A 135186-nucleotide genomic window follows, 5' to 3' on the forward strand; every position below is an offset into this window, starting at 1 on the left:
CACAGTAGAGTGCTAAATGTATTTGGTATTCATTATTAAAACCAGAAACCAAATGAGCTAACCTAACTTCACCCTCTTCCATCTTGTTTTCATTCGCCGCTCACTTCTCGCGGCTTTTACCACATCAACATGCAACGTTAGCTTACTTTCTCACTGAACTATGGGATAAGTAATTCCACACTGTATGTTACCTGGTGTTATTTTATGTTACCTGGCAAACTCCAATCAAATTGTTGTTTAAATCCGCCTTTCCACTTCAGAGGTCCTTTCTTCTTTTATTTAACTAGCAAGCTAGCTGCTGAGATAGCTAACGCTACCTTACGCTAGCTAGCTATCTCCTAGTTAGGGAGAGCAGCCCCGAACGATTCAGTTCGGTAGAACTGGTGCAGTGTTGGTTTTCCTCTCCCACGAAAAAATCAAGTAAGTCCCCTTTCCCGATTTAGATGGAAGCAAAGTCTAGTGCTCGTTGGTCAACTGCGATTGTAGAAAACTGGCATTTCAATCCAGGGTCTTCCGACAACCGGCCTCCGCCATGACGCCGTAGGGTTCACTTCACTAGGAAACCCCGGACAGTGACGTAACGACGGTGCGCCTCACTACACTGCATCAGCAGCGAACATCTGGCAGCGAATAGTTAGACAATAACTACTTCCACAGGACAAATGGAAGAATACACTCATGTGTTAACTTTAAACTCAACAATAGCGCTATGAAAATGGCTGCCTATCGGGAGGGCAGGTGGAAGGAGAATGGCGTTTTTGCGTCCCAGACCGTTGAATTTAGAAAAAGTTGAACGTCAGGCAAGTAAATCGGAAGAAGATCATATGTATGTACATAATGTGGTGTGGTGATGCCAATGCTCACAATACATTGTGGGAGGATGGACAGGTGTGTGTTTAAAATTAGAAGGCAGCAAATGTTAGATAGATTTCCTAACAGATGAGAAAATAAATGTGACTCTAGACTCTAGATGTACCTATTATCTCTAAATAAGTTGAAAAGAGCCCTAAATAAGTGTAACATTGTGTCTGGAAAAGATTAAGTATTCTATATAATGTTTCAATTTATTTTAGTGAGCAGTGGCAAGGTTATCGGAGCTGTATAAAAAAAAGCTGAAATTGTTCCTATCAAAAAAACTTGGGAAACCTGACCAGTCTAGATAATTATAGAGCTTTAGCTTTAGAATCACATACATACAAGACCATGGATTTATTCTTACCATGTCAGAGTGGGGTTTAAAAAGTACTCTAGGTCCATTGATGTCTGACAAGTCACTTTTTGCAGATGATAGGGCAATTAGGAAAAAAGGAAGGGATTTTGAATAAATTGTACAGAAAGTCCAGGAAGCTATCATTGACGTTTAAAACTGGTCTCTGATTGGAGGTTTTAAATCGTCTGTAGAAAAATCTCAAACTTTACTTTACTTTACTAGAGTCAGTGAAGATATTTGTTTGAAACGTTATGGTTAAAGATTAGGAAACATATAAATGTTCTAATTTTTAGGAATATGGTTTGAAATGTTGCTCACATTACAAATTCATATTGACAAAATAGAAGATACATGTAAAAAAAGTCTTGAATATCATGAGATGCTTGACAGACATTGGACTTTAATCAGGTCAGTTCTGGATGATGGTTCTATTGTATGTAGATCAGCTGCGTGGACGTCCATTAAAAGGTTGGACAGAATTCAAGCATTCCGGTTGAGTTGTGGGGCTGTCAAGGAAACGTCGCTGTCAGCGCTTTAGGTGGAAGTTGGGGAAATACCTCTTCATCTAAGAAGAAAGCAAGTAGTGGTAAATTATTGGGCAAATCTGTAGAGTCGTACAGATTTACACTACACAAAGCTTATAAACATGTTTTAAAAAAGCGACAAAATCAGAAATGCATTCAATTTGCAGTCTTATGTGAACACCATTCTCTATGAGCGGTACAGAGATTATGTACGTATATTTACTGATGGGTCGAAAAACCCTATAATAGTTTAAAAAGTAATGCATTTTATGTTCCAGTGTTTAAAGTTAATATGCCCAAATTGTAGTGCAGCACTGGCTAGTCTCAAACATATTTCTTCGAGGTGTAGACAGGTTGTTCTTAATTAAATATTGCAGTCTTTATATAGAATGATTAGGTTAGGAATTGATACACAGTTTTAAAGTGTACCAAATCATGTAGACAATTAGGGGGAATAAAACATTACATCAACATACCAATTGAAATAGAGTTGGCATTACCAATAAGAAAGGCATAAACCAAATATAAAAAATTAAGACACAGTAGACAGGCAAGGTATTTGTATCAGATACAGCCAGAAGTAGTCGGAAGGCAGGAAGGAAGAGTGTCTGATTAGATTGGGACATACTAAACTAAATTAATCTGTACACCTCATCGGAAAGCAGTGTCTGCAGTCAAATGGAGACTGTGGATCACGTCATCTTTGTCTGTTCTAAATATATAATGTTCACTAGTCCAGTGTGGTTATTTTGCAAAACCAAAGGCAGGATCTGATGATATGGCCTATAGCAGCACTTTTACACAACTCATTCAGCATAAACATACACATATGAGGTCCCCGAACCTCCCATCCTTTTTTAGTAGCAATACATATGTTATTTTTTATTTTACTCAGGACAATTTGAACTTTATTTGAATTCAAACTTTTATTACAATCAGAATTTGGTGCAGCCATGACTTTGGACGTTTTCATGTTTTTTATGTGGAAGTTGTGTTGTTTTTTTGTGCCTTGACCCCAAATAAACAAAGTTTCATCTCGGCTGTCATTTATGGTTGAATGGACATTTAAATAAAACTTAAAAACTTAAAACGTAACAATGAAGCAAAAAGGGAAAAAAGGGGGAAAGTGATTTTATTCAGCAGCACCACCATCTGCTGGTGATGTATGTTTAACGCATGATGAATTAGGCTAAATTAATTTAAAATCAGATTTTTAATCTTTATTCCATTTGATTTTTACGTTTTTGACCACAAAGGTAATGAAAATAGACAATATCTAGGCCTCATTGTATATGGGGATTTGTTTGGTCGGCTGAATGAGCTCGTTATTTACGGTTATGGACCAATAGGAAGTGAGCCAGGAATCCAGCATCTCCGGAACTGAAGCACATATCCTGTATCTCTAAACATTACTGCGGAGTGATGACAGGATGCTACTGCTGAGCCGGACACTCACCAGACTCATCCCTCACACATGTTGTTAAAGTTCTAGTCGACCTTACAGAAGACTAACAATGGGGTGGTAACTGAGAAGGTGAGTATATGACGGCCAATAGCGATTAATGTATCCACTGCATGCAGTTTCATCCTGAGTGCATCCGCCAGACATCATTTATTAAGCAGTAAATGTGAAGCAGCAGTAGTAAGGGCTGATGATGCCTCAGCAGAGAAATAAAACGACACAGGTAATGCGCTCCGTGTCCCTCATGTTCAGCATTATCCTCCTGCAGACATATGTCGCAGACCCAAGCGATATACGTAGGCTGTCTAAGCATGTGAAAGCATTTGGCATGATTTTAAAGGCGCAGGTCAATGAATATGAGTTTGAGTATACCTCATAATGCAAACACAAAGATGGAGTAGAAGCCAGGCTGGGTTGAAGCTGCGGGGGGGGGGGGGGGGCGGAGGGGCACAGAGCAGACTACACAAGGCAGCACATTTATTTTAGTGCACCCCTCTCCTTTCCTCCACTCTGTCTCTGACTTTAGGTGTGTGTCACTGCCCTTCGCGACGTACAGCGGAGGAGGAATGTGAATGCGCAAAAACAATTTTCTATACAACATATACAGTCGGGAGTCCATGCTCCACCAGTTTGGGGGTCCTTGGCCTGAAAAACGTTGAAGACCCCGGGTATATAGTGATCATTTTGCACATGCCGATGACATACATCAGTGTAGTAATTGTCCAGAACTGTCTGTAAAGTGAAAGTGTGAGCGCAATAAAACACAAACAGTGAAACTGATCTTATTTGTCATTTGTCCCTTTTGATTTTGTCATACTGATTATCTCTTTGTTTCAGTCTCCTTTCATGAAATGTTTTATAAGCCCTAACAGGCTTATGACATTACTGTCTGTTTGTCACCTCTACAGCTTGTATGTTCTGTGCTTTGACACGTTTTATGTTTTTAAGGAAATGAATGAATTACGTACACTGGCTTTAGGGGGAACAAACTAGTGCAGTTGTAGGGTTAAACTCTGCTCTCGAAAGTGAGAGGACTGAAAAGGGGAATTGCTAACCGACTTAAAGTAATTCCTTCAATTAGTAATACACAAATTAATGAAGTTTAACCAGTTAGATTAACACAGTTTGTTTTGAAATTGAGTTGACAAAACCTCATTCATTCGTGTGTTACCAGTTGAAGTAATTCTCTTTAAGTTTTCTCTTTTTTTTCAGAAGAAACATGTAATGCTGAACAATAATTTAAGTATTCAGCATGAAACTGTCTACCCAGAAAAAATAAGGAAAATGTCTTGAAGGAACGCCATTTTGATGACAATTTTTAATAATAGAAAACAGGAACTTGTCAGAAGCAAAAAGAGAACTGCAACCTGCAAATACAGACTTACTGTCTCTTTGCATTCCATCGGCATCTGTTCTACTCTGCCAAGCATGCACACATCTCTTTAATCTAATATAAATATTTCACTAAGGATTGGTTCATATATTTTTAGAGGAGGCCTTTTGACTTGTCATAGCAGGAAAAAGAAAAGGTGGAACTGATGCCATTAATGATGGCTGTGTATCCTTTCCGTAAAGGTAGACACACTCAGAGGCCACCGTGTACTCCAGAGTAATGCACTTATACCTCAGTATGTAGTTCTGTGTCGACATGAAGCTTCCTGCCACAGCAAATCCTCTCCTCAAATATTAAGAATAATATACAGGACGCCATCAAAAGAACCCAGTGATGCAGGTTATATGTGCGTTTACTGCCGTCTACGATGCACTGTGGTTATATTTGGGAAAAATAAATAAATAAATACCGTGACAATAAATATCTATGAAGGCAGATAGTAAGTGCAGTGATTACACTATTAAAATAGGGTTTCTTTTTGGTGCTTTGTAGAAAGCTGAAACATGTCACGCTTAATGCATATTTACACGTTACAGTGTACAACTGACAACTCTCCCAGAGGTAGTGTGTTGCTTTACACCTTTAATTAAATTGCCTTTAAAATGATTTCTATACAAGCCATGAGTATCCATCAAAACACTAACACCAGCAACGTTTTTCTCATAGGTTGATTGATTAAAGAAAGTTTTGAGTGGAAGTTGTGTTGTTCCACAAGGTGGAGCCATATGCAGTCAAGTTAGGGGTAACTAGCAGTCAAGATGGATGTGATGGGACTCCAGAGGTCATCAGAATCATCACATTTTAAGTACTTAGTTAGTTGTAGTTGATAGTTCTAAATAAGTAAGTGTGACACCTATTATGATTGTTTATAATTGAGACATATGTAGCCCCTCAAGGCCACATTTCACTTGAGGTAAGAAGACACTTCACTTCCTTCAGTAGGAAGAGACGTGAGCAGTAAGGCTGCACTATGAAGACCACAAGTATAAAGTAGACATCATATGGTGAGATTTTCCATTCCTCAGTGCATGAACTCCAAACAAACCTGAACCACCTCACCTTGAAGATGAACTACAATCTGTATGTCGCCTGCATGTAGCTTGAAATGTCAGCGTTGCACAATCTCTTCCATGCTGTGTGGTAGATAGTTTCAAGTTTATTTAATTTATGTAGCACTTTGACATACATATATGTACATATGGAAATACAAATAGATTTAGATAGATTTTTTAAAACATCAGATACAAACAAAGAGACAGGTTACACACACACAGAGAATGAACATGGGCTGAAGACTCAGCCGGTCTAATGGGCTCCTGCAGGACAAAAGATAGCGGTGCTGTTTTCCTTTTCACTTTTACTCTGACACTGTGATGCAGATCGCTGTAGAATGATCAAGAAAACGATATTCACCTAAATAAATGCAATTGTAGAGATTAATAAGGTACTAAAACATGGAGCTTTCCCCACATATTCATGTGTTTTACTGTCAGATAAGAAATTGGGTTCATGCTCATTCATGTTCATTTCTGTCATATAGATTGACTATGTTGTTTATTAAGTACACACGACATCTATCACGTCCCTTCTCAGTTGCTCTCCCTGAGGTTTCTTTCTCATTTAAAAAGCAGCAGACATCTACAGAAGATGATGAACCATTCAACGCATCAATTGTCTTGAATTGGTTGAATTAAAGCTAAAACTTGTGTTTTTCAAGAATAGCTCACTAAATATGCAAAATGCATCTTGAAAAAATAAAATTGCAGGACATGCACAATGTTACACAAGCGTGGATTTAAGAAGTAGAAGTTAGTAAGAAAAGGAAGGCAAGAATAAGAAATATGCAAGACAAGATCACACCAGTGAAGCAATAGACGGAATTGGAGTTTCGGGATTCCGGTGGAATCACAATGCATGCTGGTGTGGCGGGCGTAGATAAGTGAGCACCAACTCTACAAGGGCCGCCATATTGGATTTCTTCTCTACGTGTTTACATTGTATTTAGGTTATTCTGTAAACAAACCTACTACTCTACAATGAGTTCTGAGCTCCTTTCTTATGATGAGGTTCAGATGTGGAAAGTCGAAGCTTTGAAAGTATTTTTCCTTTAAACGAATACAAAGAAGGCAAAGCATTTAGACTGTTTGACTCTGGCTGGTTGAAACAAATATCTTTCAATCCTCTCGCAGATTCTGAGTATTGCTTTTTGAAAGCAAAATGTTCAATTCATTGAAAATTTCCCAAACGCCACATTCGGCATGGATCTGCGCAGTCAAGAAAACTGGCGATATCATAAGTGCTTATTGCAGTTGTGTTGCAGGGTAAGCTATTATAAATATATACCTAACTTGTGTTTGTTAATTATTATAAAACTCAATATATAGAAAGTACATTTGTCAATCTATAAATCAAGTAGATAGACTACATACCCCACGTCGAGTTCAGGATCAGGGAATTAATTTGTTGGTTTTCCTTGCATGAAATGCTCACTGCAAATCCGCGAAGATTTCTTGGGCTCCCAAGACTTCCCATTGTAATCCTGTATCTTTACAGCTTTGGTCCATGCTAGCCTTCGATCATTGTTCTTTAGTGCTGTTGGAAATGAAAATAGTTCAAACAGGGGCTTGCAGTCGCAATTTTTCATCAAACGAGTGCAATCGTGAAGCTCACAATGAGATTCTGCCCATTTATTTAGCTTTCTCCCACTGTTTGAACATCCTTTCACCACACAATTTTGGTGTCCAAATCCCATAACTAGAAGAGCGATGATTACACACTAAAAACTAGCCAAATACAATGTAAACACGCAGAGAAGAAATCCAATATGGCGGCCCTTGTAGAGTTGGTGCTCACTTTTCTAGGCTTGCCACACCAGCATGCATTGCGATTCCACCGGAAGCCCGAAACTCCGATTCCGTCTATACAAATGTTGCTGAGGCTTCACAAACACATCAACACTTGTAGAGTGTGAACACTGACACTTGTATTTGTGTGGATGCTCTTCCACACTATTCGTAACCTTAAGCATTACAACTACTAGGCTAACTCCAACCCTACATTTAACCTACACTGAGGCCTAGCGTAGGGTTTAATCCTCAAACAGCCCTTTGAAGTGACTGCAGGTAAAATGCCTTTACTTTCTAAACATGTCTCACTCTCAAGGTTTTAAACTCTTATTTGTCCTTATAAACCTGCCATCTCCCCTGCTGTAGTTATAGGGAACATTGTACATGCACATTAAGAAAACACCTTTTAAAATTGAATTGAACTGAAAGTAAATTTTAGGACATAATACCAATCAGCAAAAGACCGAGGGCGTAGTGTGCAATTTACTGACAGTATGCTGTGAGTGTGAAACACACCAAAGCCAGTTGGCACTTCCTGATTGTGAAACATGTTCTGCTCATACACACACACACTCACACACACGCACACACACACACACACACACACACACACACACACACACACACACACACACACACACACACGTTTGAGTATTTCCATTCTTGTGTTACTATATACATTTACTCCTCTTCATTTTAGAGGTAAATATTGTACCCGACAGCAACAGTATCGTTGGTATTTACTTTTGTTTTGTTCAAAAGGATATGAAAAGCTTCTATGATGTTTTGCATAATGTGTGCAGATTAAACTACCCATCAATATATAAAGTAGTTAAAATAAGCACCACAATGAGCAAAGCAATTCTGCTTATTAATCCATCAGTAAGAATAATAATCCGTAATATAAATCAAATAATAAAACTCTACGAATATGAACAAACTGATTGAGGCCATTCTGCATGAGAAGTACTTTTATTGTTTTATACTTTAATACATTTTGTTGTTAATAATTGTACTTAATGAAGTTGAATGCATGACTATCAACTGTAAATATGTATATTTGTAATGTGGAATTACAACTTTGTCTTAGCTAATGGATCTGAGCACTTGTTCTACGACTGAACAAAACACTGATTACACAAAGTAATAATCTTAGTGCAGCAAGAGCAGAAAGAAGAGCAACACAAACACATTGGCCTAAAATAAAATGAATTGCCACTCCCAATGACATATTATCATGCTATTTTTCAATAACATATTTTTCTAAATCTATTTAATAACGTAGTAAGTTGGATAACTAATGTAGCAATAACTGAAAATTGTAATTTTATAATTTATAGTTACACTGGTCAGAATTCCAAAGACTTCGTCCATGTGCACCATTTGTTTTATGTAACAACAATTACCAAAACGTTATACATCATACATATACGTAACATTCAGTAATATTGATATGAGATGTAACGTAGGGTCAGTGTCATTTCAAATACTTACAATTTGTCTGCTTAGTAAAACAGAATCATATTTATATATCACTGCATGATGTAGTTCAAAACAAACAATTACAAAATAGGAAACCTGATCATAGAAATAGCCAGTTAATACTCAAACTCAGATCATTGCAGTATTACACCATAAGTTACTTTAATAGACATAAATATAATGAAACAGAAAAAAACATGGAACGATGAAAAATAATGAATTATAATGAACTGTGGTTACTTATGAAGTTCTATTGAATAATCATATTGTATGTTATGTTACATGTCAGAGCTTCAAGACACAAAGAAACAAAAAAACAAAAGAAAATCAAACGTAATGTGTAATCATAATATATACTATATGATACAATTACGAGCTTCTTTTTTAAAAAGGTTTTAAACAGCATCTTCCTCAGCAGATGCTTTCTCCATTCTTCTTCTAAATATATGTGTTTGTCTACAGTAATGTTTCAAAGGTCAACGATGAAGTTTCTCTAGCAATAAAAATACATTTAAGAAAATATGATGAAACACATCAAAATGACTAAATATAGTCGCTGTCACTTTTGTCATTGCAGTTGTCACATCATTTCCTGCGTGCAGCAGTCGTGTTGGTCAGTGTTCAGATAAAAAAAAAGGAAGTAAGCGAAGTCGTTGAAATGAGGAAGCTTCGGTGCTCCTCCACCTCACGATGTATCACTACACAGACTGACTGTTGATCAGGTCCAGCTGGAAAACACAAACATCAGCTGTGAGTTGACTGTTTTCATGTATTGTTTGTGAGGAGCTGGCTGAATCTAAGATGATCTGTGTATCGCATGTTGTTCAGACTGCTGGCAGCTGATGTGCTGGAGGACTGAAAGAACCAAACTCGAGGAGGATCAACAGTCTGGAACTACTTCACCTCGCTGTATACAGTAAGTGCAGTGTCCATGTTTCCTTTTCCACCCGGTAACATAGACCTTCTGGACTTCACCACCACAGTGAATGTTCTTACTGGCTTACCAAGTCATTCTCTCACTTTGCTGATTTACCCCCAACACGGGGTTAGATCATTCCACTCTCAGGAAATTAATTATTATCTTAACTTAAAATGAAAAAAACATGGGCTATCAAAGGATATAACCATTGAATGTGTTTCCAAGACAAATTAGTTTCTCTAATATTGCCCTTTTATTACTTACCTGGCTGATAAAGTTTTATTTTTAAACAAAATTAATATTTTAGGACTCAGTAAAGGACTTCAACACTCAGACAACAAGGAAGCATTTTATTTTCATGAGTAAAACTTCAATTTGCCCAGATCTTTATCAGCGGTGGAGACTAGTGGAGTACTGCACTGAAGTCCAACTTCAGGAACTTTACTTTAATATTTCCAATTCTGCTACTTAACATCTCTACTACACATTTCAGAGGGAAACATTGAACTTCTTACTCCGCTACATTTTTTTAACAGCTGTCGTTACTTTGCAGATTATGATCTAACTTTAAAACACACGAGAAGCTTATCAAATAATCATGTTTAAAGAATGAACAAAAAAGGCATCTGCCCTTGTTCCATTTAAGATGTCTATGAGTTATAAGCAGTTCCCCTTTAAACATATGGTTTATTAAAGATAATGATATGCATTATTTTAATATTGCATATTGTATTGTATACCGCTTTGTCTTTGCTTCTTACCACCCGCAGTAATTATCTCACGACTCCTCAGATTTCTGTTGTGACCCTTCAGAGGAGAGCGCACAAAGGAAGTCTGCACGCTGTAGAACTCCGAGTAAATCCCTTATTGTATCTTTACGCAATGTTTCAATTCGTAAGATCTTATTCAGGCACAACGTGCAAACGTGTAAAATATTTTTTGCATCTAATATTTTTTCCTGGATGTTTGCTCACTTGCTCCTCTGCTCACGAAACAGTGAATGAAACTACACAACTGTTATATAAAGGAGTTCAAAGTAGCTCCACCACGACCAGCTACAATATAAATAGTATTTTAATGTGATATTTAACAATATATATTTACAGGGGCCGTTATTGTTACAAGTGTGTGTTGAGATGCAGAGAATGTGATCACAGGAGGCAGATAACAAGCTGCATAGACTCAAAATAAGTTTTATCAATTTTCTCCATGAAAGCAGCTGCTACAAAATCATTATGTCCCCACAAATACATATTCTGTATTTGTACTGTTTGTTACATCCGAGGCCAGCAGAGACACAGTGAGGTCTCAATAACAACAGCAATAATAATAATAAAGTACAACATAATATAGTAAAGTAAAGCAGATAACATATGATATCAAATGTAATATGGTAAAGTATAATATATTGTAATTTAATATAATATAGTAATAATAAATATTGACTATAGTGTTGTATAATATTTAAAAAGATATATCAAATATATAACAAAGCATATAAATCAGTCCAACAGAGAGACAATGAAGAGGGAGAGCGGTGACATTACTGCTGTTGTTTTACCTAAATTAAAATATTTTTGGGTACAATGTGTTGCAGCTGAGGGTTCATACAGGCGAAGTGTCCTTGAACAACACGCTCAATCTTTCCTTATGGTCTCCAAGGGTGAGGGGATCATTAGAGACAACAGTCAGACAGTACAATGCACTCACACTCATGGACAATTAACATCCAACCGCCAAGCAAAGAATAAAATAAAATAAAATTTGAATCTCCGAGCAATCCCAACCAATCTTCAGTACGACGGGAGCAGGCCTATGTGGATGATTTAGTGAGTTTACCTGGAACCCTGAAGTGATGAGCCAGTGGCATGAAGTTAAACTCAAAGAAAGAGGATCCGGACTTCCATCTGTGTACAGACATTATGTGTGCCTTGAAACAACTTTAAATCATGTTTTCAGTGGTTCACTGATGATGGTCTGCGATGTTATCATGTTCCTGTCTGAACCTCAGCTCTATTTCCATTGTACACTGGTATCCCTGTCAGCGGGGGAATGGAGTGAAGGGTTGGACGACTCATCCTGTTGGAACTCAATACTTTGTGTTTCATTCTTTAGGCTACGTTTTACTGATGAAACATCTGTTTTTTGTAACCATTATTTTTTCTGAGTAAATGAACCTTGATTGTTATTTGGCTTTACTTTTGTTTGTTTTTAGGGTTAATTGCATCCTGTGGCTGAACTTTGTCCTTAAGGGAGCCACCACCCAGAAGCCAACATGGCTGACACGGTGAATGCATTACCATTCTTCTATGGCAACATCACCAGGGAGGAGGCGGAGGAATACCTGCATTTAGGGATGAGCAACGGCTTGTACCTGCTACGGCAAAGCCGAAACTATCTTGGAGGCTTTGCACTGTCTGTGCTGCATTCAGGCCGCTCCTACCATTACACCATTGAAAGAGAACCCAATGAAACTTATGCTATTGCCGGTGGTAAGAGCCACAGGACCCCTGTGGATGTGATTGACTATCACTCCCAGGAGATGGACGGCCTTGTGTGTCTGCTGAAGAAGCCCTGCAACAGGCCCAAGAACATGCAGCCAAAGGTGGGGCCGTTTGAGGACCTGAAGGAAAAACTGATCCGGGAGTATGTGAAGCAGACATGGAATCTGCAGGTTAGTTTCAACTCTTTACTGTAAGTAGAAGGAAGGTTGATCCGAATATCTAGATGGATGTCTACAACGTACAATCTGGGAAGTAGTTTATTGGTTGTGTTTCTTAATACAATACAATTCAATACAATATTATGATTAAGATTCTGAAATAGCTGGTGATAAAACAATTTAGTTTGACTGAGTTTGTGGACTTTGTGATTTCTTTCTTTGTCAAACTGCTATTTCCAAGGTTAACAATTAACTTTCAAGCTCAAGATTTGCTAGATGTGTTATCACCTCTAAGGCTTGTGATAAACTAGTTTTTTACCAACACGTAAGAGTAGACAAGCGGCTGTAACGCAGTGTTTACACACCTGCCTGCATACTGTGTGTGAACCTGGAGGATTTAAAAGTGTATGCCCTAGGAGGCAGATCAAGACCCAATCATGTTCACTGAGCACAGATTTTGCACAAGAAAACATAAGTACAGATGGCAACAGCTGAGGAGGTTACTGTCATTTTATTGTTCAGAACACGTCGTGCAAAGTATGTTCTGTTTTCTCATGTGTGTGTGCAGGGAACAGCTCTGGAGCAGGCCATCATCAGCCAGAGGCCTCAGCTGGAGAAGCTCATCTCCACCACTGCACATGAAAAAATGCCCTGGTTCCACGGATCAATAACACGAGAAGACTCTGAGCCCAGGCTTCAAAATGGCTCCCGTATAAGTGGAAAATTCCTGTAAGTATTTTACAAGTGTCTTTGTATTGCTTTAATAGTTTAAATAGTGTGAAATGAACTGTTATGACCCAGGGAACACACAATCAAAAAACCCTGCTTCATTGTGAAATGTTAATTTCTAGGAAACTTTCTTTCTCTTTCTTCTTTCTCAGTCAGGTTTTCCTCCCGGGCTGTTTCATGCTGTTTAACACAATACTTTGTTTTACCAATTCAAATCTCAGCAAACCATTTCAAACCTTTAATCTTAACTAAACCATCTCAAACCACATGACATGGCAATTGACTGGATTGATTATTGTATTATTGTAATGCTGTAATTTTATTATTATTCTGTATTTCCTTTCTTTTCTTTTCTTTTTTTTAAAACATATTTGCTATTTGATAAAAGTGAATGTATTTTGCTGCTGAGGCTTTGGTTGAGAGGTCTCGTATGAAGAAACACACACACACACACACCCACACAAACACACACACACACAAACACACACACACACACAAACACACCCCACACACACACACACACACACACAAACACACCCCACACACACACACACACACACACACACACACACACACACACACACACACACACACACACACACACACACACACACACACACACACACTGTGGTTTCCGCTCTGGCAGTTTGCAAAGGACTTCCTGAAGTAGCCAAACAAGCAGGGCGAGATGAGACTTTGTCCCTTTTCTCACAAAGCATAAAAAGAAACGTGTTTCCACTGAAACACAGCCTCATGTTGTAATTGTAGCTTTGAATAGATTTTAAGAGACACTATATCCATGACTAGAATATTTGTTACTTACAAAGTATAGACTTTGACTTGAAGAGTGTCCAACAACAGCTAAAAAACCCCACTAGTTAGTTATTAATACTGAAACACAGGCCGTCTATTTAAGTTCCTGTTTTATCTGAAACTGGGCTTCTCTTTATTACTGTAATGTCAGCGCTGGTTCTTCTTCAGATCCTAAAGTTTGAACACAGTTACACTCATTTATCAACCAACACGGTGCAGCTGATATACTGTGTAGGTTAACTGGTGGCAAATATCAAAAAGTTAAATAAAAATGAATAATATTTTGTTTCAAAACAAGATTTCAAAGCATATGAAGATTATAATATGTCAAGACTAAAACAAAAGGGATCCAAATGAACGAAATTTAACTGTTCAAATTTCTTTTTCAAAGGTCTCAAAACCTAAACTTCCCTTTATAAAACTATTACTCAATTAAGAGTTGTTGCCTAGAGACAGGTCTTTAGAACGAAAGTATCAAAACCAGTGTCATTTAAGAAAGTTTTTGGAACCACCAAATTCCTACAAATACTGAGGACAAGATTATCAGTGTTGTCAGTGGGAGCTACAAGCTCTGACTGTGGATCACAGGCTCTGAAGCTAACTGTAATCAGTAGAATCTGTGAAATCAACTTTACTGAGCAGCGTGATATGATCTGCCATCTGTCCGTCATCCTGGCAACTCATCTTCCACAGGCTGAAGAAGAAAGGTTGTTCGATGAGGATTTACATGATCTAAATGTAACGCGTGAATGACAGAGTAGAACATATGTGGCTTTTGAATTCTCCCCAGTCAGAGGAGAGTCTCTGTCACAAATAGCATCAAAGAAGTGTTTCATTTACGGCAAACACTGTTTTCAGAGTAAAGAAGAACTGCGGACGACCAAAAAAAGTTTTAAATCTTGTTTTAAATGTAAGAAATACAGAAATGCACATTGTGTCTAGTTCTTATGCATGTGTTTGCTACCTAAAAATACTATTTAAAATAAAACCATTTTATTTCACATGTGAAAACCTTTCCAGTGCGTGACATCTGTGTGTGGTTCGTATGTGACACTGCATTTTAACTGTAATAAACCACATGTGCCTGTATGGATATTACATGTAATATGGATGTTTACAAGTCATGTCTTACATTTCACATGTGAAATATCTCAAAACGTTTGTGTTCTTATAATGTGAATATATCAAATGAGTATTATTATTGCTTTATATATTTCTGTGAATTATTGTACGTCTGCTTTATATGTTTCCTCTGCGTACAGTTTAGCAAAACTGTTGAACTTTGCATTCACACATTAAAAATAAAACTCAAATGTTAGTCAATCAGCAAAACAAAGATAGATATTTCATGAGAAAATACTGTATGGCTGAATGTTGTCATTGTTTTACACAACATCTTACACAGAAATGCATTTTTTCACATTTTAGTTTGGTGTGAAGATTTAAATATATTTATTTAAAGTTTAAAATCTGCTTTTGCATTATTAGTTTGTGGCCACTAATGTGTATATGGTATAAACAAATACATGTAATTCCTAACAATATGAGAAAGAGCTGTTATTAAAAGCAGTTAAAGGTTAAATTATCCAAAAAAAGTTTCATTAGGTTGTATTGTATCTATAAAAGGTGATGAAGTCAAAGGGACACTTATTACATGTCTACCAGACAGACTCTTCCATTCATGGTGACATCATTGTATTTCCTGTAAAGTTTATTCTTGATCTTTGTACTGATACAATTGTGATAAATTAATATGTAATATATTGGTCACTGTATATTTAGAGGCATGTGTAACACCAGCTGTTAACACACACGGTAGCTGTAACTCAATGGCTGAATATTGAAACCGTGGGCTGATACTGTTGCAATTATTCAGTAAACCATCTGAGTTGTTGTTGTTGAGCATCACTTTGTGTGCTAATGACACAACGTCCTGTGTTGCACATGGCATAGAGTTTATGGACGTGCTCAAGGTTGGATTAACCTGCTGAGGGCAACAAACGGTGCTGTTCAGTCCCCACTGAAGACAGGAAGTAAAACAGATCGCTCACAGTCCTCTGAACTGCGCTTGCATTTCACAAATCCTTGTTTAGCACTTCACAAAACATCACTCACATCTATAAAGGTAGAGTATAAATGATACGTGCATTATTCACACCTACTTTAATTCACTTTCTTCTTCTTGTGAGTGCAGAATTCGACAGAGAGATGTGACTGGATCCTACGCTCTGTGTTTACTGCATGAAGGACAAGTCATGCATTATCGCATCGACAGGGACAGGACTGGAAAGCTCTCCATCCCAGACGGCAAAAAGTTTGACACCCTGTGGCAGGTAAACAACCATTTTCATATTTCTGGATATTTTCAAGTGGATCTTTAACTACGACCCTAAAGATTAGGTTTCGTGTTCCCTGGCAGCTGTCGCAAGTGTTTCTCAGTGACTGATAAACATTTTATTATGCCTTTGTGTGGGCGACAGCCGTGAACGGAGGCATAATGTTTTCAGTTTTATACAGTCTATGGTCCGTACGTACATCTTTACGTCTATCCATCTAGCTCAATAACACCTCAAGGTCATTTCTTCAAATTTGGCACAAAGGTCCACTTGAACTCAAGGAGCCAACTGATTAGGTTTTGGTGTCAAAGATCAAAGGCCCCTGTGACCTCACAAAACACAATTTTGGCCACACCACAATAATTAATATGCTAATTATGACAATTTCAAACAAATATCTGATAGGATAAAATAATGAAGCGGTGACATTTTGGACAGACATGGATTTAAACTGCAAGCTGACCGCTTGGCGGAGTCTTTCATGGTTGTTATGGTTACATAGATATGCATTATGGACACTGTCTTGAAATAGCTGGCCACAGTCATGCTCTTAGGGCTGTGGCCAGTAATGGAGAAATACTGAGCTCACAGTCTAACTTCCTCCACCTCCAGCCAACAAAAACATTTGTAGCCTTTTCTGATTATTTTAGGTCTTTTTCACATTTGAGTTATTCTTGCTTTCTCCACATTGGCAGGGATGTACAGTATATCTGGAGGAGAAATAACAACTCCTTTTATTTAATTTAATTATCAATGATCATTTATTATAGAAATAGTCAAATGCTGACTCAAGACTTAGGTTGTTAAAATAATAGTTAATCATTTCTGTAATAACTGTAATGTTTTACATTTCTGGTTGTGTACATATTAAGCAAACAAGATACATACAGTAAATTAGTTTTGGAGGTGTTAGTAGGTGTATTTTTTAAACTTGGCTAGCTGTTTCCCCCTGCTACCAGTCTTTATGCTAAGCTAGGCTAATCAAGTCCTGACTCCAGATCTGTACTTAATACAAAGACTTGAGACTTGGGATTGATCCCCATCTTAACATCTCACTCTTCACACATTAAGTGAATTTACTGAAAGGAACTATTTCTTTAAAGCCCTAACATTCTTTGAAACAATACAGACGACATGAACTCTGTGTCCTCAATCGTAGCTACAGCTACAGTCGCATGCTTACCAGAGGATCACAGGACCGTTCCTCTATCTTCACCATGCTCAGGACCAGAGACTGCTCAGGAGAAGCCCCTCTACTAGGAAGTCTCTCTCAATATCTCAATGCTGTCAATACTTGTCTTCTGTATAAGGAGCATTTTGTAACTTTACAGACTTGTTTAGTTATGTATGCATGAATTCACCGTTGTGATGAGTGTCTGATATGTGAACTTCTCTCTTTACCACAGCTGGTGGAGCACTACTCCTACAAACCAGACGGCCTGCTGCGAGTGCTGACAGAGCCCTGTGCAAGACCTGACGGAGACATTGGTAAAAACGCTCACAACTAATCAAACTGTCATTCGAATAGAAGTGTACTGCATATATGAAATTATGTCTTACAACTAAAAGTCTAGGAATATATTCCAATCCAATCCCCATTTGTCATCTGCTGTGTTCATAGGGCTGACACGGCCACTACTCCCACGGGACCATCCTGGATTAACTTCTGCCCTTGTAAGTGTGTGTGTGTGTGTGTGTGTGTGTGTGTGTGTGTGTGTGTGTGTGTGTGTGTGTGTGTGCGCGCGTGTGTGTGTGTGTGTGCATTTGCATATTCTCATGTAGGTACAGTATGTCCCAAAAGCAGGAAGTAAGGTCCACTCACTTACTTGTCTTTCTTGTTATTCTGTTTTTTAACAATATGATATTAACAATATATTTAATTATATCAATTATGATTAAGAATTTCATAGTTAGATTTAGACATGTCTGTTCATCTTCTTGCACGTAGAGTTAATATTTAAAGAGTTGGTTCAACAAATCACAAACAAACTAAACTTTCCCACTTCCCTCTAGTCTACAGGTATTTATTCATGCAGAAAGATGTTTACATATTTTCAGATATTCGTCTCTGAGATAACCGTAACCCCAACAACACGGACTAATTTGTGTGCATACATTTACGTTTTTAATTGACCTCTAAAATTCAGAACAACGTTTTACAGCAGTTGACATTTTAACATAGGTATGTTTAAGATAACACAACGTTGTTCAACAGCCAAAGAGGCTAAATCCAAAGTACATTTATGAACCCATCCAAAAACAAACACAAAGTGCATTTAATCCAAGCAGCTCACTCAGATTAACCAGGGTCTGACAGCTATCACTGATATTTGGTAGTGGTGTTTATGCAGCCAAAGCTTACAAGTATTACTGTCCGATGTAGCATCACAACTGCACAGTGTTGAGAGGGCAAACAGAATGAATGTTATACATATCAATATGGGGGAATATTTGTTAGGTACCTCAATATACAGCTGCCACACTGTGTTGTTCCCTAACAAGAAACTACAACCTGTAACATCAGTGTTAGTAACACTTTAATTAGATCTAATCTACTGAGTTGCTTGGATTAAAGGTATTTTTGTTTTAAATTCTGGACTGAGATTCTGGATTTGCTTGTCAAAGAATGTTATTTTTGGATTAAACATATGTCTAATGCCATGTTCTGTTAATTCACACTCACACATTAATCAATTAATTATTATTTAAAAGCATTTATTAATAAACACAAGAATACAAATGAGTAATTCATGGACATAGTTTATTCATTTGACAGCAGGAATTATGAGTGAATGATGGAAAATAACTAATTTGTTATTATTAATCTGAATTACTTCATAATTCAGCTTAATAATAACAAATTAGTTATTTTCCTCTAAATGCACCTTGCTCCATAGAATACAATGGAGGTGAATGGAATTTTGTGTGGTGCTCAAAGCATTAAACAATGACTATAAAATATGAATGAATATGAAACGCTCAGTAGAGATTAGACAATACCTTATAATACCAATAATACCAATACCATAATAAGGGTGAACCAACCCTTTTATTGTTGTCATCCTCCTCACAGGAATACTGTAAAATGAACATGGAAATGTTGTATACTGTATAAACAGTGTCTCTCTACTTCTTGCAGTTGAATGAGTCAGCAAGATGAGCCATAATCTTGACACATCCTTGTTTGGAGCTAACCTTTCATCTGATTCTGTTTCTACTGTAATGATCACATGCATGAGCATAACATTACCAGGTCGCCCTCTGATAACCTCTCTGACATTTTGGTTTCTTTAGCAAAATGCAGCAGGTGGAATTCTCTACAAACTCAGAAATGTTCCCATACCTGGTCTAAAAAAGGTGCACTAACACTCCTCAAAAACCTATTGGCCTCGGTAGTATGCAGCCCCCCTTTACCCTTCCCCATGAGTGATTTTGCTTCTGTGTGGATTGCTACTTACTAACAAACTGCAGTTTTCCTTGCGCTCTTTGTTCATGTCGCTTCTCTTTCAGAGATCAGAGCAGAGCGTTTCAAGTAGTAGTCGGCCTACATGTGATTACAATCTAGCTCCATCCAGAGGATACTCACTGCAATTACACTCTGAACCGCAGTGTTGTGTGTGCATGTCAAGACCAAACATGTTATAACGGGTCAACATATATATATATATATATATATATATATATATATATACATATATATATATATAGGAGCCATATATATATATATATATATATATAGTTGTATAGTTTGTATTTTACGGATTTTGTAATTTCTTAAAAATATAGATAACATTCTGAGATAGTACACAGTATGCAGTAAACAAGAAGCCATTTTTTATTTGAGTTTTTAGCAATGCGATATGACGAGGGTTTAAGGACGGTAATGTCCTCGGTGCCCAGAAGATGAATCCTAGTGACTTTGGGGATCATCTGAATTCTTCTCTACTGCCATTCTTCTCAACATTTACACTTATCCAGTGAAATAACTTTTTCGTCTTCAAGATGTAATAGTTGTTTAGCTTTTAAATTCACACTAAAATCGCAGTAAAAAGATGTGCATTCATCAGATTGGATCATAAGCTAAAACAACTCATTTGCCACATAAGACTGTCGGTTCTGCTCCGTTTGTGGGCAAGTTTCATTCAAAAAATATCTGACTCGAGTAAAAAGAAGGATTTCACACTGCAGAACTTCAAGTCCTGCAAATGTTCAGTATCAGTAGTTGTACTAAGGGTCCCGAAACAATTAAATAAATTATTAATAAGCTGCCAACAATGTGTCATCAGAAGTAAAAATACTAAAACACATCTTTCTGAATCAAAGCGGTCCATGACTTATATAGTAGAAGAGGTTACATGTGGGTGTGACAGTGGAGGATTCTGGACAAGGATTTGTTTGTTGTCATTGTAGTTGATTTGGTGACATGTCAACTGAAAATGAATTCAGATGGTATTATGAATCTTAAGTCAGATAGTATCTGTAGTCACTCGTACTCCGGTCTGGACCACTTGGAATGAAATCTGCTGGACACTTTAAACTTTGTTACCTAGCTTTGTTAACTTGTAGCTTTTTGCACCTCACACCTCGCATTGTCTTTTGAGCTTATCATTTCAGACTTTTATAAATGCAATTGCTTTAATGTACAATAGAATGATCTTTTAATCATTTTTTACACTCTAGTCAAAAAATACTTTCTTGGACATGAACATGCTTTGGTATGTTTACATATTTTTTAAAGCAGGGGTGTGGGACAAAGTTCAAACAAATCAAACTCAAATCAAGCTGTTTTAATTTGATCAGAGGAACATTTGGACAGTAAATCAGTTGCTGAACTTGTTCCACACCTCTTCTTTGAACCAATATGAATGAAGATGTTTATCCCATGCATTTATTCTCTTCCTCTTTGCCCTTTGTATGGACAATCATACAATGCTCCATTTAATGGACACAACGTATTACAGTGATACTGTCTGGCTCAAAGACTGCTGATGAATGAAAACATATTCCAGAAACCCAAATGTTGCCAATGGGTAGCCTTTACATTTTGTTCACCTACTTTGATTCAAACCAAATGAAGTGATGAGATCTGAAAATGTTAAACCACTCTTTATTAAACCTACACATTCAGAGGGCAAGTCTATCACTATAATACCGGTTCCCTGCTTAGTTCACTCATTGCAGATTACATGTCAGCAGTGCACCATGTATATACTTTATGTGTTTTCACTCTGTTTTCTCTCATCAACTGATATCAGAGCCGGGGATCTCGACCAAACGACACAGATAATCTCAACCCTTATGAAACCAGGGTGCCCAATAATCAAGCAGGCAGCAAAGGTAAATGATTTAGATGTGTAAGCGCACCTTGTTTGTAATGTTATACGTTGAGTATGTTGTTCAGTTGAGATTACATTAGTACTCTTTTGAGTGTTTGCTATTACTTAGATTTCTTTACATGCTCTCTTCCCCAACAACCTTCCATTAAAGGGTCAGTCTGTGCAAATTGAAAAACACATTGTCTATCTTATTCCTTGTGGTATCAAGCTTCACAGTGAACTTTTTACTTAAAGTGCCACAGAGAGAGAAATTATTTATGCATCTCTTGGTGGTGACAGAAGCCTCAGAAGCAGTTCAGTACCCCAGCAAATAAAACAGAAACTGACTGTATGGCTGGAAACTACTCATTTGTTCAAACACATATTTACAAGCGACCTTGAGTGTCTGTGTAAGTAATGACTCGTTAGGTTCTGGCTTAATAAGCTCAGCTCCCCTCTCGGCCCTCCTCCCTCTCCTCATGGGCGGTCACTCTGCCCTTGGTAGGTTTTGGTCGGGCAGGTCTGGCTGGGTGAGAAGATGCTGACACGCGGTGATTGTCTCAAGGTCCTCTGCACTTAATCCAATCACCTTCTGGGATGTTGATGAGTTTATCTATGTCATATGCCATACGTGCTCCAGTAAAAAAAGAAGACAATTAAAACAAAAATGTAGGGAATACATGTGCCACCGTGGCCATGGCAATTTATCACAAAGCTTCTCCTTTAATCCATTTATAATGCACTTTCAATTGAGGTGATGGAGTACAACATTCCTTCTGTGCCAAAACACATTTTTGCAAGTTAACCTCTTTCTTCATCTCTCTGAACAATGTTCACTAAGTGTTCACATAGTAAGCAAAGTCAAGTGTTTAAATAAAATGGTGAATGGATGGAGATGTCAATGCAGGGGCCTGGGGAAGTGGGAGTGTGGCTGAAGGGATGGGAAGAGAATCAGAATGGGAGACAAACAGGACTTAGGCAGACCTTGTGACATCATGTGTGTTTTGGGAGGCACTGAAAAAGAATGCTGTCTTTCCTGAAGGGGCACGAGATCAGAAAGTGATCACATAGTTCATTTTAGAAGGCAATAACAAATGAAAACCTGTTGAAGGAAAACAAACCCTGTCTGATATCTATGTCTCATCTTTCCTTCACATACAAGTTTGCATACTGTGTCAATCCCTCCATCACTATTCCTCTCATGTGTCATTTCTCCATCAGAGGCCATGCCAATGGACACAGAAGTATATGAGAGTCCATACGCAGACCCAGATGAACTAAGGAGTACTACAGTCGATCGCAGCCAGCTCTTCTTGGAGGATGGAGAACTGGGCTCTGGGAACTTTGGTACAGTTATGAGGGGCATCTACAAGATGAGAAAGTATGCTAATTCACACAACATCCCATTACACCTACAAACAAACAACACCACACCTTCACTTTAATTGAGCAGTATGCTATGATACCATGATAGTAGATTGTCAGACCTCTAAACCTTTATTACCCCAAAATGTTAATTAATATTATTCTCATCATAAGTCATACTCATGACTCACAGTAGTATTTTGAGCTTGGGGATACACCTGCCAAAATACTAGCAAAGTTATTAACAGCATAAAAGGAGTTCAGAAATTAGGTGCAGAAAGGTGTCTGACAGGATCTCTCTTTGCTGGGATTTAAACAAGGAACTGAATTAAGATTCCCATTATCACCCTTTTCTACTCACTCTATTAATTGAACCCCTTGCAGCTTCCATCAGACAAAACCCAAATGTATCTGATATTAGTTTCCACTGGAGAACTGGCAGGATGCTTTAACTCTACTTTAAAGATATAGAACATAAGGTAGCTCCGCTCAAGCCACCTTATGCAGATGATATACTACTAGACATAACCAAACCATCAATATTACTCCAATCTATTTGACCAGTTTGATGAAGTAATCAGATACCAGGCTACACTGTCAACTAGCCAAGTCCAAGATTCTGCCCGAAAAGTCTGTGACACCCCAAGCCAATTATTGCTCCATCTGTCTGTTCGGACTTCTGCCCCCCAGAGCGGCTCCACCCTTTGGTCCTGTCTCCTGGTCAGAAAACCTTTGCCCCAGCTCCTGAGCCCTCAACCTGAATTGCCCTGCTCCGCCTCTGCCCCGCCCTCAGACAATCTGCCTGAGGAATCTTGTCCAGTTACTCCTTCTTGGTTCCCTGGCCACTTTGCTCCCTTGTCTACCTGTAATCCATTCTAAAACCTGTGTTGTGTTACTGGTTATATGTTGTTGATCCTTTTTTTTGTGTTTTCTAAAAAATGTGGCTTACTCTCCCTCCCTATGCGTTAGGACAGAGAAGCAAGTTGCAGTCAAAATCCTGAAGAATGAGGATAACAACCAATCAGTACATGAGGAAATGCTGCGAGAGGCCAATGTCATGCAGCAGCTGGACAATCCTTATATTGTCCGTATGATTGGCATCTGTGAGGCAGAGAACCTCATGCTGGTCATGGAGCTGGCCGATCTTGGACCTCTCAACAAGTTCCTGCAGAAAAACAAGTATGTAATTCAACTGGACTCTGATCATTCTCTGAAATGAAGCATTCTCCTGACATTGCTTAACTCACATTAATAATAGGGACATAGGGATATAACCTGTTTGGTTTGAAATCAGATTTTTATAGATACTGACCTATGGCAGTATATTTGAGTTCCTAGTGGCAAAGCACATGATTTCCCCTGTGGACGGGCTGGACATGTCCCTCTCACTTTAAAATTCCATTTTACTCTGAATTGAACATCAGTCAGGCAGGACAGTGCCTTTTGTAATAGTGTTGCAAATTCATCATCTATCTTTGAGTATCATGAGTCCATCAAGGAAACTGAACATTGCTTCATACAGGGTTAGTGAGTTAACAATTTAAAGATTTACATAGCATATCCATTTTTCTTGTTATACCACCATTATTGTGAAAAGCTGGACAGTCAATTTCATACATTTTTACATCATTGTGACCTCATAAAACTGTCTTACTCATATAGTTATGCGGTGAACTGAATTGAAACTTAGTTTGTTTTTAGTCTCCAAATGTTCTCCAATGTTTCTGATCTAGCAAAGCTGCTGGAAATATAGTGGTTTTGCCTTATAGCTACAGGCTCTCCGCTCTTCTCCCACAGCTCATGCAGGACAAGTGACTTGGTCATTATAAATGAGCTGTAGTTGTCTTTCTATGTGCATTAGACCTGTCCATGCCAAAACAAAAATGGAATGTTTTATCAAAGTTTGTAGTTCAGGTTAAGATGGCGGTGAAGGAAACATTTCGTCTGTAGTTGAAAGCTAGTCACACTTTGATATTTCTGCTGATAAACCAGGTTTTTTTTTCCAGTTTAAAAGTTGATTCTTGTGAATTTAAGGATGTTATATATATCATATGAGGTTTCAAATGATTATAACAGTTACCTTTATAATTAAACTGTCAATTCATCATCTATAGGCAAACAAGCATAAAGAACATCACAGAGCTGGTCCACCAGGTGTCTATGGGGATGAAATACCTGGAGGAGCATAACTTTGTCCACAGGGACCTCGCTGCCAGAAATGTGCTGCTGGTCACGCAGCACTACGCCAAGATCAGCGACTTTGGCCTTTCCAAAGCTGTTGCTGAGGAGCAAAACTACTACAAGGTAACTGCGGACAGGGACAATGGTGGTGGAGACAGCGAAATAGTAGAGTGGGGCAAAAAAACTATCCCAACACTTATAAGCCTTAATGAAATGGTTTTATTAAAGGTTTTTTTGACTGTTATGAACCAGCTTTTAGTGTTTTTGAGTTGCACAGACCAGAATAAACTTTATTGAATTCATTTCAACAATAAGTGGTGTGCCTCACATAGGGGATTTTTCATTTTGCAGGAAAAATAAAATGTATTCATCTTAAGTGATGTGTCATCATTTTATCTTAGACAATAGTTATTTCATATGATGAAATGAACCAGCTGCTGTGAAAGTGACCTTGTGTAACAGTGAGGATATCTCCAGTTTATTGGAGCCTTGGTGCATACAATTAAATAAATGCATAGAAATCATTGAAATGACTGCAATATTAATAAGAGTCTATCTGCTTAATTTTGTATCTCAAATTGCAGTGAGCATATTGTAAACATTACTGCTCAGCCCCGTCACCTGGCAGTCAGAATAGAAGAATTTTGCTTGTTCATCAAACAAAAGCAAATGAGACAATAACACAATATGGCAAACTGTAATCTGAGGCTGCAAAATGAGCAATATAACATGAAATCATTCCCTCTGTTGTTTTGTGTGTGTGTCTCCCCCTCCAGGCCAAGGTTCATGGCAAGTGGCCAGTGAAATGGTATGCTCCTGAGTGTATAAACTACCTCAAATTCTCATCTAAAAGCGACGTGTGGAGCTTTGGGGTGCTCATGTGGGAAGCCTTCTCCTATGGCCAGAAACCATACAAGGTATAAACTGCCTCAAACCAACCTGAGCCATGATGACACTCATTTCACACACATCACTAACACAATAACTTATTGGGGGAACAGCAGCAGACCAGCAGACGTAGAAGTAAAAGCTGCATAACACCTATACACCAAAACACTTCAAACATTTTTTAATTTGTGCTTAATTGATGATGTTGTGTGACATTTTGTGCTATTGTGTAAAATGTTCCCCTCTTATAGACTACTGTACATGTTGGCCTATTGTGTCACAATCCTGTTCTGGTGTAACTGCAGGGTTATACAATGAGCACTACAATGAATACTTTTCTCAAGGACTAATACTAAATATATATATATATATATATATATATATATATATATATAGTGCTCTTTATATATATATATAGTGCTCTTTATATATATATATATATATATATATATATATATATATATATATATATATATATATATATATATATATATAACAGTACTTAAACATTCCACTGATACTACTCAAGCATTTTGCATTCCCTTCAGAGGGACTGTCCCTTTAATCTGAATGCTTCACTGTTCTCAGGGAATGAAAGGAAATGATGTCATGCAGATGATTCAAAGTGGGACACGTATGGACGCGCCATTGGACTGTCCACTAGAGATGTACACGCTCATGAGGACCTGCTGGACATACAAGTAAGTGACCGTGCTCACACAGTAATCCACAACACACTCCTCCAGCAGAGAGGAATAATCATGCAGTGAATGCTAGGAGAGCTCATTTTTCATAACTACATGCTATTTTTCATGTCTTACAGGGCAGATGAAAGGCCTGGATTTTCCGTTGTTGAGCCAAGACTACGAGAGTATTATTACGACATTGCTCAGTGATTCTTCACGTGGATGTTAGGAGATTATGCAAAGCGTTGGTTGATGAGAAAAACTGCATTTAATCACGTATGAATGACTGGAGATAAATATGATTTATAAATGCAGTTGTTAGGTATTGACTTCAACTGGAGGAATTCATTCTAACTTTTAAACATAGACCATTATGGAATTATGGAATTATTTTCATTATGGAAATTACATTTATTTTATTACTTTTCTTGTTCCTCCCTGAATGTAAACTACATGGAAGTTGTAATAAACATTTGCAAGTCTAGCTGGTTATTATGAACAAACATTCATGTTACAGCTGACAGGCAACACAATATGTGTTTCATAATGTGTGAATAAAGCTGCACCAATGCAATGACTTCAAACTTAGAAGTAGTGTCTGTTTCTGTACTCCCTTATTAATACAGTCCATCAACGCTTGTCAGTATTATACAATATATGGACAAAGGTATTGTCTAGGTCCTAGACAATACCTTTGACTCTAGGAAATCCATTGATATTTAAAACATGTAAGAGTAGAGTTTCTCCAAAAAGGACAAATCTTTTGGTTTTACTTTAAAACCATCATTGGGATTAGGTAATGAATTGGATCAAATAAAAGTTCATGATAAAATTGTGTTCAGAACAACCTTAGGAATATCAAGATGGATCTTTGTCCCATCTACCATCAACCAGAAGAACTAGCAAACAAAATCCTAAAAAGAAGTTTATTCTTCAAAAATAATCTTCTTCAAAATGCAAAAAACTATAAAACACATACAGACATTAAAACACAAACGATTCTATAAGAGATTAGTGAAGTACCGCTTTAACAGCCAGCGTTAAACCCCGCTGTCCTGTAGAACTGCAGCGGCACATACAGATGTATTAAAACCAATGGAAATCCTACATGTAAACAGAATAAGATTAGTTGAGATGCTTCTTATTGCCAAATTATGATTATTAAAACAATTTTGCTGATAAAGACAAAATAATTCATACTTCATTTTTTTTAAGTTTTTATATATATATGTTATATAATACATAATATATAATATAATAATAATAATATATAGAATATATTATATATATCATATATATATATATCATATATATATATATATATATATATATATATATATACAGTATACATGTATATATATATAATCTGAGTCCTGAGTTTAATGTGAATAATTAATTTCACCGTAAATAAATTAAGATTAAAAATGAGTCAACACGGGGAGGTCATTCTATTGAACTTATTTTGAGCAGTTATTATTTAGTTTTTGATGAGTTGTGGAAACCTGCAGGTGGCAGCAGAGTGTAACAGCACTAACAGCAGGGCTGCCTCAAGCCAAAGCTTTAGTCTCTTTTATAATTTGTTATCATTTTATCAGCTTGATGAAATAAACCAAAAAAAAAGTTATTCTTTTATAATACAAACAGTCCCTTAAGTTGCATTTAGGACTACTTAGTGTCCTAGTGTCAAAATGTGATTTTGCCTGTTAAATTCCAAAGAACTAGTATCATTTTTGTAGGACCATCATATTTCATGTGGTCTGTATAACTTTTTGTAAAAGGCCCAACGGTGTTTTTAAAAAGCTGGTCACCCCTGTACTAACCACAGTTTGTTCTGAAATACACCCATTAAAAATACGCCCCATTTAAAAAAAAGCCCCCCCCCCCCCTCATGAATGCTTTATAGAGCAGATGTAAGATGTAACTGATAACACGTTTGGGGTTGCAAGCTTGTAAAACATCTCTCCGGCTCATGCTTTGTCTTTTTAGCTCTTTAGTTCATCAAATAGACCATTTGACCTCTGACCTTCTGGCAAAATGCAGCACATCTGGACCAAAAGATTTGCAATGCACACTTGCTTAATTATTGAAAACCCTTATAATATTACCATGTAGTATAATTGCAGATGACTTATTTACTTTTGCTGTTGACTTATTAGAAAGTGAGAAACTCGTCAGCTTTTATTAATGACTTCCCTTACATACCAGTGGTACCTTGTATGGTAGCTTCTACCACCAGTGTATGAACTAGTGTTGTAAAGCTCTTTTAGTGATCTCAAAGACTAGAAAACAAATCTGTTAATACATATAGTTTGTGTTTTATTTGTCCAGGTTTTGACCTACTGAGATCTTTGCCTACAATAGGCCTTTTTCACTAAATGCATTTTGACACGTCACAGTAGCAAAAGCACAGGTATAAGAAATCAAATAAATGAATACCAGCTGCTTTAGTTTCATGTACTACTAGATACATGTTTACTGTGGTGCTGAGAGCAATGAATGTAAGATGTATCCCTTTCACTGAGAGTAATGCACAGACATCACTACTCTCTACACAGGAAGCAGTTTGTACAAATGATACATACACTATATATGTTGTGATCAACTTCAGTGGCATTTACGGTTTGAACTCTTTCTACGTTGAGAAAGAGTTCAAACTGAAAAAGCCCCTGTGCATATACCCGACTGGGCTGACCTGTGGTAACAAAAACTGTTCCTAAAAAAAACCTAAAACTAAAACAGACAAACGAAATGCTGTCAAGGAGGCCGTTACAGTTACACCGTTTCCCATGTGAAGTGGCTGGGGTGCAACCTCCAGTATTGGGGAACGGGTCTTTCTTTACGCAACCTTGACTTGTGGTGGGATTCCCCTCGGCTTATTGCTGGGACATCTGCCGGAAGGAGGCCAGCCACAGTGGGGATGTGCAGCCTGATGTCAGGTTCTGTGCAGCAGCAGCATGAAGCCACAGGGCATGCTTGCACGCAACCGCCGGCCAGGGCCTCAACAGTCTGTTCACAGGCTCGCACACACACCTTCTACTTTTATCACATTATATATGATAACCCAGACCTACCATCAGTACTGCAACCCGACAGGAGCCTGCTTCTATATGTAGGAACATGTAGGCTCTGTGATGTCCCGCACAGGTCGACCATCTTTCATCCTACATGCATTGGACTAGTCGATTGATCTTTATTTCAGTCTTGAGATTAAAATAAATGAATAGTAAGTTAATAAAACAGAATCTAAGTCCTTACACAGACACAAAGTAATGAATCAATGTCAACAGCAGAAACTGTAAAGGTGCAGTATAGAAATGCAGGATTTTGAATCCTCTTTTAACGGTCACACACATGTACACATGTTTACAGCTCACACAGTTTAGACTCTGCATTTAACCCATCGTAGTATCAGGAGCCGTTATCAGCAGTGTGGGGGTCCGGTGCCTTGCTCAAGCCCACCTCGCAGTGTTGCCAAAAACATAACTTCATCTTACAAAACAAAAATGACGTAAATTATTAACAATAAAAAACGGTTAGCTATGCATAAGTAGTACATAAATACATACATAAATGCATACATATACAGTATGTACTCACAAACACAGAGTACATACTATAAGTATGAGTTTAATTTAATGACTGTAAGAAACTGGCGCATTATAGAAATGCAGGATTTTGACATTTTCCTGGATTCATCCATACTTTCTATTTCTTTTTTTCCAACACAACATAATTTCTGTCAAATGTTGTATTTGTACTATGTTGTTTATCCTGTACACACGACATCTATTACAAATCTGTCCGTCCTGGGAGAGGGATCCCTCCTCAGTTGCTCTCCCATTTTTCCCCCTTTAATTGCGGGGTTTCTTTTAGGAAGTTTTTCCTTGTGCGATGCGAGGGTCTAAGGACAGAGGGTGTTGTAACCTGTACAGTCTGTAAAGCACACTGAGACAAATGTATAATTTGTGATATTGGGCTATACAAATACATTTGATTTGATACACACTTACAGTATGTGTGTATGTGTACATGCTCACACACATTTACTTACATAGATTCACACATGCATATACATACATATATATATATATATATATATATATATATACACATTATTATTCACATTAACATTAACTTTCTAGCTTTTGGCCTTCGTACTGTATCTCACGGGCTTATCAGCAAAATGAATGAGATACAGCCAAAAGCTTTGAGTTGTGAATGTGAGGGATGATGTACAGCGAACTCTTCTCTCCTGAATCACCCTGAAGGCTTGCTGTTCATTATCCTGCTCATTACACGGCTACTTACTAAAGAAATCAATCATTTGACACAAAATATATTGATTCATAATTTTTTTATTAAATTAGAAATGATTGTATTACTTTCACTAAACAAAATAATCACTTTCTGTTTTCGGAGTTCAAACGGCGTCCATAAAATAATATCAGCGGTGTATATATGTGTATGTATATGTGCTATAAAGAATATGTATATGCTATAATACCATATTATGCTCATTCATTTATAAATGCAGCTGACTTCAACTGCTCAATTCAAATTAAATAGCATGTTTCTCCCTGAGCGTACGATAGCAGATGTAATGTAAGTCAGGTTCATGAAAGAAATAGTTTGCTTTGTTGGTAACTTTACATAAGACCCCTTATTTAGCATTTATAATCCAAACATTCAATAAATGGCTTATGACACACAAAATGTGGTTGTAGGCAGATATGAGGACATCTTTTTAGAACCTGAATGAAATATTTTCCTTAGAGCCTGGTAGCACAATGTGCTACAGCAGTGTGTGATCATGTCTGATGACGTCATGACTTTGGGCTGTAGATATCTACACAGAGAGAAGTGTGCAGAGACCACAGTGTGACGCTGAAGAGATACTACAAACATCTTCAATAACTTCCCTGGTATAAAGTGTAGTGCTGCCAAAATCACACATCGAAGGTCTACTGTTGGTAAGTTTGGAAAAATATGTTTTTGCATAATTTTGGTGAATGTTTTTGGGACGAATATTTATTAATAAAGTGTCCTTGGGCAAGATATTGAACCCCAAATTGCTCCAGAAGGTGTGCGAGTGTGTGATTGAGCGTTACATTAGATGATGAGCAGCTTGTTACCTCGTACAGCAGCCTGCCATTGTTGGACGAGTCTGGGATTTTCATTGCCAAAAACGCCGCTGTAGTTGTTGTGAATATGAAAATAAAGCCTTTGTATCTTTGAACCCTGTTGCACAGCATAGGAGGCAAGTTTCTCATGAAAGCTGTTTTCATCTCGAATGAATCCATCTGTTAAAGTATCAATCTTTAAAAAAGTTAATGTGAAAATGTCATGAGTTGTGATGCATCAAATGATATCCAAGTAGATTGTGGAGTGTGACTTTAGATCAGGGGTGTCAAACATGCTTGTTGACTTTAAAATGTGTAGAAATGTGTTGTTTTGATCATAAAGTAAAATACTGTTCCAGATACCTGTGACTAAATGTTTTTTGCCTTTGTAGATACACCGATCTGTAAGTTGTAATGCACATGTGTAAATGATAACCTAATAATATTGTTGAAATTGCACCTTCTTATCTTAGTAGTTCATTAAATTTGAAGATTTTCAGAATGCCTCTACATTACTGCATAATTATTTTTCCTACAATTCTCCAAAAGGTAATATATAATGTTACATCAGAGCAAACCTCAACTCTAAAGACACTACAGGACGACGACACCACATAGATCACTTCTCATTGTATACGGTACAAGAGAACAGATGGAGACAAATAAGAGTTCAACTGTAATCATTCATCCTAATTTTAAATTCCTACAATTCTTGGTAATCAAAATCAATACTCAAAACAATCTGATTATTACACCTCAATTCCATTTTATTGCAGGCAGTGCTCAGTTCCCACCAGCTTCTACCTGTACTTGAGTTTACTGCATGTGACGGATCCAATCCCCACTTACGAACAAGTCTCAACATAATGCATCTGAGAAAGACACCAGAGCACTGCAGGAGGAAGGATTGAGGCAACCTCATGTCATCAAGTAATTATGTGCACTCAAAACAATACAAATGAGAAACATTTCAGTGAGACAGAAGTTTTATTTGCAACCGTAACATATTTTGTCATGCCCTGTGGGCTGTCCCACTCTGATGGAGCCCCGGGCTCACTCAGGTAAATAACATAAAATCATCTTCACTGCGACTTATTCATCAACACTTTCATAACAGCAGTTTAAGTGTGTTTGTTGGCTTTGAAAAAAAGATGTAATATCAAATATGTTTGGGGGGGAAAAAAAATCAAGGTCCACTTACACACTTTTTCCAGGGCTTGTGTATCTGGATCAGCAGATGAAGTTCTCTCAGTATGAGCAAACTATCAATTCAGCACCAACTGAACACGCCCAATCCACTGATTAAAGGTATTAGATGTGTGACCCTGTCAGTGGAGTTTTTTTGTCTCCCTACTTTTTCCAAAGTTAAGAACAAAGCTTAATGCTTAAAATCACATGTTTTTGGATTATGTCGATATAATTTAAATGAGGTAGTTTTAAGGGTAACCCATATTTCTGAAATGTTTCACTGAGTGACAGCGATGTTTGTACTGTGTTGTTTAGTTAAGCATCGCATTAGTACTACACACTAGGCCAATGTGTCAGTGAACTGTGAAGCACTTAGAGGCACAGGAAAGTTACTTTGTGGTCCTCAAAGCTTTTGTCACAGAGTGTTTTTCTTCCATCATTGCATGTTAACATTATTCTGATTAGTGTTGATCTTTAGAAACATTTCTGCTGATACTAGATTTAGTCTATCCGTTGTTTTCAGCCTATGCATCATGGGTCACATGTCTTTTTTGTCACTACCACAGGGAGGCAAAGTCAGAAATCGTTAAATCCTACACATTGTGACAATAAATCTCAAATCCAAAATTCCACTCTCTGGAAATGATTGAAATGAGAGAAACCCCAGTGTGTTTTATGACTTCATGCAGACACCTCTGGTGTTACTCCGTGTTGTGAACACAGTGGTACGTTTCTATTTAAGTAAAAAAAAGAAGCAATAAACCAGAAATATCAATGGCTCTTTGATTGGTTCATTAGTCAAGAGGGTTAGTGACCACCTGTCAATCATACTTCAAATAAATAACTAATAATATTTTAAGTCATTCATGTTTTAAGTTAGCAAAGTAAGTTTCTAAATATAGTAAGCAGTGGCTAATGATTGGTTAGTTTGCTTGGTTGTAGTCGACACACACAGCAAGTGCTTTACACTTCATTCAATTCACTGGCAAAAACACGAGCCAGGAGCCACCCCCGTGTCCTGCGCTCGTCCTCTGGGGACTGTACAAGTTAATGTGCTGACATGTACAGTTTCACCCGTAAATATGTTGGAAGCAGTGGAGTAGTAGGAGAGCTGAAGGCATCACTCTGTGTGTAGTTTCTGGAAGGAGTGGAGCTTCACTCGCCCTTGAAGTGAGGTCGCCTCTTCTCCTTGAATGCAGACAAACCCTCCAATCGATCTTTAGTCGGGATCACCTTAAAGACAACAGCAATGTGTCAGGACGAAGAAAAAAGCCGCTCTGAAGCATGTCTCCAATGTTCTGAGGGAGACCCTGCACTTTTTGGTCTTTCTAATATGTTATATTGATGAGGATAGACTAAATATAAAAAGCCTCTCAGGAGAGTACAATTCAACACCAGCAAATATTACAGCACCTCTCTAAAAGGCACGGTCCTGCCAATGGTCTGACATTGCACTACGTCTACAGACCTCACAGAGTGAAAGAAGCACCTCGACCTGATATTCACCAGGAACTTCTCTGCTACTAACTTCTCTGCTAAGCCTCTTCATGTCTCCGACTGACCACGTCTTCATACCCTACCCTCGTCCCTTCTCTCGCCGACCCCTCCAACTCCACTGTTGTTTGACTCAGTGCGACTGCGTGCTGACAGAACCAAGGGGAGCTCTTCTCTCCTTTCTCAACCTTCAAGCTTTCTTTCTATACAAAATTCAATCTTCCTTGCTCAACTCTTTTCTATCTTATCTACCTTCCTTGATCCTCCAACTGTTGACACAATGTCCTGAATTTCCCTCGGGATAAATAAAGTATCTATCTTTCTATAATCCTGTCTCAAACCCACCTCTTCATTTCCTATTCTAGCTTCCTTCTCACCCCTGTCCCACCTGTGTGAACCTTGTAGCCTCACTACTGGGGTGCATCAGGTTTCTATTCTGGGTCCCCTCCTCTTTTTCACCAAGTCACTTACTCACATGTCGAGCTATGCAGATGACACTCAACTGATCTTGTCTTTTCTCCAGTCTGAAACCCAGGTGACATATCTCGGATGAACTCCACACCACCTGAAGCTCAACATTGACAAAACTGAGCTGCTCTTCTTCACAGGGATGGCATCTCCATCACCATCGAGAACTGTGTCGGTGCGACACTGGACTAGCAGCTGTTGAGCATATTTGTCGAAGTTGATGTACTTGCATGATTTTTGCAATTTCTGGCTTGTATCCACATGGTTGAATGCACTTAGTGTTTCTTTGGATAAAAGCGTCAATTAAATAAATGTATGTGTGTTGTTAGCGGCGGGGGTAATCATCTGGAAAGAGTATGTGAACACTGACAAGTCTGAATGACTTGAAGTTTCCCTGCTCTTCACATTCTGCCGACATTGCATAAATGCCGCACAAGTCTTAGCTAGGCGGCCATCCCAATGAATATTTCAGCAGCAGCAAATTATTGTTTGACTCACCTGGGCATAGCATGCTTCTTCAATCGCTAGACCTGTAGATAAATCCACCTGAAAGAGAATGTGGCATCTCTCAGTGAATGTTCAGTCCTGATGCTTTCTATTTAACAAGATAATATGCTGCTGCATGTTATTGCTTCTCGGTTAAACAACATGACGGATATCCAGCCTGAAAACAACTGTATTTAAATAAATGCTCCAATAACATATTTTTTTTAGCAATGCCATATTTGACCTAAGACAGCTCTCATCATCATCTACATACATGTCTCATCTTTGTATATTGATTTGTTTATTATGATATTAACATAATGCGATTGCTTATTTTTCTTGACCAGTCAGACTTCTTTTTGGTGATGTCCCTGTGTTCCCAGATGTCAGCTATTCCCTTACAGTACAATGTTATCAGAGTATGGGAAAAAAAAAAACTACAAAAAGGTGAAGGTGAGAGTAACATGTGGGAGGTTGAAACTCCTGCAGGATTTACAGCATTTTCCAAATGTTTTGGCTTCATTTTCTCAACAGAGATTCAATTTGCATGACTGTTCATGCAAAGAGCCAAACTGACTCACTAGGTTCTTACCTTTAAACACAAAAGATTATGCTTTAGTGCAAAGCCATTAATAACATGCTCAACTCACTAAATACAGCCATATTTTAGCACAGTGTTCAATGGTTATACAAGAACAGATCACAAAAATAATTCAATGTATTTGGTCTCATTATTTCAACACCTCTGCCCAGGTGGATCACATTTCAAGCAATGGTGTTCAGGCCTCAAGTATATACCTATTTTACTATAGTATATCTCAAAAGTGAGTACACCCTTTAGATTTTTGCAAATATTCTGTTATATCCTTTCAGGGGATAACATTATCCTACTGAAACTTTGATATAACTTAAAGTAGTCAGTGTGCTGCTTGAATAACAGTATAGATTTATTGTCCTTTGAAAATTACTCAGTACACAGCTGTTAATGTCTAAACAGCTGGCAACAAAAGTGAGTACACCCCATAGTGAACATGTCTAAATTGTGCCCAAAGTGTCAATATTTTGTGTGACCACCATTGTTATCTAGCACTGCTTTAACCCTCCTGGGCATGGAATTCACCAGAGCTGCACAGGTTGCTTCTGGAATCTTCTTCCACTCCTCCACGACGACATCACGGAGCGCACGGATGTTGGACACCTTGCACTCCTCCACCTTCCTCTTGAGGATGCCCCACATGTGCTCAATTGGGTTTAGGTCTGGAGACATACTTGGCCAGTCCATCACCTTAACCTTCAGCTTCTTCAGCAAGGCCGTTGTCATCTTGGAGGTGTGTTTAGGGTCATTATCATGTTGGAAAACTGCCCTACGGCCCAGTTTCCGAAGAGAGGGGATCATGCTCTGCTGCAGGATGTCACAGTATATATTGGAATTCATGTGTCCCTCAATGAAATGCAGCTCCCCAGTGCCGGCAGCACTCATGCAGCCCCAGACCATGATGCTGCCACCACCATGCTTGACTGTAGGCAAAACACATTTGTCTTGGTACTCCTCACCAGGGTGCCGCCACACACGCCGGACACCATCTGACCCAAACAGGTTTATTTTGGTCTCATCAGACCACAGGACATGGTTCCAGTAACTCATATTCTTGGATTCATTGTCTTCAGCAAACTGTTTGCGGGCTTTCTTATGCATCGGTTTCAGAAGGGGCTTCTGTCTGGGGCGACGGCCATACAAACCGATTTGATGCAGTGTGCGGCGTATGGTCTGGGCACTGACAGGCTGACATCCCACTTCTGCAACCTCTGCAGCAATGCTGGAAGCACTCGCACGTCTATTTTTGGAAACCAACCTCTGGATATGACGCTGAGCACGTGGACTCAACTTCTTTGGTCAACCCTGGCGAGGCCTGTTCCGAGTGGAACCTGTCCTGGAAAACCGCTGTATGATCTTAGCCACTGTGCTGCAACTCATTTTCATGGTGTTGGCAATCTTCTTATAGCCAAGGCCATCTTTGTGAAGCGCAATAATCCTTTTTTTCAGCCGCTCAGAGAGTTCCTTGCCATGAGGTGCCATGTTGTCCAGCATTCAGAGAGAATTGTGCCCAAAACACCAAATTTAACAGCCCTGCTTATCATTTACACCTGAATCCTTGTAACACTAACGAGTCACATGACACCAGGGCGGGAAAACAACATCATTGGGCACAATTAGGACATGTTCACTATGGGGTGTACTCACTTTTGTTGCCAGCTGTTTAGACATTAACAGCTGTGTACTGAGTAATTTTCAAAGGACAATAAATCTATACTGTTATTCAAGCAGCACACTGACTACTTTAAGTTATATCAAAGTTTCAGTAGGATAATGTTATCCCCTGAAAGGATATAACAGAATATTTGCAAAAATCTAAAGGGTGTACTCACTTTTGAGATATACTGTATATCTATTAGTGGATTGGTCTGTTGATGTGAAATTATGAATTCCATCTATTTTTCATTCACCCCTCTAACCCCCTCCGACAACAAATAACATTCATATTTTCAGTGTGGAGGTGGAAGATGGATGACAGACAACCCTCCATCAGGCCATGTGATGACATGTTGGTAACACAGCGGTCCTGCCCTGACCTCTAACACTTACCTCTATCCCCTGGTTGATGGCCAGTTTTGCCATCCTTATTGCAATTGGACCCTGTGGAACCAAAAAACAAAGTGACCGTCGGTTTTAAACATTTGCTGTGTGATATAAATTGCTCTTGTGAATTGTTTTGAAGTACAATATTAATTAATTAATTATTCAATAGATAAAATGAGTAAAATCTGGTTATTTAGTCATGACACTCATCACCAAATCAGCGTTTTGTTTCTCCCTCAGTGTATAACGTAGTAAAGAGATCTGCTAGTGAGTGACATGCTCTCGTTACCTGAGGGTTGAACTCGCGGGCGAGCTCCAGAGCCCGCAGGTAGGCAGCATCTCCACTCTCATTCTGCTCCACAGAATGACTGGAGAGACCCAGGCGACACGCTTCGGCTCCATCCACCACCCGGGCAGCAAAGATGAGCTCCTTAGCAAGAGAGACACCAATCACGCGGGGTAGACGCTGTGTACCACCTGAACAGAAGGGACAAGTGATGAGAAACCAGGACGGAACATGGCCTCCACCACAGACACTCAACACATGGCCCCAAGTTCAAGTTAATTGCTGTAAAAAATAGCTTATAATAACCCAGCTTTTTATGCCAAACCATCAAGTGTGACAAGGAACTGTCTGTACTGTCACTCTCAAATAAGAGCAAAAGTGCCTGAACAGGAGTTCCTGAAAGCTCTGTAAACCTGTCACCCTGAGCTGCCTGTCACACGGGCAGTATGGAAGTATGCTAATATCAATAACAGACCTATTAGCACTCTGGAAGGCAGCTCTCTAGATAACTTGTTCTGCACCAAGGTGTTGGACAGAACAGTGTATGCAGCCGACTGACTTTCTCTGTAAGCATATGCTTCCAGCAGCATGTGCCTGTAAAGCAGCCCTCCCTTTTGAAAAGGACCACCTCACAGGGCAGCTGCAGGTAGCACGTTTTGAAAACACACAATCATGCTCTTTTCAAAGAGTTTCTAAATCCCACGGTATTTTAAATGACCCTTCTAACCTGTTGCAGCCCCTTGAGGTGTAAATGTGTAGACAACAGAAAGACTTTCAATGGAAATGTTGAAATAAAGACAATCCATCCATACCTGCTCCAGGAATAATCCCAAGTTTGGCCTCAACAAGTCCCAATTTGGCAGTATTGGCTAGAGAGAGATCAAAGTGCAGAATTACTACTTACACATAAATACCACCACTACTACAGATGTAGAAGACACAAAGAACAAGTTAAATGTTAGATTCATTAGTAATTATCATAAGTGCAATAACAACAATGTAGGCTGCTGGACCTCAAAAGGCTTTGCTGCTCTGACAGCATGTTCAGCTGTGATGAAGACTCATGATGAAGACTCACAATATCAGTAATGTATTAGCTGAGTGGGTCCACAGACAGCCCACACATCTCATTATGTTTAAATAACCTCACCATTCTACTGCTTTGTCAGACACAGACCAGAGGCACTTATCTGGAACCTCTAAATAAAGTCTTACAGGTAATTCGGATGTCACAAGCAAGGGCCATTTCCAAGCCTCCTCCTAAGGCAGCTCCATCAATAGCAGCAATTGTTGGTACTGGCAGGTTACCTGTGAAAGAAAAGACAACAAGTTACCCATCAAGAGACATAAAATGCACACATTAAACCAATGTCCGGGTTTTTATTTAGAAAAGAATGACAGACACTTTGTAAGCCTAACTCTTGTTTCCCCAAGGATTAACTATGCAATATAAATATTTCATCAACATATTCCCCAAACCCATCTACAGGTGCACCTCACATTACACGTCAGACTCGTGTGTTCTGAATCTTAATCCATCAGTGATGTGCATGAAGACTGCTAAAGATAACAAGCAGAATTGATTAAACATGATCACTAAGTGCACTACAATCACTTAATTAGTCATTAATAATTACGTTACTCACCAGGAAATAAAGTCTAATTGGTTGGTCTGCCCTGACTCATGCCGACTTTTCATTAATTTAAGATGTATAGATTTAAGTTAAGCTTTTATTTTTCACTTTTTTCAAAGTAATGATAACAACACAATTCCATGAGATCTGAAAGTCACAAATGTTTAATTATTATTGAATAAGAAAGTGAGACATGAACACCGTCTACAGGGTAGAACACAAGTCAATGAAGCTCCGAGGAGTTCTGTACCCAGCTCTGTGATGAGGGCTCTTGCTTTGGACACAAACGGTCCCACTTCACTCTGATGCATCTTGGCCCTCTCCTTCAGGTCTGCACCTGCACAAAGAGAAAAGGCAGAGGCAGAAAGAGGCATGAAGTGCGGTCCATCACTCAGAGCTTTGGCATCTGCCATAACTTCAGTCACTAATTATTCATAAAGAATGCACTGGCAAAATGTCTACAACTGAAGAACGAGAAGTGAAGTGTAAAGATGTTCCACAACTTCCAATAGCCAAAGAGTGTACCTGCACAGAAGATCCCAGGAACCAAACTGCATATTATGACACTGCGCACTTTGTTATTCTTCTTGACATCCTCCACAACCTCAAACATCTGAAAGACATTGTATTTATTCAAAGACAAAATGTTTTTCTCAAATTGTCTTACGATTTAAATGTAAAATTCCCCTTGTATTAACGAACACAAAAAACAATAACAATAGTAGCTAAACTGAGGCTTCTCTGAGAAGGCTACACATGAATGTCTCTGCAAATGGACACAAAGAAGGTGTTAGGAGGCTCGCAGAGGAGCCCATGTGCACACCTTCCAAATCTCAACTGTGCGTCAAGCAAGTTCATTGGTGGATTCCACTTGTGTCGGGAGACAGGTCGGAAATGGAGAAGAAAACAAATGTACAACATTTTATACAACTATAAGAGAAACAGCCATGTGATCTGAGCGATCCCCTCCGTGCAGCACAGCTTTTATTGCGTTACCAATTATTGGCTTAGTCATCTTTGTTAAATAGATATGTTAAAATAAATACAAGGTAAATACGTACCATTTTGACCAGATTTTTGCTTATGGCATTTTTTGCTTTTGGTCGATTAATCCCAACGACAACAATACCTGAAAGACAGAGTGACATCAGGCTGATTAACAATGGCACAAAGACGTACATATAATATAATGAAGAGCAGCATGTTTGACATCACATAACACCATGATGTTACTCACAACTGGAAACACAAGATCACATTATGAAAACTCAAAGGTTTGTGTCTCCATCTCATACTACAGGTGGTGGTGGCCTAGTGGTCTGGTGTTCGGCATTATGCCCCGAGCGAGGCCCGAGGTGCTGCAGGGACTGTCCCTATAGTTAGTTCACTGTAAGTCGCTCTGGATAAGAGCGTCTGATAAATGACATCTCATTCATTTAATTTCATAATGTACATTTCTACATGCAGTAGACTACAGGCACACTATATAGTAATATATAGTTTTGGCAGTTAGTAGAAACAACATACTTAAACGCTTTAAATTAACAGGATATCATACAATACTCAAATAAATATAATAGCTTACTAATAAGACCCATCAGACATAAAATACAAACACATTTTAGAACATAACTGCCAATTACCTCACACAGAGATATGAATAAATGTAAGTCATTTTAGTTTTCTTAGGCTTCTTGGCTCATTTATCATGTCATCTCTGAACCTGTACACAAGAACAAAGCAACATGCTCCACTGTTATTACTTTTGAGAGTAACTTTACTTTGTGTTTGCCACTTAGTGGGAGGTAGGGGCTTGATATCACGTAAAAAGGTGACGTCAGCGCGTAGACACTACTTTGACAGGGCTTCCTTTTTTTGTGTCTCTGCACCATTACACAATTAGTTCCCGTTTGTTGGAACACTAACGGGACTTCCGTTGTGACAATACAAAGTTGCATTAGACCTGGCACTGACTGTGAGCGGACTTACCGGCGTCTTCTCCGTCCAGGTGTCTGACGCGCAGGTCCTCCTTGGAGTCCGAGCTGTAGTGTCGTGTCACTGCTCCGTGACCGTTCAGGAGAGAAGGCGAGCCTTTACCGGAGAAAACATATTGTCTGGAGCAGGAGGAGGCCGCTGCCAGCCGGCACACACCGTCTCGGCCTGATGCCTGCACGCGGAAGGCTTGCAGCAGGGTTCTGTATCCCACTTGCACCGCCATGCTGAAGAGCTGCAGTGTTATTTGACTTTCAACTTTGAACCCAGTCACATGATGGTATCACGTGACTGGGTGTCTGCAAGGAGCAGGGAGACAGACATAACAAGTGAACGACTATCGTCCTCACGTATTTTGTTACGGACGTGTTGTGAAATATAGGAATAGTTTGAAAAAGATCTATGATGCTACACACGTATTTAATAACGAAAAGTATCGCATACCCTTCGATTGAAATCCTTATTTCTGATGCACTAACTCTACAGTAACATGTCACAAAACAACGCTACAATGTTGTTCATACAAGAAAACTATGGCAATGTGTCTTCAGCTTATTTGAACAACAAAGAATATGTCTTAATATTACCATAACCTGCACTTTGGGTTCCATAATTTACATGGATCTAAAGAGAAGAAATGCTCTTGTTCTCTTCCTGGGATCCTGTTAGGTAAATGTCATTCACAAATGAACATTTAGCAAATATACCGAGCATCAATAATTAGTAATAAGTAATAAACATTTTTCACGTCAGTTAAGTTTTGACTTGTCACAGAAGGAAAAGCAAATACAGAACTAATAACATTATTGATCGCTCTGGTCCATTAAAGTGTCCCAGCAGTGGCAGCATACAGAATAGCAGACCTGCAGCCCCATCACCTGTGACCGGTGTGTTTTAAAACTAGGCCCGACATCGACCCCTGATTTTAACAGCTCAGTTCACCCATATCACTACAAACTGTTTTCTCACTTCCTCCTAGTGATATGAAGCCATGATGATAGTTTCATGCCTCACACAAATGTTTTAAGTGATTGGGAAATAACTGAGCTCAACTTCAGACTTAAATCTTGGACTTAGGTCAGACATCGACTGAAAACAATAACTTGAGTCCCACAGTTGTCTGATGTGAGATCTGACTTGACTGCCTTAATATCAGAACTATCAGCATCAGTCACACTATACATTCAGCCGTCAACCTCTTACCTCTATTTTTTGGGAAAGCAAAGTTTCCTGTAGTTATTCTTTACTTAAACTTATTTTTGAAATAATAATTAAATAAATACACAGAAAAAAACATGATTCAGTGATTAGACATTTATTGTGAACAAAACAATCTTGAGAAAAGTGTTCAGATACAGGTAGCTGGACTTCAGGCTGCTGGGCAGTTGGCGTCATCATCATCATCATCAACGAGATATTCCAAACTATGATAACCAATGAACAGCATTCATTTCAAATGAACGGGGGAATACACTTGAATAACACATGTAAATTGGCTACAGAGAAGGGAGGAGGTGTGATGTAATCACCCAAATAGATATAAGAAATGAATAAATGCAGTGAGCCATTTGCTCAACCCCCGATGCTTCTGAGCTCAGTAATTAAACAGTAATTAATACAATTACAAGAACTGTACGGGGAAAATACTGAATCTCTGGACACTTTTTGATAATACAAATGTAAATGTTCTATAAGTTGATAACATTTGAAGATACAATGTGTAAATTCAGTTACATTGTTCTCAGCTCCATCAGATGCTAATCACAGTTCTCCAGCCGGTTTCACACACAGTCAGTTTTTAAGAAAATCCTCTAAAAATAAAAAATAAAAGTGATGGCTATTTGGCAAACAGTGAACCAGTGCAGCAGAGCCGTTTAAAAGAGATTACGCTAAATTGAGGTTAAAGCCAAAATCTGTAACCTTCTGCATTTTACAACTACAGCAGAGACAATGGAGTGTGTGGTGGTCGAGTCAGTTGTTTCAGCTGCTGGAATGCAGTGATTGTCATTGAGTGCAACATACAGAATATAAGTATCGTTCACTGGAGTGATGAAGGTGAGCAGCATGAACACCCGGACAAAAGAGAACAGAGATTCTGGACTTTAAATGTATTCTTAGAAAGTTTCCTGAAAATAACTTTTATAATTTGATATTAATTATAGGGAAAATAGGGTGGTCATTTAAAGTTGAGTAAATATTTATTCATTTAATATTTCAAACTTTATGTTCAATTATATATTTGTTGACAAATTCAATAGTTTTGCATGTCCGGCCATCTGCTGTGCACTGCTTAAATAACCTCTAGATTACATTAGCAGTTAATTTGAATCAAAGTCCATAAACATCAGTTTTTCCCATTATTTGTATTTAATTACAACTTTCCAGGAAACATCTTGGAAATTAAGAAATTATAAACTCATAAAATGAAGCACTACAAAACATTTCCTTAAAGCAGAGGTATGCACTGCATCTCCACGTCACCACGGCAAAATACAGATGGATACAATATTATTACTACATTAGTTCAAACAGATTTCAGCTTTAAAGAGAAGAATGTCCAGACTGTTAACTGGGCCTTTTCCTGCTCCACTAAATCAAAGCACTACAGTTCAGTGACAGGTGTTTACTGATGGCCCAGTCACAGCAGTTATGAATCATAAAAAATAAAAGCTTTACAGATATTTATTAATATCCTATACATTAATGATGCATGTCACACATCACCGATTAACAATTCACTGTAAATTCTCAAATAGTGCCCAGAAATCCTAATTATAAAGTCTCCTTGTTTTCTGATCTGCCCACGTTTTAATGAGCTGTTAATGCATTTACCTGTTAAACATGGAGCCACATTATACTGAACATTAGCAATAACATGACTTGTGTTAGAGAAGAGTAGCTCTGATGAGCAGAGTGATGTGACTGTTGTACTGATTGAAGTCATTATATTAAATGTACCACGTGAATATAACAGTACAGGTAACAGCCTTAGTTTGTTCCCCAACAGCTATGATTTGAACACCGTTTATTTGAAAATGTACAGTAATCAAAACATTGTTTAACCGCAACATCAACCACACAGTGCAACAGCAAATACAGTGGAAATACAACAAAACTAAGGTCATGCAGAGGAACAGCCTTTTGTTAATGACTCGTGATGATCAGTGGTGCTTTTGGTTGATTCTATCACAGACCCTTGCTGTGCTGTGATAAGTGTTTTCCGAGCAGAGAGCTCGGCAGGGCCCTGTTTAAGATACAAGTCCTCACCATCTGAGAGTCCAGAGGAGCCTTCCTTTACATCCACAGTGGGTTTGTTTGAGACGGGGCTCGTGGTGAGCCTGCTACTCCAGCAGCCATTCTGCAGAGTCTCTGTGTTGCCCTTATGCCACTGCTCAGACTGCTGGGTCCAGTCTTGCATGTTGGTGACCTGTAACGACAAAGGGCACGGGGAGGACTGGCTGTACTCTGATGAGTCCGGAGTGGTCTGGTAGCATCCTCCCTCTGAAACTGTGACGGGAGAGGAGGACGGGTATTCAGGGTCGATGGCCTCCACTTTGATTTGGATGGTTCTGGCTTTGATCCGCAGTTTATGGGGCAAAGCTGAAGAACTGGCATCTGGCACTTTGTGTGTGGAGACAATGACACTTCTTGGGTCAGCTACAGACTGCACTAACCCTTTGGGGACCTGCTGCTCATCCTCACCATCTGATGATTTGCTTACAGCACCATCATCTGAGCTCCTGGGGGAGTTACTGGACGACCTGGTGAGCGGCAGGAATGCAGCAGGCTGGGAGTAGCCTCCAGACAAAGGGCTGGCCATGTAGTTTCTATACAGTTCGTAGGGACTCCTCCTCTCTTGTGCAGAACTGCCTCTCTCTGCTGGTTCTTGCTTGACCTCTGTAGTCCTGCAGATACCAAAGGAGCCCTGAGTCGCAGTGCAAGTCTCGGGCATGTGAGGTGAATGCTTGATGACTGATATGCAGCTACTGCGCGAGTGAAGAGGCTCCAAAACCCTGCTGGAAGAACTTTGGCTAGCATTGGGTGGAAATAACTCTTGGTAGACTTTGATTTTGGTGGAGTTGGATAAACTCTGGACTTCTTGGGCATATGTTGCCAGGCTCACCAGGCCAAATTTCAGCTTCAACGACAACAGCTCAGCCTTGAGGGAGGCATTTTCCTCTCCGAGGGCCATCAGCTTGTTCTCAAGCACCATGTCGTTTACACGCCGCTTCTCCCTGGAGCGTTTGGCCGCCTCGTTGTTTTTGCGACGCCTCTCCCAGTAAAGGTTGTCTTTCTTCTCCTCAGGGATAAACTCTCTTCTCCTGCGACAAGAGGTTTTAGCCTTGAACGGAATTGCAGAGGTTTTGTGGCCCATCACGTCTCTGTTAGCCTCTTGTAAAGCCCCAGACAGGACCCGGTCATCCTCTCCACTGAAGGACTCACTGGAGTCCACTTCTTGCTTGATTGATTGCATATTATCACTGTTGGCTACTGTCAATATGCTCATAGGTCTTTAACTATACACCATAGTGCTTGAATGCTGCACTTGTAACAGCCACATTGAGTTCATCCACTGGAGTTGAGGAACTCTGGAATAACAGATGTTATAGATGTTAGTGTCAAAGGAACAATATTCTTTAATAATGTATTTCCATTAAGTTAGGCATGTTTCCCACTAGGATGATACACTATGAATCTAGACACACAATCTGATTGATTATCGATACATTTGTAATGTTATGAGTCGATAGTGACATTTCAAATTGATTCAGCTGATTCAGTAGGATTAAATATTGCACTTGCTCTGTAATTAAGGTGTATTGCTCTTGAGCAACTATATTAAAAAAGAAACATCAACATTTCCATTTCCATTAAAAAATCTGAAATGCTGCAGAAAAATAAAAATTGCCACTCAAGTTTTGAATACTTGTAGGATGCATGTACACACTTCTCTGTGTCTCCTAGTACTAGTCCAACAAATATTTTTATGTAAGAAAAGAAACATTACAGAAGAAGTTCCACTTTTAGCAAACAGGGTTTCTTGAGATCCTTAGACATACAAATATATATTTTTTTATTTGTTCAATGTGTGTGAGGAACCTGTAGAAATGGGGGGCAGTGTTTCACCTCTAAACTGGCTCCATACAATCTCTAATGTTTGTATTTTAGTTGTAGTAGTTTGGTATATTTCTTGTATTCTGATGTATTCTTTATATTGTGTATTGCATTTCCTCCTGTGTAATGCCTGTCAGTCAGTCAGCAGGGCAACAATACCAACATGCTGAAACTGATCTCCGGCCAGAACTCTGTCTGATCATCTTCAGGTGCAGCTGATCCTCTGTGTTCACTGAGCTCTGATGTTAACGGGGCTGTAGTCCGTGTGACGTTACGTTAGTTTGTTTATTGGACTACATTTAAAGTGACAGAAACTAGAAAATGACGCATATTCGGAGAGGTCGGCAGCCGCCTCTGTCAGACGGAGCCCCAGTCAGGCCAGACAGGGCCCCATTATTGTCACATTTTACAGATGATGGATTAATAGTAGTAATATTTGCTGCCCTAATGTTTTTATAAACATCCATTAAGTGATACATGTCATGGATAGACGTGCACTACATGTATCAAACACATGCAGAGTTAACAGCATCTCCAAATACAAAACATCCGTTCTTTTGTAATGCAAACATTTTTTTCTTTTTAAAGTTACAGCTAAGCGTTGACCTCAGTAGATAAAGTATTACATATAAATAAAGTAATACTTGTTTTTTATAGCCCATTATCAACATAAAGATGACATTTGCATAAAGTTTTAAAGTAATCTCTACTCCTAGGTTTAAAATGATTGTTTCGAGAGGAATGCCACTCAAAGGCAACTTTGCCTGTTTTGGGCTTCCAAGCTCCCATACTTCCAGAGAAGGAACAAAGGACTACAGACAGCTGTAATCATAACAAGTGGCTGCCACAAACTCAAACACAGAAACACACAGCAGCCAGTAACCTGAGGCCTACATAGCACACAGTCATGCTAACACACTTAACTAATGTTAATTATGACTGCTGCAGTAATGTCAATAATAGAAATAAAGGTTAGGGTGACATTTCCCAAATATAATAACTTTGTGTCCTCATTTTCTAATGTCTAATTTTACCATTTCAAAAACCAGCCACTCTATTGACTTGTTTTGTACAGCACGACTGTGGTTATGCAGGAATGCAAGGATCTTTTCAAACGAGGCAACATATGACATCAATACTAAATTTGGATCCCACGTGATAAAATGGGTGGTAATATTACCGCAACGTGAGCTCGATTTAGGGGGTGGCGCGGGGTTCACCGTCGGTTCAGGGCCGCGTATATGTAACCTCCGGAGGGATCGGTCCGGGCCGTCAACACGTCCCATTGTCCCAGAATCCTTCATTGTGTGCGTATAACACACTCAGCGGCCCCGGACTCCAACTGCCAGCTATTTCTATGGCTGCAGACATTATGCAATGATTGCCTGTGTGGCAATAACAAATGGAACCAATGTTTGTTCTGCTCTGTATGTGCGTATAAGTTAAGATAGCTCTTGATGTATAATGAATCATATGTGTCAGATATTGAAGGCTGAGTGTAACAGGCTGTGTTGAGACAATGTGGCCATTCACTCTGTTGACATCATTGCCGTGTTACTCATGGCACTGGCGGCTGAAGCGTGTGCTCCATCTACGCCCTAAAAGTGAGCGGCTATAACGTGAGGAGCCGCTCCAGGACAGAACACTGCGCTGAGTTCACTGTACCTGGATCAATAAGTGACAGCAGCCACAAGGCTTTGAGAACGTTACTGCCGGCCACCTCTCACTCTGGATTACAACACTGTGTCGCAATCCGTAAACTCTTGCTACTGGTAACGTTAACGTTAGGCCTACGTGCCAGAATACACTTTAATACATGTCTCATTTACCGGACATTATCCCTCTTTTATCAGCTATGCACAAGCGAAATACAGTCTAACGTGAACTACGGCAATAACAGCCAGCCGGGATAATACACATGGCCTCAAACTTGAGTTTGGTTTCACCTGTAGTGTGAATATTAAGGTGGCTATTCTAAAATTAAAGTGGGTTTTACACAAGAAAACATGTAAATTAGCCACTGAACATAATTATAAACTAAGCTAGCTGCGCCGCTGAGATTGTGAGACGTTCTCCCGAACTCGTAAACGCAACACCATCCCGCAGAAAGCTCTAAATAAGGATAAGGTTGGCTTAATATTAACCTCAAAATAAAAACGGTACCTCTTCTACCACCTGGTTGGAGTGTCTGGTCTGGTTTCCCACCGCGTATCAAGCACAGCGAAGAAGTTCAGGTTTCCCATCAGCTAATAAATAACTGTCGATGAAATCCAACAAGTTGCGAAGTACCTGGCTCTCCTCTCTGTTTCCTCTCAAGGTGGCTACTGACTCATGGATCTGTGTTAGTAGGTCAGTGGTTAAGCGTATTGGCAGTATGAGATTAATTGACATCAACTGCAGCGAATGGGAGTGCAGCATTTCCCAACATCAGCCAATGACTCTTGGCTTCAGCAGAGAGTTTAAATCTCATATAAAATGTCTATCGTCATCCTCCAAGCGTGTGGGGCTTTTAGGTGCGTCAGTTCATCACACAGTAGGATAATCGGATTTTCACGATTACGAAATTGTACAGTCATATTTAATGTTTATACTACTTACGGCTAATTAGCACCTTTCTTAACAATTTTACAATGTGCTTTACATTGTGAAATGTTGAACTTCTTCACAGTGTATCTGTAGTTGGCTACAGTAAGTAGTTTATCTCCAGCAAACTGACTGACCGTTTGTCGTCAGAGTATTGTATATGAAGTCAGCCAAATCTAGTTATTGTTTTATTTATATCTAGCATAATAAACATTGATCACGGTTTTAACTTAATAGATGGCGCTTAACCAGCCAAAATGTAAAATTGGATGTGATATAATGAATAAACTTGTAATTATACAAAGTAACAATGCCACAGTGTAAAAATATTCATTACGAGTAAATGTTCTGCATTCAAAATTGTGGGGCATAATTATAATCGACAATATTCTATCTTGAAAATACTTGATGATTTAATGAGTTAGGAAAAAGTGATAAAGTGAAGCAACACTGACACATGCAAGTGGTTAAACAGAACATAATTTCTCAACAGAAAAAATAAATCTCAATGCACGACAATTAAGAAACACAATGCAGAAATGGTCTTAAAATAATTTCACTTAGATCCACTGCAATACACTCTGCAATATACTATGCATCGTCATTTTTAGTGCATTTGTGCAACCTAGATGGAATAATACAACAGGATGGGGGACCTGACCATCCAACTGCGTGTTGCGTTGCGTCACTTGCTCATACTGCACAACACCTGTAGGGGTCACTGTTGGATAGCTGCTGTAAATATGAATGCGGATTGTACCTGGAGATTCAGAGTTAAGATGGCTGCTGCATACCAGAGCCTCTGCTTACTGTACATGTGTGTTCCCCAGAAGTTCACATGCCTGTTTGAATGTGAGGACCTTTTGTCAAGCCATCTTGCCATATTGCACTGTTCCACATTACACTCTGACATGGATAAAGGCAATACAGCAGATAAAGTCATCATTACATGAGCCTACATAGAGAATTACAAGTGCACTTAACCCTTTTAACGATCATTTCCCCCTCAACCTTTTTTGAACATAGTAAAAATGTAGGGGAGGAGGCAATGTCTAACAAATTAAGAGAAAAACACATTAATGCTGTATGACTAATACATTCAACTGAAATTTATATGAAAAATTCAAACCAAACCATGTAGGCTATTTTATGGCTACACCCTGCAAAACGGAGATAAGCTCCTCTAGATTTCTTGTACATACTTTTGTACACATTTGACCAGAATTCTGCCTCATGTATGGCTAATTTAGCACCTCAACTATAAAACAAAATGTGTGTTTAAACAGCGCTGCATTACACGTCAGCCTACACGTGCTTGTGTTAATTGTCCAACTGGTAGGAAACCAAGCTCAAGTGCAGTTGGCCTCAGTAACCTTTCTCCAGCTTGGCTCACTGTTAAGGTGTTCATAAAATGTTATCGAATGTACTTCCTGATTAAAGGGGGTTATTGGCCTAACTTGGCTCCATTGTTTGTTTTTAGGTGGGCTCAGACAATGTTTTTAGAAAATTCAATGTGCAGGGTTTTGATTGAGTGCTTTGTCCAACTTGGACAGCATCCTTTTCTTCGTCACCCCTTCAGAACGTCCAGCTCAACCCCCCCTCAGAAGATGGTGCTGGCCACCACAGACTGATAAAACATCTGCATCTTGTTGCAGACGTTGAAGACTCTGAGGCTCCGCAGGAAGTAGAGCCCGCTCTGGCCCTTCATGTAGAGAGCCTCTGTGTTCCCAGCCCTCTCCAGCCTGTCGTCCAGGTGAACTCAGAGGTATTTATAGGAGGGAAACCCCTCGACATCCTCCCCCAGGGTGGATACACGGGTCAGAGGAGGCTTAGTCCTGCTGAAGTCCACCATCAGCTCCTTCGTCTTGCCAATGTTCAGCTTCAGGTGGTTCAATCTGCACCACCCAACAAAGTCCTCCCCCAGACCTGTGTAGTACTCCTCCTGTTGTCCACTGATACATCCCACAAAGACTGTCATTAGAGAACGTCTGCAGGGGACATTTGTATCTGAAGTGAAGTGAAGGAGAGTAAACAGGAAGGGGAGCGGAGGGTGGTTGCAAGGTGGGCCAAGAAGTGCTGAGTCTGGGGGGCTGGTGGGAGGAGGCCCATGTTGAAAAACAGGTCTCTAATGATTCAGGGTTTGTTATATGGGAAACAGATTACTGTCCTTGCAGAAACAACATTGTATACACAGAAAAGTATGTATCCTGTGAGCTCCTGGATGTCCTCACCATATGGCTCAGTCAACACTTCCCAATGTGTGGCCTTCAAACAGCTCCTCGGTGTCTCGTGTACCTCCAGCGACCATCTCCTGACTGTCCTGCTGGTTACATCTGAATAAGGAGCTTATATTGAGAGTGTATGGAATACATATGTAAACAGTGACAACAAAGACATGTGAAAACTTCAATGCTAAAATGATGTAACAGTAAGATATCTGGTCTGTGTGTTTAAAGAAGAGCTCGGCTGATACATCAGTGTTAGCTATATTATCGGACAAGTTCAGCTAATAATAGATAAGTGAAAAGAAATGTCAAAGGTATGTTTGAAGTAGTTAACAAATAGTGTCTGCATTACACCAACGAGCACTGACAAGTTTATTTTTACACTGAAAATGTCCCAATTGTTTATTACAAAATTTAAGGGATTGTTATTATTATTTTAATTTGTTTAAGGTTAAAAAACAAATATCAACTGATTGCATAGTATTGCACCTCTAGGGTTGATTCTCTTCCCTGAGGTTATGTAGATCTATACAACAAAGCTATAACATATTAAATACAATATATATTATACACCATAATACAGTATGACAAGCTGCAGTTGACAATATGTAGTGTTGTAGGCGTAGTTCAAAATGCTGTGCCTACATATATATATATATATATATATATATATATATATATATATATATATATATATATATATATATATATATATATATTTGGTATTCAGCCTGTAAACAATTTTCCATATCAGTGGCTTCTATGCTCAGTCTGTTGATTTTTTAAACAAACTTGACCCATATCATATGTCTGGCAGAGAACATGCATACTTCATGACCTTCATGCATACTTCATGACCTGCTGTTATTTATGTTTCTCCGTGTGTGTTCACACACCGTGTGTTCACCTCGGGAGATAAAAGCAGTATTCCCAAATAACTACATAGTTGATGTTTTGAGAAACTAAGACCTTCAATTAATATGTTGTTTACTGTAATATTAAGGGCTTTCTGTTTTGGATGGGTCATCACCCGTAAATATATTTTAGCACATATTTGGTTCTATCTAATTTCTTAGATAATAATCTTGGTATCCTGCATAGATCAGCACATCTTAAATATGTTGGGCCCTGGAGCCCCTTTTTACACACTTACAAATGTTTGAATAGACTGGTATGGTTGGGGGCGGGTTGCTCAGATTTAATGGCTTGTTTTTCACTTGTTGGTGAGTTCCTGCTTTCTTTTGCTTTTTGCCGCAGACCTGTGATCTTTTAGGCCAAGGAGGAGATCTCCTGTAACACCATCATAACTCCCTTTTCACTGTGCAGCCTGACATATATCTGCAAAAAGGTGTGTCCATCAATATGAGTTGCAATTTTGCAAACCTGATATGACAAATGCTGAGAGTTTGAAGTAAACATTATGAAACCATAGATTAGTTCTGCATCCCTTCATAGCACAGTCTTCTGGAGCATAACAGTTCATCCTTGACCTTGTTATTAGCCCCTCACATGGTCTTCTTCAGGTAATTGGAGTTTTACTTAGTATGGGACACCAGTTGAACCAGGAGAGACTGATTCAACTGATTGAAAATAGGCTCAAAAAGTAATTTAAAGAAATTATAAAGGAAGAAGAGAGAGAGAGAGGAAGAGAGAGAGAGAGAGGAAGAGAGATAGAGAGAGAGAGAGAGAGAGAGAGAGAGAGAGAGAGAGAGGAGAAAATAGAGAGAGAGAAGAAAGAGAGAGAGAAGAGAGAGAGAATAAATAAATAGTCGGCACAAAGACTTCACTACTTCAGCTGACATCTGGTACCAGTACATGGACGACACTTTCACAACTGTACTGCTTAAGTATCACATTTTTAGTCCGTTTTTACAGGGACTAACATCCATCATGTGCGTGTGTTTTGATGTTGAGTTAATGGAAATATAATCTCAACAAACCAATGTCTTTGTAAATGACAACGTGAACCCCAACGGAAAAGTACAGTATGTGATCGTTTAGATTCTTTTATTAGTATCAGCAATACATGTATTTCTTCACTACAAAGTATATTTTTGGGCCTAATGTAACTTGACTGCGCAGTGTACCATATATTAGACTCTCTGCACATGTAATGACACACAATGACAAAATATAATCAAGTGACATGGAAATACAACATTTATGTATGTGACTTTATTGGGTACTCCGTAGATGGATGTACACATTATATGGTAAGCAAATAACTACTTAAACAAAGCAAACGTGTGGTGGAAAGGACATTATACTAACACCAGGCGTAGTAGAAAAAATATAAACAAATAAAATGTTCAAACCAAAGTACATCAATTTAAAATCTGTACAATTTGGTTGGTTATCAAAGTTGATGTTAAAAGTATCAGCCTCATGGGAAATGAGTCATGTGTGAACTTTGTCAATGGCCTGAAACAAAAAGACTCTTGGTTCTCATTCTTTGTTTTGTTTGATAGAGGTTAGTTCCAAAATACATCCCAGTGAGTATAATTATTAACAAAGCTACCAATAGATCGTTTCTTTTAAAACTCCTACAACATTTCTATTCATTATACATTTTCACAAACCATATAATAATAGGGAGATGATAGGGTGATCATCTCACTTAGTGCTGAACTAGCAGTTCCTTGTGGTAGGTCGGGGTGCCTGTATAGAGGGGTGTGGTATCCGAGGTGGGAGAGTGGGTGTTTGGTGCAGAACTCCCGCCCTTATGGCCTCCCAGTGAATGGCCTTGCTGGCAAGTGAAAACACGCGGCACCATGTGCATCAGAGAAGGCAAAACTTTCATCAAGGCAAGGCGCCCTCTGAAGTAGTTGTGAATAAGAAAATGTTTTGTGTTGCACAGCAACATAAATTCCTCTGAATAGCAACATTTATAAAAAAACAAGGTCTATAAAGGATTGCATGATTAATTTTGCTTAATTGTTGACACAGGATATTGAGAGGTGCAAACCTAAGACACCTTTGACATTCAAATGCATCAGTACTATCTAAGAAACTCATAAAAAACATTCAGTCACCACAAAACTGCTCACTTCACTTTATGCTGCTTCTTGATTTTTTTTGGCAAGCACAGCTCACAGAATATTTCAGCCCTTCTGTTCTTACAGCAGCACCACACTTATGTGTCTGACAAGTGTATCACCAATTCGTCAGTCTGTGGATGGTCATTGTCGCCAAGCAATTCTGTTTCCGGCACTAACAAGTCCTTGTTTTGGTCTAGCTCTTCCTTGGGCACCCTTTCAGCCAAGTCCTCATCATTGGTCTTGGAGTCCTCATTAAGCAAAGCTGCTCTCTCTGTGACAGAAGTGTTGGAAGGGGCAGTGGTGACATAGCCTGTAGATGTAGATCCACTGCCACTATGGTGAGAACCAGCTTTGGTCACCATCTGTGGTGGGTGGTGCATCTGCTGGTGGGGAATGGGCATGGGTATTTGCATGGGGTAAAAGTTCTGCAGGTATGGGTAAGCTGGCATGGGGTGATATCCATTGACAGGGATGTAGAGCTGCTGGGGCACCATTGGCCGATGCATTTGACCCTTCATGGGCATGAACTGGGGCTGATGGAATGGCAAGCTCTTTTTAGGGCTGGTGTAGCGCGATGCATTCGCTGTGCTGATGCTGATGTTGCTAACAGGGCTGGTGCTGAGAGAGCTGGTCTGGGTTGTGTTGCTGGTGCCAGAAGTCTGAGCAGAGCTGTTATAGTTGGACAGGCTTTCCCAGGAGCGCAGACGTGTGTGGATGTCCTTGAAACGAGGCCTTCTTGCTTGGAATTCACTCCAACACTCCAGCATAAGGGTGTAAATCCAGGCTGGGCAGTCATCTGGACAAGGCAGTAACTGGTGGCTGCGCACCATCTCGATCACGTCCTGGTTGGAGTAGCCACAATATGGCTGCAGACCGTAACTGAAAGTCTCCCACAACAAGACACCATAAGACCAGATGTCGGAGTCGGTGGATAACTTGCCATACATAACAGCTTCTGGGGACATCCAACGAATAGGGAAAGGGCTTGTGCCCATTAGATTGTAGTAATCAGCAGCGTAGACGTCTCTGAACAGGCCCAGATCCAGGATCTTGATGCTGAGCTTGTCAAAGACCAGAATGTTTCGGGCAGCAAGGTCTTTATGGACTACTTGCTGGCTGGAAAGGTATTCCATTCCGGCAGCAATCTGGGTGGTAACATGAAGGAAATCAGCCTGCTCCAGTGTGGATTTAACTGTCTTGTCATCATCTGAGCTGCCGACATCTGAGTTGGGGGAGCGCATTACCAGATACTCATGCAGGTCACCAAGGCTGGAATAGGTGAATATCATGCTCATTGGCTGCTCTTTGGTGACCACACCCAGCAAACAAACGATATTCTGGTGTTGTAAGTGAAAGCGGAGCATGACTTCGTGGCGAAATTCCTCAGAGAGCGTGGCATCAACCTTGTCCTTTAATGTTTTGATGGCCACCACCTGGGTCTGCTCACCAGGTGCGGTGCCATACATGTGACCCTTGTAAACCTTGCCAAACCGATCTTCGCCAAGCTCCTCCGTAAACCGTACTGCTGACATGTTGATCTCCCGCAGCTTGGCCTGCAGCCACAAAGCAATACAAACTACATGTCATCAAAGTGTATGGCAAACGATAACATCTAATGTAATACTTGTAACACTGGAATGTTAGACCAAAACCAGAACTGCATTAAAAAAACAAAAGCATCTGAAGCCCCATCTTGTAGAGGGGCCCTGAGTCTAAATCTAGTTCAAGCGCCTCCTCAATGAATTTGTGCTTACGCATTTTTTTTCAGTAAAATGAATGAGGGGGCTCAGGTTTTGTACTGCAGTGCTAATGTCAGCCTGAGCACAGCCATACATCAAAAAGAATGTAAATCAATGAGCCTCTGTACTGTGTGTGTTACCTGGTGTTTTTGCTGATTGAGGAGAGACAGCTCCATGTCCTGGCTAGGCGAGCTGCTCAGTTGGCAGCGAAGTGGTGTGTCAGTTGAGGCCTTTTGCTTATTGCGACATAGGCAGACCAGAAAGAAGAGGCAAGCGATGACCAATGGGATGGCAATCGCAGGGATTAGAATGAACAGGATCTCCTTCCTGGGGCTCTCTGGAGAATCTGGAGATGGTAAAATAATAGAGATAGGAGCAAGTTAAGTTCTCTGATTTGTGATGCTAAGACAGTATTCATTTGTGTGATGCATAATCTGTGGTATCAACATACATGATGTGCCTTTAACTGAGGTTGTAGTGGGACATCAGTCAACTGATAATAGCATCGCCATGGTTAATCCACGTAAAAAAAACCACATCCACCCTCATGGTGCAAGAATATAATAGTTTTGTTGTTATTAGTTACAGCTGGTGTGGTCTTGAAACAAATGTGTTTTGTCCCCTGATAAGCAAATCAAAGAATTAGCGAAAAAAATACTGAGGACCCCTGAGACTTTAAGAGCTGAGAACAAAAAGTGAAACACAAAGACAAACTGTATTTCCACACATCATAAAACTGTGAAGGAAAGGTAGTTTGTCTTTATACTATAGCAGACACGAGCTCAACGCATCTGAGTAAACTGAGAAAAATACCCATGGCAACCAGTGGCACTGGGATGCGAGGAGCCAGTTTGTGGGCCAAGAGAGAGGGAAAAGGGTTGATTATCTGTTGAAAAGAAACCCAAGTGCTTCTTTAGATGTGAGGCTGACATGTAAAACTGACATTACATTTACATAAGAGCTTTATGTCTAAAAGGGGTTTTGCTATACTACCACAAAAATACACTCTTGTGTCGGCATATGACACTAAAATGAGAGTGGCCATCGGCATATGCCAGAGGATGGTGGTACCTGCCAGTGGAACACATGTGGTATCCAGTATTTGAACTGGATACCACATGTGTTTATTTTACAGCTCCAATCTACATTATTTTTTATGTTTTTGCAAAAAGAATTCACAACAAAAAAGTCCTAAATCAAAAACATTCCTTATGTTAAAGTAACCTGAAAATGTTAACAATCAAAGTAAATATTAGCACAATTATTGCATTAAGGTACTTACTGCAGGGATGGATGTCACAAAGGTCCACCCTGACCTGAGGGTCCAGGGTGAAGCACCAGGGCGCCTGCATCTGCCCCCCCGGGTTACGGCAGAAGTTGTGACTTCCCCAAAGCTCCGGGTATTCCTGGGACACGTGGTGACTGTGAGGATACTGAGCGCTCCATGGCTGGCAGTGCTGACCTGATTTAGTGATGCTGAGTGTGCCCCTGTAGTCATCCCCACTTCCATTGTAGCAGCTGTGGTCTGTGGGGGAATCTGTGGAGCAGACAGTGACTCAGTGTGGATGCTACGACACATAGCAAGAGATTTGGGGGATTTACAAAATTATTGCATAATCAGAACTTGTCTCGTGGTGTAAAACATTTAATTTTAATTGGGCTGTTGTTATTCATATTCAGTATCAACCTTGTTCACAAAGCTTCTTTAGATGGAATACTATTTTCTTTCTTTCTGAAAGGGAGATTTGAAGACTGATATCAATCTCATGTCTGTGTGTAGACAGAGCTGGAGACAGGATGTGGTTAGCCTAGCTTAGCATAAGGATTGGAAGCAGTGAAAGGCTGCTAGCCTGGCTCTATCCAGCGTTTCTTGCCCAGATTTTGGTTTTGGTTTCCGTACAGGCACGATGATACCAAACCTGGCAACCACACTGGGATGAAATCCTGACTCCAGCTCAGTACTTTGCACACAGACATGAGATGATCATATACAGTATATAACATCTCTTTTTTAATTTTAATGGATAAATGACGTTGGTTTCAGTAATTCTTTGTAAATTGACCAGCCACACTTACATTGGCTGCAAATTGTTATATATGTTCTCAATCATTTCATATTCAATATTCGTAATGTTTGCATGCCGCAGTATCAACCTACATGGACCAAGTTTTTCTGGTGGCACTCCTATCCTCATACAGGAAGCAGCATCAGGCGTGCCTGGCCGGGGCAGCAGGTGGCAGCTGGGCAGTTCCAGCTGCATGAGGATCATGGGATTGGATCGGGCAATGGTGTACTCGGTGTGGCACAGGTCGTTCTCCAGGGCCTCACACTCATCTCGACAGAGCTGTCGACGCCGAGGAGCCCGACTGCCCTCGTCACAAAGAGGGAACACATAGTAGCAGAAGGACGGGATGGCGAACATGGAGCACTGATCCGATAGGTGGGTGGAGGTGCCAATCATAGTGAAGGCAGCTGGGAGGGAAGAAACAGACGTTTGAACTGTTTCCCACATGTTTATGTAACCTTTAGTATAATTATACCCAGTTCTTTATTGATAATAGTGCATTATGTCAACTAAGAGAGTTGATTTCCTTACCTGTGATGCGGTTTTCACTCTCCCCCTGCATCTGTAGAGACTCAACATAAATGCTCTGGTTGCCAATGAAGCGGGCGCAGGCAATGCCTCGGTACGGCTGGCAGAAACCTTTTTCACGTGACCTGAAAAGAAAAACAAGTTATGCTTTAAGCACATTGAAGTTTTGTTTTTTTAAACAGCGAAAGAAAGCCACAAAAGGAAAAAAAGAAAGAAAACAAAACAAATTCACTTTACAGTAGCCACTTACAACTAATACTACTATAGCTATGTACTGAAGCCGGACTGATGTGACGAACAGAGCTATTATATAATTGGCAAATGTTAGCTTATGGCGGATACATTGGTATTGTTGTATGTCTGCTGATAAGTAACAACAAGTTGCATTTCAGAAATTTGAACAGTATGTTTGAAGACATTTAAAAACAGTGTCACCCTTAAGAGTCATAATAATAGAACAATATTTTCCTGACATTCATGTGTGCAGACTGCTCTTCAGCCCTTCTATTGTGGAGGAAGCATGTGATGTAATAGGGGAGCAGCTTTCACTGGAATGAATGAGACACCATATTTATATTTCTCATCCTTTGTTTGAAACATCCATGTCTGCAACATGTCTTCCTTTACACACACACACACACACACACACACGCACACGCGCACACACACACACACACACACACACACACACACACACACACACACACACACACACACACACACACACACACACACACACACACACACAGTCAGGCCAACAGTTCACAATTTGTTGACTGCATATGATTGTGTGGATCACCCATTCCTGTAAATACATTTAATCTATTATTCTATTCTTATTTTCTTTACTTCCCAGACTCAAGACAGCTGATGAAGCCACTTCTCATCTACATTATTTCTGGACTGACTGCCATGCAGTCGCCCTATGTTTCAGATAACATTCGACCAAGACTGCTGTCAGCATTGACGAAGAAGAGGTCAAAGGTCATTGGCCAGAATTCAGTGGATGGCCGAAAAGGAAATAAAGACCGACAATTCAGATCCAGAGACCATGTATGAACAGAGGCAGGGTTACCATTTCCTCCAGTGGTTTCACAATGACTAAAGAAATAAAACAAGGCTAAGCACTGCTAGTGGCCACTAATGGCTGCACTGTTAGTTACACCGTGTAGCCTAAATACAAATGACTTTGCTATTCCTAGAGCGTCACCAGTAGTAGGAGTTATAAGGAAAAGTTTCTTCTTTGGGTGCCGCAGGAGGAAAGGTCATGTGGTCGTGAGTCTGAGTTTGAAAATGGGTGTGGTCTGAGCAAGGGCACTGGAAGTAGGAGGGTCGGAAGTGAGGCCAATGGCCCCCGGCACTTCACACCCCTGGCCTGATTTGCCGTTGCGGCTGGTGTGATCCCATCACAAGATGATCTCTAGTTCTTGTATACAAGACAGGGCAAGTAAAAGTTAAAGTTAAAGTTAAAGCCTTTTATTGTCATTATACAACGAGATTCAGAGTACCACTCTGTCCCAGTGTGCAAAAAATACAAAGACATACATAACATTAAAAACATGGCAGTAGGACAGACAACATAAGCAATCATACGGGGGAATAAATAAAAATTTGTAAAAATAGAGTTAAAAATATTGATTAAAAATATTGATTAAAAATATTGATTAAAAATATTGATATAAAAGTGCATTCAGAGTGTGTATATGTGTGAAGATGTTTATGGTTATTGCATTAGGTGTGGTGGTTAAGCAGCCTGACGGCCCAGGGGTAGAATCAGTTTTTTAGTCTGTTTGTCCGTGATTTGAAGCTCCTGTATCTTCTCCCAGAAGGCAGGAGAGAGAACAGTCTGTGACCTGGGGGAGAGCTGTCCTTTATTATTATGTTTGCTCTGCTGAGGGAGCGGGAGGTGGAGATGTGTTCCAGAGAGGCCTGATTTGCCAATATTGTTATTCTCCTGCTTACAGAGCAAATACTATGATATGTTCTAAACTTTTACAAAATGATGTGATGAATACAAGAGAAATACAAGCACAGTATTCAGACTGGAAACCAGACCTGAACACGGTGCCTGAACAGTAGACAAAGTTTGTTGGTACTTGTCAGCTGAGGATCTGAATCAACTGATTGTCTCAAGAAGACTACAACAGTTGCTCCACAAATAAATCAATGTTGACCCTGCTGAGATACACAGAGGACGAATTGTAAGGTCTGATGGCGGCTGGTAGAAAATGACTTCCTGTACCACTCTGGCCAATTTGTAGAATCTGACTCCCATGATAAGCCCCTCCAGTGTCTCAGCACAAGAAGCATGTCTTGTGTCACAATACATTCTAAGTCACCCATTGAAAAACTTAAGAGCAATGTGTAAATTATATATAGGCTGTGGCACTCAAAGATAACTCTCATTCATCAAGAACTTAAATTATAGTGAAACTCTAAATACATATAACCAGATATAAACTGTTTAGATGAGGTAATCAGATTAGGACAAAAGTTTGATTTCCTGAGAAATTTGAGTTTCACACTTGTTATTATCCATTTAGACGACGTAATTGTGTTTTACAATATCTTGTGTATGTATGATTTCATCACAATAAGATTCCATTGAAAGACGATAAATTAGGCCAGCCCTAATTACACAACACTGGAGCTGCATGCCTGCATGTTGAGCTGCTGGCTCAGGGTTTGGTGTTGATCTGAACTTGTTTTTAAACTTGGCTCTTTGCTAAGGTCATTCTTATGCTTAGTGCTTAGTTTAGTCTCCAGGCCTGACTTGAGTCCTAATCCAGAAAACAATCATGCTGGTCCCAAAACTGGGGACATAACACAGTAGAGGCATGCATGTTTAATAAAACTAAAAGCTTGCTAATGATGTGCTGGCTGTTCTGTGAACACAGGACGCTGCAAGTCTTTTTGATTTTGATTACCTACAATCAGATTTACATGCACAGGTCATTTAATTGAGCTGATAAGTATGGGAAGATATCCTGACAATGACTCTTGTTGTCCACATAGTTCTATTCTTAATAGCAACACTTTAATTTGGACACCACGGATACAGAGCTTTTGATTTTGACCAAGTAGTGTTCTGTTACATCTTATTGCACACCACCACTTACTAGTAAATGAAGGTACACATGTTGTATTTATTTTAAGTATCACACTCTGATCCCTTTTTCTCTTGTCCAAACAGGCCTGGGAAGGAGGTGGATATGTGTTCCTGTGACATCGCTGCAATAAGTTTAGACCACACCCACTAATGTCATCATGGTAGTCAGATTACAGCCTTATATATAACACAAGGAGCTGCATTGGTGGGCTGTGTTGTTCCAGGTATTTGTCTCATAAGTTTGAAGTTACAGGGTTTTAATTAGGGGAAACTTTTCACCGCAGCAAATGTCATATTGCCAGGAATGTGCACTTGTATGTGTTTGATTGATCAAGGCAACATCTCGCAGGATGACGTCCGTTATGTTGCAGCCAAAGTTCTTCAACCCTGTCCTTTTTGATGGAGCCCCAATATCACAGGGACCCTAGTACATGTGGCTCTTTGGCAGCTGTTCAGCTCTGAAGTTAGAAGGTAAAACAGTCTAACCCTTTATATCTGCTACCAACTGCTGCCTCTTTTCATCTTAAGGCAGATGGTGTCGATCAAACTGAGGCAGGTTAAGTGATGTTGTCTTATTCCTTAATGCATTCTTTATAACAATATAATAAACCTGTGTTTACACACACTATAATTAGGCTGTACTGTTTGTACCAGTATTAACAGTATGTGCTAGTTCCAGGTTCCTTCACTATCCCCTTACATCTACAGCATGTATCAATGTGTGTACAGTATGTAGGACATGCAAGAAAATAAGATTGTGTGTCACAGCTTTTGCCAAAATAAAATGTCATCAACATAATAAATCTTTAACACATTTACAGCTAACGTAATAATGAACTGTCATGAATGTTATGAAGCTCCCAGTTAATGTAAAAGTGACCAACAGGCCTGCATATGAATCCCTTTACCTGATGTAGCATGTAGGATTTGGTAGAATTGTTATTACTGATTTTGTTTTGGACACTGAAAATGCAATCTTAACAATTATCAAAAGCAGTTCATCTGTGATGTCACATTCTTTGGACGTTATTAAACTAACACTTGGTACTGACCACGTAGATCTACTAAATGAACCCCCCCATGTTTCCTTTCTCTTTACCACAACATTCACAATACATATGGCTGGTAAACATCAAGTTAACGTTCCTCAGGGGGTTCATTTGCAAAGAGCCAGGCTGGCTGTTTCCAGTCTTTATGTTAAGCTAAGCAATCAGCGGCAAGCTAAATACATATTTACCATATGGACAGTACAGTGGTATCAAGCTGAGAGCTTATCAGAGGGCCAAGCACTTCCTGTCTGTGACACAGAAGGACTACAGTCACATGGTCGTCCAACCTCATAGCGTTACTCTGACGCAGTGGACCTAGCATGATGTGTTTGACACAGCAGACTCATCCTAACACTGTTATTGTGATAAATGAATAAGGCTGATAACCCAGGAGAGTGTGTAGACTCAGTGTGACGAGTGGCTTGCCTGTGACCTCACACTGTTAATGCCACACAGGAACAGAGGAAGAGTTACTGTGACACACACAGAGTAGCTCACCTCAGGAACGTTTTCTGACACTTTTACTGGGACACAGTAGGTCTACCTCATACTGACGTCTCCCTCCTATCACTACTGTAACACCGTTAGAGATGGAACGATTCATCTTGATCTTCAGAAACTGTTTTGATGATCAATAAATGCCAACTAAGTCAACTAAATATATTTGGAGTTTGGACACCTGAAGACTGGGCTGTGGGAAATTAAAACTATTCACTAAAACGACCTAATACTGTTACTACGACTCCTCTGAAGAACTATACAGGACAATGTAAATGTTTACTATTGCTTGAATAGACAGCAAGGCATTGCACCCTCCCCTGTGCCCCACAATAAATATGTCCCCCTCCCTCAGCTCTACATAAAAAGCATTGAACGAGTCACATTGTTGGCTGGTGAGATAAGCTCCCTGGAAGAGAACTTCAGAAACTGTTGGTCTGACGGAGGACATGAATCAGCATTCTTTCCAGTTCAGAGCAGGTCTGTCCAAACCACCGGCTAGTGTCTGACTGCTGCTCTAGGAATTTATTCTGAGCCCCATCCTGCTGAATCACACCAACAAGAGAGACAAACGGCTGCATGTCCTGCATGGTTCGGTTGCATCGATCAGAGCAACATAGCACAATATCTTCACCATTACTAACAGTCAGACACAGCAGTGCAGGTATGAGTGTTAGCTGACATGTCAGTGCATGCCCACTCTAGCTTTGGGCAGGCACCTCTAACACCACAGACACCAGCATTTACACTTCCAAACGTCACAAGGATATTTATTAACTACAGCCATTTCCTAAATACCAATCCTCAAATCTGTCCTCACAACTACAAACCTTTAGCTAGTCATATTAGGGAGCGGGCTATTAGCTGTGGTTTCTTAATCAGATCTGAATCCTTACCACAGGATCATTCTAAACCAAATATAACAGTCAATTGACTATACATGTAACATCATGTCCAGACTTAAAAGCATTGACAGGTAATTCCAGAACCCACCTAGTAGTATTGCCAGATGAAAAATATTTTATATATTATATCACAAGTTAAACAATAGGCCAACATATGAGCAAAATGCACAACAATCAACAGCTGAAGCATTTTGGTTTTGTACATTAGTCCAAATTAGCAGAAGTCTACATTAAAATATAATTCAATAAAACCTGTTTCATGAAACTGTTGCCTGTTTTAGGCAAAGCAGTTGCTACACTGAATGCAAAGCTCCCAGGTGCATCTCTGCTCTAAAGTGTAAACAGGCCAGTTAAATGTTGATTTTAGCCTGAAAGCATCCAATCACAGGCTGGAGCTAGCCTACAGTGATCAATTCTATATCGTTTCTCATGGATGTGTTCTTCTCATTCTTTTTGTGCAGCCTTTCCCTTCTGTGTCTGTGCTACAGTGAATTCCCCAATGACAGCTGAGTTCTTAAACACAGCAGTGAATCAGAATATTCTTGAAGATAGCATAAACAGCTTGAGCAATGCTCCTCTAGTGATGCTTGGACCATACTACTGTCTGCACCTCAGCTCCCCGGCAGCCCAAAGAACACTAGACAACAGTGGAGGTAAATGCATCAGTCTGCACAGATTCCAAACAAACAGCTTTAACTACTATTCTTGTAAATACGAGCATTACTGCTTTTGCTGGTGCTACTTAAGCAATAATTATATCCTGCCACTGCTGCATTACTGCCACTACAACCTTTGCTCCAGCTAATACTCTGACAGGACTCCAACGTTCCAGTGTTGTTCTGTCAGTATAATGTGTTCCTGATGGCTATTCGAAGCCCTTTGAGATCTGTAAAGTGATGAACATGACATCACTGTAAAGTGTTTCCTCAATGTGAGGGTGCCGAGGTGTTTTTTTCCTCCTGAATAATAACAGCAGGTTAAAGTAGTGACTATACTATATGGATTATACTGTATGTCCTACACCAGGCCATACCTGTCAACATTGGAATTTCAAAATAAGGGACATTTTCTGGCGGACTCCGTCCATACCTTATCAGCTCTCAGCCGCCCAGCCCCCACCCATATAATGTAAATGTAAACACATAAGGGACGGGTATATACATTCAGGAAATACCGTATGTATTACTTGTACAGACATGTTTATAAGATGTATTTTATTTATTAGTTAATATTAATTTATTTGATGATTGATGAGTTGTGTGGCTTTTGTTTTCCCCAACGAGTTCTTCCTTGCGATGGCAGAGTCTGGAAACATGTCTGCTACACTGCGACTGAAATCATCGCAGAAGCTGAAGGCTACATTATTTTTTGCGCAAAGCATCGACATCTTTCCCTCAGCTTTGGTCACTTGGTCTGCCTCCGACACAGTTCTTGTCACACATGAAGTCATTGACAGTGTATGTGTTTGTGCCTCGTGCTTGTGCTTGGATGATTTTTCTTGCTGGTGAAGAAAATCGCTTATTCTGGCGTGTGCGATGCTAAAATCTGAATGGCACACTTTACAAAAAGCACAAGTTTGCCCGACTCTGCTTTTTATTAAATAAGGGAAGGTCTCCTCCCATTTGGTACTTGCATAAAGTTTTAACTTGTTTGGCAGGTACAACTGCGTCTCCATCTATCTCCCGTTCACTGTGACTCTCATCCATATTTTTCGTCTTCATCTGTGTTATTGTTCCTGTTTTCTTCGCGAGGGTAGTGCGGGTAGATCATGCACCATTAAAAAAAAATATATATATATATTCCCCCAACGGAACCCTGCGCCCCCTGAAATTCAAGTTTTTTATTTTCACATTCACATTCCCTCCTCCGCTCTGTTTCGCTCCCCCACACACACCTACAGTCAGAGACAGAGCGGAGGAAAGGAGAGGAGTGAACTACGCACCAGCACACCCCCCCCGCAGCATTTTGTAATACAGGTAGATCACTGTGACCTGGTCATTTTAAAAGTAGCTCACAAGCCAAAAGACTGTGGGCACCCCTGATCTACACTGATACTTGTGGCTGAATGTTAACATAAGCACATCACATTTCCAACAGGCCACTGGGTTGTTTTAAAGACAAGCTCCACTGTGTTAGTGATCATTACTGATCAGGCAGAGACAATATATTTATATGTTCCTTTATCTTGTTATCCAACAGGTGCCTTTTTAAGATAAGTACATGCATGAGGTCAGGTTGAAGCAAAGGTGCTGTCACTGACCTCCAACATTGTGATGCACAAGCTACACTGACATCACATGGAACCAGACGATGCCATACGGCAAAGACAGAAGCAGATATACTAGGTCATCCCTGCTCTGTACTGAATTATAATCTTTGGGGAACTTTACTATTTAACTGATACATTATTAAGATAAAATACTCCCCATTTAAAAATAGTTATAAACTTCACAAACGTTTTTTTGAAAAACAGTTTTGAGGTCTAAAACAGATGTCACAGGTTCAAGGTTGCTGTTCTGCATTCAACTCTAAACACAGATATTCCCACAAGCATCTGAATGCACCACCAAGTGTTTTGGAATCCTTTCTGTCAGCTGTGCAGCTGACATCATTTAATTTCCAAAGTTTTAAGATTCATTGTGATGCATTTTATTTGGCAAGTGCATCTAGACATATCTGCAAGTTGAAAAAGAACAATCTTCTAAATCATATGGAAAAACTGCATGTGGATTGAAGTAATGTGCACAAAATAATGAGTTGAGACACAAAAATACCAATATCATTTAAAGTTATTTGATATCATTAAATTACTTTCATATGTATATGTTATGGCAATTTTGCAACCATGTGTTTTGTGCTCGCTGTAATTACACAATAAGTTTTACTGAACATCTCTTTGTTTTTTCAATATCCTGTATTTATATTATAAATAAACATAAATAAACTGAAAAGGATGGTACACATTAATAACCATCTTTGCTAGACTATGAACACTTCTGTGGTTGACAGTTGTTTCCTCGTCATATGAAAGCACCCTTGATGTTGCTGAAACATGCACACATAAGATTGAGACGTGAATAAACTACCATGTGTAATCTCTCCTCCACCTCAACCATTATGAGGCTTTCAATGATGTGGTTTCCACATATCAAAACGTCCATAGAACCTCCTCAAAGCACACCTGCAATGTACTCTGCCTCTCCACAGCATGAACAGTCATAGTATTATCAGGATGTAACTTCTTATAGCCACATCTAGGGTCAAGGGGTGTGAGTGGGTGATTCTCAAAACCAGTTTCAAACATTCTGTCTGAGATGAAAACGTTTGGAGGGCTTTTCTTTCTGTTGCCATAGAACATTTACTCACACACTCTGAGAAACACGCTAATGTATAGAAGGTTTACTTACGTATCATCTGGGCTATGTGTGGGCATCTGTCCTGTGAATCCAAAACAATAACAATGAAACATTAAAAACTGTGTTAACAAGCACGTCATTCATATTAAAGAGAGATCTGTTTAGCTTTATGACTCTACATGCAAAAGACCACCATGGCTTCTTGGCCCTTATTAACATGTCAGACCTTACTGTTTTTACAGCGCAAGAAACATTTAGGGACCATTGTTGACATTAGTTTCACTTCACTTTGAATAAAAAAGTATCTTGATAAATGTTAACCTTACCCAGTTTGACGTACAAGACTCCTGTGGCAGAGATGACCTTGAGTGAGTTGGAGGCGACACACTGATAGTAGCCGGTGTCTGTTGTGTCCAGGTCCTGGATGCGGAGCTTGGATCCTGCCTCTATCTTACGGATGGTGATGCGTCCCTGCTCCTGAACCACAGGGGCATCGTTTTTCAGCCAGCGGATGGACGGACGTGGGTTTCCTGTCACTTTGCAGTGCAGCGTGGCTGTCTGGCCCTGGAAGTGGGTGATGTTGTTGACTGGCTCCTGGAACTCCAGGAAATAACCTTGAAACATAAAGGGTTAGAGGTTAAAGAAAACATTAAAACAACTGAGAAACGTGACCTTTACAGAGCACAGCATTATTTGAGGCAGTGCATTGACATCAGCTGATTGTCCTTCACCACCACAACCTCCTCCCTAGTTCTCTGCAGACTCCTCGCTGCTCTGATGCTTTGAGCGCTCCTTTTCTACCAAATCTAAATCTATAGTTATCTACTATATAATTAAGTGTCTCACTTAAAATGTTTGTGCCATTAAAAAATGGAAGATACAAATATTTGAATGCTTTCAATTGCATTGCTGAGTTTAGTTATGTTTAAGTGAATTAAAATTAAACTATTTACGTCTTAAGGGGAAAACGGTGAATGCCACAAATAGGGTTTGTTGACAATTATTAAAAATATTATAATACCACCTTATTCTTTAAGTTATTTTAAATGACCATTACAAACCATAAGGGTCCAGGTCTTTATGTGGATACAAACGCATCCTTGTTTGAGAAACGTGTGACGCCTCAGTCAGAAGATGTATCCACTTAATATGGAAGGCTGTGCTCTCTGCCTGCAGCCTGCTACCTTTGGGAAGAGCATGAAGGCAGTGTCAATATAATATCTGCTGTTGTATCAGCCATTGTATGTCATATCATATTTGGATGTGTATTGTAGGCCAACTTGCAGGTACATCTTGGCAACGATCAACTAAATAGCAGATATACTCCAACATAAACAAAGATGTGGACAGCAGACGCACATGGGGCTCTGTTTATACAACACTGGGTGTCTGTGTATGCAGACCCATTAACACATGAGCATTCAGCATGTGTGGTCAGTGCATACAATCTGTGCAGTCATGAATGATGTAGCCCTGAGTAGACGTCCGTGTTAACCTTAATGGACCCGGCAGAGGACAGACCTTCACAGCTTTGTGAGGAGAACTTTTTGTAGCCAGCTGTTTGTAAAGTTTTTTCTCAGTGATTGCAAGGGATTAGGGGGGGGGGACATGTTGCTAAATGGAAATGTGTCCCCTCAATACTTGTAATTGACCAGAAATAACATCAGATCTTCGTCCAGCTGAAGAAAGCTAATGTGTTCTTTGTAATATTAAGTGTTAAAACAACTCCAAAAAGCACTGTGTAGCATGAACTGAACATCTCCCTTGTTATGTTGGTGTTCATGCAAACCAAAAGCAGTGCACTGTGCATGTGGCTCAGGAGCACGTGGCAACGTTTTTCACCATTCTGTGTCCTCCTCGCACCATGCACTGAACTATACACACTTAGATCACTCGCAGGTCTACACAAGTAAAACACAGTCTGTTTAAATGATATCATCAGTGGGACACACGGGCTGGAGGAGGCTTCACTCAGTCACTGGAGAAAGAGACCCAACAAACCTTCCTGAGCTCCAGGACAACAGTGTGCACACAGTGGAGTATGATGGGAAGTGTTAGCGTTCCTTAAACCTGAACATTCAATGAAGCTTGCTTCTGAAGACTTAAGACTCGACTTGGACCTTTAAAAACTGTGAAAAAAGACTTAAAGCCCCGCAATTAGCCAGTTTTTCAGAAAACCAAAAATAATGTAATGCTGCATCTGCAGTCAGTCTTAGTGTTTTGATAGGACCTCAGCACTGCAGTGCTGACGCAGGAATTTTTGACCAGCCTTATAAACGCAGAAATCTGTCCCTGCTTTTTATGTCAGTACTATATTCCTTTAAAATAAACGGTGCCCCACAACAAACCTCTTTTTCCACAGGAAACACTGCACAAACATTCATCAATTACATCCTCAGGAGGCTTTTACAGCGAGGTGCGGACAGTCCTCAATTATTTTAGCCAAACGTAGTTCAACCATGTGATGTATGCTACATCAGTACACTTTAAAAACAAGTATTACTGGGACCACTACAGAAATGTGCATATGAACATTTAATATCTTGAAATTGAAATGAAAGACTCTACCGCTGACTATCCGTATGGCCACAATTTAGCCCATTGACCATACACGGTGCAGCCATATAGTCGGTTTCCATCTAGTTACAGTACTCTTGACTCTCTGTTATGCAGATTACTGTATAAGGAAATAAAGAGGAATGGTTGGTTGTGCAGAGACATTGATAAACACAGACACAGTCAGTCCCCTGGCTCTTAATACCATTTGCATTTCAAGCAGCAGCCAGGCTCCGGAGTTTACGCAATGGAAAAAACGAGATTCGTGCCCAGCTTCTCATCCTGGCAACAACAGAGCTCTCCACAGAGCAGGCTACAGATGAGTGATGCCACCACGCAACTCTTTAATTATAACCTCTTCATCCTTCTTTCAAGGATGTGCTGCAACTCTCAAGATGAAACAGCTGGTGTGCAGATCCAAAACAGCTTCTTGAAGTAAGCATAACTCAAACAAACACTGAAGACCAACCGAGTCCTCTGACCCTTGGGAATCAGCTTCAGAGAATAGTTTGAGGCAAATTTGAGATATAAATGAAATTGACTTGACAGATAAGTATGACAGAGCAAGCGGCATGCAACGTCACATTCCGGAGCCCTATAGAACTTGGCCATACCTCTGTCAGGCGCAAATTTGTCTTCTGCATAAAAATGGACGTTAAAGTACTGATTAGGAAGAATTGTGTTTTATATAGTTATACTAAGAGTAGTGGACCAACAATAGACCCCTGTGGCGCCCCTTATGGTAAAATGGCATGATTTAACACCATCATTCTCTGAGTGCTTTCATGCCTTTCTCTTAACCTCCCGTTGTTCTCAAACCATCAAACCTTCCACCAGCCAACATCCCACCGTCCACCTACAGTCTGAACCTACCCCCGCTCCTCTCCCTGCTCGCTCACCTGGATTACCACCCTACCATCATTTATTTGGCCTATGATTGCCAAGTTACCAAACCCGAAGACCCGAAGGTGCTCACTGAGGCAGCGCCCCCAACCATCGTCTCATTCCTTTGGTTCCTCAACACCTCCAGGTCCATTAACGCGATTTGATTGACCTTTCATCCCTTCATACCTCACCCTCATTCATCCCCGTATGACAATGCTTGTCATTTCAATGAACTCATTCGTATATAAAAATGATGTGGTCTTTGTTAGTGAAGTGAGTACTGTGTCAGCTGTGTCGGCAAAATGACAGTCTGAAGCACACACTGCACTGCAAGGCGAGCAAAGAAATCTTCAACCAGGTGAAAGATGAAGCCCATCCCAGATTAAAATCTTACGCCTACATTTATCACTACAGCAATCCTCGTTTGTTGTCCAATTATGGCTGTATTCTTGTGAACCAACACTTTAAACTTACTTATCAATCAGCGTTATCTCATAGAATGTAATGCGATCCTGCAGAGGTAAAGGCAGCATGCCTTCATGCACGGTTTGCCCACTTTCAATAATCCACTGGGAGATTCAGACATCATCATTCCTGTTTTAACGAACAATTCCAGTTTGTGACTCGTAAAGTACTGTTATGGAGGCATGACTGTCTCAAATATCAAGGCTTAAGTGCTTGATTGATTAGTCCTATCCCCAAGAGATAGAGGCAATGAAAAGCTGCTTTCTCTCAAAGCCTGCTCTCTGGCAAGCTTCCAAAGTCTGGTCCACTTGGACAACCAGCCTGTTTGTCTAAGAAATAACTACTCAGGGCACCAAATGACACCAAAAGTGGTTGTGTTGGAGTTAACCTGACTTCATAAAGCTGCAGAATTATGGTAAACTCATGTGCTGATGAGAGGTTGTGCAATCTGAGATCTAAGAGTGTTTTGGGCGAACTCTGTTGTGGGAAAATGAAATGCACAGCAAACACAGACGAACTAGATCATGTGAACGCCAAGAGCATCAACAAGCTCATCAAGAAGGCTGGCTCTGTCCTGGGTGTTCAGCCGGAAATATTACATTTACACAGAAACATTAACATTGAGGATTTAAGATGGTAAGATAAAAAACACATGAAACCAGTGTAATGGAAGCATAGGATATAACACACCTGGTTTGTTCGTCAAACATTTCTTTTCATTTTGCTTAATGATGCTGCTTTGACAAAAGAAAGAAGTACATTCTCGTACACCCTGTTAGGCAAGAGCCTGGATGTTCAAATCAGGCAATAAAAAAACTTTAAATACCAAAAACCCACAATTGTACACAACATGTTTTGGCGTCGTCAAGGTAGCGTGCTATGTTGTTGTCCCATTTGTATTTATACCATTTATTTATACCAAGCTCTTGCAGCCTCTCACATTTAGGTATTAACAGGTGACATCAGTGAGGGTCCAGGGGGGGGGTTGAGATTGGGCCTACAACTCATCCACCTCATGTCGAGAGATGGACAGTAGAGACATGAATCTGAGGAGGCTCCAGCCTCCGTTTCAGCTCTGATCTGTGGTTGTTATCTATCTTCCTTTCTGTCTACGTTACATCACGTTTACAGGTTACAAGACGCGGTCCATCCCTGCACTTCCTTCTCTGATGTTGATGAGTATATCTCATTAACCACGCACTATACTTCAGATTTGATATTGCACATACTATATGTACTATATGCAACCCCACCAAGACGGATTCAAATGTTTGTATTTCGTGGTCCATACTGGTAACCTCTTTATATTTATATTTATTATTGTCATTATACAATACAGGCATGTACAATTAAATGTAGTACAAAATGTATAAAAACTGAAAATATTTTATTTAGAATAGAACATAAACAATAAATTAGAACAAACTACATACAATTGTGTGTAATATCAGTGTAATAACAATGTAAATTAAATATAAAGAATATGTAAATAGAAAACTTTAGTGGGAATGAAGGTAATGCAACATGTAGGTGTGTGTCATGGTCCATGAAACCTACCTGATTATATGTGAGGATGGTTAACCTGACATTAACCTGGCATTGTAGATTGTGTATATATGTAGGACCTCACACACGTCTGTCATTATAGTATGATATCTTTATGTATTTTAAATATTTATATATATATCCATCCATCCATCCCATCCATCGTCCACCGCTTATCCGGGATCGGGTCGCGGGGGCAGCAGCTCCAGTAAGGAACCCCAATCTTCCCTTCTCCGGGCCACATCCTCCAGCTCCGACTGGGGGATCCTGAGGCGTTCCCAGGCCAGTGAGGAGATATAATCTCTCCACCGAGTCCTGGGTCTTCCCCGGGGTCTCCTCCCAGCTGGACGTGCCTGGAACACCTCCCTAGGGAGGCGCCCAGGTGGCATCCTTACTAGATGCCCGAACCACCTCAACTGGCTCCTTTCAACGTAAAGGAGCAGCGGCTCTACTCCGATTCTCTCACGGATGGCTGAGCTTCTCACCCTATCTCTAAGGGAGACGCCAGCCACCCGTCTGAGAAAACCCATTTCGGCCGCTTGTACCCGTGATCTCGTTCTTTCGGTCATGACCCAGCCTTCATGACCATAGGTGAGGGTAGGAACGAAGATCGACCGGTAGATTGAGAGCTTTGCCTTCTGGCTCAGCTCTCTTTTCGTCACAACGGTGCGGTAAAGTGACTGTAATACCGCCCCCGCTGCGCCGATTCTCCGGCCAATCTCTCGCTCCATTGTCCCCTCATTCGCGAACAAGACCCCGAGGTACTTGAACTCCTTCACTTGGGGTAATGGCTCATTCCCTACCCGGAGTAGGCAATCCACCGGTTTCCTGCTGAGAGCCATGGCCTCAGATTTGGAGGTGCTGATCCTCATCCCAACCGCTGCACACTCGGCTGCGAACCGATCCAGTGAGTGTTGAAGGTCACAGACCGATGATGCCATAAGGACCACATCATCTGCAAAGAGCAGCGATGAGATCCTCAGGTCACCGAACTGCAACCCCTCTCCTCCACGACTACGCCTCGATATCCTATCCATGAAAATCACGAACAGGATTGGTGATAAAGCGCAGCCCTGGCGGAGGCCAACATTCACGGGAAACGAGTCCGACTTACTGCCGAGTATCCGGACACAACTCTCGCTTTGGGCGTACAGGGATTGGATGGCCCTCAAAAGTGACCCCCTCACCCCATACTCCCGCAGCACCTCCCACAGTATCACCCGGGGGACCCGGTCATACGCCTTCTCCAGATCCACAAAACACATGTAGACCGGATGGGCGTACTCCCAGGCCCCCTCCAGGATCCTTGCAAGAGTAAAGAGTTGGTCTGTTGTTCCACGACCAGGACGGAATCCGCATTGTTCCTCTTCAATCAGAGGTTCGACTACCGGCCGAACCCTCCTTTCCAGTACCTTGGAGTAGACTTTACCAGGGAGGCTGAGAAGTGTGATACCCCTGTAGTTGGCACACACTCTCTGGTCCCCCTTTTTAAATAGGGGAACCACCACCCCGGTCTGCCAACCCCTAGGCACTGTCCCAGACTTCCACGCAATGTTGACGAGGCGTGTCAACCAAGACAGCCCCTCAACACCCAAAGCCTTCAGCATTTCTGGACGGATCTCATCAACCCCTGCGGCTTTGCCACTGTGGAGTTGTTTGACTACCTCAGTGACTTCCATCAGGGAAATTGACGATGATCCCCCATCAGCTTCCAGCTCTGCCTCAACCATAGAGGGCGTGTTAGTCGGATTCAGGAGTTCCTCAAAGTGCTCCTTCCAGCGGCCGATAACCTTCTCAGTTGAAGTCAGCAGGGTCCCACCCTTGCTGTACACAGCTTGGATGGTTCCTCGCTTCCCCCTCCTGAGGTGCCGGATGGTTTTCCAGAAGCACCTTGGTGCCGACCGAAAGTCCTTCTCCATAGCTTCTCCGAACTTCTCCCACACCCGCTGCTTTGCCTCTGACACGGCAGAAGCTGCCGCCCTTCTAGTCCTTCGATACCCTGCAACTGTTTCCGGAGTCCTCCCGGATAACATAACCCGGAAGGACTCCTTCTTCAGTCGGACGGCTTCCCTGACCACCGGGGTCCACCACGGTGTTCGAGGGTTACCGCCCCTTGAGGCACCTAAGACCTTGAGACCACAGCTCATCACCGCAGCTTCAGCAATAGAGGTTTTGAACATCGCCCACTCAGGTTCAATGCCCCCAACCTCCACAGGGATGGCTGAAAAGCTCCGCCGGAGGTGTGAGTTAAAGATCCCCAGGACAGGGGCTTCCTCCAGACGTTCCCAGTTCACCCGCACTACCCGTTTGGGTTTACCAGGTCTGTCCAGAGTCTTCCCCCACCCCTTGATCCAACTCACCACCAGATGGTGATCAGTCGACAGCTCCGCCCCTCTCTTCACCCGAGTGTCCAAAACATGCGGCCTCAGATCAGATGATACGATTACGAAATCGATCATTGACCTTTGGCCTAGGGTGCTCTGGTACCACGTGCACTTATGAGCATCCTTATGTTCGAACATGGTGTTTGTTATGGCCATTCCATGACTAGCACAGAAGTCCAACAACAAACGACCGTTCGGGTTTAGATCAGGGAGGCCCTTCCTCCCAATCACGCCTCTCCAGGTGTCTCCATCGTTTCCCACGTGTGCGTTGAAGTCTCCCAGCAAGACTACGGAGTCCCCTACTGGAGCCACCTGCAGGGCTCCATTCAGGGTCTCCAAGAAGGCCGAATACTCAGAACTGCGGTTTGGGGCATAGGCACAAACAACAGTCAGAGTTTTCCCCCCCATAACCCGAAGGCGTAGGGAGGCGACCCTCTCGTCCACCGGGATAAACTCCAACGTGGCGGCGCTCAGCCGGGGGCTAGTGAGTATCCCCACCCCGGCCCGAGGCCTCACACCTTGGGCAACTCCGGAGAAGAATAGAGTCCAACCCCTATCCAGGAGTACGGTTCCAGAGCCAAGACTGTGCGTGGAGGTAAGCCCCACCAGATCCAACTGGTAGCGATCCACCTCCCGCACTAGTTCCGGCTCCTTCCCCCACAGCGAGGTGACGTTCCACGTCCCCAGAGCCAGCCTCTGCTGCCCGGGTCTGGTCCGTCGAGGTCCCTGACCATCACTGCCACCCGTGTGACAGCGCACCTGACCCCAGCGGTTTTTCCCATGAGTGGTGGGCCCACAGAATGGATGGATGGGAGGCACCACGTAGCTTCTTCGGGCTGTGCCCGACCGGGCTCCGTGGCAAACCCGGCCACCAGGCGCTCGCTGTCGAGCCCTCCCTCTGGGCCTGGCTCCAGACGGGGGCCCCGGGCTTCCTCCGGGCAGGGTCTCTCCTTTCCTTTTATATATATATTATATATATAAATGTTTAATATATATTAGTGTATGTAATTTTAAGTGTGTGAGATGCAGCTGAAAGTCTGTAAAAAGATAATAACTGAACCTAAAGAAAATCATTCTTTGTGAAATATCTTTAAATATTTTTTTAGATAATTGTAATGAAGTATCGTGATTAGTCATGTATTTAATTAGCTGTATGATGAACAAATGTAGTTAATTTGACATTAAGGGTCTCTCAAGTATGTATGTATTGATATTGTGATGTAAAATGATAAGATATAAATAAGTAATTCCTAATATCATAGAGCAAAAGTTGGCATCAAATGTCTGGTCAAATGTATTATCTTTAAATCAAAATGTCCTTTTTAACTATTCTTGTTTACTTTATCTAAGTTCTCATACACCTGCTTGTGTTTAGAAACATTTAACATTTGAGAACTTATTTTGCTAAAAAAAATAATAAAGTTGTGTAGAAACATATGTTTTTATTCCTCAGAGTGTGGTTTTCAGGAAAATTTAAAAAATGAGAATTTGGAATAGGCACTTTTAAATCCTTGCTGTGCTGAGCTGGTCACTTCCTTGAGGTGAGTGAAGCGGTCAGAGCTGAACTGATACGTAGGAACAATGTGCTTTGAAACCACACCTAAAATAATGATTATAACCAGAAAAAGATAATTACATAGAGAGCTCGGCAGAGTTTCCTTTCCGTTCTAAAGCATGATTCCAAAATGAAAACTATTACTGCTCAGTGCTCACTTTAGTCCCTGAAGAGCTGACAGCCAATGCAAACAGTCCTCACTTTGTACCATTCCATTTCCCAACCCTGCTATTAAACAGACCCTGGCTGCAGCAGCAGCATTGAAGCTTCCCTTTAAATTATAACATGATTGATGGTCGCAGGCGAGGAGGCCGTACTGAACACCCACCATGCTGCATGACAGAGTTAAGCTGAGAGGACAGGGCATAAAAACCAGAAGGCATTAACATTCACAAACCTGTTTGAAACCATTAATGAACTCTTTAATGCAGCTCATAGGCCTGAGTGTTGCCATGAATTCACTAACACTGACTGAGGAAAGTAAGTTTGAGCATAAAAAACAACTGAAGGAGCGGTGGTAGCACTGTCGCCTCACTTTAGCCTCACAGAAAGTATTAGTGTGGGTTTTCTCCGGCTTTCTCCTTTAGATGATTGTTAATTGTTGAATCTAAATTGCCCATATGTGTGATTATGATCATGAATGGTAGTCTATCTCTATATGTCAGCACTGTGATGGCCTGGTGACCTGTCCAGGACATACCCTGCCTCTTGCCTAATGTCAGCTGGGATTAGCTCAAGCCTCCCTGTGAAGGATAAGCAGTTACAGATAATGGATGGATGAAAGTTCTCCGGCTGACCTCGTCTCTTCCTGGGGCTGTGAACTGAGTGTTCGCCCTGTCTGTCTGTCAGTCTGTCTGTCCCAAGTTGGCAACCCACCCGACCCGTGTTGAAACATGGACCCTGTCTCTTTTACCATGATTGACAAGACATATGCTGATAACCACGATACTGCAGGCGTCTCTACAGTAGACTCTGAGGAACTCCAGTGTTCACCACAGTGGAATAACCAATTATTGATCTTCCCCCGACAGCTCATCTATATAAACACATTGTTTACAATTAAAAAAACTGCCATAATGCACTAAAACAGTAAACGATTCATTTATTAAAAAGCAAGTTAATAAGTCTGTTTCACCACAATGTGCTTTAATCCTTCAGGATCAGTACGTCAGTGTTTTCAATCATTATGTGCTCCCTTAATGACGGAATAACGTTAACAATTTGTACAGTTAATGGAATGACATCATTTATTCAGATTAGCAGCAGACACTATCCAGCAGCAGACTCCATAAACATGTCTGACAACTCACAGACACTTTGTAAGATTTACATTGGCAACACTAGGGCATACGATCTGCATATCTAACAGTCACATCATATTTAACCACAATATACAGTACATGTGGAAAAAAGGGCACACCTTTTATTAAACTAAGTGTAATCAACGAGTGTGTGAAGATTATACCATTAACAGCTTGATAAAACATGAAACACCTACAGCAACCTAAATTGAATTACCAGAAAATCACTGACCAAGAATTACATATGTCACACGACTTATGTATAACTGTGACGACTTATTTCAGGGGAGATTGGTAAAGCCCCCAGCACAGACGACCCTGGTGACATGCGCTCCAGGCAAGGATTTTCTGAGTACACCATCAAAATGATGGTTATCATGAAGCTGAAGCTCATCAAGACGTGCCCTAGGTTCCTCAACGCATCCAGGTCCATCATTGATCCCCATCTGACCCTCCATTGATCACCTCGTACTTAACCCCCTTCATCCAAACCCTCAACCACCTTTCATCCCACCCACCGACCCTCACTCACAAGCCACTCCTCAGTCCTCAAGGGGGAGATACAGAGCAGATCAGAGCGATTCAATGACCACCGTATACATGTTTTCAATGGTATTCCTGTCTGAAGGATGAGGTGTCATTAAGATATTTCAGGTGGACATATACATCATGGAGCTTTAGAGGTGTTGGTGGATTTTAACTCAACGCACACACTGGTAACAGCTCAGAAAACAAAACGAGAAATGTTTTTCTTACCGTCAGTTGTGGGTGCAGCTCCACTCTGAGCTTCAGCCAGACCATCTGTATCCAATGCTAGACCTGGATCAGCTGCAGAAATAACCATAGAGAGGATACAAGAGTTAAAACTAAAGCCTGAATAAAACAAGTCTAACTTGGTGGTGGTGGTCCCTACAGGCGGCAAAGTTTATCATAGAAATGACTAAAGTTTTGGACAAAATGTACATCAGGAACAATGTGTAGAGGCTTTGCCGTATTGGAGCTACAAATCAGATGTTTGTCCTGAGGGTGGTGCTTGAAAAGGTAATTGTGGTGTGCATATTTTACACATTGTTAACTTCATTGATTATTTCAAAATCCCAACACAGCGATTAATGTTCAGTGTTTTTATACACAAAAGACAGATAACTTGTAACAAAGACACTCAAAGCACTATACAACATGTCAGCATTCACCCGTTCACACACACACACACACACACACACACACACACACACACACACACACACACACCGTTGGCCATCGGGAGCCATTTGGAGTTCAGTAATAATAGTAATTTCTAATAATAATAATTCAGCAATATTTACAAAACTATTTGTAGTAGTAGCATTGCTATGTGCATGAGAGTATCCATATACTGAAGATGAGGCAACAGATAATAACAGTGACAGCCGATTTGGGCTGATATATATTAATATTATATATTATATTATATTTATAATGTTTTGACACTTCAAGGTGCTTCATGGTGAACTTTCCTTTCTTCCTCATCTGGTTAAAGGGTGGCTTTACCCAAACTACCAAATACACATTTAGTTTGTTTATTTGAAGCATACCAAGACTGTTTCAGCGCTCTCTGCCACAAACCAGATTTTTGCTCCGATATACACAGTATATATATATATAATTTATTTTATGAGCAACATGTGTAATGGATACTCTGGCTGCTCTGTTTGATTGGGCCTGGCTCTCCCTGGGAGCTAATCAGGATCAGGCGCATGTAAGCAGACACGACGTATGGCTCGGTCTTTAGCTCGACTTGCCTTGGCATTGGCTCCTGCCTTCCCTGTGATACGGAGCATGTGCTTGACAGATGTGGGTGGTGGAGGAAATTGGTGGTGCTGAGGACTTCATTGAACAAAACCATACAGCATTCCTTTCAGGAGCCACACTTCCCTCTATGGATTGGAGTTTAATCCGGCTATAGATGTACGCAGACATGGACGCAGGTCTCCTTCAGCATGAGAAGGAAGGATATGTCCTGCACCAGATGCAGGATTTGTATTCACCAAAGACTGTCAAGCATAGTCCTCTAAAATATATTAAGCAAGGACATCTAACCAGCCCTAACTGTAAGACATCCGTTCAATGTCTTCTAAACAGTTGATGTGATCCCAATGCAAAGCACAAGTATCAACACAAAACACTATTGTTGTGTTGATCTTTCCCTTGATCATACTCACTGCTCCCATCTGTTACAGATCTATTGTAGAAGCAACAGAAGTAAAAACCTCATGGAAACAACAAGGAGAGATCCGTTCCTGAAAGAACATGAACTAACATTGAGAACAGCTAAACAGGCCAACAGATCTGAGGTTAAATATCCTCCCTCAGATCTGTAGTCTCTCCTTGGACTTTTATATTCACAATGTGCAACAGAACTAACATTGAGGTGAGCAGGCTTCTCACTTTTAGTCGCCGTTGTCAGTTCAAATATATTATTTTTCTGTTAAAGGCACTCTCCATATATTTTACACATTAAGTTCCTGGTGGACGTTTGGTGTAAGTATAGAATTGTATTGAATCTAAATCTAGTTTGAAATCCGTTTATTTAATCTGAATCTTTTCATATCTCTTTTAGTATTTATTCTTCATCTTTTTCACAAACCTCAATGTGTAAAATCTATGGAGAGTGCCTTCAACAGGATCATTACGTAAGGGATAACGTAATACAATATGTGAAATGCACAGTACATGTACTGTGTAGTACCACTCACTGATAATATCAAGTAAGGTGAGTTCTGCATTCTAACTTGTGATCTTGATCTCAATGGAAGATCCTTTAAGCCTTAGATACAGACCTCGGGTCTTCAGCGACCCTGCACTTCTTTAACGCAGATTAAGCCATGTATTAAAATCAGATTGCAAGTAAACTTTTCAGAACGTATTAATACCAATGAAAAAATCACAAAATATATATATATAATTATAGTAACAGTGAGACATCATCACCATCATGAGGCCAAACAGGAAAACACATCCCGCCAGCATTGTGTCTATAAATGTATGACGCATATATGAAAATAATGCTTTTAATTTATTTATTTTGACAGCAGAACATTGTTATGGATAAATAGTTTGAAAACCAGGGAGTTCAGCACTTAATTGAATGAAATTAATAATTATACAGGTTGTACTATAGACGATGGGTCGGTAAAGACTCGATGTATGCATTAAACAAATATTACACCCAGAACCGGCAAGACTCCTCATCCACATGTTGTTCGTCTCCTCACACTACTAACTGGGCTGTAATGAAAAGCTGCAGCCTCCAGGGGGCCACTACTCTTTAGTCTTGTTAAGGAGCTACTACCACGCACCCCACAACACAGTAAAGTAGTATTTGGTCAAATAGTAAACATATTGTGTGTCAATGGAAGAAACCCCAGAACTGAGCTGAGCTTCCTAAAGCCTGGTTCCAGGCTTCACATCAGACAGTTGCTGTGATTGATTACATGTATCCACAGTCTTGGAAAATGAGGGATTGGGTGCAATAGGATGCTTTTCCATCCAAAGCTGAATAAGACTACTGGCTGCTGCATTCCAACAGCCTGCTGCCTCCGCCATGAAAGAGCCCTTTGAGAGCTGAGAGGCCAGGCCACGGCTCCATCTACTGGGGTTTTGACAGAGGGCCCTCTGGCACACCTCAACACTTTCCTTCCCTCTGCTTGTGTGTGTGTGTGTGTGTGTGTGTGTGTGTGTGTGTGTGTGTGTGTGTGTGTGTGTGTGTGTGTGTGTGTGTGTGTGTGTCCTCTTGCCTCTCAGTCCTCTAACCTTTGTCTCTGTAACTCCCCATCCTCCACCCTTCTACATTTTCTGCCCTCACTTCCAACCTTTCCTTGAGATTTCTGCAAGGGTTGACTGAACAGTTTGCAGACTGGAGTTATACAAACATTTCTTGAAGGCAGAGCTCCTCCAGAGGCAGACATGATGCTGGTTGATGCACGGAAGCTAATAACCACAGTGTCAAATATTACTGAAAGTTCAACCCCTGCTTTACTTCTCTCCAAGAATGTGAGAGGTGAGAAATAGAGCCTGATTTGAACAGGAACGATCATGTAAGAAAGAACAGACTCACACAATGCTGCTATTTTCTATTTTATTTATCCTATGATTTATGATAGTTTGTTTTTCACTAAAAGGGATGTTCCCTGTTGGTCCTATCTGTGATGCAATACAAATAACAAAATGTAAGGTAAATTACAATATAGTATGTTTTAATTCCAACCATATGTTGATGATTATCGGGGAAATATTGTGAATCTCAATTATTTTAGACAAGATAATTACGAGATGACATTTTCATAGCATCTCCTCTCCGCCTGCTGTGGGCTGAGCTCAGTGAGAGACACTAAATGCAAGTTCCAAGTACTCTCAGATTTGGCTGCAGTGCTGCCAGTAGAGGTTGGTCGAGCAGATGTGACATCATAACACAACAACTGCAACAACAGTTATCACCGTTTTACAACTGCATCTATCTGGAGAAGGACCACCCATCCTTAAAAAGAGAAACATGTCCAGGCTTCAGAGGGAGCTGCTGTAGGGATACCACACAGACAAAAAAAGAAAGTAAATGCATGCAGAGGATATGAGAAAAAATTGTTGGTCCCACTGTAGCCTGTAAAACACAGGGGAAACATCATAGCAGTCCTCACACGGTTCTAAAAAGTGCAGGTTATGGGAAGTTTACAGGTTGTTAAATACCTGCTTCGAAAACAAACTATTACTTTGAATGGAGGCCAAAACTTAGAAGAAAAGTTGCATTTTCACATACTTGAGACTATCCAATTCAGACCGCACTGTGAGCCTCCTCTGTCTCTCTCACCTTGTCTGCCTCTCGGTGTTGTCATGGGAGGTTTTCCGGGCTTCCTCACTTACACAGGTAAGTGCTGTCTTAGAAAGGAAGAGCCACACTGCTGTTTTGAGATTTTATATTAATGGGATCATTACATAAGGATGCATTTTTGTTTTGTTTCATACAGATATGGTTTGCTTTGATTCTATGTGGTTTAAATACAACATGTCCTTTTCCTTAGGAATCATGTCTTTCACCTTCTGTGAGATCTTATTTTTGAACGATATCTAAGTGTTCATTGCAGCTTTTCACAGGCATGAAACTGACCTGATCTAAACCAGAGGGCATGAACACCCAGACACAAGTCTGAGCCCTCTATCAAGCCCCACTGGGTCATATTCTAGTTATTACTAGATATACTTCATTACACATTCTCATGTATAACAACCAAACATTCAGTCTCAAAGTCTTCATGGAGGATTTATTGTGTTTCTGCTGTGGAAACTGAAACTCTTCTTCCACGTGGATTGAAAGCATTTGTTCCATGTTGTGGGCGGTGACGTGCTCTACACAGGCATGGTGGATGACTTCTGCTCATAAGTAATGTTAGTAAAAATATAACTTCATGAGACTTTATATTTGTATTTTGTATATCAACACAACTGATCTGGTTATAATGAAGAATGGCTGGTAACTTTAAAATAAAATAGCAATTTTAAAGTCCCACTAAGCCTAAAAACTATGACGTTTGTCCTGAGGCATTAAAATGAAATGACATGAAAACAGGGGTTTGAATGTGCTAAGCAAGTTAAAGGCTGTGTACTAGAGGAGAGCTCATGGAGTGTGCACAATGCAAAAGGTTTATTCTCTGGGGAGCATGAATGTGTTCAGTAAATTTGATAGCATTATGTCCACTACATCCACTGCTAATTACATTTTCTTAGATACAAGAAATGTCGGCACATTGTGGCACTAGTGGAACAAAGCAACCAGCAAACTGCAGCAAAAACGTGTTGCTTCAGAAACCAAAACCTCGAAAGATCTGCTTTATCTTTTCACTCTTCCCTGATAGTCAGTGGCTGAAGCAGAACTGTTATGATATTCGATAAGTGCAATGCAGGTTGAGCATACCTGCCTCACTTTGTTACTAGCAGAAACAGGAATGGCAGACCAGCAGAAGACACAAGTGGTGAACGAGCTACCATAAACTTTATGACTTAATTTAGCAGAGAAGCCATTTACTACCATGATGATCTGTCTGGTGGACTGAGCTATCGGGGGAGGGCAGTGTGAGACAATTCGTAATATCCCAAGCCAGTTAAGAGTGGGATGTTTACTAAAACACACAGAAGTGACTGAATCTCACAGACATTATATTTTTAATGAATCTGCTTTGTTTGGGACTGATATTCTAAAGTTACTTTCTAATCAGAATGGTTATTATCTCTGTGGAAACAGTTGGATCTGAAAGGAGCTTTGTCAAGTTTAGAAAATAGCTAACAAATAGGTGCAACTGGATTGCATTGAGATAAGTGGAGTGTGACCCATATTGGGGACTACATGTCAGGATATCTGCTGATTCAATTTTGACCATTCGTTTTTGTCCCTTGTGATGTCTTGTGATGGATTAATAGAGTTTCTTCTGAGAAAGGTGTGCTGCAGATGAATGCACGGAGCAATGAATGATAACCCTCATACCTCAAGTATTTTGGTTCTTTCTGCGTCTATTTGTTAACCCAAATGAGCTGGAACCAACTGGGCTCAGAGAACAGTTGCAAAACGAGGAGAGGATATGAGTGGACCTGAGAGGACCTGAGATGACTTGACAGGACCTGAGAGGATTTAAGAGGACTCGGGAGGACCTGAATGGACCTCAGTAGACCTGAGCAAACCTAAGAGGACCTGCGGGGCTGAGGAGACCTGAGCCGTACAGAAACATACTCAACTCTTAATGTACCTAACTTTCTAAGTTCTCTGTTATGTTCCCTGTTAAACCGTGAACTCAAGCTACATTTATCTGAAATGTGAATCTATACAAATGCTGAATTTGTCCATACTTGCCCCACAAACTTGCTTTCCCCCTGCTTTACTGCAAGTTCCATACAGAAATGTGACGGTGGGGTAGTTCCTCTCAAACACAACCCCTTTCCAGATGTGACTTCTTCTGTCACACAGGCTGCATCACTCCTATTATCAAGACATAAATACGTTTACAGTCGCTCTGTATCATGGCACTCTCTGGATCGTCCGATGGTATCACTTGACTGCAATGGAATTTCCCCTTTACTGGCTCTGATGTTGCTTTCCCACCTTGCAAGCCCTCATCACAGAGGCAGCTTACACAGGGGTAACTCTATACCCATGACTGAGTTAGAACAACAATAACTATCTCATAAAAAGGGAGGCACTTCCCTTCAAATATTTGGCCATTTAGAGGCTCAAAGACAAGACAATAAATGAGAAGGTCGTGAAGGGGGAAGACCTGATTCATTTGCATTTTATAGCCTCCCTGATAAGCATGTGCATACCAAGCTAGGTCTGTGGAAAACTAGGGTTAGCCATGAAAAAGAAAGCTTTTGGATTCATGTAAAACAAATCTCTAGTGTCAATTGTTTATCTTTCTCCAAACCAGCTCTTAGTCATTCTTTCCTTCACCCAAACAGTCAGGGGGAAGAGCAGGAACGAGGAACTGAAAGGTACCAGGCAGCAGAATCTTACACTTTTAGTTGTGAACAAACTAGAAAACTCTGCTCCCACTTTCTTCTGAAGTCTTTCTCTTTGGCCTCCGTCTTTGAGCTATGATTAACAAAGCATCTGCTGTAAGAGGAGGGACAGGCTATTAGTTTGACAACCCTGCTGTTAACATATTTCCACAGACCCATGGCAGACTGTAAAGGCCAAGCAGCCTTTCCTGAGAGCTTTCAGCATGTTTCACTCATCTGTCTTCATGAAGAGATATGCTTCAGATTCTACAGATGAATCAATCAACACATTTCTTCAATTTTGATTTGCTGGCCTTCTGATGTGCAAAGCTCACACATATCCTTCATTCCATGTATACTGTGAACTTGAGAACAGTGATTCAGGATTGTCAGTCTCACTATGGCCACATGTAAAACTCCAGCGGGTGAAATAATAAATGAATAGAGTAAATAACAATATCCAGTCTTTGTGTCCATTGAACAGACCAATGTTGGTGATGGCCGCTGTCCTTTCAACTCATGTTTTTAACTATAACTATATAAACCAAATGTGAAGAAGAACTTCTGCTTCTGATACTGCAGAATACAGCATCAGGCTCTGTGGCCTCTTATGACATAGTTTATTTCGGTGGTACTCCACTGATCAAAGTCGATGTAGCAAAAACACTTTTTTTTATTACACATATTCTTCCTCCTTCTCAAAACCCTGTGACTACATTACCCATAATGCAACTTGACCACAGAGAGTTTTGTTGGATATGCAGATGTTTTATGCTAGTAGCGACTAATGTGCCCTGCAGAGGAGATGAGCAGCAGGAGGTCTGTGAGCTCACTTCTTTTTAACTCCACACGTCCAACCAACGCTGACTCAAGTGACATCACTTGAGGACATTTATCAGATTCCACGCAGCTCCCTCTGGAGACACTAAAGGCTTTATACAAATGGTTTCACGTATGCAGTAGAACTCCCACACTTGTAAAACCACTTTGATGTGTGGAGTTCCCTTTTAATCACTTTACTTTTTACTTCGTTTTCTAACTGATGAATTCATTTTGGACTTTTTAAATGCCTTTGTTATTTATAATTCATAGAAGTAGGCCATGTGTCTAACAGAGCACATATCACAGTGCACTTAATTGTATATCATGATGTTAATGCTACATTTTCTGAAAACATCTAATCGGAAAGTGTTTATGAATAAAATAACCAGACAGGACTGTCAGTGAATGAAATACCTGAAAATTCAAAGTACTTAAAAATCATATGAAATGATATTGATATGCAACTACACAAGGCTCTAATACAAACACAGAAATGAAAGATAGCTACAGAGTATAAATGGAGTACACATTTATCACAGTTTAGCTCATGGATGTATAATAAGGTACGTCCCTGGTTGTGTGCATGTGCATAAGGCTGTATGGTGCTCACAGTCTGCACTAATACACATTATTTCATTTCAAATCCAATGTATGTAAAATTCTTAAGTTCTGAATACTCAAAATGTACAACAAGTTATGAATATGTAAGAAATTCTCAATAATGGGTTATTACATTTTCAGGAAATTGGGTGCTTAGGGTGTTACATTTTTGGTAGAAAATTGTATAACAACATCAGACGGGATGTAATATTTTATTATATTATTGGTCATCATTTTTAATTATTGGGTTTTATTACATTTTCAATTAGGTTAAGTGCAAATGTTATTTCATGTTCAGAAATGATTACATTATAGGGTGCTACAAGCCTCTTGAATAAACAGCATTATCTACAATACAAAGCTAATCCAGCAACATCATATTTACATATGCAGGGTGGGGGAGAGTTTGTAGGGTGAGCCTTAGTTCAATGATCACTTGTCAATCAAAGATAACTATGAAGAGATTGTTGAGTGTTTGTCTGTATTTGGTGGTCAGCATGGTTTTCAACAGGAATGTGCTTTAATACTGAATATTGTGCAGAGCGACGCATGTTTGGAACTAACCCCGTTTCTATTAACTGAGTTACGAAGGAACATAAGAGGGACCCAGAATCAAATATAATCTAAATATAAAAAAAGTCCTTCTGAAGACAGTTACACAGGTAGAGAAGTATGCACCATAAAACACGAGAACACATCCCGGGACACTTTAACAGGATAATTATGAACAGACTCAACAACACTGCCTGTGGCTCCAAATATCTTCTAATCCAAAAAGACGATGGCCAGGCTCATGTTGGAATTCAGCAAGATTAAAAACACCCACAACATCTTCCTCTTCTGAGAAACACACATATATACATAGACTCTCTGTCTCCTACAGCTAAATAATCATTTATTAATAACTGTTGTGACAAATCCTCGTTAATATACAAACTAAGACACAAAAGGCCTGGCAGCTTCAAGAGTGCTTTAGCTGACCTTTGACCTCTGAGTGTGTGTGGAGGGGTTGGAAGGGGTGGGGCTCTGCCTCACTTAACAGACCATACAATTTATGTAACACAGTTCAAGAGGTGATCCAGCCAACCAAACAACTGATGAAACTCCCGATACACTGAGGGGAGTGTGGTTTCTCACGTGTGTGTTGTCTGGTGCAGACGGCCCTTCTATGAAAGTCCAGCCGGACTAACTCACAAAGACACGTTCAACCTTCTCAGGTCCACACTCTATAAATTCACCCCATTTACCCAAATGAACTTTTTTAGTCATTAGGGACACTGGTGGAAAGTCCACTCCACACAGGAAGTAACAAATTTACCTCCCATTTAAAGGTTCCTCCCTAAACAGCCGGGGGTGATAACTCCATCCAGAGAGCTCCGGTGGTGTAGCCCCTCACAACCCCCACAACTGAGTAACAGTCACTACATGTCCAGAAGAAGTATTGGTAAGTAAGAGGCCGCCCTGTCTGAGCTGTCACACCTCCTTTAGAGTATTTACTGCATGTACCTGTAGAGCGGGCTGCATCTCGACAGACTGACAGTCACACCCACTTCCTGCACTAATCATCTGGTACGCTTCCGTCTAAAAACAGGCAGAGTATTTGCCAGACGACCAAGACTCACTCAAGAGTCTGGTGTGGGCATAACAATATGAACCAAAAAGTCCACTGTGAAGGCTACCCCCCCAACATTTATACACCGCCACTTTAGCTGGCAGTGTGCTTCAACAGAAGTCCTCTCTCCCCACAGCTTTCCAACGGCGGGAAGGTTGAGTCAGCATCCACTCCTTCAGCCCACTGTGCCAACAGGCTGACAATGAATGAATGAGGATTAATTATCAGTAATTAACGGTGTTTTCTTGTCAACAAACTAAAGTTTTGTTAACATCAACATACTAACTGAAAGCATGGTGTATATCCGTGTGGCCTAACAAACGTGTTGAGTGCATTTCCTCCCTCATAAATCATTTGCAAAGCCGTTATTTTTGAGCATTTGCAAAGCTGCATCGTTTATATCCATGTTTACGTGATAGAAATCCTCTTCTTCCCTGTCTTTGTTGACACTTGGCTCAGTTCTTAGCATTGTGGATTAGCAGGATTGTGTATTGCAATTGCATACAAAAAAGACCCAGTCATGAAAGATCCGCTCCAGGGCCTTACTATAGGTCCAAAGCTCCACATGGAACATTGTAGCATTTCAAACGTATATATTGTGGAGTATATGGTATATGGTATGCATGCGTGCCACAACATATGCTGCACCAGTCATAATGTTGATTGTTACTTCCTGATAGTTTCCCTATGCTGGGAAGACCACCAGTTTCTCACCTCACCTACCAGTACAGGCATTCTTCTGCTCAGTATACAGCACGTTAAACCTCCCCCCGAAGCCTGCCACATCCACCTCTGACATCATCCATGATCTAAACATCCGGTTCACTACCCAACGCTTCGGAAAACCTGGATTTCTCAACTTCATAGTGTGCATTTAATAGTTCTCTTCTGAAGTTGTTTCCTCTTATTCTGGTCAACTCTTCAACACCGTCTCATACACAAACACACATACATACAGACATCACACCATGTTGCATTGGGGGAACACAGGGTTCTACACTCAACCCATGTCCTCCTGCCTTTCCACCTCCAAACAACTTGTGGGCCTCCTCTTCTGTTTCTGCTTACCCGCTCCAGTAATCTGAAACATATGTTAGCATTATGCCTCTTTGGTTTCTTTTCAAAATGCAATCAAGATAAGGCCATCTATGATATAACTGCATGTTGTGGTCACATGTAGTCTTTGAATGACTGCCACAGTTATATTAAAACCTAGCTCTGCGATTATTCAAACAACTGATCAACAAGTTTGTAGAAAAAGCTGTCATACAGATATGTGTTGAACACACATGCTTTGTTACAGCAGTGTGCTAACAGAGTCCATCCTGTCAACAAGTCAATCCACACACAGCCTGTCCATGGGAATGTCTTGCATCGCTTTAATTAGTCCCAGATGCAGGAATATAATTAGTACCAGACCAAAGACACACCAACATACAGCAGAATGCTTCCTGCCAGTCATTTCTCTCTGTTGTCACCTCACATGAAAACATACAGCAAAGAATTCCAGCTCTTCAGTGTTACTGCGGTGCTTTCTGATTAGTGATGCCCGTCTGCAGTCAATGTTGCTGCTGTGTTCTTTTCTTCAAATGTCTTATGTAATGTTATGCATAACTGAAAGGACTAATATAAAATGCTATAAGGTCTTAAATCTACTTTTGTTGTATTTTACTTTACTTTGTCTGTCGTAACATTATGCCCCAACAACAATGCACTGATTCTAACGCTGGACACCAAGATTCAATTGTTCAAGTTTGATTACAGCACCACTGCTTACTGTTGTCTGATCTCACCACGACTTGATATCATCTGTTTAGTGTGGCTGCTAACGGACCATCACACATCCCCTCAGTATACTGCTGTTTGCTTGCAGCAGGCTGAGATCTTACCAAATGCAGTTTCATATGTAGCGGCCTGCCTGCATTAAGCACAGACTCACTGAGCCGACAGTCGACCTGTTCTGAACGGCCACATGAGTGAAACATGAGTTGTCATAGAATGGAGATATCAGAGCTTTCAGATTCTCCTCAGAGGACTTCACAGAGTTTAGATCATGTTCTCCGTCGAGGTTCCAAGTGAGCTGAGCTGCTACTAGAAGGTGGAGTTAAGACACTGCAGACCTCTGATTGGTCAGAGAGAATGGTCACCAGGACATTCTGCACAAACCTCTCATTTTTTAATAGCCAATCTAACGTCAATACAGACTGCAACTTTTGTATTCACTCAACCTAGATTTGAGAAGATAGCAGCCAGCAACATGCCGTACACGACGTCGTACTATTGACGAAAATCGTTGAAGATGATGTAACGACTCAAAGCAGTTTCACACGGTGTCGCTGTGGCAACCAGCTGAGAATCACGCCTACACTGAGGGGGTACAATCTGCAGTGAAAACAAAAAAGAGAAAAGGACCTGGTACCATAGGGGAGTCCAGCCGAACCATGCAGTGGAAATGAGGCACAAGTGTGCCACTGTAGCTCCACTCACATTAAAAATGGTTGTTGCGGTATTCACACTGGAGATAGGGGTAGAAGCATGCATTCCTGCCTGCCACAGGGGCCAGAGTAACGTCATTTCAAATCCTACACATAGTGGTTTACCAGCAGCAGTTTCCTGTAATACAGATGGTTGTCTGGGCCAGAGGGCATTGCAACCTGCAGTTGTGACTATGGTCACTATGCTAACATCGCAGTACATCCCAGGGCTGTTGTCCGGGGCTTGGTGAGACGGACATTGTAATGTTTATCTCACGTTACATTACGAAATGTCTCAGTTTAAATTGGATGACCAGGAGCCAGATGTATAAATGATGCCTACGCACAAAAAACATGCATACGCCATTTTCACCCGGTGATATGAGAAGAAGTAAAGAGATGTGACCTTATAATAAACATTGTTTGGTTAGATTGTTTGCAATAACCCATCGTGTTATTATGTTGCAGGCTACACAGCTTCTGTCTATTGTTACTTCATGGTTTACTTTGAAAGATATTTATGATATACATTATTTCTATTACATTCATCTGTTTTATTTTATCCTGAATTATGAAGCCCTTTTTAAAGTCTGTTTTGATATGAGTGTATCGTTGATCAATAATATAATGATAATAATAATAATGATTGAGATACCGCCACAGAGATGGTTTACACCACATGTGATGAATTAGTTGTAACAGCCGTGTTTACCTGCCCTTCTCCTCAGCTGTCCTCTTCAATGACAGGTCTATGAGTGGTGCATTAGGCACAAGTATCCATAAGCAAATGGATGTTTAAGGGCGTCCATACATCCACTGATGGCTACCTGTGGGAGTGGAAATGAGGCATGTGCGCATTGGGATTTATAAAACAGAATCAGGCGATAGTATGTCTTTTTAAATCGGTCTTTAGTCTTTGTGGGTACACACAGTTTTAGTTGTGGATCTACAAAGAGTTTTTTGCATCTGGCTCCAAGACTTCTAGTTTTGTCATCACTCAATTACATCAGGAAATGTAACATTCCAATAGGCTCTGGATCTCTCTGGGGCTCTGGCTGACTGTTGTGGTACAGCTCTGTGTATATCAACACAATTAGCAGCCTGCAGCCTTCCTCGAGCTGCTTCACACTCCTTTGAGTGCTTGTCACCAGCCAGCAACTAGCTGCAACTTAGAACAAAGCCAGCACTGTTGCAGTCAGGATGACTAGGCACTAGCACCGATGGAAGAAGGTCTGCTATTAAACACTGATGAGACAGATGAAAAGGTGACATTAAGAGTACTGCAGGTGAAATCTGGAACACAAAACAAACATGTACTCTAATGAATAAAACCCCAAAAGTGGGAGACAGTACATGTGATAAAATAAATATAATGATTGTTAGTCCTTTGCAGACCCAGCTGTGTTAACTTACATGCCTTCAGAGACTCTATATAAGACGAAAAAAAAAAGGTTTTCTTCAAAGGGATATTATGTAACTTTTGCTGAGCAGCAGCCACTGTAGCCTACATTCACTCGTGTCACTTGCATTAAAGACATCATGATTAGTGGCCCAGACTGAGGGCATGGATAGTGATCATGCATTATGTGTTTATAAAGCTGGATACAGTGCAGACACTCAGTGCTGCCAGTTTGACCTAGTGGCCACTTGCAATAGATATTGTGACATAATAAAGCATATAAATATAAAGCCCAAAAAGAATTTTCCTCAAAGAAGACCAACATAAAAGATTTGTATTTGAAAAAACTTTAATTTAAGCTTAGAACAGCTATTTTATATGCGTCATCTCTGTGTTAAGTCTATGGGCCGAGGGAGACAGAGAGACGAATGCTGTCTTTCCACTGCATAGCACGACTCGGTTCTGATCAACTCGTCTCACTTGGAACCGCTCTTCTTTGGTTTTCCATTAGCAAAACCTTTTGATACAACCTGATACCTATTTTCCTACCACCTCGGTCGAGGTTCCAAGCGAGCCGATACTAGAAGGTGGAGTTAAAACACTGCAGACCACTGATTGGTCAGAGAGAATCGTCAATAGCATGACACAGGACATTCTGCACAAAACCGCAGATGTTTTCTTTTTTTAAATAGCCAAGTTAAGTTATTATAATACATCAATGGTGTTATTACAGATGTTAAAATGCAGTCACTCTGCTTTGCCGATAGTTTGTCTCAGTGGCCAACTACAGAACTGCACTGAAAAAAGTCAACGTTCAGTTTTCCCCTTAATACATCATTGTAAAAGAGAACTAATAAAACATTATGTAACAGTAGCACATAAGGTAATGTCAGATACACAGCATCAGCTACAGTTTTCAAACATTAGCTAGCATATAAACTAAACAGGATGTAGCAGTAAAACACACAAGTGTAATGACAGTGTGTTTTATTGCTTATGAAATCAGTCTTTCATTTGTAAATGTAAGATTGTGTAACATGTTATTCTCTTGCTGTCCTTGACAGAAGTCCCCTCTGACTTCAGTACATGGCTCCAACTCAACGGTTCATCCTGGTCCAAAGCAAAGTTTTCACGTCTTAGTGTAGAATTAAATTCCTTGCTCTAAAATTGAGGGGAAACCCAGGGCCCTGAACACTTCCCTCACATTTCCACAAACTCCAGATTAATGGACTGACCTCTGGCTAAGTCCTCTGGCGTGTCCATTACTGCTACGCATTACTTCACTTCACAGCTAGACGGGGAAGTGGAAACCACAGACAGGAGCTGAAACCAGGGTGTAATACAGTAGATGGTGTGGGCAATAACGTTTTTTGGGGAAAGCTTGTACTGCGAGGGCCATGCAACAGTTAGCCTAATCATCTCTCCTTATGTTTATGAGTTACATCAGTGCCTGCTCTCGTCTATAGCTAAATAACAAAGCCATTAGATCATACAGTACACCTAACCACAGACAGGTTCCGCCCACAGAGGCAGATGTCTTTATTAAACAGCGTCTTACTCGATTGGCGGGGCACCTGATTACAACAGCATGAATACGTTGTTTTCCCTAACTAAGCATGAGACTCTGCATTAATCACTCTCACCTGTTGTTTTATGTCTGCTTTCTAAAATGGTTTCAGGAAAGGAGCCTATTAGCAACACTCAACAAACAAAGTGTTGGGGAAACCCAGACTCATGTGGAAGAGAGAATGAAGTTGAATGGTACCATTTCTACCCAAACTGCCAGTTGTAAACATCCATCACAGTTTACAGAAACACTTTGTGCTCCAACTATATTTCCTCTGCAACACTAATAGTGGCATTATGGGTTCACCTCCAAATAAAATGGTATCTTATCTGTCAGCTTGTTTACAACCTGTCTTGAACCTATTTTTTGTGATAGCATTCAGATATTATAGCTATTATATTGGTGACTATAGTGTTATTATAACAAATGCCGTTTTACCTTAATAATACAACTTGTTGCTTCATTCTATACGAAACCACCCCCACCAGTTTATGTTTTGTTAAAAGTAGATCTAACAGGAAACTCAAAATTGCCTCATTCCAAGATCTCAGCAATTAGGCCCCATCCAGGCTGACTTCAGCCCCGAGTAAAAAGACGCAGACCTCACAGAGCCAGTCCGCCTGTGCTGCAGGGGTGTCGGCAAAACATTGAACCAGGCTAAACTCTTTGTGTTAAGTTAGGCTAAACGTATCTCTGCACACAAATGCTTCGGCACACTGTCAACCATCCCTACGGGGACCACTGCACCTCAACACATCTTAAGGTAAAGTGTTTATAGCTGTTCTGAAGGGCTCCAGTCAGATGCAGAGGGAAAAGCCTGCCGCTAATAGAGACAAGCTAATTGTTGAAATAGGGATTGCTGCACATTTTTAAACGCTTCCCTTGAAAGCATTGATGGTGTTGCACTGGGTTGTAAAGACCCTGGCAGTTTGTGAACTTGTTTTAGTGGCAGAGATGTGTCTGTAACAGTGAGTATCAAAGACTGTCAAGTGCCAAAAGGCGACAATGAGTGCTTGTTCAGATTCTTAATCTTGTTCACTCATTCTTATTCAGATAGTCCCGGATTGGATCTAGACTTTTTATTTAGCTGGAGTTCCATACCATTATGGAACAATGCAACGCAGCTGGGCTGCTTTCTCAGTATCCCCAACAGGCATTTGTTAGATGTGATCACAGGGATGACAGAGCTCTCCTTAAACACCCCCCGCAGCCCTCTTGGCCCCATTTTCACCAGCAGCTCTAACCCCAACATGGTGAGTCATACCTCTGTGAGTACTCATTAGTAACAGGCTTCCACCTCATTCACAGCTGCTGCCTGGGCTTTCAGCTATTTCTGTTTTTTCTTCCATACACATCATTTCATTTATTACCTTATTATTCAGATCGCTCTTATAGATTTTACAAAAATATTTAAAAATGCTGACCACTCAACTGGCATGTTGAAAGGATCTGTAGTGTTCTAGGAATTATGTGATTTCCCCCAGTGACTGTTGATTGTCTTTTGTATTCCCTTTTTTAAATGACCTATGGCAACAGCCTGACACCACCAGTGCAAAGCAAAAGATGAGAGACACATTCTCAATGTGTATTCCTATAGCACATGACAACAGATAAAGACTAATTAAATGTAATGAGATTCACAGTGGTGTGAACATGGTGGGCAGTCTTTCATTCCAACATGTCTTTGTACCGGAGCACAGACTCTTCACTAGTTGTTTCCACTCACACAGTCGCAGCTCACACGTGCATGTGGTTGTTGATGACGTCACCTTGGTGTGTCAGAGAACTTACACTTAGAGGATGTATTTTCTACCTTCCAGCCAGCCATTAGTTTCCATTAATTTTACTACACTATGAAAACTAACCTGTAGAGACTTGAAACAATAAAAGCAGACAAGACGTTTGCTGATGGATGACCTAACTCTTGATTTTTTCATAGTTAAATGAAAACCATTTACAGGAGAACCAGGTTTAAAACCCCAGAATCACATGACTGTGTATGATATGCTGTAAGAAACTGTGTGCCGTTCTGTAAAGGCATCCTTCAAAATGATGCACTATTAAAAACCAATCAAATTAGTTATTGTTCTTATGGCTTTGCACATTTAAAGAGTTTGTAATGGATAACACTGGAACACAGTTAGATTTTTGCAGATGTGATTTTGCAAGTATTTTTCATATTGTAATACATGTTCCAGGAAAAAACATATGAATGTATTATGTTTGATATGTTGATCACATGTGGAAGACCATTTCATAAACGCACATAGACATGTGGTAATAACGAACTTGAAACTATAAAAACAAAAAATGATTGACACATTTACTAATGTATGAATATCACATAAGTTGCCATATAGGGCAAAGAGCTGCCTTTACTTTATTATTATTATTATTATTATTATTATTATTATTATTAACATGAAAATAAAGAAATGCTGCTTGAAGGGGAGAGGAGGGGGAAGGTGCTAATCATTTAGAGCCCTGTGCCCCACCTCCCATGCCCCTTTCACTTCATACCAAATGGTAAGTCTTTAAAGCCAGAGCCCGAAACAGGAAATCTCCACAGCTCTCACCCCCCGCAGGGGGAGTAAATGACTTAGCATGACTGACAAAGACGCGAGATCACCTCGAGCTATGCATTCAATTAACATGACAACGAAACAGTGGCTCTTTGAGTCTGACACAAGCACCTTTTCTATGAAGACGAGAGGCTGCAAGGAACACATGTCAACAAGCTGAAAGAGGACAAAGAGTGTTAAAGTGATCACATAAACTTATAGGGGGAGACCCCCCCCCCCCCCCCCCCCCTTACCCTGAAAACTATGCTGCCGTAAACATCTGCAACATTATGCTGCAATGTGAACAAATGCTTCGAAAGAGATAACATGATCATTAAGTACAGAGTTTTTAAATAAACGTAATTAAAGTGAACGTGTGTGACTCACACGAGATTTCACGCAGTTGTAAGGGATGCCGTGTCCTCGTAAATGAGCCTTTTTCTGCAAATAGGATGTGAATGTCCAGCATCTGCACACAACTCTGTGAACTTGTTCACTTTAACTACAACAAGAAAGGTGAAGGAAGAGACTACATCTATTGAGTAACACCATCTCGCCGCATAAAGAAAACAGAGAATGAGAAAAAGTATTTTCAAGTTTCACAGCTGAATGTGAAGGTGATGCACAATGTGGAGAAAGCTAACTTTATCATATATCAGCGTTCACTTCTCTGTCTTTAAGAAACGTGCAGTATGAAAGAGACTTACCGTAACATCTCAGAGTTGGAAACAAGAAAAGCATCCAGAGCGAACTCTCCATGAAGGTGGTCATAGCGCCAGGTTTCACTCACTAGCGCGCAGGAAAAGATCAAAAACAAGTGTGAAGAGAATTGCATCCAGTTTTAGGAGCTGGCTTCTTCTGCTGGACCTTTTCTTCTTCTGGTTTTCCAAGTCAGCAGCCGGGCCCGGAGAGAAAGCCCACTTTCCAGGTCGCGGAGGAATCAGACATGAAGGAGCGGGAAAGATGCGAGTTCAGAGAGGAAAACCAAACCGCGTTCATCCCGTGTGCAGTCCGCCAGAGCGTCGAGAGAGCTGCGGATCCCAGAGTGGCCTCTGTCCTCGCGGGGAGACGGAGCCAGTTTGGAAAGCTGGAGCGGGCGCACGCGCGTACTTACACGCACACGGTAACGTGAGGTAAGGTTTTTGTAGAGGGCCCCATCTAGAGACAGGACGAAGGTAAACAGCCAGCGGTGTCTGAGCCTGGTCAAGCTCGACATGAGCTCATTCTCCTGACTTTCTTACCAGTGAAGGCGACTGTGTAGGAATTAGGCTAAATATGTTTAACTAATGTCTTGGTAATTATATTATATTTACTACTATACTTTCATACCCACTACAACAGACATTAATGCTTGTTTTAACCGTGTAGCCTACAATGGAAGAGATGTGGGACCTTAAACCACCAGCCACCTCAGAGACCATACATGTCTCTAGGTTGCTGTTCTTTTGATCATTTGGATCTTTGTGATATTTTATTTATCTAGTTAACTGCTCAATTTAATTTCCCAACATGAAGGCCTAAATGGCACTGCCAGGAATTAAAGCGTGGTGGATCTCAGTTGGCACATAAAACACATGTGGCTTCAGAGGTGGAGTGACTTCCTCTGGATGCATATTCAATGCAGTTTACATGGTGTAGGTGCCTTTACATCTCCTGTTTACTGCTCATGCTCCTACATGGCACCATCTCCAGTGAAGTCAGTGAACACGGTGTTCTTATTGATATATTTATATTACATTTGAAATTGTACAGAATATTTAGTATGACAGTGTTCACCTTTTATAGAGAATTGTCCCCTTATCACAAAACTCTTTTGAAATGCTTTCCCTCTCATACCCCAAAGTATCCTCACTTTCTGGAAGTTGTTTTTACTCTGAGGTAATGACTCCGAGTGAACTTGTTGACTTGAATATTATCTTGTCATTTAAAATGAGTCTTTGTTTTAACCACATAATTTAATAAACTTATCAGATGAATACTTTTTATGTCTGTATAATTACAGTGTTGTGCATCAGCCTGAGGCTCTGCAGGTGGAGGTCATCCACTAATCACAGGGTTGCTGCTTCATGGCCAGCACGGTGCATAGTAGCTGTCTCAGTGTGTGAATGAGAAGCAAACAGTAAAGCACTTTAGAAGAAGGTGCTTAATAAATGCCGCCGTTCACATTCTTCGGTACGTGTTCATTCTATGACAGTGTGTGCACAATGTATGAAGCATTTTTTATTTATTTTTTTAAACCTTTTTGGGATTAATCAGATTTTTACTCAAATGTTACTAACAGTTTGAACTCTTACCTCAGGTCATGTTGTAGAAATATCAGTTAAAAATGCTGTTATATGTTCAAATTGTCTTAACCCAAAACAGATATATGGTCATTCCACAAAAACAAAAACACACCACAACTCAATTTAAATCAGATATATTTACATTTAATTAAAGCAAAAATGGTCAGAATGCAACAACATTTAACAAAAGAAAAGTAACGTGGACTGAAAAACAAAGAACAAATAATCCAGTTGTAAAACTCAGTGTTTGTAGCTTATACAATCGCAACCCTCATGTACAGTTCATGTACTAGTCCACTGCAAACATATTAAATAAAACAATGAGCACAGTGTCTCCTCTTTGGTCAGCACAGAAGAAAAAAAGTCATTTGTTCCATGGAGATTAAGTCTAATTCTCAATGCAGTCAATGTTGTTTTATTCGTGACTGGGGGCCATTATTGTTCACAGCAGGAAGTCAACTGCAAACCGTCCTGTTGAAGGCCCACTTACATTCATAACAATATACAACATGTAGTATGATTATGAGCGGACCTTGAATGAGAACAAAGAGAAGCACAGAATTAAGAGACAAACAAAAGCAAGGCTAAAAGATAGCACGTGTATTCATCAGTAAAGTTCCTCATGACACGTTGAGTGTGCAGGGCTCACTGTCTGTGGCCGAGTGACCCCTCACAGTGACGGCCTGCACAGTACTCTCTGTCCCGCTGATGTCTGCAGTCAGCAGAGACTAACGCTGCATCATCCCTTGAGGACAGCTGAAGCTGCCTCCTGGATACAAGACACAGCCTTCTGGATGTCCTCCTCCGTCTGTTCGATGGTGACCACCACTCGGATGCTGAGGACACACAGGTGGAGCGGTCAGTGTCAGGGCTAATGTTATTAATGGATCCATTTAAAAAATGAACAGACAGAACATTTTCATTTCAATAAAAAGATACATTTTGTATACATTTATCTAAATTACACAAAAAACACAAAAGAGTTAATCGCACACCCTTAAAGACATTTCACATTCTTCCGTACTTCCGTGCTATTTTGAGTGCATAAGTGCGTTTACACTGACGTATGGCAAAATGTAGAACAGTGAGTACTCATAGCGGTCAAACGTTGAATGTGGAATGCTGGACACTTCTCCCCCTCAGTGGTCACCATCCAGACTACGCAGCGGAAGGGGAGCTCCAGTAAACACCGCGCTGTACAAATGTTCACTGAGTGCCAGTATACTGTTGTCGGGTAGAAGCCATCAGTATGTTTCTTTGGTCCAGTTAGTCTGTAATGATTTAGTACCACGAACAATAAGACAGATGCTAGCTAACCGCGGCATCGATACGATTGTCATTTACGCTGAGTGCACAACAGTCGTACCCTGTCGAAATTCACGCACTACGAAAGTAAGTACCCACATCGTACTACATGGAAGTGTACACACGGAAGTATCTGAACTGAGACACAGCACAAGTCTTGTGTTATTCTCCATTGTTCTTATTGTAACAACATCCCCTGAATGTGTTTGTCCGTCTCTCAATACTCTCTGACTTCTCTACTCTGTCTGTGGTGTCGGTGGTTCATACTGAAGACGTAAAGCTTTAAAAGTAGTTTTTGTAGGAGGAGTACATTTGTTGGGGACTATTTTCAGCGGCGGATTAATCCATATTTGATGTTCCAGTGAGTATTTGTGGCTGCAGGACGTGTGTGTGGGATTGAGTGTGTGTGTGTGTGTGTTCATGGTAATAAAGGAACACGTCAGCCAGAGCAACAGTTGTGATGTTTGACAACAATGGAGCTCTATGGCTCAGAGGAAGAAGAACAACACACACAATACTTGTTAGTAAACACATACATTTTCAGTTTGGCTCTGCACATGGGATGCTGATAAACTGGTATTTTTAGAAGTCAAATAATAGATAGAATGGAGATCATATGTAATCCAGGGCTGGTGATTAGTGTTCTACTGTAAGTAAGAAAGTACAAGAGGAGACTCGGCACACATACGAGGGCCGTACCTGGGCGAGGGGAGGAAACGCTCCTCTTTTTCCAGGTACCGAGCGAGGGTCAGAGCCACACGTCTCTCCAAACACTGATATGGAAAACATGGATAAGCAATAATAAGTTAATGCCATAAAAATGTGACAAAGCTGAAATTGAACAGTTTCTCACAATAGTAATAATAATGTTAATAAAAATAGAGGTTTCGGACGAGAAATAACAATAAAATAACTTTAACTATCCTTGTGCGTGGGTTTGATCAGCTTAGAGGACTTACATATTCCACAATGGTGCGGAGCAGCTGCATGTCCACGACTCTGGAGCCTGAACTTCTCTCCAGCTGTAAGTGAAGAGCCGGGGCAAACTGGACTCCTACTAACTTCAGACCAGGAGTTCTGTCATCAGGAAAACAAAAATCATGACATAACATAAACACTGACATACTAGGGAAAGCAAGACGCAAACGTCGAAGATCAAACACATTATTGCACATCATTGATCTCGGGGTTGATGGAGACTTCATTCAGTTTGTAAAATATATTGTTTCTAACAGACCACAGAGAGTCTGCATCAGCGGAACAAAGTGTGACTTGCTGATTGTTCGTCCAGCTGCTCCGAATGGATGCGTTCCTTATAAACAAATACATTTTTGATCAAAGAGCAAAAGCTTTGTTTAAGTATGCGGAAGATGCAGTTTTCTGCTGCTGAACTTGGACTATTGATTGATGAGAAAGCGTTTTTGGAACTGGAATTGTGTATTCATCACACAGGAAGTAGCCTGTAGGTGAGGAAACATGCTAAAGACTAATGACATCAGCTCAGCTGCTGTGAGCCACGAACAGTCAGGACTAATAAGCACGAGGCCACTGAGGGACACTAAGGAAGAATAACTGGCTGCTGCTCTTTTGTCTTGTGCTACTGAACCTTCTACAGCATCTTTTCATTTGCTGTGATTTTGGTTAACATCAGATACATCAGGTGCAGTAGCTGATTGTATGCATTTTCTTTCCCTACTCCCATATGTTGCCCTCTGAACAGGAACACTGTAAAATTCATATTGCATTAGACCAAAAACACAATATTCAGTGGTAACACTGGTGGTGGTAACCCCCCCAGCAACAGTTCAAATTAAACTTTGGATAAATCCACACATAAAGAGGTTTTGACCCACAGTGACAGAATGTAACCACAGGAACAAACTCACCCCTGTAAAGCCTTGTACACATGTTTGCACTTTTCCCTCAGGACAGTGAAAATATCTGCAAAACAGATGAAGATAGATGGATGAGTGGGAACAGACCTGAAAGAGGAACTGCTTCTCATTCAACATATACTTGTCTAAAATAAAGAACTCGACAGTTATTGAAAGGAGAGGAGACAGTACCTGGATCCTCCTCCATGATGTTGAGGGCCTCAATGGCAGCAGCAGCCAGCATGGGAGGCAGCGAGGCAGAGAAACAGTAGCCCTGGCCCGACAGACGCTGCAGGACACAAGACATACCTCACTTTTTACTGCATCACAGGGCAAGTCATTAGGGTTAGCAGTTTGTCAATGATCAACCATTGAATATTTTAATATTGAAACAAAATCCCAATAACCTACAAATTGAGCTGAATTAAAAGTAGAAAACTAACTGACTGCATTACATGTTTACTTTCTTGAAGTTAATATTCAGTAGAAGCACCTTTGACAGCAGCACCAGTTACAGTCCATGAGGACAGATCTGTGTCAGTGAACATAAACATTGTTGTGAAGACATTCCTGTCGCTCTGGCTTTACAACTGGGCTTGTTGTCTGCTGGAAACTCTTCTCACCTCATTAAATCTGTTTTTAGATACTTCTGAAAAAGGCCTGAGACTACTCCCTCAATAAGACGAGTTTACTGTTGTACCATATTAAAACTAATAGACCACAAATCTAGAGGCCATCCAAGGAACATTTGAGGAACCTACACACAATATGACACAGCACCAATTATACATTTAGAAGTTCTACCCAACATCAACATTTTTAAGATGCTTCGCTGTAACTTGTGATTGGATTGTCCACAACCGACTGCAACAAATTAACAAACAAGTCATCAGACAACCCTGCAACACATATAGTTTATACTGCAACAGACTGACAGTGAACAGACACGCAGGGAAGGAGCCATCACTCATGTTAGTAGCTACTCTTGTGCTCTTCCTGCTATGACGAGTCAAAACAGACTTTCTGATGACACAGTGGAATTGTACCATTTGAGGACAGGATCTTCCAGCGTGTCAGCTGCATGTGGAGCAGTGATAGAGAGCAGACGCCTTTAAGCTGCCTTCACATGATCAGCGGTGAAACATACTGCGCTGGCGGTGCCGTTGTTCTCCTAAGGAGAGAGCGGTGCCGCCCGACTAGGCAGGAGCAACCCTTGGCGTGGCCCACCGCTCGGAATTACCGCCGAGGTCTGCGCTCAAAGGTCAAATAATTTCAACTTTGACCTCGATTGCTCAGAGTCTCAGAGTCAGAGTCTCAGAGTCAGAGTCTCAGAGTCAGAGTCTCAGAGTCTCAGAGTCAGAATCTCAGAGTCAGAGTCTCAGAGTCAGAGTCTCAGAGTCAGAGTCTCAGAGTCAGAGTCTCAGAGTCTCAGAGTCAGAGAGTCAGAGTCTCAGAGTCTCAGAGTCAGAGTCTCAGAGTCTCAGAGTCAGAGTCTCAGAGTCAGAGTCTCAGAGTCAGAGAGTCAGAGTCTCAGAGTCTCAGAGTCTCAGAGTCTCAGAGTCAGAGTTCTCAGAGTCTCAGAGTCTCAGAGTCAGAGTCTCAGAGTCAGAGTCAGAGTCTCAGAGTCTCAGAGTCTCAGAGTCTCAGAGTCAGAGTCTCAGAGTCAGAGTCTCAGAGTCTCAGAGTCTCAGAGTCTCAGAGTCTCAGAGTCAGAGTCTCAGAGTCTCAGAGTCTCAGAGTCTCAGAGTCTCAGAGTCAGAGTCTCAGAGTCAGAGTCTCAGAGTCTCAGAGTCTCAGAGTCTCAGAGTCTCAGAGTCAGAGTCTCAGAGTCAGAGTCTCAGAGTCAGAGTCTCAGAGTCTCAGAGTCAGAGTCTCAGAGTCAGAGTCTCAGAGTCTCAGAGTCAGAGTCTCAGAGTCTCAGAGTCAGAGTCTCACTCACAACAATCACTGATTCGTCACATCTCATTCATCCGTTTTGTAAAAAAACAACTTTATTTAATAAATTGTTACATGTTTTTACGTCTCCCCTTTTTGTGTTGTCTCCCTACCTTGTCTGAGCTGTGAGCCAGTTCATGATTAAGTGGGCGCTCGTCATTTATTCAACTTGAATAAAATCTTTTTGTATTTACCTGGTGGTCAATGACAAAGGAGCGTCCGCAGCAGAAGCCTCCGATGGAAGCCACAGCGTTCTCCATGTTGGCACTGATCAGATCAATGTCATCAATCTGCAGATTACAGAAATGGTACCATGTTATTGTAAACACACACATGAGACACATATATGCTCAAAATGTTTTCAGATTCAAGTGTACTCTGGATCCCAATGTCACATTAGTCATCTCTTTTTTGTTGAACGGAAAAGTTTCTTAAATGAAATCTATTATCTATAATAATCCATACATAACATACATCCTTATTAGAAACAAGTTATTAATTAAAATAGCAAAAGAACACTGAGATTAATCTATTGTTTTATTTGTTATGCTTTGAGTGCAGCTACTGACCTACTGATGACTATAGCCGGGCTCCCAACTAAGAAAAGAGTGTTACATTTGAATCCGGTGCCAATACACAGTGTTTCTTTATTTAAAGTTGAAAGTACTCACATTGACCCCAAAGTGTTCTGTGACTCCTCGGCCGTGATCTCCCAACACACCAAAAGACATGCTCTCCTCCAGAAAGATCCGCACCTTGTACTTGTACTTCAGCTTCACCTGGAGGTTTCACAAGCACAATAAATGTGCATCTAGAAATAAGACAGCCCTGGAGTGATCGTGTTAAATACATTTTCTGCGTTTGTGAGCAACGCAGCAGTTCATACATCGACATAAATGACTCCAGAAAGGACCGTTTGGAGCTCTGGGCTTCACCCGGTGGACCAGATGAGGATGTCGCAGGTCTTAACTGTTTATAAGGTGGAACCTTCACATTGCTCAGTGGAAACCTCAGTTCCTTGCTTTTAGACCACTGTTTTTATCTTATACTGGGAAATGATTCTTGCGTGTGCCTCATTGAGGGATAATACGCCTGGCCAGTTAATGGATCAAGGAGACAGAGGTTACTGTGGAGAGTAACTCCAGTCATTTGTATGTACCAGCTCAGGCAGAGGGCAGATGTCTGCGGTGTTGATGTACAGCCCCTCCACGACAATGAACTTCCGGGTCACTCGAGCTTTACGAGGATTCTGCAACAGAAACAAAGTCAGTACATGAGACTTTGACAAGAAAGACAGTAGGATATATGACATTCATTCTAAGTGTTAGCAGGATTATAACAATATTAAACTAAATAACACTATTTGCAGGTCAAACACTCTGGGCTTTATTTATAAGCATGAGAGCACAAGTTACATTGTGACACCCAACGATTATGTTCTTAAACCAAACAACCTTCTGGTCCTCCAGCTCCTGCTCCTTCAGCATCCTCTCCAGATCCTCCATGTCATTGTGTTTGAAGTATTTGATAAAGCTGCGAGACGCTTGAAGACCCTTCTGGATGGAGAAGCAGGCTGCTTCATCCCTGAACACACAACACACAACTAAATCACACACAAATCCAACAAGCCACTCAACATATGCAGGCTGCAGATGCTCCATGTGATGCTCTGTGTTCAACCTTCAGGGAGCGAGGCCTGACAGTAATTGTCGTTTCAAGCATTGTTTTTGTCATATGCACAATGGTTACAATAAAAAAACAACAGGCAAACATAGGGTGTTTTTTAGTCTGATCACTGAATCCTGGTGTAATATTGCTCAGTACGTGTAAGCAGAGACCGTACTCACACAAAGATAATGTCCCCCCTCTTGGAGTAGGCAGGGATTGCACTGGCAATGGTTGCAAAGCCATAGGAATAAATGATGGCCTCTTCAGTTTTCATGAAATTGGCCAGACGACTCTCCAGCTCCAGGTGAACATCTGGGGGACAGAAACAAGACAGTAGTTGAAACTGATAAGTTACACCAGAGTTCATGTACGATGACAGAACATATTCAGAGAACACTGAGGCACAACTCACCTGCTTCAATGAGGATATAAAGAAGACTTTTGTAATGTTGTCTAAATAAATAACACTTTTATCCCACTTATGGATGAATTACCACTGTGGAAGTGCCCTAAAGGCACCCTGTGGAGTTTCTCTTTCATGCACAACGTCGGTGATGACCGATACATTTCTGCCTACAAATCATCACAGGTTATAAACTCTCTTTTTTATTGGCTAATGCTTTATGGAGGAAGGAACTGCATCAACACATTTTGGGGGGAAAACACAATTGTGTTCATTTATAAGAAAACAGCAAGAAACCTTTAAGATGAAGCTCCAGATACCTTTTTTCTACAAGAAGTACAAATGTATCTTCTAATGTGTTTCTTAGTAGAGTTTTCAGACTGCTTGTGTAGTGGGGATGGTAGGACTGTAGCGGTGCAGCACAGATTCTCTACTGAAGCAGCATTATGTTTGGAATGTGTTTTGTTGACAGAGCGGTGTCTCCATCAGCTGATCTCACCTCAGCTCTACTGTCCCCAGGTTCCGCCTCTTTACACAACACAGCTTCAGAGACACTCAGTGTTTGTCCACAGTCTACTGAATGATTGTGATATCAGATAGTGGACTTTTAATGGAAGATGAAAAGCAGAGAGGAATCTTTCACTCACCGAAGGTTCCGTAGAAGCCCCTTGGTCCACAAGTGCCCACACCATATTTCTTCAGTGATGCCAGAGCTTTTTGCTGTAATGAGGAGATCATACACTGAAGCTCACTGGCAGCATGTCAAACTGAAGGATTTATAAAAGTAATGGCTTCAATAATAAATACCGACCTTAACCCGCTCATTGTCGAGGAGACCCAGGAAGTTAAAGGATGCAAAGTTAATGCACTCTTTTCCATTGATGATGATTTTTTGGCTTGGAGGTCTGTAATGGAAAACAAAACAGTGTTTAACGGCTCAGCTAAGTGTAATGCACTGCAACAGTGTACAGAGCAGGAAACAGCATCTGGTTACTGTATAAGGACCAGTGTGTTCAGTACTACATACTGTGATCCTCCACAGTGAGCGCAGTGTTCAGTCTGGTTCTCCACTCACACATTCACAAGGTATTAACCTGAGACACTTGTTGGGTAATATATTACAGTGTCATCTGTCAAAGGTACATTATTTGGTTTGATTGATATTTAGTTTGCTTTGATGTATTTGTCCAATTACATACGAGCTGTTGTGAGTTGGCTGTAACATGCAGGGACACTAGTGTAGTTAACGCTGGAAAGAAAAGCAAACACAGATGCGTAGCATGTGTGACGGTGTAGATAGATCATTTATTGATCCCGAGGGAAATTTAGGTCTCCGATTATCTGAAGTATCACTTTGCTTCCATTCACACAATGACAACAGGACAATTTAAACACAGCTGGCAGATAACAGCAGATATGGTAAATGGCCATGCATTTATGTAGCGCTTTCTAGTCTTCCGACCACTCAAAGAACTTTTACACGACATGTCAACATTTACCCATTCACGCACGTTCATACACTGCTGCTGTGCCAAGCTGCTCGTCATCTAATGTAACGCTCATTCACACACACTCACACACCTTCTGGAGCAATTTGGGGTTCAATATCTTTCCCAAGGACACTTGGACAGGAGGAGCTGCAGAGATGTAGTGAGCAGGACATTTTACACATGGGAAATAAAGTGATGAGCACATTGTGTAATGGAAACGATGTTTCTGATTTAATCTGACACGCATACTGGTACTGATATATCTGTGATAAACTATTCTTAGCTATGTCCTTTGATTAATTCCACCATGGGTGATCGGGCCTTCTGCTTAGCCGCTCCTCACCTGTGGAATTCCCTCCCAGAACACCTGAGGACTCCACAGGCCACCGACTCCTTCAAGAGGAGCCTAAAAACCTTTCTCTTCACAACAGCCTTTCCGTAAAGTCTTATGTCTGTTGGTGTTGTTTTGTTGTTGTTGTCCTGCATGTTAGCGGCTTGAGATTGCTTTTAGCTTTGAAAGACGCTTTATAAATACAATTATTCTTCTTCTTCTTCTTCTTCTTCTTCTTCTTCTTCTTCTTCTTCTTCTTCTTCTTCTTCTTCTTCTTCTTCTTCTTCTTCTTCTTCTTCTTCTTCTTCTTCTTCTTCTTCTTCTTCTTCTTCTTCTTCTTCTTCTTCTTCTTCTTCTTCTTCTTCTTCTTCTTCTTCTTAATTCAGCTCTAGTTAGCAAAAAAGTGACAATACAACTAGAACACTACCTCGTCCCGCCACTCCACTAAATGTGTTATTTTAAATGTTGAACAATTCTTAATCTCCATCTGGACCCATGTCTGCATCCAAACACACTGAGTGATGGGGTGTGTGTACTGACTGCTGTTGGCTCCGGTGCTTTATAGAGACTATCTTGGTCGTAAATATGTTTGTGGTTGTAAAGTCTTTCACCCTCAACATTCACTTTTTCCCCCTTAAGTAGCTTTAAAGTTGTTAAAATCATCTTCTTGTGATGTTGTTCCACATCTTTATTGAAGCTAAATAATGTTTACACTTATGGAAATATTTAAAGCCAAGAGTTCATGTTTTCATTGCTACAGTATTTCATCAAATGGAAATATTCTAAATGTCTCAGTCAAATCAATGACAATATGTATAATAATATTAGGTGTGGAAAGCTACAAGAAGATATATAGCACACATTGACCATATTTATTTTAAGAGCTTTGAATGTTCTTGTTCAATGTGTAACTTCATTTAAATAGTGAGGTTTCATAAAGCTCTCAAATGGTCAATCTGAATTCTGTTCCCAACCATTAAGATAAATAGAGGACAACACTTGGACACTCGGCTTCAGACCATAATTAAAAGCAGCGAGGGGGATGGGCGCTGCCATGTGTGCTTTACCCTGTGACAACATCATAGTTGAGGGAGGGATGGTCTTTGGAAACAGGAGGAACGAGAGGCTCTGGCTGCCATTCCTCAATTAGGTCCTCCTTTTCCTGCAACATGGAAGCACATGACAGCTGTTTGGTGACACATACGCACAAACACTACTGCTGTTTGTTTATCCCTGCACTGTGCTTAGTTTACCTTCTCTGTCAGTTTATAGGTCTCATGAAGTTTGTAGGTCTTAGAGAAGAGAAGTCTGATGATCCACAGGATGAGGATCCCCTCCAGAATCAGGTGGTAAGCAGGAGCCTGAGGGACACAGGGACAGGAGGATTATGAAGGAAGGAAGGTTTAGTCCTGCCCATTTTGTAACTATAACACAGCAATAAAAAAATACAATTCCATCTCTGAATTGTGGTAATGTCTGTCTAATAATTTATCAGGTTGACCAAACCAACATTGAACTTTTTTGTCCCAGTTGTCTTTTAGGGCCATTTGATCTTAAGAGATCAGCAGCTTTTCTCCCCACACATCCAACTAACTGAAAAGAATACATAGTGCATTCACATTCAGCAGTAATTCCTTCAGGTTTATTGTCCAGCCTTGTCTTATTCTATTATATTCCCCTATAGAATGTGGAGATCTTAATAAGTTTACATTTTTAATTGGTTGTTATTTTAATCTTAAACGAAGAGTCATATAACTTGTCTTTTATAAAGCAATGTTTGGGGTGTCTCTGATACCTTCTAGCTAGTCAGGATCGTAAAAAAAAAAAAATCCTGACTCAAATTTCTAGATTTTATGTCAGACATTAAATGCCGGTCTCCATCTCCATAAAAGGATGTAATGCTGAGAGAAAGCACCAGGGACAACGATAGAAAATGTTTAGGACCTAATCATTCCATCCCTGAAGGTCTAATATGTTGTATTCTATGAATACAATACAATGTTGCCACTAAACCAAACACCATATAATACATAACTCAAACATTACTTAAATAATCTGGCTACTAAATAGGCGGTTTAGTACTTTGTTTTCAAAGTTATAAAGTAAGTCATAACTGTTATATATGTTACTGTTAAGATACATAAATATATAAATAAACCACAGAATTGACACGGACAGAAGATATTATAAAAAGACGGGGTTGTAGCTCTGGATATAATCAGCGTCTGCTAAAAGGTGACATCAGGCCATCAGCAGAGTTTCTCTGCAGTAGCTCCATAATGCAAAGGACACTGCTGGCATGGTCTAACGCTGTAGAAGTGGTTCTATCAAACAGGGCATCTTCTTAAAGCAACGTTACCAACTGTAAAGATTTCAAAGAACACAAACATCCTTCAATGGAAGTTATTTATGTATACCTAAAAAGTTCACGACTTGAACTCGTTAATCTAACGTTACTGGCAACAAAGCACGATTTCAAGACACAACATTAAATAATCGCATTGGACAGTATATTTCAGTTTGTCAGTTTTAATTTAATTTTTATACTTTTATGGCTAGCTATAGACGAAGCGTATGGATTTTCAAGGATCAGCCAGCTTCCTTGTTGCTTCGCCTCTTCTCGCTGACTGGTCGTTACAGCTCACACACGACCGGTGATTGGCTGCGAGAGTGAATCAAACGCCTTTTCCCGAACCACGGGTACTTCCGGACTGACAAGTTTACAATAAACAGCCGCGGACAAAATTAAAAACATGAAGGAGTTTCTCAACAAACGATAAACGTACTTGTAAACGCCAGATTGAAAGACAGAGTTGTAGAAAGGAGAAACTTGCCTCATAAAATGCTTGCACCATTTCCACCAACACCCACTGCTGTCCGGACGCCATGTTTATCTTCCTTCTGCTACGTCATCAGTCATGCTGCATTTAAGTTCCAGAAGAAACATAGTAGAACTAAGCGTCCGTTACTTGCAATACAACAAGAAAGTACATAACTCAATAAAGTAAATACATAAATTACAAAAATAAATAATAAAGGCTAGGATGAAGATTATGAAGGTATTAGTCCGCTTGGAAAATTATAATATAAATCAATAAAATTATATTATATTTAATTGTACAATAAAACACAAATATTTACAAATAGATAACCAATACATATTTGTATTTTAATCATAATCATAATATTGTTTATTTCTTCAGGAATGTGAAGATTATTTAGATTTTATAAATACTGAGATCAGGAGTTCTTTCAGCCCCAATGCATCACCCAGGACACCACAATGCATCTTAAATGTCTTCCTTATTTGGATTCAGTTAATTATTCAATTGTACTTTCTGCACATTTTATTTTCCAACATGAAGGTCTAAATGCCCCTCCACATCGCCATGAATACAGTTCTGGTGAAATAGATAATATAAATAATATTTGTTGGCCTGAAAGTATTTACATTTAAATATATTAAATCTAAAAATACTATAATCTACTCTTAAAATACTCACCATGCATACATTTGTAATTGTAGAAAGTAAACCCGAGCCACAAGAAAATAGGGAGAAATATGGATATATTGCCCACATTCTCACTGTGGCGTATGCACTATATACTGCAATCAGAAATCCCTGAAAAAGATGTGCACCTAAAGCATCTTAAAGCTTATTTGTTCTAACATTGTAAACAATGTCCTTTTACTCAAGTATGCACTGATTTATCTAACAATACAATAACACAAATTCAGCTTCTTGCATTGACTGAAAACAAAGACAAGACCAAATATCTGTGTTTAAACATTTATTATAAATAATCAGTTGTTACTATAGCAGTTATTATTGCTAACAGACTTTAAAGCCATGTTGCTGGGTGACAAAAACATAAACATACTCTTGACAGAAGCTATGCAAATGTACAGAAGTGCATTCATTCATTTCAAAATGTCTTTACCTTGTAATTCTGGCTTAGTATCTAATAATAAGGAGGAAACTATCTTATTATAACAATAGCTGGAGATTGTTTTCTCGTTATTATAAGATACAGCTTCCTTTTTTCTGCAATGCGCTTCTGTAGAAATGTTAACAGTTTCTAGTGCCGTGAATCTGATCCATGTCACTCACTTGATTATTTTACATAACAAACTGTAATATAAAATCCGATTACATGACTATCAATATATTAAGCTATATATTTGAGCTTTATTCACTAACTATCCCTTAGAGATAGCCTGATGATCACACACAACTGACATTTTTCCCTTCACTATTTATCTTTTTGTATTGCTGAAAAAATAGAGGAGAATTCTGCACAGCTGCTGCACTCATGACAAAAAATATTTGCTCAGTTTCTCAATATGATAAATGTTACAACAAGAAAGGTTTCTGTACATTTTGTATGCAGTAATTCAAGGAACATTTTTGTCATGGTGGCAAAAATGCTGCAATGCACGAGGTGGTAAAATGTGTCCTGAGGCAGAAGTGTAAACGTCATAATAACTACGGCAGGGAGAAAAAGCTAAGATAATAACAATGAATTAAGAGTCCAGTAGAAGCCATGAAGTAACGGCAAAGACCTTTGTTCAACAATATCCTTTGGAACTGGAAGCTTACTGTGCAGAACTGAAGGCCACACAAACATAGGAATCGCACTGCAGGTACCTGAATGTACCATCAGAGGAACTGACCCTGCGCCAACGTTCTGCGCCAACGTTCTGCGCCAACGCCGTTCAAAGTGTCCGGTGTCAGGTGTGCCCAACATGTGATTGGAATAGATATAACCCTATGTTTGATACCATGACATGTCCATTACTGTGTCCAACCTGTGCTGCCTATTTTGGCCAACACAGAAGATTTTTACTACACATTATTTTGTACGAATGTACTTTATCTTTTCAAGATGATTTATTTTTGGCATTTTTGCTTCTATTATTCGGTAGTGAGCGGGGGATGGAGTCAAACTGTTGGTCATCAAGGTGGCACCGCCCCTGTCGACATAATCGACTTATTCAAAGAATAATCCCGCACAGAGAGACATTACCGTGAGATAGACATTACCTATAACGCTCATCATGTCATCATATGTTGCTTCAGTCTGTCAAGCAGCTGCTCAGTAAGGTCAAAAACACCTGGATGTAAACAATACAACTGGGCTCAAGTAATGGATCAGTAAACATTACTTAGGCATCTAGGTTACATATAACTGGCTATATTTTCCAATGTGAAGGTCCTAACTACACACTGAAATATAGTCATCTAGTGAAAACTAATTATCTTTCAACCAACTTCATCCCAGTTTGATTTGGACATCTAAATTCCTTTTGACCTGTTAATCAATGCTGAAAGGGTACAAAGCTCGTCTAAATTGTTCCACCCTTCAACCGAGTAAAACTACGTTCAGGGACTGGATTTATGGCCAAACCAGGATTTAGGTATTTGCTTGAATTTTAAAAGGACTTGAGCAAACGCCACACTCATGATCACTGCTATGCACATTGTTAACATTCTATCAGCTGTCCTACAGAGTTACATTTCGATTAATGGAAAAAAACAGTCAGGACAGCAGTGAGCTGCTGGATGGTTTGGCATTTAAAAAAAAAAGAAAATGGTTAAGAAATGATGACAACCACAGGTCAGAGAGAAAACAACTAGACTTGTGAGTGGAAATGAGAGAAATTGCTAAAGAACATGCAAATAATATAAGTACAGTAGAACAGGAATCAGGGCAGGGACAGCGAGCAGCATCAGCTGCAGGTCTGCACAAGGGAACTTTGAAAGATTCACTGGGAGATTAAGGTACATTAAAGTAGGCAAACTCTCTCTCACACACACACACACACACACACACACACACACACACACACACACACACACACACACACGCACACACACCTACAGACGATGCTGCTCATGGCACAGCAGCCATCCACATTCCACCATCACTTCACTGTGAAGAGCAGACTCACAGAGGATTCCTTTCACTGTTTTACTGCAGGTGGTGATCCTGCTGCGTACTGAACACTTCAACATCCTTATGATTCAACCATAATTAATATAATATAATACTTGCTATCTCCCGTCAGGTATTTTGGGTGATATAGCTTGTTCTTTGGGTCATTTAAAAAATATAAATCCCAAGCTTGAGACTCCCCAATTTATACATTTACACATGTAATATAAATGTTAGAGTTAGTTACCCCTAACCCAAACCCTAAAGAGCTGTAAGGTCCAGAAGCTCTATATTGGCACGGTAGATAATATATCAATAAATGTGTAATGCTGAAGTGAACTGTACAATGTCCAATGCCGACTAACAGCCAACTTGGATTCAGTCAGCGGCTTCCCCAGCTGGTTTGGAACTGGATAAGGTAGCAGACACTTGTGTTATGTAGGCCTCCAACAACTTGGGTGTAGCGATCTTAGACTCGATTACGGCAGACTGGTGCTTTGGGAGGAGCCAGTTCACCTCCTGCGCACTGCCGAGGTGCCCTTGAGCAAGGCACCACCCCCACACTGCTCTCCGGGCGCTGTATAGTAGCTGCCTGCTGCTCCTAATACTTGGACGGGTTAAATGCAGAGTCTAGATTTCACTGTGTGTGCGGTGCTGTGTCAATCAAAATCCTCCATTTCCAACATGTTTGTGTTCTATTTCCTCTGGATTCCTCGCTGCTGTCTGGTCAGTTTGGATTTGGGTCGTGTGTGGCCTTAATGGCCTTTGGAGTCACGGGTCCTTTCTTGGTCACATTGTCCAGCCTACAAAGACCTGTGACCCACTGTCACACAACAACACACGGTCCATCGCTGTCTGCATTCCAGCTAACTGCGAGGAGGTATGGAGGAGTTCAGGGGGGCTGGAATGTCAGGATGAAGTTCTGTTATACCCTGCCTCTATGTGTTTCTCCAGCCACAGCTCGGCTAACTGCATTGTCGATGCAAACGTACTTGCTCTTGACCCAAGGCACATTTTGTGTTGCTTCTGCTCAAGGCTTGTGTTGCAGTGGACAGGATGATAAACGTGGACAATTCCTGGTTCTTGACTGCGTAACACTTTCAAACCAGAATTAATCACTTTTGTGAACAAGTCTACATCTTCCAGTCCCCAGCCTAAGATTGAGGTGTCGAAACCACCGGCTTTTAATAAATCGCTCTTGAAAACACAAGTGATTCCAAATCCATAATCTCGCCAGAAACCACTTTTCTTGGTCAGAACAAATTTGTTTTCTCTTGGGGCCTTCTCAGAGTACACGATCTTGGGGTTGTACTGACTAAAGACAACAGGGAAATAGACTTGTCTCCCTTGGACAGCATTGTCTCTGCAGCGTTGCAAGGCATCGCCACTAAAGATGAGGTCAACATCGCAGAAGAAGAGTAGAGAGTCATTATCAAGCTGTGAAGAGCCCAGCTCAAGAGCAAGTCCTCGTGAAAAGTTGCCCGTCATGGGGATGATGGACAGGTCAGCTTTGGGATACTTCCTGTTGTACTCTTTGATTAACGGAGTGTGTTTTCCTATGTTCTCATTGTTCCCATTGTCCACCAGAATGATGGAGAGCTTAACATTTTGTTTGGGTATCAAACACACTTTCTCAAAGTTCTCCATAAAGCGGACAAAGTTGTCATAGCGGCCAGATAATGGGACAAGGATGTTGACCTTTCTTTGGCTTTGCTCCCACATTTCTCTATTTGATTCATAGACCTGGAAAGGTGACAGGAACTTCAGAGAGTTGGAGAGGAAAGACAGGGACTGGGATTCAGAGTTGATGGCAGCCACGAGTTCAGCCACATCTAACTCTTCAGTTTCAGTAAAGAAGGGTCGGCTAAAGGATTGCTGAAGGTAAGCGTGCCGCCTCACAGGCACTGTTATTTTGCGTCCCTTATGTTTCTTGTAGAGAAGGAGTAAGTCTATGATGTATTCTGCGCCATGCATTGGATCCACCCTGTAGTAGCCATACTGGATCTCTTTAAAGTCAATTACACGGCCACGGGTTTTGGAGTTCTCGTTAATCATTTCCATGACCTGGAGTATAATGTCTTCAAGTGCAGTCCGAAGCAAGTTGCCAAGGCTTTGTCGGGCAATCTTATTCTCAGCAGCAGAATAAATATGGCGGCCAGTCAGGAAATCCCATTCAATGACATCATTTCTCTCATTGGGCTTATAGCGCATGTAGGAAGGGGGGGAGCCTAGCTGTTGGTCCTCCCACAGTACTTCTGTATCACTGAGGTAACTCATCATCAGGCCTTCGCGGTGGAGCAGGATGGTGCGGTAACAAAGCCTGGAGATCTCACGGCTGAGCATAAAGCTGTGGAGCCGGTACTGGTAGGCAGGCCTTTTGTTGGGGTGAAGTGTAATGGCGTTGTGGATCTTGCTGCTGTGAAGTTCTTCAATGAAACCTTTCTTGTTGTGTTCATAGTTCTCATAGAAGAGCTGCTGCATCTGTGGAAAGAGTTGTAACAGGATGATTAGAGCATGGATCATGTCCTACTACCAGCACTAACTACACTCGACCCTTTTTACCGTTTGCCACCTTGTTTTAACCAGACAAACTAAGATGTTCCACTATGTGGGCAGCACAGTGGAAAACTAAGAAGAAGAGTGCAGGCCATATGAGGAGTGAGTGGAACAAACAGCAAAAAGCAATTAACTATATCGATCAACTAACACGTTCAAAAACTAAATTACAGCGTGCTGTGTCATTAAAGCAGCCACTGCTATCTGCTCCCACATTAATCATCAACGTGCTGAAAACTTGTATTCAATATGCTTAACAAAAGAATAAGCAACTTGATACAAAAAGGAAAGATTGTGTTGTTTTCACTTTGATGCAGACTGTATGATGACGGCAGCCTGAGGAACATGTATTACTGACGACCCAACCTTCCTCCTAACGTCACTGAATATGCTCACAGGGGTTTGAGTTCACTAACTAACAAACAAGTAATACATTAGCATAAGCATATCTAATAATCATTGACTTACAGATTCAGCCTTTTCACTGTTTTGCTATTTGTCTATTGTGTATAGAAGATGTCCGTCATAATGTTTTTCATAGTCCACTTAAACCCCTTTAAAGGTAATACAACTGAACAATGTTCCCGTAAACACGCTGATATAAAGTGGACTGGCTTTTCCATGATTGTCTATCACCTAATAACAGACAGAACTAGTCTTCCTGCTGTTTGTTTAAATGAAGTCTAACTAAATCGGTACTGAAACCTGTTTAATAGAAATGATATTGTTATTCACCTGTAAAGTAAAGTTACCTGAATTCCAGCAGCAGTGATCCCTACTGTCACTGAATATAGACTTCATGATAGTGTATCAAAGAACAAAGAGCACACTCAGTCCATACCTCATATGACCACACGCACTGTGTTCCTCCAAAGCGCCTCACACAGCGGCCCACTTCCACATCCTCGTGGGTGGTGTACATCTCCCTCAGACAGGTACTGATGTGAGGGACCATCCTGCGTAGAACCTCTCTGCTGAAGATCATCCCAGGGCCTCCCATGCAGAAGTTCTCTCCGGGCTCCAAAGCCAGTCTGCCCAGCTCCTCGGCCATGCCCAGGCCCGTCTGGCCGAGGTAAAGGGGCTTGCTGCTGTTCAGTGAGCGCAGGAACTGCTCCAGCTTCTCACCTGGCACAGGTGTAAAGTGGGAGAAATTAGATGGGCTTTTATCATCCTGGTGTGGGAAAAGGTTGAAACAAATGGAAAATGCATTCTGTTTTGATGTGTTACTTTGCCAACATATGTTTCTACAAAAATAATGCATTATTCATTTGATAAGGCATGCCCAACTTATCAACTTATCAAATCCATCAATGTGTGATGTCAGCTTTAAAAATGGCAAAAATGAAATATGGCATGAAACAAAACTAAATGATGTGTTTATTTACGTATTTGTGTCATGCACATATGAGTTCACACTTTCCAGCCAACATGGAATTATAAGACACCAAACATTTCCATTGCAGTAGTGACACACTTGAGACATGAACAGAAGTGTGTCTTCTGTGCCAGGCTCCACAGAGACATCAGCCACACTAAAAGTTCCCTTCCTAAAACACCATTCATCCAGAAGATCTCAGCAGAAATTAAGGACATTTTACCAAAAAGAGTGGTCCATAAATCATCATATAATGATCCAAACAACATGAAATGGACTCCATATTCAGTTTACCTGGACGTAACTGTGCACGCAGATACCTTGGCTTATATATAAAAAAAATGAGGGCCCCCCGGTAGCTCACCCGGTAGCATGGGGGACCCATATACAAAGGCTGAGTCCTTGCCACAGTTCCCCTTCTCTCTCCCCCTTTCACAATCTTCACTGCTCTCTATCATAAAGGCATGAAAATCCCAAAAACATAACTTTAAAAAATATTTATATATATAAAAAATAAGGAAATGTGTCAATACTTAGTGTTATGGACCTTATTTGATCAGTACAACAAACAATGTTGAGGTACCTAGCCCTTGTTATGCTGTCACTAACAGCAGAATAACATAAAACTCAGTCATTTAAAATCAACTTTTAGATTAGGTTAAAGCAGTGGTTCCCAAACTTTTTCTGCAGGGCCCCCCTTTTGTAGATAAGAATATTTTCGAGCCCCCCCTGGGAGCCCTGTCACAAACGTGTCCATGTTATGCTAGCAGGGCTCAAGCCTTGAGCAAGTCCTTGCAATAGCTCTGCGGGCGCGCCCCCCACTTTGGGAACCATTGGGTTAAAGGATCGTTTAGCTTTATAAAATCTGGGGTCTTATTATCGTCCCAATGGCCATCATTACTATTAATGAAGTCAAGCCAATTGTTTATACAGCCCAATATCACACATCACAACTTTGCCTCAGCGGGGCTTTACAATCTGCACACAGCATACAACACCCTCTGTTCTTATACAATATATTATTATAGGAAAATAAGTCTCACAGGACAAGAGACAAGCAGTCAGGGGACAGACCAAAACCTCAGTTTTGGAGGTAAAACTGAAAGTAACTGCACCTAAAACATCAGTAATGATCCCTCATTGCATAGGAGTTGTGTGCACACAACTAAGCTAAGTACAGTAGGTCACCGTTGAAGCAGGAAGTGGGTCTGTAAACTGTAATGGATGTGTACAACGGACGGGTTGGGTGATCATTTTCCTTTTCACCTTTGTTTTCTCTTCAACACAAGTTTGTCTAACTTGGTGGTTTGTTTCCAACCCAAGGTTCTCAGATGTCATCAATTAACTTGGTAGGTATAATGTTATTATTATTAATGATGACCACAACTACAAAGTCGGTATCAAACAGTATAATGTTTTAAACTTGGCAGGATTAGCCAATAAGCAGACCCGCTGGGGCCCTACTGTGTTTGCTGTCATTTGGTTTAACACGTTTGGTTTTGTGACAGAGCCATCTACAACACAAACTGCTCTTAAAATGACTTAAATGAGGTTAAGATTTTGGTAAGGGTATATGTTGCTATGTAAAATATAATATATATTTTTCAAAAGTGTCATTTTTTATATATATTAGACTATACCAACATAATACCTCCTCATAATTCTGTATGAAAAAAACTATATATGTGGACTATGGGAACCACTGTTCCTCATGGCACACGCACACACACACAGACACACAGACACACAGACAGACACACACACACACACACACACGAACCATCAGCTTCACTCCCAGAACAATCACCTCTTATATAAACGTCATCATCTGCCCGCATGAACCACTCGTATTTATCCAGGTAGTGGTCGTGGATGTACTTCAGCATCATGAAGGACTTCTTCTGTGGTGGGTAGGAGTCGTCCACACCTGCCAGTGAAACCACCGGGACGGGGACGGGCAAGTGGATGGATCCAGACCCAGCGCTCGAGAAGAACTCCACCTTCCCTGGAATTGAGCTCACCCAGGTCTTGTACGCAGCCACGGCGCGAGACCGCACATATTTCTTCGCTGTCATCACGCCGACATAGAGGAAATGCGTTGGTCTGCTTGCGGGTCTCCCGGTATCTCCGCTACTGTTCCCCGTACTGAATACCCTGTCCTCCTCCTGACTCACCTGCGGGCTGTCCCCGTATTTAACTGCTTGATTGTGCCCGACGAGGACAGGACCTTTGCCGGCGGAGGAGTCTCTATAGTACAAACACGCGGGAGATTTCTTCCCTTTACTTTCCAGAACCTGAGATACGATGAGCCACGAGGACGCAGTGAATCCGAGAAATACCCCGAAAATCACGGTCATCCATGGTCTCCTTGATTTCACAGCCATTGCTGCTTCCCCTACGGAGAGTTTGGCTCTGCGGTGGATGTATGAATGCTAGCGTTGTCCGAGGAGCTGCTGACGTGTGTCCAGCATCTCTCTGTAGAGCATCAGCGTCCTACCTGATGTGGAAAAATACACTTTCCACCTCTGGTAGAATCATTTAAGAAGTTAAACAGACGTTCAGGGTCGCACGTCCCATTTGAAACTGTGCACAGCTCCAGGAAAATATTGTGTAGCCAAGTTTCATTCCGACTGTCAGCCGCGTTACAGATGTCCCGAGTCCCGAGTACGGTTATTATTCTCCATAGTCGTTACCACTGTGGAATTTCTAGCATTAAGCTAGTCCAATAATATCTCAAACACGTCAGTGTTCCCGTCATTGTGCTGTAAGACACTTTAACCCGCTGCCGACATACCGTCAAGTTGACCTGTCTGCCAAGTTACCAGCTTAATGCTGTCTGTCCGTACCAGGGACAGACAGGTAACTAGCCACCGATGTGTTCCGTTATGAAGAACGCAGATTCCAGTCGGCCTTTTCTTTCTTCAGACTAAAAGCGTAATTTATATAGATCTACAAGAGTCAAGTATTAAAGCCTTTATTTTTGCAGAGCCAGTTAATTAAAAACAGAATGCAAATACAAAGTCTGTACATGATATTATGCAATAACGATTGTTCTAATTCATAATAAATCTCAAAGCAGGACATTGGCGCTTTTATTTTGAAGGGTAGTTATCCACCAGCAAATAAAGGTTCCTCTCTTTATACATCCAATGGTTGCTCTATTGCAGGGGTGCCCAAAAGGTCGACAGATCGCGCACCGTTAAAACACATATACATATATATTCCCCCAACGGATCCCCGCGCCCCCAGAAATTCAAGTTTTTTGTTTTTTTCTTGCCTTGCGCATTCACCACTGTTTCGCTCCCGCACACACACCTAAAGTCAGAGACAAAGCGGAGGAAAGGAGACGAGTGGAGTGAACTACGCACCAGCAAACCCCCCCGTCGCAAAAACCTCCGACAGCAGTTTTTAGTACAGGTCGATCACTTGGACCTGGACATTTCAAAAGCAGCTTACAAGCCCAAAAAGTGTGGGCACCCCTGCTGTACTGCGTAGGCCCGAGTCAGGACCCATACGCCGACCTGTACGGACCCGGTAATATAATCAATATATTATTACGGGATTTTCAATCCAATTGCATGCGAGTTAAGCCATCCATTAAAAGTGTCAATGTGAAACGCCACTATGAGACAAAGCACAAAGTGTTTGACCAAACATACCCACTCAAGTCTGAACTGAGGTGTCAGAGCCCAACATGATGCATCCAGCAGGATCCTGAGCCTTCATTCACTGCCCAACAACCTGCTCATGTTCCCTCAGAGCTGCTTGGATTTTGGGTCAACACAAAAAACATTTACTGATGGAGGGGCTGGATGGATGAGTGCAGGAGCTGAAACTTTACTTGAGGGAAAACAAAAAGAAGATCTTTGTGACAAAATAAAGCAAATACATACTTATGTCAGCATCATCAGCCACAAATAAAAGTGAAATATTAACCCAGGATGTGCTCGCCCAGCTGGATGAACCCTTGATAAGGCACCATGTGGAGGCTTAGCTGTAGAAGAGTCCACTGATGTTTCTCACAATGCTCTGTACCTTCAAATTAAAACTGACATTCTGCAATAATCATTAGTGTTATTTCAGACATCTAGAAAATGAACAACAAGAATATTGTAAGTACATTAGCTTCAAGTAGGTATAATCATTTAAGTGCAGAACAATAGCTTTAAATAAGCCAAAACACCAAATCCGTCCCCACGTTAGTGTGTCGTTCCCTAAAACTAAGCCTGTTTGTAACTGGTACCGACAAAGTGTCTCCACTTCCCCTTTCTCTCCTCTGCTCCTCCGTGTCTGTGTGGAGGAAGGTGCTCTCACACCACATCAGGCGTTGTGATGAGCGCAGCTACGCAGGGTTGTGTTGCAGTTGTGTCACTTATAGTAAATGACCCATTGATCACCTGTTAAGTGCCTGTCGTCCGCAGCTCGATGCCGGTTTGTGTTTCTCCAAAAGTTTATTCTGGTTCAACTTTTCACCGCTGGCCGACATGTTTTTTTTTTTACAGTATCCCCTGCGGCACGCACTGCCACAGCCTGTGTAGCCTGTATGGTGTGAATGCAGCCTGAGTCCTGCACTCGGTTAAACACTGCACATATATATGTATATATATATAGATAGATATGCAGAGGATATTAATGATCGTGTTAAATGTTCGCAGCAGCGCCCATAATTCCGCTGCTGCAGAATGAATGCAGGGAAACACTCGTCACTGTTTACAAGCAGCTCTGATACCCTCTGACTGAATCTGTATTGTTGAACATGAGACATCTAAAAGAGTAATAACACTTTACATGTAAAGCAGTCATTTAGCTGTTTTCTTATCATTTTGTTGTCAGGATGGCGTTTAAGGTGGATGAGTTCGGCTTGCCACATATTCCTGCCTCTTAAACAAGGAATGGATTAAAAAACAACTGCACTTGAACTGAAAACACTTTTATATGTAGAGTAACATTTATACATGCAAAACATTTGACCTGAAATCTACGATTTAGAAGCCGGTCCTGGTGTTGGGTTGTGTATTATCACCACTACCGTGCTAGCATGTGGCCTTGTAACATACTGAAGCTTTTTAAAACATCATTCCCCTTTTCTTCTGTCTAACACTTCTGCATCAGTCTCGTCCATCACCAGTATTACCAAGCTTATTTTTATTTGTCTTATTTGTATTCTAGTTTGTTGTTCGGTCATTACCGTTTTGTTTTCAAAAGAGTTTTCAAAAGCTCCCACGGAGCCTGTTCAAATGTCTCAGGTTATTTTAAACATGCAAAATAAACTGTGTGTTTTAACTTAACCTTTGGTAACTACGCTCAATTTGTACAAAAATGTGTGAATTTTACGTAATGTATGTTTCTTGGCTCGCAGCACTGCCAGGAACTTGACAACTTTTAGATAGATTACCTTTTTCATATCAATATATTTCAACACATCTTAACCACTGTTTATGTAAGACAGTAATCAGGACAGCTTGAGGTTTTCACTTCAACACAATTTTATTATGGTTTATACATCACACAAACAAAGAAACGCAGTGTAGTGGTGGAGTGTGGTCATGGCGCCTCCTGCTGGGGAGTGGCTCAGCCAGGCCTCAGAAAGCTGGACAGAATCATGTCATCAGCAACACTATACAAGCATGATGGTAACCTGCTTCTGTTCTCTTGTAGGAGACTGAGTTCTGGAGGGCCGATGAGAGCGGCTCATAGCCACACCATCCTTCCCGTGCGGAGAATCGTTATTCATTTTTGTAATAAACTGTTTCGCATACCTGGCAGTGGACTGGACTCTACCACAAGTGTGGCAAGAGTCTTGCCCACAGCCACAGGAGTCTTCTACAAGTGGTTAGTTGTGGAAGACTCCTGTCCACAGACAGGTAAACATGACAGGCGGGAGGAGCAGGGTGGTGTGGCCGTGAGCCTCTCATCAGGAGCAGGTAGCCATCATGCTTACATAGTGTCTGATCCCCAGCTGAGCCACTGCTGACTCTCCCCAGCAGGCAGCATCATGAGCACAGTTTCACAGTAAATAGTCAAACAAAACAAATGAAGTGAATTAGAAATTGTCTTTCAGGATGCTGTTTCTCTAAGGAGCAGATCCTCCAACGTAACGGTATACAGCGGGGAATAGTTTGCATATCACTCCTCTGCTTTGAGCCTGCACATTCCTACCTCTTCTTCTCTGTATGCTGCTGGTACTTATCAACCTAGTGTTCAACTTTCAGTCTGTCCTGCATCCACAACAGTCTTATTTACTTTTTTTTTTTTTCTTGAGACAAAAGAAGATAGAAGTTTACTTACAATTAAATACAAACTAACTAGTTAAATACAAGGTCAGTGCAGAGCAATGGAAGGATTATGATACACACCTTCACATTTGGGGCTTGATTTTGCAGCAAAGAGGAGATAGATGGCGCTGTTGTCTTTGGCAGGCACACTGTCCATGTTTGTCTCTCCAACCCAGTTTTCTTTTTCATCTCAGCTGACTTGTGGTCGGAGGGCAGGCTCTCTGTGTGGACTCTGGCTCCCATCAGAGGGCAGAGCTCAGCAGAGCTTGGCTTACTCTCTTGCTCTTTTGCACTTCTGCAGCATCTCCAGAGCGACTGTTTGTCTGCGCTTCATCTCCTTCAGGTTTATACGTTTTGTAGACATTTTGTTTCTCGTTATGGCTGTTTTCCCCTTTTTGTAGTCATTTGTGTCTCTTTGTGGCTGTTTTGCTCCTTTTTTTGTTATTTTGTGTCTTTTTGCAGTTGTCTTTGTAGTCGTTTTATATTTCTTTGGTCATTTGTAGGTTACTTACTGACTTTGGTGATCCCATCACTTTACCACTCGTGCCACCGTGAAGTTATTTTGGGTTTTAATTACATTTCAGGACAACTATTGGAAGGATTGCTATGAAATTGAATCACCATAGATACCATGTATACAAAACTTGTCATATCTTCCATCAAAATACTAATTACCAAATCGTTGTCCTTGGCTTATACAAAAACTGTAAGAAAAGCTTCTATAACCATAAATACAGAGAGTAGAACATTATAATCAACCTTTGACAACTATTCGCTAACAAATAGACTTTTCATCTTTACATCCAGTGCCATCATCAGATCAACATTTCAATGTGTCTAATACTTTGGTTTATAACCAAGTACCTGACAAATAATGACATTTCCATCTGCCACAGCTGTACTAAGTGTTAATTAGCTTATTTCCCCCCCTAGTGTCTTTGTATTGAAAGGACTGTGGAGAGAAGAGGATGATGATGCAGTTAATATCTAAACAGGTGTTATGATCTTGGTTTCTGTTTCCTGTTTTATTTTTGAAATGTTCCCTTCCCCTTGTGTCATGTCTGGTATTACTTCCTGCCCTTGTGTTTTCTGCCTTTCTCCCCAGGTGTGTCTCGTTCCCTTCATTAGTTTCCTCCTGTGTATTTGCCTTTCTCTCCCAGCTGTGTCTCGTTCCCTCGTTTAGTGTCTGTGTGTATATATCCCTGTCTGTCCCAGTGTTCCTGGTGAGTTCGTCATCTATGTGTCACCCCTATTCGTGCTCCGGGCCTCGTGCTCCGGGCCTCGTGCTCCGGGCCTCGTGCTCCGGGCCTCGTGCTCCGGGCCTCGTGCTCCGGGCCTCGTGCTCCGGGCCTCGTGCTCCGGGCCTCGTGCTCCGGGCCTCGTGCTCCGGGCCTCGTGCTCCTTGTGTCTTCCTGGTGTGTGTTTTCAGTTTTATTTGTTACTTTGTATTTTTACTAGCTTTTTATAAAATAAAGCTCTCTTTTTGTTAGAACCTTGTCCAGTGTACTGCATTTGGGTCCTCACCTTTTCCTCACCGTGACAACAGGGCTGCTATTTTGCCACCGCCATGATTAGGTCTGGGATACACAGATGGTTTACCTTTTGTGTTCGGTGTGAACAAGTCCGGCTTGGGTGTTAACTGTGCACTGGCACTATAAATATGCACAAACAATTAAAAAGACTAAAAAAACGTTTGCTTGTTTTTTTTAAATTACTTTTAGCACAAGTTTCTGTAATCTAAAAACCTCCTGGTCAGTGGCTCATGGAGTCTGGCTGAGGTATTAACAACGGTCAAATCTGGAAAGTATTACTCCACTTTTACCCCATGTTGACCCCACACCACACCACACCACACCACACCACACCACCACCACCGCGTCAGCGGTCGCCCCCTGCGGTGAGATCCCCCCCTCAGCAGCAGCCACTCGCTGCTCGACTACAACCGGCGCAGCCGTGGACGACTCCGCCGCAGCAGCCGCCGCCCCTCCTGGACCAGACTGAGCTGGCTCCCCGTGCCTCGGACAGGCTCTCGCGGTGTGTCCCTCCTCTCCGCAACCAAAACACTTCATAACTGATGAAGTCGCAAAAATCACATAGTCATAGTCATCTACTTTAACGTAGACTCAACCGGAGGTTGAGCTCCACATCCCGGTTATTAAGTATCATATATACCTGTCTACGGTGCGACACTACGTGTTTCAGTAACTGAGACTTACATCCAGACATGATCTTTTTCACCAGGGAAACAACTTTCCCGTGTCTGGACAGCTCTCTACTGAGGAATTCATCAGTTATGAACGGAGGGACGTTAGATATAACTACTCTGGTTGCGGGCAGGGCCAGTGGCAACACCTGCACAAACAAATCATTTGCCACGATACCTGTCTCGATGACGCGGTTCACCTTCTCCAGCTGGTCCAGGAAAATGACAACGCCGCTGTTCATCCGCGCCAGTGATTTTAAACTGCCATGTCCGACCTTTTCCCCCACAGCTAAACCTACATCTTCAACACCAGCGGTCCCCAACCTTTTTTATGCCACGGACCGGTTTCATGTAAAGCAATATGTTCGCAGACCAGGGGGGTGGTTGAATAAATATTTCGTAAAAAAACGATACGGCCGGCATAAAACAGATATAAAGTGCATACAAAAACTCACCATTACGCTGAATTAGTGGGAGCCCTGAGCTTGTGTCTCTGCAACGAGCCGGTCCAATATAGATCGTGTGCATGTGACGTCACGCTTTCGTCCCAACCCGTAAATCAGCCATGTTGGTTGGTATATACAACCAAGACTGCGCCCGTTCACGTGTGAGTTGCTGCAACGCTTCATAATGTTCTTTGTATTTAAACGTAAAAGATTGAAAGAAAATGCCAATCTTGTGCGCAGTGTATAATTGTGGTAATAACGCTACTCGTGACCCAGTGAAACGGTTTCCTTAGATTTCCTAAAATCATAAAAAACAACGATCCACAAAAGAGGGATGAATTGCTGTCTACCGAACGCCGTAAGCTTGTTTAGCAACATAACTCGTAAGGATTTAACAGAAGAAAAAGCACAATTCACCCGTTTGTGTGTGGCGTCCACTTTTGTTTGGCTTATTCTTGAGACTACTTCACTTGCGAAAAGCAAAGCACCAATGTGAGAACATGCTTCGCTTAATCCAACCATACAATCACAGTGTGCGAGGATAACATCGCTGCTCTTCTCACTCACAAACCACGGCTTGAGCGGTGTATCTCGAGCTCTTTGACAGTGATTTACACGGGCATGGACGAGCACCCTGTCATCTTTCAGTGGTTTAGTAAGAAGACTACCAACCCAGCCAGAAACAAAGAAATTATAAGCATCTAAGCTCTTGTATGCCTTCATTTGTGCGTTGGTTGCCCACAAGGTTTGTAGCACAAGGTAGTTCACAATATCCGGATATTCAATCAGCGGTAATGAATCCAAATCCTCAATATAATCCGACGGCTTTAGCGTGTACGGGTCAAGGCCGCAAATTTGGACTTTTTCTCTGAATCTTGCCTTTGCAGAGGACTCCAGAGAGTCAAAATACTTTGAAGAAGTCAGAGTTGTATTGTGGTTGTTGTTCGCTTTAGACGCAATTGTTGATTTGTATACCAACCAACATGGCGTTGCACGCATACGTCACACAGTTTTGTCACATGTTTGCACACGAAGAATAGGAGGTAAACCTCTGACCTGAGGTCTCCTCTGTCCCTCTCACGACCTGAGGTGGATGCGCTGTAAAGTCTTATAGCCACAGGGAGAAAGGACTTCCTGTGACGTTCTGTAGTTCTTTCTGCCCCACGGAGGTGTGTCAGGCCATGAGTGCTGTGTGGGAAAGGGGGTCTCTTTGCACCCTGGGTGACCTAGGGGGGGTCAAGACATGGGGTGAGGAGAGAAGCACTGTCACAACTAGATTCAAGACGAACCTGGCCCTAAGCAATTTAAATCTTACCTGTCTGGCACAACCCCACTACTACACGGTCTCTCTCTAATATAAAGGTCAAGTCTTGGCCCCTGTCATGAATCTGAGGAGGTGTGTGTTTGTACAGAATACAAACTACAAAGTTAGAGGAAAGCAATTCAAGAATTCTTCAGTCCACTATGAGCAAATTTAGATTTTGAAAATGGTGGGAGGTTATTTGGATTTAACTCTTGATAAGCTTATTTTGATCAGTCTGCAGCTTATTATTGATGAGGTGCGCAACACTACTTATACCAGCAGGTGGCAGCAGAGTCAAAGTGCTGTTCAACTGAAGCCCCAGAAAGAATTTCTAGTTACAGGGCTGCTTTCCAGACCAAAGGTAATCTTTTGACAAATTTCGCTGAGCTTTTGCCATGACCTCTCCTGAGGGGAAATTATCCAAAATATATATATAATATATGTACAGCATCGCTGCTGTTGTACTGTGTATGATTGACAATAAAACAGGATTTGATTGGATTTTGATATCGAACTTGGATTTACAACTGCAGACTTGAGGGGTTGTTGTAGAAACCCTTCTTCATTGGTGACATAACATTTGTAAGTACAGATTAAATGGCTTATTAGTAAGTTAAAAAGGTTTATCTTTAGATTTATCGCAACATGGCAAATCAAGGAGGTTCTTATTAATGATTTATAACTAATCTATACACAATTAGTAAATACTGTTTTGGAAACCACACTTAGTTTAGCAAAGAACACTTCTGTACTCAGATAAATAATTTTAATAAAAATGTTCAGAGCAGCATTGTAACTTTATTGTAACTGCATAATCATACAGTTGTATTTCGTACGTGATACGCCCACTAACAAACTTTGCTATTGGTCAACCCCATCGAGGCTCCGCCTCGGCACCCTAAAACAGATCTTTGAATTCACCACCCAATGAAGAGGTAGCAATCGCACACTATAAAAACTGCTTCTGCTGTCGGCCAACTTCTGCCCCGCCTTTCTTGCGCTCTTCCCGGGCATCCTGACTAACAGAGTCCATCCGCTTCCTCCCCACCAGCCCAGCACTGGCAAAGAAGGCAGCTCCAAACTTTAGGATGAATATGATGAGGAGCAATATGGCTTTCATAGCGGGTTAGCCTGAAGAGCAGCGGCCATGTTCGGTTCATGTTCCTACCACGCTACAGGGTACTGTTGGGCTCCTTTCTACCTGTTAGACGCCATGGCTTCCCGGCCACTACCGTATTTACCGCCAATTTCAGGGATGAGAGCGGTGCACACTCAACTCTGTCACACAAGATGGCAACTGTCATGCAGAGACTATGGGCGTAGAGCTTCATCCTGTTTAAATGAGCTCTTTGCTTCATAAAGCTAAGTGTTAACACTTAGGGGAGCCTTCGCACCCTGTCCCTCTGAATAACCACGCTGTTACGAGATCCGTATAGCTAGTTTGAGGAATCCTGACCGGCTTTTTGTCTGCTACGGTGCGCGAGCCCCAGAGGCTCCAATGTGTCAGCTCAATGGCAATTGGATTTGTGACGAGATTCACAAGGGCTATGAGTCAATGGTTCTCGATGGGGTTAACATATAGAGAAGCCCATCAGAGAGCATGTACTACAACCAATAAGTAACATTCCTCTCAAACTGATGCTACAATAGGTATAACATTTGGCATTGTTGCGAAGTAAAATAACTGATTACATACTTCTCCGGTGACAGTGTTGCATTGATGCAACAAAGTGACTACACTCTTACACTTTTCAATAAAAACTAAATATAATGTTAGTTATGATATCATACTACCATCATATGGGGGTTACAAAACGTACACAATATACCTTTGGAATAATGTGTCAGTTCATCACTTCCTACTGTATTTCCAACATGTCCTTCTTTTCAATTTAAAGTTGTTGAAGTTAACTTGTAATTGTGGGAAAAGTCTGAAAGAATAAAACATTAGTTTGTGTTTTTCTTTTTTTCATACAAATCCAGCTGTGGACATGCTCATTAATATGATGAATGAATTCACCATAACAACAAATGTGATCACATTCCCTTTACCCGATTCTGTCTGGTCCTTGTGGGTGTATCCTGTTTCCCCCAAGATCCCATTGAGTACAATGCACACAGCAGACAACACATGGCAGCCTCATTACTTGTCTAGAGAACAACCAGTTCACCTAAAATGGAATTACATTTCCTGACCTCAGTTTTAGTTTGTAAATGATTTTGTGATCATTTAATTCAGCAACTTTTTGTTAAGAATATGCACCATGTGAGAACAATCTGAAATGATAAAGGTCTTGAAACTAGATAACAAAAACTATTTTAACACAAGGTGTCCATTATTTAGCTTTCAACTGGTCGCTCAGTTTCTGCCAGATTTGGACACATTTTGGTAAAGATGCATTAGTTGATATTGTTCTTTAGCTGTGTTTATATAAAGTAGAAACAAAACAGCTGGCAAGCTCTGATCTGAACCTGTGCACCTTCAGGCAACCTATCCATAATGTATGTGTAGATATTTGGATATTGGAAGTGAGAATGTCGCCTCATTAGAAATATTTTCTTTTGCGTAATCATACTTTAATTACAAATAGACGATAGGTAATATATGAGCAAATAAATGATCACTTTCATATCAGTGAAACGTGCAGGACTGATACAGCCCCTCATTGGTGGAGAGGCTGGTGACGTCACGGCAGCAGTCCGGACAGTGTTTGGAGAATAGGAAAAGTTTGTCCATAGATAAGACGCTGCCGGAGACTCCTCTGCTCCGACTGAACTCAGCAATAGATGCGTTCAATTACTTCAGCTTTATGTTTTATGGGTTCTCAGCAGGACAGCGCTGTTATTCTTCATTTCTAACTACTGGATATATCACCATCAGCACCAAAAGTGGGACCCATGAGCCAAGGCAGGATCATTATTCTCTCATAGATCAGGTAAACGTTTATCTTCAGAAGGCAGCGTACCTGCAGACGTGATTCACTGAATGTGTCTTTATTGTTTTACCTGCGGACATTTTCAATCATCAATGCTATGTGGATGTAGATTTTGTTTTAGTTGAGAAGGGGCATTAATAATGAATTGTCAAAAACGTGCAGAAATGGAGGGGACAATGCATTTATTCAAGCAGTAGAAATGAGAAATGTGTGGAAGTAGGAACCCTATCGTTTTAACATTTAATCTATTTATCCTCAACTATTTCAGTGGGCTACATTTATTCCCCTTAAGATATATATATGCATATATAGACTGTATATATAGCCTTTACACTATCATATATTTATCATATAGACTACAGTAAATGTAATATAGCAGACATTTTATTGAAGGATATTTAATAATATCAACCATAAATAATGATTAGCCCACTTTATTTTTTATAATAATAATAATAATATTAATAATAATAAATATTGTTATATTGTTATATTGTTACTGTCAAGCAAAGCTGCATATGTAACCGTTATCTGATATTGTTGTTTAGTGTTTTTTATTGGGCTGAACAAAGTAGCATTCAGTTTATAGCTTCTTTTGTCAGTTGACAAAAATAGGAACTGTTCCATTCCAACGCATTTATCCAGTTGACATTACATTACAGGTCATTTAGCAGACGCTCTTATCCTGAGCGATTTACAGCAAATTAACCATAGAAACCTCTGTGCTTATATGTCAAAACGTTTCCACTCCCAAGTCGCACATACGGACGCTTGGTCACAACCCCTCTGCGTCCCTTTTAACGCACTAGGTACCCCTTTAGCCAGATAGACTTCAACACTTGGTTAATGCTGTGAAATCAAACAAACCTACTTGGTTAGGTTTAGACAACAAAACTATTTGGTTATGATTAGGAAAACATCTTAATTCTGGTTCAAATAGGTATGTTTGTAAATTAAATTCATTACGTACGTGACTAGTGGCGGATTAAGGTGGTCAGGGGGCTCTAGTCTACTCTTTGTGCGGGCCCTCATAATGCTTTATCAGAAAAAAGTTATTTAGTGCCATCTGTAAAAGTGTGCTACGCGGCCCACACACACACACACACATACACACACACACACACACACACACACACACACACACATATTGAGACAGCCTTTATTATAAGGCTTAAAATATCGAGTCAATTTAGGGATTTTCCTAGATCTTGGTCACACATTAGTTTCAGCTGCCTTTTGTTTTTGTGCTCCGCAACATTTTGCCAATGAGCTGCTTATGCTTATGGGGGGGGGGGGGGGGGCTGTGCTTGTTTGGCTTAGCCATCCACCTCGACCTCCTCCTTTTATACTACGTCATCTATACGTTCCTCCTTTACTCCCGTCATATTAAATATGGCCACTAGAGGCAGCCCTGCACATCCGAAACTGAAGCTAGAGCATCTCTAGGGGGGTACATGAAGCGTCATAGTGTTGACGCATAGGGCCACTGACCAAGCTGCCGTTTTTGACGAGTTGGGAGTGAGAACGTCCTGTACGTTATTTTATTTTTATTTTCTACTGCAGTGTAAATCAACAGGCATGTTGGAGATGGACGCATTCAACATACAATTCCTTGAAGAAATTGAAGTTAAATGTAACACTCACTCCGCTAACAAAAGCACTCCCCAGTGTCTTCATCCAAAACACTGGGTAACGAGGGCAACGGGTGCATGCATCATCTTTTTTTTTTTAAATACTCACGCCAAAGTGTCGGCTGGATTTTTAATTACAATTCAGGTAAAATGACAGATAGAAATTATTTGATAACAAATACAATTGGGCACATTTACGCACAGAAAACATAATAAACATCGGATCGTCAATATGTCCAGAAAAGTGAATTCAACTCAAAAAGAAACATCATCTGCTTTTGGAAATATATTTGATCTGATGTATTTATATTCGTATTTCAAACTGTGCATCCCAAACAACAAACAATTTCCTCTGAGGAAAGCCTTGTGCCCTGTATAATGTATGATAATATATTATTTCTGGTCCCATCCAAGTGCGCCACAGGTGAATTGAATCAGGTCTTTACGTTGGTTCACAGAATTGTGCCCATAGTCTATTATCAGTCCATTATTGTCTAAAAAGGTTTGTTTGTTTTTTTGTAAATATTGTACACTGGGTTGTTTTTTCAAAATGTGAAACATACATCTCAGCATATGATCTTAACCTGCGCAGTAAACAGAGTGAGCGCATACATTCCTGTAATGAATTGCTTTTGCCCTGAAGTAATAGATGTTTGTCACAAACTGTGGTGTGAGTATGACCAGCTCATTGATTCAACCCATGGTCACGCTGTTCTTCAGGTCTGTTATGGTCTTGGTCTAAGTGTTTGTCCTGTTCAGCGGTTGGCATTACAGTTTTGGAGCATATCTAATCATGTCATAAGAAAATCTTCACTTCCTTAAAATATTAGCCACTATAATTGGGGAATTCTCAGCCAAAATGGTTGAAAATAAATTTCTTAAAGGTACATTGTGTAAAATATGCCAGAATTTAAACTTAAACCATTAAAACAATGAACTAACATTATCAGCAGAGTGTGAAGAGGTAACAGTGATGACGTTATGTTAAACATGTCTCTGTGTTGTGTTGCAGAGATATCTACTGAAGTTAGCATGCTAACAGCTAGCTGTGCTCCGTCCAGTCTGTAATACCACTTGTTCCTCTAGAGGTGATAGTGAGTCAGTGTAGCTGCAGTCTGCCTCAGTACAGAGAGAAGAAGTACAGCTGCTGACTCTCTTGTAAATATTACAGCCATGTTCTGTGTCTGTTTTATAGTTTGTTTATTGGATTACATTCAAAGTGGAAGAAAGGAGAAACCCCCGCACCACCTCTCTTTGTCCTCCCAGCTGCCTTGAGGCTGTTTCTCTGAGATTATATCTGCCGGGAAGACGAGACAAATATCCGGGTCGTTTTCTAGTTTCTGCCACTTTGGATTTAGTCCAATAAACAAACTAACGTAATGTTACACAGACTACAGCCCCGGTTAACATCAGTGCTCAGTAAACACAGATGGATCGGCCCCACATGAAGATTATAAAATAGTAGTTCTTCTGATATACGTGACTTTTTATTGAGCCCCAAACCAGCTCTATGACCTGAGCGTACTTTTTGTACGTTTGCTCTCCAGGCTAAATTGGCTACTCTATTTCCCACTGAGCATTGCAAAACTACTTGCAGTACTTGACATACAAGGCTGCAGAAGAATGACAAAGAAAGTCAGAGAAAGAAAAATAAATTACATTTG

The 135186-nt window shown here is 40.8% G+C and overlaps 8 protein-coding genes across 11 annotated transcripts in view; 2 read left to right on the forward strand and 6 right to left on the reverse strand.

The window, feature by feature from the left end:
* chd1 (chromodomain helicase DNA binding protein 1) overlaps positions 1-597 on the reverse strand; it is a 21592-nt gene extending 20995 nt beyond the window's left edge. The window contains exon 1 of one of the 2 annotated variants that reach the window (XM_029444475.1): positions 212-597. The gene's annotated coding sequence lies outside the window, so the exon portion shown is untranslated. Of the gene's footprint in view, positions 1-62; positions 82-211 lie in introns of those variants that run through there. The other variant, XM_029444476.1, reaches the window with a different exon arrangement.
* An 8936-nt stretch (positions 598-9533) lies between these two features.
* Positions 9534-27395, forward strand: syk (spleen tyrosine kinase). 2 transcript variants are annotated; one of them, XM_029444484.1, is made up of 15 exons: positions 9534-9667; positions 9746-9833; positions 12052-12510; positions 13067-13227; positions 16235-16373; positions 17783-17864; positions 17998-18050; positions 19671-19733; positions 21632-21713; positions 22913-23072; positions 24026-24235; positions 25171-25360; positions 26014-26154; positions 26714-26826; positions 26949-27395. In XM_029444484.1, exons 3-15 carry the CDS (start codon positions 12112-12114, stop codon positions 27019-27021), a joined length of 1866 nt encoding a protein of 621 aa, XP_029300344.1. In that variant the 5' UTR covers positions 9534-9667; positions 9746-9833; positions 12052-12111; the 3' UTR covers positions 27022-27395. The 2 variants fall into 2 exon arrangements, with proteins under 2 accessions (XP_029300344.1, XP_029300345.1); XM_029444485.1 differs by lacking the exon at positions 19671-19733 and having other exon boundaries at positions 9568-9833.
* Positions 27396-32899: 5504 nt separating this feature from the next.
* auh (AU RNA binding protein/enoyl-CoA hydratase) lies at positions 32900-42419 on the reverse strand. Its single transcript, XM_029445227.1, has 10 exons — positions 42115-42419; positions 41187-41254; positions 40651-40738; positions 40376-40462; positions 39707-39799; positions 39304-39360; positions 38495-38682; positions 38212-38262; positions 35580-35627; positions 32900-34352 (listed from the first exon to the last, which is right to left on the reverse strand). Exons 1-10 carry the CDS (start codon positions 42341-42343, stop codon positions 34275-34277), a joined length of 987 nt encoding a protein of 328 aa, XP_029301087.1. The 5' UTR covers positions 42344-42419; the 3' UTR covers positions 32900-34274.
* Positions 42420-43422: 1003 nt separating this feature from the next.
* Positions 43423-49569, reverse strand: nfil3 (nuclear factor, interleukin 3 regulated). Of its 2 annotated transcripts, none has more exons than XM_029445040.1 (2): positions 49396-49569; positions 43423-46706 (listed from the first exon to the last, which is right to left on the reverse strand). In XM_029445040.1, exon 2 carries the CDS (start codon positions 46622-46624, stop codon positions 45239-45241), a length of 1386 nt encoding a protein of 461 aa, XP_029300900.1. In that variant the 5' UTR covers positions 46625-46706; positions 49396-49569; the 3' UTR covers positions 43423-45238. The 2 variants fall into 2 exon arrangements, with proteins under 2 accessions (XP_029300900.1, XP_029300902.1); XM_029445042.1 differs by having other exon boundaries at positions 49408-49560.
* A 4472-nt stretch (positions 49570-54041) lies between these two features.
* Positions 54042-98498, reverse strand: ror2 (receptor tyrosine kinase-like orphan receptor 2). Its single transcript, XM_029444009.1, has 9 exons — positions 98277-98498; positions 79776-79847; positions 68655-68942; positions 68380-68410; positions 59415-59536; positions 58976-59290; positions 58100-58354; positions 56958-57163; positions 54042-56631 (listed from the first exon to the last, which is right to left on the reverse strand). The coding sequence occupies exons 1-9, from the start codon at positions 98338-98340 to the stop codon at positions 55174-55176; spliced, it is 2811 nt and encodes a 936-aa protein (XP_029299869.1). The 5' UTR covers positions 98341-98498; the 3' UTR covers positions 54042-55173.
* A 1478-nt stretch (positions 98499-99976) lies between these two features.
* sptlc1 (serine palmitoyltransferase, long chain base subunit 1) lies at positions 99977-111825 on the reverse strand. The gene is made up of 15 exons (XM_029445353.1): positions 111695-111825; positions 110114-110221; positions 109928-110022; positions 107851-107944; positions 107687-107759; positions 106816-106948; positions 106423-106552; positions 106128-106217; positions 105640-105747; positions 105163-105258; positions 103226-103322; positions 103046-103100; positions 102119-102236; positions 101859-101932; positions 99977-100690 (listed from the first exon to the last, which is right to left on the reverse strand). Exons 1-15 carry the CDS (start codon positions 111746-111748, stop codon positions 100594-100596), a joined length of 1422 nt encoding a protein of 473 aa, XP_029301213.1. The 5' UTR covers positions 111749-111825; the 3' UTR covers positions 99977-100593.
* Positions 111826-112639: 814 nt separating this feature from the next.
* Positions 112640-121112, reverse strand: chsy3 (chondroitin sulfate synthase 3). The gene is made up of 3 exons (XM_029445525.1): positions 120536-121112; positions 118195-118478; positions 112640-117278 (listed from the first exon to the last, which is right to left on the reverse strand). Exons 1-3 carry the CDS (start codon positions 121110-121112, stop codon positions 115707-115709), a joined length of 2433 nt encoding a protein of 810 aa, XP_029301385.1. The 3' UTR covers positions 112640-115706.
* A 10614-nt stretch (positions 121113-131726) lies between these two features.
* The window catches only part of megf10 (multiple EGF-like-domains 10), a 53534-nt gene continuing 50074 nt past the window's right edge, over positions 131727-135186 (forward strand). Inside the window, exon 1 of the mRNA XM_029444275.1 lies at positions 131727-131891. The gene's annotated coding sequence lies outside the window, so the exon portion shown is untranslated. The remainder of the gene's footprint in view (positions 131892-135186) is intronic.

Source organism: Cottoperca gobio, chromosome 12, assembly GCF_900634415.1.
Source record: "Cottoperca gobio chromosome 12, fCotGob3.1, whole genome shotgun sequence".
Taxonomy (NCBI): Eukaryota; Metazoa; Chordata; class Actinopteri; order Perciformes; family Bovichtidae; genus Cottoperca; species Cottoperca gobio.

Excerpts from the sequence above, each read along its gene's own strand:
- syk (XM_029444484.1), top strand. The coding sequence starts at position 12,112 with ATGGCTGACACGGTGAATGCATTACCATTCTTCTATGGCAACATCACC. Across the intron at positions 12,511-13,066 it reads AGCAGACATGGAATCTGCAG|GGAACAGCTCTGGAGCAGGC; the intron begins GTTAGTTTCAAC and ends GTGTGTGTGCAG. Across the intron at positions 21,714-22,912 it reads TAATCAAGCAGGCAGCAAAG|AGGCCATGCCAATGGACACA; the intron begins GTAAATGATTTA and ends TTTCTCCATCAG.
- nfil3 (XM_029445040.1), bottom strand. The coding sequence starts at position 46,624 with ATGAGCATATTGACAGTAGCCAACAGTGATAATATGCAATCAATCAAG.
- ror2 (XM_029444009.1), bottom strand. The coding sequence starts at position 98,340 with ATGACCACCTTCATGGAGAGTTCGCTCTGGATGCTTTTCTTGTTTCCA. Across the intron at positions 59,537-68,379 it reads ACACATAGCCCAGATGATAC|GTCACGTGAAAAAGGTTTCT; the intron begins GTAAGTAAACCT and ends TTTTCTTTTCAG. Across the intron at positions 59,291-59,414 it reads GAGTGAAAACCGCATCACAG|CTGCCTTCACTATGATTGGC; the intron begins GTAAGGAAATCA and ends CTTCCCTCCCAG.
- sptlc1 (XM_029445353.1), bottom strand. The coding sequence starts at position 111,748 with ATGGCGTCCGGACAGCAGTGGGTGTTGGTGGAAATGGTGCAAGCATTT. Across the intron at positions 107,760-107,850 it reads TCGACAATGAGCGGGTTAAG|CAAAAAGCTCTGGCATCACT; the intron begins GTCGGTATTTAT and ends TCCTCATTACAG. Across the intron at positions 102,237-103,045 it reads GTGTACAAGGCTTTACAGGG|AACTCCTGGTCTGAAGTTAG; the intron begins GTGAGTTTGTTC and ends TCCTGATGACAG.
- auh (XM_029445227.1), bottom strand. The coding sequence starts at position 42,343 with ATGGCGGTGCAAGTGGGATACAGAACCCTGCTGCAAGCCTTCCGCGTG. Across the intron at positions 39,800-40,375 it reads AGCCCTCATCACAGAGCTGG|GTAACCTGCCAGTACCAACA; the intron begins GTACAGAACTCC and ends TTTCTTTCACAG. Across the intron at positions 38,683-39,303 it reads TGGGATTATTCCTGGAGCAG|GTGGTACACAGCGTCTACCC; the intron begins GTATGGATGGAT and ends CCTTCTGTTCAG.
- chsy3 (XM_029445525.1), bottom strand. The coding sequence starts at position 121,112 with ATGGCTGTGAAATCAAGGAGACCATGGATGACCGTGATTTTCGGGGTA. Across the intron at positions 118,479-120,535 it reads TGATGACGTTTATATAAGAG|GTGAGAAGCTGGAGCAGTTC; the intron begins GTGATTGTTCTG and ends CACCTGTGCCAG. Across the intron at positions 117,279-118,194 it reads AGTGCGTGTGGTCATATGAG|ATGCAGCAGCTCTTCTATGA; the intron begins GTATGGACTGAG and ends CTCTTTCCACAG.